This window comes from Pristiophorus japonicus, chromosome 14 (genome assembly GCF_044704955.1).
Source record: "Pristiophorus japonicus isolate sPriJap1 chromosome 14, sPriJap1.hap1, whole genome shotgun sequence".
Taxonomy (NCBI): Eukaryota; Metazoa; Chordata; class Chondrichthyes; family Pristiophoridae; genus Pristiophorus; species Pristiophorus japonicus.
The window spans coordinates 88,463,917-88,608,095 of record NC_091990.1 but is presented as its reverse complement, the minus strand read 5'-3'; the positions used below and the strand labels follow the sequence as shown (position 1 = coordinate 88,608,095).

Sequence of the window (144,179 nt, the reverse complement as noted above, 5' to 3'; positions counted from 1 at the left end):
CTGCTAACCAGTTGTGGGCCTAATATCTATGGCCTCGTCAGGGACTTGCTGGCACCAGCGAAGACAATGACCAAGTCGTACAAGGAGCTCGTAACACTGATCCAGGAGCAACTCAATCCCAAGAAGAGTATTTTCACAACCAGACACCGGTTCTATACCCACCGACGGCCCGAAGGCCAGGAAGTCGCGAAGTACTTCAGGAGGCTGGCGACACCGTGTGATTTCGGCGACCACCTCAACGAAGCGCTGCGGGATATTTTTGTCATTGGAATTGGCCATGAGGGCATTCTTCATAAGCTACTGTCGGCGGATACCACAGTCACACTGCAGAAGGCCATCTCTGTGAGCCAGGCTTCATGACCTCGACCTGCAGCTCTAGGCAGATGACTCATCCTTAGGACTCAAACCCGGCAGGTACTGAGCACAGAGTGGCGCCGTTCAGGGGCTGGACTGTAGAGCGTGAATCCTCTCAGGGAAGAGAGAACAGGCCCCCGAGTCCCTTAACTCAGAGTCCACCGAGAGGGGCTAATCGAGTAGCATCATACTGGCGTTGCGGAGGGAATCACGGGGCTCACCCGTGCCGCTTTAAAGACTATGTTTGCAAAGGCTGCAGCACAAAGGGTCACCTCCAGTAAATGTGTAAGATAAATATGACTCACTGTGTTGATGAGGAGTCCGCAGATGGCTATGAATCCAGCATGGATTATGAATTGTTAGACAGAGAGGCAGCCCAGTCCCACGGGGAGGTACATAGCATGTTTATCTGCACACCGAGTGCTCCCTGCTGAAGATGGAAGTCGAGATAGAGGGAAGTCCAGTCTTCATGGAAGTGGACACGGGGGCGAGCCAGTCAGTGATGAATCAAGGAGCCTTTGAGAGGCTATGGGACAATCCGGCTGAACGACCCGAGTTGGCCCCGGCAAAGCTGCGCACCTACAGCAATGAAATCATCCCAGTCGTTGGTAGTGTGAATGTAAAGGTACTCCATGATGGCGCGATGTACAAGTTACCTCTGTGGATTGTTGCAGGTGATGGACCAACGCTGCTCGGCAGAAGGTGGATGGAGAAGATCCATTGGAAGTGGGAACACTGTGCTCTTCCAGCGATTGAAGCCCTCTGCGCTCAGAGGCAAAATAAGCCCTCACCTGAGAGTGGACCCGGCACTGGAGAGCAGTCCAGCATGGCATCCGAGACACAGACCGCTCAGCACGACTGCGTGGAGATGATCCAACTGAGACAACCCAAACGCACCTTCCAGTCTCTAGTGGCAAGACTCCGGAGGAAGAAAATCGGATCCAGAGGCGACTCCCCAACTGTGGAGGTAGAACTCGGGGAGAAGAGGATCACCGCAGTTGACATCGTGGACGAAGGAAAGATGGTGCCCGAACCACAAGGTGATGTGCTGAAGACAAAGATGGCCGCGGCCTGACCACGAGGTGCAGTGCTGATGGAGCAACACGTGGCACCAAGCGGAGAAGCAGATTGGGGTAAAGCAAGCAAGGCTCTCTTAAAGGAGGCCTGCAACCCACTACAATTAAAGGGACAGTTCCACACATTTAAGCAATGTAACAGTAATTGTAATCTAGAGACAAAAGGTGCAACAGATTATATAAAGTGTGTAACCGATCATGTAAAATGTGTAACTGATGACCTGAACTGTGCAGATGCAACCAGCGAGGATAAGTCGCGTGATCGTGATCGGACCCCTAGAGTGTCCATCACAAGCAAGGAAAAGCTGCGCAATGCAGGATTCCCACCACACGCATCCAATGCAGAGGGCAGACACCCATCGGGTGCACACAGGTCCAGTGAGCTACCCAATGCTGTAGCCTGCGTCCCGGGGACCAGAGTCATGCACCACGAAGTGTGGCCACAAGCAGCCAATACACACGAGCTGCGAAGCAAGCGACCGCAGCAAGGCAACAACAATGGTAGTGATATCATGCCCTGGGTCGGCTCCATCTCTCAGGCAGCTGATGGCCTCAACGGCCACAAGCCTGAAGGAGCAGACTGCACCAAGGCCATACCCCCAGATGTAGGGTCACCCGCCACTGTTCTCCCAGAGGAAACAAGCACCAGCCAGGATCTCAAACCAAGCGTCACTCAGGCCAGCGAGTCAGCAGTTCCCTGTGCACTGCCAGAAGGCAGCTCCTCAGGGAACAGCTGGGACCCAGTGCATAAAGGAAGGACAGGGGGGTCACAGACATCTGTGAACCTGCCTGATGCTAGGGATCACAGCAACAGCCCTGAGAGCAGGCTACTTGAGCCAACCGGCTTCCCACTGCCAGCACCGGGCACTGAGCCACCACCAGACTGCAGGGATACCATCCAGCAGCTCCAGGACTAGCTCGTCCTCACGCACCGGTCAAACAAAAAAAAACGCAACACACACTCACCTAAACTTGAACGAGCATGAATGTTGGGAATCCCCGCCACACCAACTTGGGAGGGGGGGAGAATGGAGGTCAGGAACACACACACACACACACAGCAACCACCAGCACACCACTGTACCCACTACCCACCCAATGTTGAGCTGGCCCACCAGAGGTCTACCAGACATTACCCACATAGAGCTAAGCCCAGAGCACAGTCAATGCAGGGGCGATTTGCACTGAGGGTTCAGGGGGGAGTGATGTCATGTATCCTACATGGCTACTGTTGGTACTATCTTAAGGTGTGCCACCAGGGGGCACAGCAGTGGGAGACTCGTAGGTTACCTGTACAGGTGTGCCTGGCCTAGTATAAAAGGCAGGCCACCAGGTGTGATCCTCACTCTGGAGTTAACTAGTAAAGTACTAAGGTCACTACAGTTCAAGTACAACACACTGCCTCGTGGAGTCATTGTAGGAGCATCTAAAGACACAACACAGACCATCTCAGTGCCGCTCGTTTTCACTGAGTTGGTCGCCACTTCCAGCTTCATCTTTGCATCCCCATGGCCACACCAATGAAGCCTTCCATACATCATTCCCCACTCTAAACTGAGACACAGCAACAGATATTAAAGTTTCAAATAAACATTTATACAACAATAACGTGCAGCAACAACATCAACATTCTGAATTACCCTTGTGCATTTCCTTATAACCCCTCTTACATCTACCTACTCTACAACTATGTCGCAGTGTCTTTCCTGTGGCTGCAGCATCGCTGTGGGAAGGCTGCTCTGTTTCACCTTCAGAAGCTACAGATGACACCCTCGACCAGCTTTGGCCCTGGAAAGGCCGGCTGCAGACTGGCCCGCCTCAGCCTCTGCGCCAGCACTCTGGATTGGCTGGGTGTAAGCCATGGTTGACTGCAATGACAGAGGGCAGAGCTGGGATCCGGAATGCTGTGACCCTGAGAGAGCACAGCACGTTCCGGCTCCACTCCCCGGGGCAGCACCTCAGCATCACCACCAATCTGCTGGAGCACAGATTGCTGGGCTGCTGCGACATCATGTGATCCCCAGTGGACTGTGGTGGATTCAGCGCCGATGTCAGCAGTCAGAGCTCGCGTGGCATTGAGCTAAGACTGTATGAGAGCAGACACAAACTCAACGCCACCAGACACTGACTTCGTGACAGCAGTAACACTGCGTGAGAACATTCTGAGCTTCCAAGCCAACAGCCATCCGCTCCATTACAGCATTAAGACATATGGTTGCTTTTGCCTGTGCTGTAATAGCAGCTGCCACATCGCCCATGACATGCGTCATGAGATTTGGATCCACACAGTCATTGTGGGAGTCCAACATCGTCTGTACACTTGCAATGATGGGCGCCACGGTGTGCACGGAGCTGTCTACAATGCAGGAGGCAGACTCCTCCATGCTCCTGACCACTTGCAATAGGCTCTCGGGCACCCTTGCCATTGCCCCTACTATCTCTGAGTGCATGGCCAGCACCCTTTGTTTGAACGCCTCCACAGCGAGGTGCTCATCCAGCAGAACTCGCAGAACAGCAGATGGCTCCCGAGGTTCCCTTTGCCCTTGACTATGCTGCAGCCTGATAGGCCCCGGTGCATTACCCAGTGCAGACCCCTCTCCTAAGTTAAACTGGAATGAACGTGTACTCCCAGTAACTGAGCTGGTGCGTGGGAGTGTAAGAAGCAGTGACGTGGTGCTTGGAACAGTCGCTTCCTCGGCATCGACCTCCTCCCACATTTCGTCACTGTCCTCACTTGGCTCAGGGGGCTGAGGGTCAGGCTGGTCCGTATCCGGAGTATCACCTGCAATCATAAATGGGACAAGAGTGGCGTGAGGATGAGGGAGGGGGTGGACCATGCAGCAACCAAGCTGCACACATTGCTGACCACGTTACTGAGAAGCGTTTGTCCAGTAACGGACAGATGGCATTAAAGGAAGGCGCTGACTTACCAATGCTGCTCCCAGTGGGATCCACTGTGGCCACTGGGCAGGCAAACTGTGGCCCCATTAGCAGCAGTACCCTTTCCTCAACATCAGTCAACTGTTGGAGGTCGGCCTCTCCACCCCCAGTCCTCTGCCGCTCCCTGCGGTTATGTGCCACCTAGGCCTACAAAGCAAAGAAGGGTTGGTGAGTAGCAACCAGTTAGGCATCTGGAAAGAATGGATATGCAGCTTCATTAGATGCAAATGTAAGGTACAAATGAAAGGGGCCCTCAACTGTGAGTATGCACACAGACATAGAGATGACTCACCACTGAAATGCTGCTTTACTAACTGGAAACAGAAGCAGGTAAATAAGAGTTGGAGAAGAAGAGGCTCAGAGAACAAAGCTCAATAATTGGGGGACCATATACTCACTTTCAGCATTCGAATTATGTTTTTAAACCTCTTCCGGCACTGAATGCCCATCTGGTCCAGTACTGAGGTCATCGAGACCTCTGCAGCCACCTCTGCCCAAACATTATTGAAGACCTGCCAAGACGGCCTGCCAGATTCCGGAAATAGGAGGTGCCTCCTTCCCTCCATAGTTTGCACCAGTGTCTCAATTTGTGGCCCATGAAAAGGAACCCCTCTTTCTGTCTGCTTCTATGCCAATTTGCACGTGGTTCGGGCAATAATCCAGATAGTTGATCTCATCAATCTAAGCTGACGCTCCAGTGCAGTAAAGAGTGCTGCACTGTCGGAGGTGCTGTCTTTCAGATGAGATGTTAAACTGAGGCCCTGTCTGCCTACTCAAGTGAACGTAAAAGGTCCCATGGTACTATTTCGAAGAGGAGCAGGGGAGTTATCCCCAGTGTCCTGGCCAATATTTATCCCTCAATCAACATAACTAAAACAGATTATCTGGTCATTATCATATTGCCGTTTGTGGGAGCTTGCTGTGCGCAAATTGACTGCCGTGTTTCTCACATTACAACAGTGACTACACTCTAAAATGTACTTAATTGGCTATAAGGCACTTTGAGATATCCGGTGGTTGTGAAAGGTGCTATATAAATGTAACATCTGACCGTCCGTCCATCCCTGAACAGAGTGCTAGAGCAACCAAGTGTGACCCAGTTATGTCAAAGGTGTATGATACTTGGCAAATCGCTGGCCAAACCAGGTATCAGAGAAAGATATTCATCCATACTTCATTCGTAGGAATGAATTGTCCATGGATAAAGATTGTATCATGTGGGGTGCAAGAGTAGGTATCCCAAATAAATTTACATCAGCACCTGGGAATGTGCTTGACCAAGAGTTTTGCATGCAGTTACTTATGGTGGCCAGGTCTAGATAAAGATATAGAGTACATCATTAGTCAGTGTGCAACATGTCAATCGGTAGGCAAGAAACCACCATCAGTACTGATGTGGTGACCTGCAGGGTCTGGAGTTGGCTTAAGGGGCTAGTAGGATAGTAGTATTGTTTAATGTACTGACATGATGAGTATCATGTATTATTCCTGTTATGTATGTAAACCTGTAAATACCATGTCTAACCACCAGGGGGCTCATCCCCTGGTGTCCTAGAGGATCCCACAATCCCTTGGGAGCACCTGTATATAAGGAGGCCTCACAGGCTGGAGAGGCACTCTGAGATCTGTAACAAAGGACTACGGTCACACCTTACTTTGAACTTGCAGTATTTAGTCTGACTCCTTATTCAAGACACAACAACTGGCGACGAGATACAGATGACGAACCCCACCGCAACAATGCAGAGAACCATGGGCAGCCTAGAGAAATTTTCAGAGGGAGATGATTGGGAGACCTTCGTGGAGCGACTCGAGCAACACTTTGTGGCCAATGAGCTGGAAGGAGAAGCGAATTCTGCCAAACGAAGGGCGATCCTCCTCACCGTCTGTGGGGCACCAACGTATGGCCTCATGAAGAATCTGCTCACTCCAGCAAAACCCACAGACAAGTCGTATGATGAGTTGTGCACACTGGTCCGGGAGCATCTAAACCCGAAGGAAAGCATTCTGATGGCGAGGTATCGGTTCTACACGTACAAGAGGTCTGAAGGCCAGGAAGTGGCAAGCTACGTTGCCGAGCTAAGGCGCCTTGCAGGACATTGTGAATTTTAAGGACACTTGGACCACATGCTCAGGGACTTCTTTGTACTTGGCATTGGCCATGAAGCAATATTTCACAAACTTTTGACTGTAGAGACCCCAACCTTGAGTAAAGCCATAGCGATAGCCCAGGCGTTTATTGCCACCAGTGACAATATCAAACAAATTTCTCAGCACACGAGTGCTGCTGCAAGTACTGTGAACAAAGTAACGTTGTTTTCGAATCAAAATTTACAGGGCAGCACTTACACACTTGCAGCTGCACGTCTGCAGATGGCTCAGAGTCCACCATCAAGGGTGGTGAATATAAGGCCATTAACCCCTTGTTGGTGCTGCGGGGGTGATCATCGTTTCCATTCATGCCGCTTCAAAGGATATGTTTGCAAGGGCCATGGAACAATGGGACATCTCCAACGTATGTGCAGACGAGCTGCAAACCCTGCTAATCCTGCAAACCACCATGTTGCAGAGGAGGAAAGATCCACGGTGGATCACAATGAACCAGACCAAGGAGGCAGAGGTATATGGGCTTGCACACATTTACCACAAAGTGTCCCCCGATAATGCTGAAGGTTGAACTAAATGGACTCCCGGTGTCCATGGAGCTGGACACGGGCGCAAGCCAGTCCATAATGAGCAAAAAGACTTTCGATAAATTGTGATGCAGCAAGGCTTCAAGGCCAGTCCTGACTCCCATTCGCACTAAATTGAGAACATACACAAAGGAACTAATTCCCGTAATCGGCAGTGCTACCGTAAAGGTCTCCTACGATGGAGCAGTGCACAAGTTACCACTCTGGGTGGTACCGGGAGATGGCCCCACGCTGTTTGGCAGGAGCTGGCTGGGAAAGATATGCTGGAACTGGGACGACGTCCGAGCGCTTTTGTCCGTCGACGACACCTCATGTGCCCAGGTCCTAAAGAAGTTCCCCTTGCTGTTCTAACCAGGCATCAGGAAGTTCCAAGAAGCAAAATTGCAGCTCCATTTGATTCTGGGGGCGTGACTCATCCATCACAAGGCAAGAGCGATACCTTACATGATGAGAGAGGGTGGAGATCGAACTGGACAGGCTGCAATGAGAGGGCATCATTTCGCCATTTGAATTCAATGAGTGGGCCAGTCTGATTGTTCCAGTCCTCAAGGGAGACAGCACCGTCAGAATCTGTGGTGATTACAAAGTAACTATCATTCGTTTCTCACTGCAGGATCAATACCCGCTACCAAAGGCAGACAACCTATTTGTGACGCTGGCGGGAGGGAAAACGTTCACGAAGCTGGACTTGACCTCAGCCTACTTGACGCAGGAGCTGGAGGAATCATCGAAAGGCCTCACCTGCATCAACACGCCCAAAGGTTTCTTCATTTACAACAGATGCCCGTTTGGGATTCGATCAGCCGCGGCGATATTCCAGAGGAACATGGAAAGCTTGCTGAAGTCGGTCCCGCGCACCGTGGTCTTCGAGGACGACATTTTGATTACAGGTCGGGACACAGTTGAGCACCTGCAGAACCTGGAGGAGGTTCTTAGTCAGCTTAATCATGTGGGGCTCAGGTTAAAACGCTCGAAGTGCGTTTTCCTGGCGCCTGAAGTGGAGTTCCTGGGGAGAAGAATCGTGGCGGATGGCATCAGGCCCACCAATTCAAAGACGGAGGCAATCAAGAACGCATCGAGACCATAGAACATGATGGAGATGCGGTCGTTTCCAGGACTCCTGAACTATTTTGGTATCTTCTTACCGGGTCTTAGCACATTGTTAAAACCCCTGCACTCTTTACTGCGTAAAGGAGATGAATAGGTATGGGTAAAAGCCAAGAAAACGCCTTTGAGAAAGCTAGTAAGGTGTTATGTTCAAACAAATTGCTTGTGTTGTACGATCCATGTAAGCGTTTGGTACTAGCATGTGATGCGTCATCGTACGGGGTCGGGTGTGTATTGCAACAAGCTAATGAATTTGGGAAATTGCAACTGGTTGCTTATGCATCCAGAAGTCTGTCTAAGGCCGAGAGGGCCTACAGTATGATCAAAAAAGAAGTGTCACCATGTGTTTACGGGGTAAAGAAAATGCATCAATATCTGTTCGGGCTCAAATTTGAATTGGAAACCGACCATAAGCCGCTTATATCCCTTTATTCTGAAAGTAAAGGGACAAATACTAATGCATCGGCCCGCATCCAGAGATGGGCGCTCATGTTGTATGCATACAACTACGCCATCCACCACAGGCCGGGCACAGAAAACTGTGCCGATGCTCTCAGTAGGCTGCCATTGCCCACCACAGGGGTGGAGATGGCACAGCCCGCAGATTTAGTTATGGTAATGGAAGCATTCAAGAGTGAGCAATCACCTGTTACCGCCCGACAGATTAGAATCTGGACGAGCCAGGACCCCTTACTGTCCCTAGTAAAAAATGGTGTGCTCCACGGGAGTTGGTCTAGTGTCCTGTTAGAGACGCAGGAAGAAATAAAGCCGTACCAGCGGCGCAACAATCAAATGTCTATACAGGCAGACTGCCTCCTATGGGGTAATCGGGTAGTTGTGCCAAAAATGGGCAGGGACACCTTCATTAGTGACCTCCACAGCACCCACCCAGGCATCGTAATGTTGAAAGTGATAGCCAGGTCCCACGTGTGGTGGTCCGGTATCGATGTAGACTTAGAGTCCTGTATGCACAAATGTAACTCATGTTCACAGTTAAGCAATGCACTCAGGGAGGTGCCACTAAGTTTATGGTCCTGGCCCTCCAAACCTTGGTCTAGGGTCCATGTTGACTATGCATTCCCATTCTTGGAAAAAATGTTCTTCATGGTTGTAGATGCGTACTCCAAATGGATTGAATGTGTGATAATGTCAGCAAGCACGCCCGCTGCCACCTTTGAAAGCCTACAGGCCATGTTTGCCACGCATGGCCTGCCTAATAGCCTTGTAAGTGACAATGGGCCGTGCTTTATCAGTGCCGAGTTCAAGGAGTTCATGACCCGCAATGGGATCAAACATGTCATGTCTGCCCCGTTTAAATCAGCGTCCAACGGTCAGGCAGAACGAGCAGTTCAAACAATCAAGCAGAGCTTGAAAAGGGTAACTGAAGGCTCACTGCAGACTCGCTTATCCCGAGTCCTGCTTAGTTACCACACAAGACCCCACTTGCTCACTGGGGTTCCTCCTGCTGAACTGCTCATGAAAAGGGTACTTAAGACAAGACTCGCGTTAGTCCACCCTGATCTACACAAACAGGTAGAGAGCAGGAGGCTTCAAAAGAATACATATCATGATCACGCAAATGTGTCACGCGAAATTGAAATAAATGATCCTGCATTTGTGTTGAACTATGGACAATGTCTCAAGTGGCTTGCTGGCACTATTTTGGCCAAAGAGGGGAGTAGGGTGTTTGTGGTCAAACTCGCAAACGGACTCACCTGCAGGAAACACTTGGACCAAACCAAACTCAGATTTTCGGACTACCCAGAACAACCCACAATAGACTCTACCTTTTTCAACCCTCCAACACACTCAAAAGTGCCAACCGACCCAGCGGTTGACCACGAAGCAGAACCCATCACCCGCAGCAGCCTAGTAAGACTCACCACCCCAGCAGCCCAGCAGGACCAGCTGTGCAGCAGCCCAGCGAAGGCCCAACAAACAACTCACCAACACCAGCATTTGCACCGAGACAATCAAGCAGGGAAAGGAAGGCCCCAGATCGACTCACATTGTAAATAGTTACACTATTGACTTTGGGGGGAGTCTTGTTATGTATGTAAACCTGTAAATACCATGTCTAACCACCAGAGGGCTCATTCCCTGGAGTCCCAAGGGATCCCACAATCCCTTGGGAGCACCTTTATATAAGGAGGCCTCACAGGCTGGAGAGGAACTCTGAGATCTGTAATAAAGGACTACGGTCACACCTTACTTTGAGCTTGCAGTATCTAGTCTGACTCTTTATTCAAGACACAACAATTCCATCATATGTAAGTCAGCATGATTTTTTAAAGATGTGAGTAGCTATGTTAGTAATAAATCATTGTAACTGCAAGGCCAGCTGGGTCATATGTAAGCTAAAAATGTTAAAACCACAGTCTTCAGGTTAGACATAAACATGTTTCTAAAACCCTGAAACAAGGAACAATTGGGTCGAAATAAGGGGAACGGAAAGGTAGCCACAAAGGCTTTGAGGCCGAGTCCGTCCAGATAACAGGAGATATCCGTTTAAGCTTTCATGATCAGTAGTTAATGGTCAAGCAACTGTCACCCTTATATGGGCTTGTCTTTGTCAACTGTGGAGTTTCACTTCCTCCTGATTATGTATAACTGAGTTGACACGACCAATGGAATTTTGAAAGTTTCTCCCCTGCATGCTTATATTAAAGATTTCTCATATACAGTGCACCTGTGACTCTGAGTAGTTTCTTTCCACAACAATAACTATAATACAACCATGGAAATGGCCTCCCAGAGTATGGCAATTTCGCAGAGCTAGAAGGACAATTGTTCATTGCGACTGATAGCCATTCGAAGTGGGTAGAGGTGTTTCCAATGCAGAAAATAACAACAAATAAAACACTAGACAATTTGCGAAGATTGTTTCCTTTTACTTATGGCCTCCCAGAAGAAATTGTGTCTGATAATGGGCCGCAATTTTGTTCAGAAGAATTTGCACAGTTCGCGAGCATAAACGGTGTGAAACATACCAAAGTTCCACCATACTATCCTGCTTCAAATGGTACAGCAGAGTGCACAGTACAAATTGTAAACCATGCCCTGATCAGGCAAATATTGGATCCATATCCAAAGAAATGGCAGTTGTTGTTGGACTACAAACTAGCAAATTTTCTAATTACTTATCGTAATACTCCTCATACAACTACTGTTAGAACACCAGCAGAGTTGTTTTTCAAATGACAGCCATGAACCAGGTTCTTGTTGTTAAAGCCAAACTTGGCACAGTCAGTAGAAGAGAAACAAGTAGGACAGAAAGAGAATCATGATAGGGGTAGAGTAAGAGAGAGAAGTGTGAAATTGAATCAGAAGGTGAGAGTGAAGAACCATCACCATAAATGCTTAAAGTGGTTACCAGGAAAAATAGTGAGGATACGTGGTCCTTGCACATATTTGGTCAAGATGTTTGATCATGGAAAGGTTAGGTTTGTTCACATTAATCATATTTTAACTAGAAATGTGGAAGGAGTTGAAAGTTGGAATGATTCTATTATTTCTGATGAGTCGGATAGTCTTGTTACAAGTAGAGTACCAGTAGCAAATCCTACATTGGATGTATTAGAAACAAGTCCAAGAGAAAGTCAGAATTTAAGTCCGAGTCCGAGTCCGGCAGACAAACAGTTTGAAGTTGTAGAGAGTCAAAATGTAGATAGAAACATAGAAACATAGAAAATAGGTGCAGGAGTAGGCCATTCGGCCCTTCTAGCCTGCACCGCCATTCAATGAGTTCATGGCTGAACAAGCAACTTCAGTACCCCATTCCTGCTTTCTCGCCATACCCCTTGATCCCCCGAGTAGTAAGGACTTCATCTAACTCCTTTTTGAATATATTTAGTGAATTGGCCTCAACAACTTTCTGTGGTAGAGAATTCCACAGGTTCACCACTCTCTGGGTGAAGAAATTCCTCCTCATCTCGGTCCTAAATGGCTTACCCCTTATCCTTAGACTGTGTCCCCTGGTTATGGACTTCCCCAACATTGGGAACATTCTTCCTGCATCTAACCTGTCTAAACCCGTCAGAATTTTAAACGTTTCTATGAGGTCCCCTCTCATTCTTCTGAACTCCAGTGAATACAAGCCCAGTTGATCCAGTCTTTCTTGATAGGTCAGTCCCGCCAACCCGGGAATCAGTCTGGTGAACCTTCGCTGCACTCCCTCAATAGCAAGAATGTCCTTCCTCAGGTTAGGAGACCAAAACTGTACACAATACTCCTCACCAAGGCCCTGTACAACTGTAGCAACACCTCCCTGCCCCTGTACTCAAATCCCCTCGCTATGAAGGCCAACATGCCATTTGCTTTCTTAACCGCCTGCTGTACCTGCATGCCGACCTTCAATGACTGATGTACCATGACACCCAGGTCTCGTTGCACCTCCCCTTTTCCTAATCTGTCACCATTCAGATAATAGTCTGTCTCTCTGTTTTTACCACCAAAGTGGATAACCTCACATTTATCCACATTATACTTCATCTGCCATGCACTTGCCCACTCACCTAACCTATCCAAGTCACTCTGCAGCCACATAGCATCCTCCTCGCAGCTCACACTGCCACCCAACTTAGTGTCATCCGCAAATTTGGAGATACTACATTTAATCCCCTCGTCTAAACCATTAATGTACAGTGTAAACAGCTGGGGCCCCAGCACAGAACCTTTTGGTACCCCACTAGTCACTGCCTGCCATTCTGAAAAGTGGCCATTTACTCCTACTCTTTGCTTCCTGTCTGACAACCAGTTCTCAATCCATGTCAGCACACTACCCCCAACCCCATATGCTTTAACTTTGCACATTCATCTCTTGCGTGGGACCTTGTCGAAAGACTTCTGAAAGTCCAAATACACCATATCAACTGGCTCTCCCTCGTCCACTCTACTGGAAACATCCTCAAAAAATTCCAGAAGATTTGTCAAGCATGATTTCCCTTTCACAAATCCATGCTGACTTGGACCTATCATGTCACCTCTTTCCAAATGCACTGCTATGACATCCTTAATAATTGATTCCATCATTTTACCCACTACCGATGTCAGGCTGACTGGTCTATAATTCCATGTTTTCTCTCTCCCTCCTTTTTTAAAAAGTGGGGTTACATTGGCTACCCCCCACTCGATAGGAACTGATCCAGAGTCAATGGAATGTTGGAAAATGACTGTCAATGCATCCGCTATTTCCAAGGCCACCTCCTTAAGTACTCTGGGATGCAGTCCATCAGGCCCTGGGGATTTATTGGCCTTCAATCCCATCAATTTCCCCAACACAATTTCCCGACTAATAAGGATTTCCCTCAGTTCCTCCTCCTTACTAGACCCTCTGACCCCTTTTATATCCGGAAGGTTGTTTGTGTTCTCCTTAGTGAATACCGAACCAAAGTACTTGTTCAATTGGTCCGCCATTTCCCTGTTCCCCGTTATGACTTCCCCTGATTCTGACTGCAGGGGACCTACGTTTGTCTTTACTAACCTTTTTCTCTTTATATATCTATAGAAACTTTTGCAATCCGTCTTAATGTTCCCTACAAGCTTCTTCTCGTACTCCATTTTCCCTGCCCTAATCAAAACCTTGTCCTCCTCTGCTGAGTTCTAAATTTCTCCCAGTCCCCAGGTTCGCTGCTATTTCTGGCCAATTTGTATGCCACTTCCTTGGCTTTTATATTATCCCTGATTTCCCTTGATAGCCACGGTTGAGCCACCTTCCCTTTTTTATTTTTACGCCAGACAGGAATGTACAATTGTTGTAGTTCATCCATGCGGTCTCTAAATGTCTGCCATTGCCCATCCACAGTCAACCCCTTAAGTATCATTCGCCAATCTATCCTAGCCAATTCACACCTCATACCTTCAAAGTTACCCTTCTTTAAGTTCTGGACCATGGTCTCTGAATTAACTATTTCATTCTCCATCCTAATGCAGAATTCCACCATGTTATGGTCACTCTTCCCCAAGGAGCCTCGCACAACGAGATTGCTAATTAATCCTCTCTCATTACACAACACCCAGTCTAAGATGGCCTCTCCGCTAGTTGGTTCCTCGACATATTGGTCTAGAAAACCATCCCTTATGCAATCCAGGAAATCCTCCTCCACCATATTGCTTCCAGTTTGGTTAGCCCAATCTATGTGCATATTAAAGTCACCCATGATAACTGCTGCACCTTTATTGCATGCACCCCTAATTTCCTGTTTGATGCCCTCCCCAACATCACTACTACTATTTGGAGGTCTGTACACAACTCCCACTAACGTTTTTTGCCCTTTGGTGTTCTGTAGCTCTACCCATATAGATTCCACATCATCCAAGCTAATGTCCTTCCTAACTATTGCATTAATCTCCTCCTTAACCAGCAATGCTACCCCACCTCCTTTTCCTTTTATTCTATCCTTCCTGAATGTTGAATATCCCTGGATGTTGAGTTCCCAGCCCTGATCATCCTGGAGCCACGTCTCTGTAATCCCAATCACATCATATTTGTTAACATCTATTTGCACAGTTAATTCATCCACCTTATTATGGATACTCCTTGCATTAAGACACAAAACCTTCAGGCTTGTTTTTTTAACACCCTTTGTCCTTTTAGAATTTTGCTGTACAGTGGCCCTTTTTGTTCTTTGCCTTGGGTTTCTCTGCCCTCCACTTTTTCTCATCTCCTTTCTGTCTTTTGCTTTTGTCTCCTTTTTGTTTCCCTCTGTCTCCCTGCATTGGTTCCCATCCCCCTGCCATATTAGTTTAAATCCTCCCCAACAGCACTAGCAAACACTCCCCCTAGGACATTGGTTCCGGTCCTGCCCAGGTGCAGACCGTCCAGTTTGTACTGGTCCCACCTCCCCCAGAAACAGTTCCAATGCCCCAGGAATTTGAATCCCTCCCTGCTGCACCACTGCTCAAGCCACGTATTCATCTGCGTTATCCTGCGATTCCTACTCTGACTAGCATGTGGCACTGGTAGCAATCCCGAGATTACTACTTTTGAGGTCCTACTTTTTAATTTAGCTCCTACCTCCTTAAATTCGTTTCGTAGGACCTCATCCCATTTTTTACCTATGTCGTTGGTACCAATGTGCACCACGACAACTGGCTGTTCTCCCTCCCTTTTTAGAATGTCCTGCACCCGCTCCGAGACATCCTTGACCCTTGCACCAGGGAGGCAACATACCATCTTGGAGTCTCGGCTGTGGCCGCAGAAACACCTATCTATTCCCTTACAATTGAATCCCCTATCACTATCGCTCTCCCACTCTTTTTCCTGCCCTCCTGTGCAACAGAGCCAGCCAGCAATTCATGCCATCGCAATGGACAATGCGGCCAGTAATGGGGCCATCAACACCTGTTAATGGAGCACTTAAGGACAGTTACAGAGACAGTCAGAGACGATCGACTGGTAATGGACCTTTTGTTTCCAACAACGAAGCCTCCAGCTCATGCTGGAGGTATGGAGGCAAACACCCAGCCAGAGCTTGCAGGTATCAGCACTATACCTGCAGAAACTGCAACGTCAGCAGTCACTTGGCACGTATGTGCAGGAAGCCTGCAGCCAGGTTGATGTACGAGGAGGACGGGCCCATTGTAAACCCTAGGAGGTCAAATGAATACTGGGGTTAATTGCTGGAAGCTGAAGTTCAGTGAGTTCATGTGGAGCACATAAACAGTTCATATACCAGGACGCCACCAATAATGATGAAAGTGCTCCTCAATGGCATCCCAGTATTAATGGAGCTAGACACAGGGGCCAGCCAGTCCCTGATGAGTATCAAACAGTTCAAAAGATTGTGGTTGTCCAAGGCCAGGAGGCCAACATTATTGACGATTGACGCACAGTTACGGACATATACAAAGGAGATCATTCCGGTGCTAGGTAGCACCACGGTAGTCGTGACCTGCAAAGATTCGGAGAACAGGTTGCCACTCTGGATTGTCAAGGGTTGCCCTTGGAGAAAGACTCTCCTCAGGCTCATCCTAGAATGAGTCTAAGTTCGACACCAAGTTTTGGAAGTTCTGTTCGAGAGTAAAGGTATCCTCTTCAAAACAGAAAACCAGTGGTTAAGTTTGATTTGTAAATATGGCAAAATAAGTCCATATCTTTTGTTGTGTATAACCATGCAAGTTATGTATGATGATTATTTGTTATGATTACTTCTTCATTAAGGAGGGAGAAGTGTAATATATAGCCCCACCTAGTGGACTACTGCTCCACCTAGTAGACTACTGTGGTAAAGCAACTGCTGCTGTAAATACAATAAAGGTCACCTGACAAGTTCCTGTAGAGCCATCTTGTATGTGTGTGTTTGTGATGTCGTAAAGAACATATTACACAAGGGTTCCAGGATTTTGACCCAGTGATGATGAATGAACGGTGATATATGTCCCAAGTCGGTGTAGTATGTGACTTGGAAGGGAACTTGGACGTGATGTTGTTACCATGCATCTGCTGCTTCAATTCTCCATCCAGGTAGTGGAGTTTGTGAGTTTGGGGACAAAAATGTAAAAACAAATCCCACTTGATCTTGACTTTCAGTGTGAAAATAAGGCCTCATGTTTCTATTAACCTCTTTAGCTTTTAATTAGGAGATGCCAGAAAATTCACCCAGGAAAAACTGGCTTCTGACAAGCAAGAGTTTATAGTGATGTGATTTTTTTTGATTGTTTAATTTCACCTCTTTCTACATTGTGAGCTTAATGAGACAGGTTGGTCATGCTACTGGTGAGGCGCATTTTCTGCGAAATGGTCTGTGATGCAGGGAAGATCTAAAGAAGGAGCGAAAACAAAAACAAGAGTTTGATGTGTATAAGGAGTGGGACGATGAAAACAGAATGATTTTCACAAATGCAGGTGAGCTGAAGGATGTGTAAACCTTATCTAGAATTGAGGAGCAACTATATTGACCCATTCAAGCCATTTTTGAAGAGAGTGGGGTGGTCATATAAATAATAAGCTGTCAGCAGGAATGAGAATGTCAGAGTGACTCAGGGTTCTTTGCATACAGACAACTGATTCATTATACTTCAGGCCATGGACTGATTGAGATCACAGGGTCGGAGAAATAAATACATTTCATTTAATCAAAAGGCATGGGCTGAAGGTCTGAAAGAGCTAAGTTCAAAAGATCCAAAAATAAATCGGACCAGTGGAATGCTTCTTTTATATTGCTGTGGAATTATATTTCTGATACTGTATGTAAATATGTATCTAATATGTCTGTAAATGGATTACTGTGCAAAATCCTAAATAATGAGAAACCTGAGAGGTGAAATAATTAGAAAATGAACAGTGTTCTAGTGTGTATGCAATTATTTGATAATGCTCAGGAAAGAGAATCTCCAGCTCTAATATCCCTGAATTAAAATGTCAAAGGTGTTGAAATGACTTTGTTACAGAATCTGTCAGATATATTACACAATCTCATGTCATGTCAGCACCTGCTACTTATCTTCTGGCCAATGAGCTCTTTCAAATGAAAGCAACATTTCCACGGTGAAATTAAAGCATCAAGCAAGATTCACATGCTAGTAATTTTTTTTACCTTTGCTTTTTTTTCTGCACTCGTCTTACAGGCTATTTATAGTTACATATCAACCTTCATCTGCCATTGGCTATACATCATCATTTGGGGTTATATATCATCAGAGTGCCTGTTGAAGGGCATAAGTTGTTCTCCACCAAAAATCTACTTTCAGCTTGGTAGGGGGCAGGTCAGGGTGTTCACTGCTATACATCTACATTCAAGATTGGAGGGGGTTCGGCAGACTGCTACCCACCACACAAGCCTCCTCTCACCCCTTTTCATCGAACACTATCAGCTTATTCTTCTTTTCTTTTCTCCCTCAGGTGCTTATCTAGCTTCCCCTTAAATGCATCTATGGTATTTGCCTCAACAATCCTTGTGGTAGCACATTTCACATTCTACACACGCTTTGGATGAAGAAGTTTCTTCTGAATTCCCGATTGGATTATCACTGTGTGGCTAAACACTGTATCTGAACTGATGTACATAAATGATGGGCAGCCCTAGGTAGGGGGAGAGTTCATACCTCGTGAAAAGGCCATCGTGGAAAGATGCTGAGAGAAGGCTGAATGCTTGCACAGCAGGGAGGCAGATGAGTATTCATGGGGACGGTTCTTGTGCATCTGCTGACAGTCAGCACAAGAACAACATTAGAGGAAGCTGAGCAAGAGGCTACATAACACTGCCCATGGCTTGGATGGTGACACAGAGCTGAGAGGAACTCAAGGATAGGGGGGAAAGAAAAGTATTAGAAAGATAATCTGGAGGATGGATTCTTTCTTACCTGTTGAGAGCAGCCTTTGCATGGAATGCACATTACAGTTTTGCCAACAACTCCAACAAGCTGCAGGCACCTGAGTGTGAACCTGGAAAGGCCATTATTTCTGCAGGTGTATACACCTTGGTGGTTTCTGCACATGTTCATGGCCTTGCATTTTTCTTCTGATTAAAGTGGGATTTGGGCCGAGACCTCCTGTAAAAATCATTCTTTGCATGGATTTGAAAGCTTGAAAGAGTATTCAGTACTTAAAGGGTTACCATGGAGACATGACCTTCAGGTTCTTTGTACTGAGTTGAGTTTTGCGGATCGCATTTTTATTCCTTCTTCTATTTTTGTCCCTTTTTCTTTCAAGTATCTATGCTGCACACCGACCTCTGATTGCGAAACCAGGCAGATACTTGCTGGTAGATGCCATCAGTGCCACACACTTGCAGTCATGAGGGATGTGCATCATAAGTGAACTTTGCCTCGACCATGTTTGGTGCTTTCCTGACTCAGGGTTGGGAGGAAGGGGGAGAGAATTATATTTTCAGTCCATGCTATCGTGTGGGTTAGCTAGTAACAGCTGACACAGCATCTCACACGGGTAGTTGTGCCACTTAGTGCCTTGTCTGAGATTTAACAACACCTCGAGGAGTCGGAGGTGAGCTTGATTGTCAGGCAGAGCACGCTTTTGCACATGAAATGAAAAAAGTGAATGTGATCCAGGTACATAGAGAAAATGACATTAAATATATTAATACACAAGTAAAGGAGGGAAAGTATGTGAAGAGTAGGGATGTCTCACAGAATACAGGTATAATCTTCAGTGCTGCTATGAGAAACAAATATGCTCTGCATGTGTACTTTTGATTGACAGGATAAATCATTTTGTTCTCCAATGTTACCATGGAAATGCCCTTTTATTCTCAATGTAATCCTTTTACTCTGCCTGATTACATCGGAGCCAAAACTATACGATGGAGTCTTCGAGCCAAATTAAGAAGCTACTTTTGAGGTACAACAATTACTTTTGAAGTGCAGTCATTGTTGTTATGTAGGAAATGTGGCAATCTGTTTGAGTACAATAAGATGCCACAAACAGCAAATGAATGACCAGATGATCTGTTTTTAAATGACATTGGTTGAGAGATAAATGTTGGCAGGACATGAGAAGATGTCCCTGCTCTTCTTCAAATAATGCCGTGGGATATTTTACATCCACCTGAGTAGGCTGATGGGCCTTGTGTTAGCATTGCATCTGCCAGACTTTAACTCCATCAATGCAGCACTCCCTCAGTACAGCACTGTAGTGTCAGTTTACATGATGTGCTCTAGTCTCTGAAGTGGGGTTTGACCCATAAATATTTGATTCAGAGGCAAGAATAACAACTGATCCAAACATATGCCTTCATACTTGTGATGGTTGAGATGTAACTGTTGCTATAGTATGTTGCCATGAAAATTTACCGATATTCCAAATCTTGTGTATTAGTAGTTGAAGCCCACTTTTCCTATGCAACAATCAATTCCAATTTCGAACAGGTTAAAGTAATGAAATACCCCTCCCAAACCTGTAAACCCCATAGCATAAATGTAACATTCTCATGGAGTACATTTGCTGGCCACCATTAATTTCTACATAGTCGGGCTATTTTCTAACTAAACGGAAGCCATCTTAAGTTTAATGCATTTCCCTTTGCTGCGAACACAGGTGGAGAGAGTGGACATGGGATCTGTTCCCCAGTCTTAGCCAGTGTTGGTCTTGATTCAAGCACTAGCATTTAGGTTGAAGAGGACCCAGGGTTTGCCTGTCTCTCTGAGGTTTTCTCTCTTCCCTTGGCAGAAGAGCGGGGATGGGAGCAATTTAGGGGGGAAAATTGCGGTCACAGGCTTCCTTTGTACGAATGCCTCTGACCCGAAAAAAATCACCGAAAGTACCTGATCCTGGAGGTACGTAGGATACCTGTGTCAGGGGCCTAGTTTCGCTGCGCAGCGTACAGGGAGATGTCTTTCAGGTACGTACATACATGCTGGAGTCACGTGGGCCTAGACCACCAATCACTATGCAGTATTCTCATTGATAATAATGGGAACTCCATTTGTATGAGTTCCCATTGATATCAATGAGAATAATCCCTTAAAATACCGAAACACAGCTAAATAAATAAAACACCTCACATATTTAAAATTAATTGAATTTAAATGTAATTAAATGTTTTAGAAAAAAAATATATGTTTTGGAATTTTTTTAATGTGTTTTAATAGTGTTAAAAATAAACTTACCTTAATGGACAGGGTTTCTTAATATAAAAATGAGTGTTTAAATTTAATTTTTATATGTTTTAAAAGTGTTACTCTAGTAAAAGTAAGCTATATATCTGTTTTTACCAGGCGTAAAAGTTTGAAAGACATTTGCTGGGCTTGAGTAGCCCAATCTCTCCCGCGCGGATGTCCTTCTCCCGGGGATGTGGAGTATCTGTACGGAGAAATCTTGACAGATCGGAAAAGACGGTTCTTGGCGCATACGCATCGCGCTCCTAGAACCGGCTTTGACGAGGCCTTGCCGGGTCCTTGCACACTTTGTACAGCCCCAGCGAGGTCGCAGTTTTCGCCCCATCATCTTCTCCCAGACTGTCTGGTTTGACATTGGAAAGTCACCACATGAGGAATTGAGAGGGGGAAATCAAACCAGCAAATGCAAACTATTGTTATGGATTTTGGCCTTGTTTTCCTGCACAACGTGCTGAAGAAATGTTGCTCAGAACATTATTCTTAGATGCAGTGGCCCTGATATTTACAGAGAGGTGGAGTGCTTGTCAGTGGCCGAGAAACCCAGAAATTCTGGGAACGTGGAGATGCTACCGAATTTAATGGCAGGACCGCAGTAGAATTTTTTTACTCCATTTCATGCCCAGCAGCCGGCCAGATTGAGGGGCTGGTTAGCTGATGGACAGGAAAGCCTATGGTGCAAAGACAGCAGCTGGGGACGGTCCCCAGCAATCGAGAAGATCAGTGGTCGTGGGGCACGGGCTCAGAGCATGACGGACAGGAGGGAGAGAGAGATGACAGGGCAGGTCTGAAGATCGCAGGGGAGAGATCGGGGGGTGGGGGGAGAGATCAGGGATGGGGGGAGAGATCGGAGGGGAGTTGGGGGGGAGAGAGTGGGGGGGGAGAGATTGGGGGGGTTGAGGGGGAGAGATTGGGGGTGGGGAGAGTGTTGTGTATGTAGGCACCTTTAGTAATGACTCCACAAGGCAGGGTATGATACTTAAACTGTGTAGACCTGAAGTCCTTTATTTGCAGCTCCTCGAGTGAGGACATCAAGCTGTGAACTCCTTTATATACTGGGTTACCTGCAGTGTGCAGGTAATCCTTAGGTCTCCAGCAGCAGCACCCTCTGGTGTACAGTAAGGTGTGTACAATGTAAGGGTGCATTTAGTGTTGCATAACAGTGTTACAAACATCACACAGTAAACAGGCATGTATATACAACAACACTCCCCCCTAAGCATTTTTTATACCTTTATTGTCATGACCAGGGGAGGTGATCAGTGGTGGGCTATGGGAGGTTGTGGTGAGGGTTGTGTGGTTGCCAGGTGTGATCCCTGTGCTTGAGGCTGGCCTCATATGTTTCCCCTCCCTCATACACAGACCATGTGGGTGTCACTGTTGTGGGATCCCTCAGGGGGGGTAGCCACGGCAGCAGTGGGTGGTGTGTATATACTGTGATGTGGATAGTTGTGGGGTGGTGGGCAGGGCCACAGGACTGGGTGGGCGCCTTGTCCACCATTTGGGATGAGGGTCAGGTCATCCCAGGGTTTGCCAGGGAAACTGGAGGGTATTGGCCTCACGCTCCTGGTGTTGGCCCTGGTGGCCAGGGGTTGTAGGGCTGGTCTGGTGCAGGCTGCCATTGGTGGTGGCTGGGCTGCCCATTGACTACTGTTCCTGTAGTGGGTCTGCTCCCACTAGAATGTATGTGTGTCCTGCAAGGGGCATCACATTTGTTCCAAAGGTCCAGCCTACATAGTCAGGTAGCCTGCTGGACCTAGGGGTCTCCCACAGGGGGATTCCATTGGCATCAGCATGGTCCCTGTAGGACCCAGTGTCCTTTGGCAGTGTCCTACCAGTATACATGTCACCTTGGCTCTAATCATACATAGTCGAGCCTACATTATACATTACAGCATTTGCATCACTTTTGGGTGTTCTGGTCTCAACAGACATGGTTACATTAGGTATTTCACATTCTCTATCATTATTGTTAAGCATAATAAACTTGTTCTTAACCTTACTGACAACTGCATTCATCTCATTAGTCACATTAGTTAAACCAGCATCACAATTCATGGTTACATTGCATACATTTTCATACTTGCACCCTTTAATTGCAACTTTAGCTTTAAAGTCTTTGTACTCAAATAGTTGAAACTGTCCCTTTAAATTTCTTTGATTACCGGTCTCCTTTAAGTGAGCCTTCCCATCTGATTGGCCGCTCGTTGCCAGGTGACGCTCCTCCAACGCTGCCCCTCGTGGTATGGCCACGGCCATTTTGATTTTAGGTTCTGCTCCTCGTAGTGCTACAGCCATCTTCTGGCTCTCCTGCAGGTAGGCTGTGGTGTTCTTTTCTTCCACAGGTTCGACCCTGGACGTCGGGAATCCATTTCTTTTGTCGATGTTCCTCTTTTGGAGTGCTGCCTCGGCCCGGAAAGTGGAGTTTTGATCCTCGGTCCTGGAGATTTTGCCGGGGTGCTGTGGAGTCGTTGCCGCACCGTCGAGCTGGACTGTGTAACCTCCAGATGCAGCAATGGATCCATGTTTGAGGTCAATTGCTGGAGCCCGGAGGCCTGGGAGCAGCTTCACTTGGACAGGAAGCCGTTGTGATCGACTGGCGGGATTCATCCAAAGTTCTTCAAAGGTCGTTTGGCTCATTGCAGATTGGCTCGCCCCTGTGTCGCTCTCCATAGAAACTGGGACCCCGTCGACATCCACTTTCATCACCCATGGAGACCTTTTGGTGAAGGAGGTATGAGTTCCATACTCTTCTTCCAGGGGTTGAGCAACTTCACCTTCATCTGTGTCAGAGCTCTGGTGATCAGCCAACTCATCTGAGACGCGGTGAGTACAGCTTTTTTTGCACATCCTTTGAAGGTGTCCTTTCTCTTTACATGCATAGTCTTTGTAGCGGTACAAGTGGGCCTTGTGGTTTCCTTCACAGCGCCAGCACGGGCCATCCGGTTTGCCCCATGTGGCGGATCAGGGTTGCGGGACTCTGGGCAGCGTTTCTGCCCTTAGAAGTATCAATGCGGTGCACTGCACTGGTCAGTTTAGAGTCCCTTAGTACTTCATTTAGGTGGTCGCCAAAGTCACACGGTGCAGCCAGTCTCCTTAAGTGTTCCAATCTTTCTACAAAAGCATCCCAATCTTCCCCATCAGTAATTGCTGAAAGATGCTGAGATTCGACATGCTGAGCGTATGGTTCGTGACCTCATATTCTTGTCGCCAGTTGTTGTGTACGTAGGCACCTTTAGTAATGACTCCATGAGGCAGGGTATGATACTTAAACTGTGCAGACCTGTAGTCCTTTATTTGCAGCTCCTCAAGTGAGGACACCAAGCTGTGAGTTCCTTTTTATACTGGATTACCTGCAGTATGCAGGTAAGGGTACATTCAGTGTTGCATAACAGTGTTACAAACACTACACAGTAAACAGGCATGCATATACAACAGAGGGATCATGGGGCAAGTCTGAAGATCGCGGGGAGAGATTGGGGGGGGAGAGATCGGGGGGGTTGAGGGGCAGAGATTGGGGGGAGATCATGGGACAAGTCTGAAGATCGCGGGGGAGAGATCGAGGGTGGTGGGGAGAGATCGGAGGCGGGTTGGGGGGGAGAGATCGGAGGGGGGTTGGGGGGGAGAGATTGGGGGGTTGGGGGGAGAGATCAGGGGGGAGGAGAGTTCCGTGGTGGGGGGGGGGGGAGATCATGGGGCAGGTCTGAAGTTCGCGGGGGAGAGATCGGAGTGGAGGGAGAGATCAGGGTGGGGGGGAGGGAGGGAGAGATCGAGGTGGAGGGGAGAGATCACGGGGGCTCAGACATGGAGGAAAGAACATCAGGGCAGAAATTGCAGAGATCACAAAGGCTCATAGTGCAAGCGAATGACCGTGGAGACAAAAGATTGCGTGGGAGGGTAGTCTGATCGCAGGAGGAGGGATTTGACCGATCAATTGGAAGAAAGAGATTGCGGGAGGGGAATGGGGAAGCACTCCTCCCCTCCAGGCCGACGACTAGTGCTGGAAAAGCACGTAATTGGTGGATCTGGAAGCTCACACCTCCCTTTAGCTGCCAGGTTTCCTGAGCCCTGGGAAACCCAGCCTACAGCAAATGGCATCCAAAATCTGAGGCATGGAGCCTCATTTAAATATTATAATTACCAACCCACCTCTTGAGAGCGGTTTGATTGTCCGACCTCAAACCCCCCACCATGGTGGTGTCGGGTTTCACATTTTATCAGACTTAACCCCCTCTCTTGCCCATTATGGGGGGAGGGGCAGGTTAAAATTACCCTAACTTCTCAGTTACTGATTGTGTCGAAATTACAAGGAATTAATATTCAAAGCAGTAATGGGAAATGTCACATTATCTGGGGATGATGAAGACCTTTCAAAAAATTAAATTGAGAAATATTTTGAACTTTAAAGACATTTTGGCAGTAATTTTAATTTGGAGGCAGTCGTGGGGGCGGGCGGGGGGGTGCGGGGGTGGGGGAGGCAGAAAGCTGGAAAGCGCTCAGGAAACCCAGGTGAACGGGTTTCCTGCAGGCCCTGCCGAATTTAACAGCAGGTCCTGATTATCATTTCGAATCACTGTTTCCTGCCCGCAGCCAGCCAAATGGAGAGGCTGGCTGTTGGGTGGATAGGCCTGTGGCACCAGGTCACAGGGAGGAAGGAGCGAGGGATCAGTTGGGTGATCGGGGTTGGTGGGAGGAGGTCATAAGGCTGGAGGGTGATCGGGGGCCAGAGGGGGGAGGTCGGAAGGAGATCGGATGAGTGGGGCGGGGGTTAAAAGGCTGTAGCAGTGATCAGAGGCCGGAGGGCTGTAGGGGTGATCAGAAAGCCATAGGGATGAATCGGAGGATGGAAGGGGGAGGTCAAAAGGCCGGAGGAGTGACCGGAGGCCAGAGGTAGGCAGGTTCAAGTCGCGATTCAGTTTTTTAACTCTTTGACTTCCCACCCGACCCTGACCCCGACCACACCTGGCTTTTAGGTTAAAATTACCCCTTTAATTCTGGGCAACATCCATGTAGTAGGAGATAAGCAACTGGGCAGTTGCAGAGTAGCATGTTCTTTTCCTGTTATGTAATAACAAAGTTTGAAAGCTCCTTGAGATTTGAATGAATAACTTAGCACAGTTGGCTTGTTACAGCTTGCACATAGTCTGCAGTGTGAAGACACACTCACTGGGCTTGACAATAATGTAGCAGATGAGGGCGATAGCAGGTGTGAAACGTGATGCATGAGAATGTCAAATTTCAAGCAGGAAAAGCTCATCATCATCTTACTTGTGGGTTTCATGCCTCCAATGCGTGTGTGCGCAGATGTGATGCACAACCACATGATGTGATTTAAAGGGCCCATGCAATCATGGAATTTGGAGAAGTTGGGAGAATTTCAGTGGAGAGGAAAAAATTAGAAGTGGAATCAGGATGTTCGAAGGCTGCGTCCCATTTCAGCGACATGTCACTTGATGAACTGCTGGGGGTAATAAGGAATAGGAACGAGGTAATATTCCCAAGCAACGGGCATGGAAAAACTTAATGCTGTCCCCAAGAAGGCATGGTTAGAAATTCTCCCAACTTCTCCAAATTCCATGATTGCATGGGCCCTTTAAATCACATCATGTGGTTGTGCATCACACCTGCGCACACGCGCACACACGCATTGGAGGCATGAAACCCACAAGTAAGATGATGATGAACTTTTCCTGCTTGAAATTTGACATTCTCATGCATCACGTTTCACACCTGCTATCACCCCCATCTGCTACATTATTGTCAAGCCCAGTGAGTGTGTCTTCACACTGCAGACTATGTGCAAGCTGTAACAAGCCAACTGTGCTAAGTTATTCATTCAAATCTCAAGGAGCTTTCAAACTTTGTAGGTCAGCAGCAGGAGTATAGTGCCCCGTGCAGGAAGTGGTTTAATGGCCTAACCAGGGAAGGAAAGGTGAGTGGAGTTGTAGATTCACCTACATCCTATAATGCATCCCCCCCCTCCACCCATCCCGCTCACTTTGTGTTTTGAAGCCTATTGCATCTCATCATTCCTCACAGCCACTTAAGTTTCAAGAGTACTTCCACACGTTCCCATTTATCCATCCACCACTGCCATTCACCCGATACTTATGCAATGCGATGCCACCTGAGTGAGCTCACCTGATTGTAAACACGCATCCTCAAATGCTACCAGTGGCAATTGTGATGCAACTGCCTGACAGTCACCCTGACCGAATGCACTGCATCCATCGGGTGAACACATGCCTTACACTCATAGATCTGTCAATCCCCCTTGCAGAAGAAGAAAGTCCAAAATACAAGGGAGAGGGAGAGGTCTAGAAGTGGCCCACCACAGATAGTGCAGAGGAAGAGACCATGGGGATCAGTGGCATATTTGTGGCCCTGACCATTGGAGATGGAGAGACTGGGACTTCGCATCTCCATGGTGACAGCATTAAATATCTACAACCCACATCTGATACAAGACTCAGGGCTAGACTTTTGGCTTCATTGTCGGCGATTTTCTCGGCGCTACAGCTGGTTTTCCGCCCTGGTATCGCTCACATCTGAAGTCGCCTGCCGGGACCAAACTGCCCACGTGCAACGGCAGGAACAACCGCCAGGGCATAAGTTTGGCCTCAACTACCGACGTCCAGATCGCCGAGGGTCCCCTCTTACCGCCCTGTAAAGTTGCCTAAACAGGGCGGTAAGAGGGGACCCTCAAAGAAAGGTAAGTTAAAGGTTCTTTCATTTTTTTTACATTTTAAAACGGCGATTAATGTTAAAACTGTCCTGGGAATGCTTTGTACGTTTTTATTTATTTTTTTAATGAACATTTTTTAAAGTTTTCCCCCCTTCCCAGGCCTAACCGCAGCCTCGGACTAAATTTTACTATTTACCGTCCATTACGGTAACGACCGCCCATGTTGCTAACTTTCCACTTACGCGCTGAGAAAACCACTGACACTGAGTGTGCAGCTCCCATTTTCTCACCGGCCGATTAGTTTTACTTACTTTAATCATAAAAATGGAAATTCTCGACAACTTTTCTTGCCGAACGTTAGCGGTTCTTCTCAGTGGGCAATCGGGCATTGAGGGCCTTTAAGGAAAGTCTAGCCCTCAGTCATGCTGACTTGACTTCACCACCAAGTGAAATATGATCATCTTAATTATGCTAAGTAGCAACATTTTTACAAAGTTGTCTCATCCTGACCAGATGATACGAGTACTTTGGTGGATCGGCTCAGACAGTTAGGTTGGTTATCACCTGGTGAATCACAGTTCCCAAGTGAGCACAAGCAGAGAGTAGTGCCAAGGACAGCTGTGGAGAATCCATGTTGGAGGGCACACTCCTACTTGAAGCTCAGCTCAACTGGAGAGAGATGCTGAACCCTGGGGGCCATTGATGAAAAGGATAATGATCTAGCATCAGAAGCAAATGTGTGAGGTACAGGCAGTCGTTCCATAAACACTGTCCACAATGACAGAGCACATGGAGGAGTGCAGCTCAAGCAATTGTGAATTGATGTCGCAGGTCATTGCAAGGATGTCTACCATGAATAGAGTGGCCTCCTCCACAGAACTTCAATCGCGGCAATCTAATTAGTCACTGCAGGCTCTGATCATGGCCATGCAGACTATGGATGCCAACATGTCTTCCACCTTAAACAGGATGACAGATACCTTAGCTGTGGTGTGCACCAAGCTGCTCCCCCACAGAAAGGTAGGTGTCATGTATTCAACCAGCATTGTAACCCATGTATAAACTGACCTAAGTTGTACACTGTGAGAACACTGACCACTAGGTGGGAGACACTCCTAACCTGGACCTTCAGGTATAAAAGGGGAAGCTCCACTCACCTTCATCACTTGAGTGCTAAGGAATAAAGGACAGGTCACAGACTGACCTTCTCTCAAGCATGGGCCTAGTGTGCATTTATACTGTGTAGTAAGGATGTATCAATGGCAACAAAAAACTGGGATTTAAACCACGCGAGCATGGCCACTAGCAGAACAGACGAGAGGTACTGTGTTAAGGAATGGTTGGGACAGAGATTCAACATTGTTAAAGCAGCACACAGTTCTCCAGGCAGACAAGGGCAGTCAGGCATGCCCCAACATGTAGTCGAACCCAGAGGGGGAGTTCAACAGAGACAATGGCAAGCTGAACAGTGATTCACGCCATTGCAAGGGACAATGCAGCCAGTAATGGGGCCATCAACACCTGTTAATGGTGCACTCAAGGACAATAACAGGGGCAGTCAGGGACGATCGACTGGCAAGGGATCTTTTGTTTCAAACCGCAACTCATACTGTAGGCGTGGAGGCATACATTCAGCCGGAGTTTGCAGAGATGAGCAAAATACTTGCAGAAATTGCAGAAATGGACACTGGGGGAAATCGCTGGAAGCTGAAGTTCAGCGAGTTCATGTGGAGCACGTATACAGTTCATACACCAGGACGCCACCGATAATGATGAAAGTGCTCCTCAATGGCATCCCAGTATCAATGGAGTTAGACACGGGTGCCAGCCAGTCCCTGATGGGTATCAAACAGTTCGAAAAGTTGTGGGCATCCAAGGCCAGGAGGCCAAAATTATTGCCGATTGACGCACAGCTACGGACTTACACAAAGCAGATCATTCCGGTGCTAGGCAGCGCCACGGTAGTCGTGACCCACAAAGATTCGGAGAACAGGTTGCCACTCTGGATTGTCCCAGGGGATGGTCCTGCACTACTGGGGAGGAGTTGGCTTGCTGTCATGAACTGGAAATGGGGCGATGTCAATGCAATTTCCTCTGTGGAGCGAGTATCATGCTCACAGGTCCTGGACAAATTTGACTCATTATTTCAACCCGGCATTGGCACTTTCATGGGGGCCAAGGTAGTGATTAACATAAACCCGGACGCCAGACCAGTACACCACAAGGCCAGAGCGGTGCCGTACGTGATGCGGGAAAAGATAAAAGGCGAATTGGACCACCTGTTGAGGGAAGGCATCATCTCGCCAGTCGAATTCAGTGACTGGGCGAGCTCGATTGTGCCGGTGCTCAAGGCGGATGGGTCGGTCAGGATATGTGGCGATTACAAGGCCACCATCAATCGGGTGTCACTCCAAGACCAGTACCAGCTACCGAGAGCGGAGGACCTCTTTGCGATGCTATCTGGTGGCAAACTTTTTTCAAAATTGGACCTGACCTCAGCTTACATGACCCAGGAGCTGGCGAGTGAGTCGAAGAAGCTGACCACCATCACGACACACAAGGGGTTGTTTGAGTGCAACAGATGTCCGTTCGGGATTCGCTCGGCCGCCGCGATCTTCCAACGAAATATGGAAAGCCTCCTCAAGTCGATTCCAGGGACGGTGGTTTTTCAGGACGACATCCTCATTATGGGTTATGATACTGAAGAACACCTCCACAACCTGGAGGAGGTGCTACGCAGACTGGACCGGGTAGGTCTGCGACTGAAAAAGGTGAAATGCGTCTTCCTAGCTCCAGAGGTAGAATTCCTGGGGATGAGGGTAGCAGCAGACGGGAGCACCCAGACCCCATAACACGACGGAGCTGCGTTCGTTCCTGGGGCTCCTGAACTATTTTGGTAACTTTCTTCCCAAATTGAGCACGCTGCTAGAGCCGCTACACATGCTCCTTCGCAAAGGTCGCAAATGGGTCTGGGGGGACAGCCAGGAAAGGGCTTTTAATAGAGCACGCAATTTGTTATGTTCCAACAATCTGTTGACGCTATATGACCCATGTAAGAAACTTGTGTTAACGTGCGATGCGTCGTCCTATGGTGTCGGGTGTGTGTTGCAGCATGTCAATGCCAAGGGTCAGTTACAGCCGGTAGCTTATGCCTCCAGGAGTCTGTCCCAGGCAGAAAGGGGCTACGGGATGGTAGAAAAGGAGGCGCTCGCATGTGTATATGCGGTAAAGAAAATGCACCAGTACCTGTTTGGCAGGAAATTTGAGCTGGAGACAGATCACAAACCCCTAACGTCCCTTTTGGCCAACAACAAGGCCATAAATGCAAATGCATCGGCCCGCATACAGAGGTGGGCACTCACGTTAGCTGCCTATGATTACACAATTCGGCACAGACCGGGCACCGAAAACTGCGCCGATGCACTCAGCAGGCTCCCACTAGCCACCACTGAGGGGGCTACCGAGCATGGTGCTGAGATGGTCATGGCTGTTGAAGCTTTCGGAAGCGAAGGCTCACCCGTGACAGCCCGTCAGATTAAAGTCTGGACAAATAGAGACCCGCTATTGTCTCGTCAAGAAATGTGTCCTGAATGGGGACTGGGCAGCCACGTACAGGGCATGCCCTGAGAAATTTAAACCATTTCACAGGTGCAAGGATGAACTCTCGATTCAGGCCGATTGCCTACTGTGGGGAAACCGCGTAGTCATGCCCCAGATGGGCAGAGAGGTGTTCATCAGAGAACTCCACAATGGGCACCCGGGCATTGTCACGATGAAGGCAATTGCCAGGTCACACGTTTGGTGGCCAGGGATAGACACAGACCTGGAACTTTGTGTTCGCAGGTGCAACACGTGTGCCCAGCTGGGCCATGCGCTCAGGGAAGCCTCCCTTAGCCCCTGGCCATGGCCCGCCAAGCCTTGGTCACGCATCCATGTGGACTACGCAGGTCCTTTCATGGGGAAAATGTTTTTGGTTGTAGTAGACGCCTACTCCAAATGGATCAAGTGTGACATTTTAAATTCAAGCACATCCTGTGCCACGGTAGAAAGTCTACGGGCAATGTTCGCCTCCCACGGTCTACCGGACATCTTGGTCAGCGACAATGGCCCGTGCTTCACAAGCACTGAATTCCAGGACTTCATGGCAGGCAATGGAATTAACCATGTTAGAACGGCACCGTTCAAGCCGGCCTCAAACGGCCAGGCAGAACGAGCAGTGCAGATAATCAAACAGGGGATGCTCAGATTCCAAGGGGGTTCCCTACAAACCCGCTTATCACGCCTCCTGTTGGCCAATAGATCCCGACTACACTCGCTCACAGGGGTTCCACCCGCAGAGCTACTAATGAAAAGGACGCTCAAAACCCGATTATCCCTTATACACCCCACCATGAAAGAAATTGTCGAGAGCAGGCGCCAGTCACAGTATCACTACCATGACAGGAATGCGAGGGCGCGATGTATTGATGTAAATGATCCTGTTTTTGTCCTCAACTATGCTGCAGGGCCCAAATGGCTCGCAGGCACTGTGGTTGCCAAAGAGGGAAATAGGATTCTGGTAGTTAAACTTACCAATGGACAAATTTGCTGCAAACATGTGGATCAAACAAAAAGGAGGTTCAGCAACCCCATAGAAGAAGCAGAGGAAGAACACGATATAGAGTTCACTCCACCACAGGTGACCGAACACCGGAACCAAAGGGAGGAGAGCCCAGTCACTGTGGGCAGTCCGGACAGGCCTGAGGCACTGAAAACAGCAGACACTCAGGCCAGCACCCAACAACCGGAGCCCCAGCTCTACAAGGGAGCATAAACCACCAGAGAGACTCAACCTGTGATCCCAATAAGACTTTGGGGGGGGAGGTGATGTCATGTATTCAACCAGCATTGTAACCCATGTATAAACTGACCTAAGTTGTACACCGTGAGAACACTGACCACTAGGTGGGAAACACTCCTAACCTGGACCTTCAGGTATAAAAGGGGAAGCTCCACCCACCTTCATCACTTGAGTGCTAAGGAATAAAGGACAGGTCACAGACTGACCTTCTCTCAAGCATGGGCCTCGTGTGCATTTATACTGTGTAGTAAGGATGTATCAGTAGGAGTGAGGTGCTGCTGGTCCAGGAGAGGGTTGATGGCGTAAGGGGACATGATAGGAGGAAATTGACTCAAAGTGCTCCCCTGTCTCACCCATTGTCTCCCTGTCAATCATACCCAACATGCCTCATTTCCCGATAAGTCTTCCCCTGCACAGGTGCAAATGGAGCAGTCTTTAGCCTGGCTGTCATGGCTACAACAATCAGAGGTTGTCAACCAAGAATGTTAGAAATTAGGGGTACTTAAAATGTCTATGGTTACGTGAATGAAATTATGACATGAATAATAGTGTTTAGATAACTGTATTGAAGCTTGAGATAAAGGGGTGGAAATTCGGTCGCACTCATTTTGAAGCGTTAACCCAGGCGGAGCGGTAATTTTAGTGCCTTGAAAATGTTTGCGCCACCTGCCGAGAAATTTGTTGGGATCGGACAATGAACTGAAGAGGGTGCAGAATCAGTCATTACACACCTGGCCTTGGCGGGGGCGGGGTGGTGGGCGGGGGGTGGAGGGGTACTAACAAAATTGCTGGCGCTAAATTTTGCCGAACCATTGCACATGTTCCGAAGTCCGATTCACATCCCGGGAAAAGCCGAGTATGAAAGGCACAGCAAGGTAAGTACGCACATGCGCAGCTCCACCTCCTCACTGAGCCGAGAGCAGGAAAATGGAGGAGCAGGGAGGAGGGCAGAGAGTGCACCATTTCTCGGCCATGGCCCTTGAGGCCCTGCTTGAGGTTGTTGAGAGGTGCAACAATGCGTTGCATCCTGGAGGGGGACGAAGGCCATCTCCACGGGTGTTCAAGAGGCTGTGGATGGAGGTGGCCCAGCACATCTGTGCCTATGACACAGTGGCCAGGATAGTGACACAATGTCACAACAAGTTTAACGACCTCACTAGGGTCGTCAGGGTGAGTACCCTTTACATTAACCTTGCAATGCGTTCATGTGAGCCTCACTGTCTTACACAATGTAAAGGCATTACACTGCTCACCCTTTCTCTATGTGTACCAGGCCATGCTCCTCGTTGCTGGAGACACCCTAAAAGCTCTCTATCGCCTCACCAGACATGCCCCGCCCATCCAAGTGTCTCTCCCTTTAGCTCCCGACTCAGCCTGAGGACACCCACCAACACCTTTTAACTCTCCATATGCAGTCACAGGCCTTCAGCCTCATACTTATTTAAAGTTCTTTGTTCAAATTCCACCTTTGACATATCCACTGTGTGCGGCCACGCAAACTGAGATGCAGAGATTCACACCTCGCGACATTAGTAGCGAGTCACTTACTGCAGACACATGTGGCACACGAGAAGCTACAGACCCACTGACAAATTCTTGTTTTGGTCATTGCAGGCCAAACTCGCCCACAGCAGGCGAGAGCAGGAGCAGATGGCAGGGGGGGAGCCTGACCTCCAGGACCTTACCGCCATCGAGGAGCGAGTGTCCGCCCACATGGGCGCACCAGTCGTGGCGGCCAGTGAGGCATGATGGTTTGTGAAAGAGATGCCCGCGACGGTTCTCGGCCCAGGAGTCCTGCTCAGAGTCAGGCAGATGAGGACCTGGATTTGGAGGCTATGTCCAGGGAGTTCATGCAGATGCACCATGAGCTTATGGGTGCATTAGGGAGGGTGCCGCAGAGCGTGGATGCACTTGCTGTGAGTGTGGCGGAGGCCGTCTCAAAGAATTGCCCGTGCCTCTCAGCAGTCCACTGGACTCATCCTTGCCTGGCTAAACCGGGAGGCGGGTACAACGAGCGACAGTGGGGTCACAGAGGTGAAAGCTCGTGCCATGAGTAGATGTGGCAACAGCCATGACATCACAGGCCGAAGCCACGCATTCTCTTTGTGATGTCATGCAGACACTGGTTGCTTGCAATCACTCTCAGGCTGCAGCATTTCAAGCTCAGTCTGCTCTGAGTCAGTCTCAGTGTGATGTCATGCAAGCAGTGTCTGCTGCCATCCTCTCTGTCATCCCCACGGTCAGACGGGGAACAGATGGTGCCGCAGAAGGTCAGCAATCTGTTGTAGCACATATTGCTCCTGATGCTCTGGCTTTGTCCCGGAGGACTGGCAGTGTGCCGTTGGAAATGGAAGGTGCTGCCCTTCCTCACGATGACAACATTCTGGCTCCCGCCACTGACAGTCCGCCTCTGCACATGCCACAGCCTGAACCCCAGCAATCCCACACTGCTGTCACCCATCCTGAGGCGGTGCAGTCAGCAGCCGGGCCTTCCATGCCCACAGCTGGTCCAGAGCATCAATGTAGGCCATCTATCCTGTCTCCCTCCAACACAGAGCAGCCCTCAAATTGCCTTGCTGCAGGCACTGAGGCCACATTGAGGAGGAGCAGTAGGCGTGGGAGGGGGGTGAGGCAGAGGGGTGGCAAATGCCAGGGCAAGATGCACTGAGGAAATGTGTCCCCATGGGACCTTTGTACATATGTTCTGCAGTATAATGATGTTTTGTGATCTTTGAAGGGGCGGTAGCTCCATTTTATTTTATTTGAGGGTCTGGGACCTCTGTACATATTTGAGGGAAGTTAAAAAATAAAATGTTACTTTGACTATCTCCTTCAGCCTCTAGTGTATGACTGTGGACTGGTGATGGAGATGTGGCATTATCGTGGCACAAAGCGCAGTCTTTATTAGCTGCTTCCCTCAGCTCCCTCCATTTAACCGATGCCTTATGAGCCATTGTCGAATAACCCTGCTGCCAGCAACATTGGCACGCTGCCTCCTCCGTGGCTGCTGCTGGTCCTCGTCTTGCTGAACTTTCGGGGCATCGGCAGGCTCCTCATCCTCATCCTCCTGAGGTGGGCCTGCAATCCCCACTGGCAAGGCCTGGGCCCTCATGATGGCCAAGTTGTACAGCATGCAGCACACCACAATAAATAGTGAGAGTATTGAAGGCTGCCTCCAGGGCTGTCCAGGCATCGGAATCACTGCTTCAGCAGCCCGATTGTCTGCTCTATGATGTTGTGGGTGGTGTATGGCTCTTATTGTAGCGTTCCTCCGGCTCTGTGGTGGGGTTGCGGAGGGGGGTCATTAGCCAGGTGGCTTTGTCCCCGAACAGCCAGCCTGTGCCTTCCCATGGGGGCTGAAACAGTCATGGCACCATGCTCACCTGGAGGATAAATGCAACATATGCACTTCCATGATAGCAAGCATTGACTGTGAGGATGCACTGCGTGTGGTTATACACCAGCTGCACATTTAGGAAGTGGTATCCCTTTCTGTTTCTGAAAACCTCTGCATTCTGGAATGGTGCTCGCAAGGCCACGTGCATGCAATCAGTTGCTCTTTGCACCCTGGGGAAGCCCGCTATCCTGGCAAACCCACATGCCCGCTCATTCTGTTTCTCCATGGTCATTGGGAAGTTAATGAAGTCCATTCTGCATGTGATGTGGCGAATGCAGCAATGTGCTGCGTATTGTGAGGCGTCGCATAATCAATAAGGGAATTAAGGGTTACGGGGAGCGGGCGGGTAAGTGGAGCTGAGTCCACGGCCAGATCAACCATGATCTTGTTGAATGGCGGAGCAGGCTCGAGGGGCTAGATGGCCTACTCCTGTTCCTAATTCTTATGTTCTTATGTTCTTTATGTCCCCTGATGCAGCCCGGAAGGAGCTGGAGGCATAGAACGTGAGTGCCACCGTGACCTTCACTGTGACGGGCAGCGCAGTCCTGGTGTCGATGTGAGGCTGCAGGTCTTCCTGCAATAGATGGCATACCTACAACTACCACCTTTTGGAAGCGCAGCAAGCTGACACACTGCTCCTTGCACAGGTCTAGGTATGAGCCTTGCTGCCGGTAAAGCCGTCGGGGATAAGGCCTCCTGCCCCACGTACAGGGACTCTCTTCCTTTAGCCGCCGACATGGCCAGCAGCCCTTCTCTCTTGATGCTGCCTTGCTAGTGCATGTAGAATGTGAGCATGGCGGCATAGTATTGCACCCATTAAAGTTTTAAAATGACTTTTTCTCAAGCTGAACTGTTATGTCTGTCTGTCGCTACAAACTCGGAGGCTCATGCATCGTGCTGTATGTAAACGTTGCGCTGACTGTGACCTCCGAGGGAAGCGCTTCCTCATCCCTTTAAGTAGCTGCCAGTTAACGACTCTGGAAGCCTGTTCCAACTGCTTTTTCAGAACTGATTATTGGCGGGCACTAAATGAGGCGGCCACACCTAATTTAGCGAGTGGGGCCCAAGCGTGGGTGTTGTTCCAGGACTGACGTCATGATCGGACTGATCGTCAGCAGCCAGGAGCCTCAACTAAATTTTCCGGCGGGATGCTAAAAGCTGCATGTCCAGTTGGTAAGCTAATACGCTCACTTTAATGCCCAGCCTGGCCACTAACTGAGGCGCTAGACAACCGAATTTCCACCCCAAAGTGCCTTCAGACTAGTATTGAATAGCTGGATAGGTGCTTAAAATTTGCCTATATTTTTGGTTCCATGCAGATGTTATAATATTCCACACAGTGGCAATCACATATGACCTTGTTTCCCAGGCTAGCTGCCTGCTGTTTGTGTGATAGGTAGGCTGTGACTGTATCTTTAATTTGGCCAAACAAGGCCCAACGTTTATGTTTCTTCCATTTCAACTAATAACCACATTATAATGCTAAGTTAGAATTTTGACTTTGTTTAACAAAACTGCTTGCTAAAATGCATACATTAACCAGTGTGCGATAATAGAAGAGAGGATATCTTTGGGAATTTAATGATTCATTCCATGGTACAATAGTCTGAAAATGTAATGAAATAGTTAATTTGCACAGCTAAGCTGCATGAACAGGTTTGAACATAAATAACTGATAACAAGCAGCTATGAACATCTGAAGGCCGAGAATGGTATGTCTTACTCCAACCTTGGGAGGACAAGGCCGGATGAGATGAAGGGAAAACAATTCTCAGCATATTCTACCTCAGGACCACCCCTAAAAAAGAGTATTAGAGAAAGACCTGGAAAGCCTCCAGTGCAGACGGTGGAGTGAAGTATTCCCAAGAGTGGATCTATGCTGAATTCGGTCTAACACTCATGGGTAGTTCAAGAAGAGAGACAGAGAAGAGTTGTTCGTGCATGTAAGCTTTCTGTCCAGTACCAGCTACTTGTCACGGTCATATGCATTTGCTGTACAGCTAGTGTGTTATATTCCGCCTTAAACTCCGATAAAACACAATGGGCTAGATTTTCGGCTTTGATGATTTTGGGGCAGTAATGGCGGTGGGGCGGTAAAGTTTGCACCTGGGAACAGTTTGCGCCTCAGTCATCAAAATTGGGCAACTGGACCCTGAGTCTGGGGTGCAGCGCTAAGGGAGGTGTTGTACACCTCTCTTGGGCGTTAGCATGGGAAAACCCCAAGCTAAAGAGCCGGGCCGGGAGATGCCTGGGGAGGGAAAAAATACAGAGCCGTCGCCACCACAACATAATTTGCAAAAAAAAATTTTAAGAAAAAACAATCACACTTAGCTTAGGACTGCATTACTTACCTCTCTGTAGTTAGTATAGGTTGGACCGCTTGATTTCCCAGGCATTCACTGCGGGGCACACTGTGGACGTACGGGTTGGGCGGGAGTCAAAAAGCGCAACCAGGGGCATTGCAGACCGGCACAGCTCTACCGTGCCACTGCAAAACTGGCTCTGAAAGCCCCCACAGGGCGCTGGAGCCTGACCGTCCACCCAGAGGACCTCACCGACGCCATTGCCGCCGCTCCGGGGTGAAAAACGGAGCACAAAGGACAGGAAAATCTGCCCCAATATACCTACCATATTGGGTGCAATCAATCCAAATTATTCGAAAGACTAGAGATAAGATTAGGAGCATGAGTAGACCATGCGGCCCCTCGATTCTGCTCCGCCATTCAATAAGTTAATGGCTGATTATCGAACTCAACTCCACTTTCCTGCCCGATCTCCATATCCCTTGATTCCCCTAGAGTCCAAAAATCTGTCTCAGCCTTGAATATATTCAAAGAATCAGCATCCACAACCGTCTGGGGCAGAGACTTCCAAAGATTCGCAACCCTCTGAGTGAAGAAATTCCTACTCATCTCGGTCTTAAATGGCCTGCCTCATATCCTAAGACTATGCCTCCTAGTTCTAGATATTCCAGCCATGGGAAACAACCTCTCAGCATCTACCCTGTAAATCCCCTTGAGAATCTTGTAGGTTTCAATGAGATCACCTCTCATTCTTCTAAACTCCAGAAAGTGTAGGCCTATTCTACTCAATCTCTCATCACAGGACAGCCCTCTCATCCCAGGAATCAGTCGACTGAACCTTCATTGCACCGCCTCTAAGGCGAGTACAGGCTGAACCTCCCTTATCCAGAACTCCCTTATCCGGAACCACCTCTTGTCCAGAACCATTCCTGGCCACCAGGTGGCGCATGCGCAGAACTCCGACATGAACAAATTGAACAAATTGAAGTCCTTCCTCGCTGCCGACTCCCGCAATCGTTGGCCTGACCCCACGATCCACCGCCCCTCCCCATGATCTCTCTGCCACACTCCCAGCCCCAAGCCAGCCATCCCCGATATCCCCTTGCTCAGTACCTGTACCATCCAATTTAACTTGACCACCCCTCGTCCGGAATAATCCCTTATCAAGAAAAGGCCAGGTACCGAGGGTTCCGGATAAGGGAGGTTCAACCTATATATACTTCCTTAGATAAGGAGACCAAAACTGTGCACAGTGCTCCAGGTGTGGTCTCACCAATGCCCTGTACAATTGTAGCAAGACTTCCTTGCTTTTATACTCCAATCCCCTTGCAATAAAGGACAATATGCCATTTACCTTCCTTATTGCTTGCTGTACCTGCATGCTAGCTTTTTGTGTTTCTTGCACGAGGATACCCAAATCTCTCTGAACACCAACATTTAATAGTTTCTCACTATTTAAGAAATATTCTGTTTTTCTACTCTTCCTACCAAAATTAATAACCTCATATTTCCCTACATTCTACTCCATCTGCCACCTTACTGCCCACTTACTTAGTCTATCTATATCCCTTTGCAAACTCTTTATGTTCTCGTCACAGCTTACAGTCCCACCTAGCTTTGTATCGTCAGCAAACTTGGATACATAAAACTCAGTCCCTTCAACTAGGACATTAATATAGATTGTAAAAAACTGAGGCCCCAGCAATGATCCTTGCCGCACCCCACTAATTACAGCCTGCCAACCTGAAAAAGACCTGTTTATTCCTACTCTCTGTTTTCTGTCTGTTTATCAATCCTCTATCCACTCTATTATATTACCCCCAACCCCATGAGCCATTATATTGTGTAATAACTTTTATGTGCCATCTTATTGAATGCCTTTTGGAAAACCAAATATACTACATCCACTGATTCCCCTTTATCTACCCAGCTGGTTGTATCCTCAAAAATCTCTAATAAATTTGTCAAACACGATTTCCCTTTCATAAAACCATGTTGACGCTGCCTAATCATGTTATGATTTTCTAAGTGCCCTGATACCACTTCCTTAAAAATGGATTCCAGCATTTTCCCGATGACTGATGTCAGACTAACAGGCCTGTAGTTCCCTGTTTTCTCTCTCCCACCTTTCTTGAATAGCGGTGTTACATTTGCTACCTTCCAATCCGCTGGGACCATTCTAGAATCTAGGGAATTTGGGAATATCAAAACCAATGCATTCACTATCTCTGCAGCCACCTCTTTTAGAACCCTAGGATGTAGGCCATCAGGACCAGGGGATTTTGCTATGCCATGCCTTTAAGTCTCCGCTTTTCCCAGAATCTGATTTGGAGTTGCGCGCATGCACAATGGGTCCGCAAGATGTACCGATCAAACTTTCGTTATCACCTCCCCCCCCACAGCCCCAGCTCTGGTGTACAATGGCTGATTTATCAACTCTGTCAGCTCTTTGACTGACTCTAATGAATTTCTGGGCAGGAAGTGCAAACTTTTTCAAGGCGCTAAAAGTACTGCTCCACCTGGATTAATGCCGCAACAGAGGCGTGACCGAATTTCTCCCCCAATATACCCACCATATTGGTTGCAGCCAATCCTGATTATTGAAAAGACCAAAGATAAGTTAATACCAACAGAGATCAGAGCAGCCTGTCTCTACCTCTGCTGAAGCCACTGGGCTTACACCACATGCAGGAGGTTGGAAAAGGAAAATAAAAGCTTTATAGTTCACCAAGGGTATGCATATGGGTGTTTATGAAATTTCTTTTTTTTTTAGTCAACTTACATTAAATTTATTAAATTGCACCACTTTCCCATGTTCACCATTCTTGGCAGCCAAGTGGCAACAAACCTTTTTAATTGCTTGGTGATGATTGTGAAGACATAAATTGATGGGGACCAATTGATATTTGTGCAATGGGTGGATGGTTGTTTACAGGACTGCTTTGTGTCAGTGGGAGGGGAGTGGGTGTGGGGTGGAGGGGCCAGGGGCTAGTAACTTTGGCCCAGTATGAGTGAATAATGGAACCTTCAAGCTATTCGGGAATCCCTGGCATCCTGAGCAGCAATGTGAGCGGTTGGTCAGGTGTTGGGTGCCCCATCTTCATCTTTTTCCTCTTCCTCCTCATCATCCTTTCCATTAGAATCCTCATCAGATGAAGAGCGCTGAGCGGCTTGTTCCTCCTCCACCCCTCGTCCTCGCTGCTGTCCTATGTTGTGCAGAACACAGCACACAATGATTATCCCAGCTCTCTCCCTGCAAATGTAACCCTGCTGTTCAAGGAACTTAGCCTGACATAAGTTGTTGGGAAAATGCTGGAATCCATTCTTAAGGAACAGGACACTTAGAAAATCATAACATGTTTATGCAGAGTCAACATGGTTTTATGAAAGGGAAATTGTGTTTGACAAATTTATTAGAGTTTTTTGAAGATGTAGCTGGCAGGGTAGATAAAGGGGAACCAGTGGATGTAGTATATTTGGATTCCCAAATGGCATTTTATAAGGTGCCACATAAAAGGTTGCTATGCAAGATAAGGACTCATGGAGTTGGGGGTAATATAATAGCATGGACAGAGGATTGGTTAATGGACAGAGAACAGACAGTAGGGATAAATGGGTTATTTTCAGGTTGGCAGGTTGTGACTAGTGGGGTGCTACAAGGATCAATACTGGGGCCTCAGCTATTTACAATGTATATTAAAGACTTAGATGAAGGAATCAAGTGCAATGTGTCCAAGTTTGCTGATAATACAAAGCTAAGTGGGAAAGTAAGCTGTGACGAGGACATAAAGAGCCTATGAAGGGATGTAGACAGGTTAAGTAAGTGGGCAATAAGATGGTAGATGGAGTATAATGTGGGGAAATGTGAGGTTATTCACTTTGGTAGGACAAATAGAAAAACAGAATATTTTTTAAATGGTGAGAAACTATTAAATGCCAGTGTTCAGAGAGATTTAGGTGTTCTTGTACAGGAAACACAGAGAGTTTGCATGCGGGTACAGCAAGCAATTAAGAAGGCAAATGGCATGTTAGCCTTTATTGCAAGGGGTTTGGACTACAAGAATAAAGTCGTCTTGCTACAATTGTACAGGGCTTTGGTGAGACCACACCGGGAGTACTGTGCACAGTTTTGTGCTCCTTATCTGAGGAAGGATATACTTGCCTTAGAGACGGTGCAATGAAGGTTCACTAGATTGACTCCTGGGTTGATACAGTTGAATAGATTGGGTCTATACTCGCTGGAGTTTAGAAGAATGAGAGGTAATCTCATTGAAACATATAAGAGTGCCGCAGGGCTCAGTGCTGCGACCCCAGCTCTTTACAATATACATCAATGATTTGGATGAAGGAATTGAGTGTAATATCTCCAAGTTTGCAGATGACATTAAACTGTTGGCGGTGTGAGCTGTGAGGGGGACACTAGGAGGCTGCAGGGTGACTTGGACAGGTTAGGTGAGTGGGCAAATGCATGGCAGATGCAGTATCATGTGGATAAATGTGAGGTTATCCACTTTGGGGGCAAAAACGCGAATACAGAATATTATCTGAATGGCAGCAGATTAGGAAAAGGGGAGGTGCAACGAGACCTGGGTGTCATGGTTCATCAGTCATTGAAAGTTAGCATACAGGTACAACAGGCGGTGAAGAAGGCAAATGGCATGTTGGCCTTCATAGCTAGGGAATTTGAGTATAGGAGCAGGGAGATCTTACTGCAGTTGGTGAGACCTCACCTGGAATATTGTGTTCCTAATCTGAGGAAGGACATTCTTGCTATTGAGGGAGTGCAGCGAAAGTTCACCAGACTGATTCCCGGGATGGCAAGACTGACATATGAGGAAAGACTGGATCAACTGGGCCTTTATACACTGGAGTTTAGAAGGATGAGAGGGGATCTCAGAGAAACATATAAGATTCTGACAGGACGGGACAGGTTAGATGCGGGTAGAATGTTCCCAATGTTGGGGAAGTCCAGAACTAGGGGACACAGTCTTAGGATAGGGGTTAGGCCATTTAGGACTGCAATGAGGAGAAACTTCTTCACTTAGAGAGTTTTAACCTGTGGAATTCCCTGCTGCAGAGAGTTGTTGATGCCAGTTCATTGGATATATTCAAGAGGGAGTTAGATATAGCCCTTACTAAGGGGATCAAGAGGTATGGAGAGAAAGCCGGAAAGGGGTACTGAGGGAACGATCAGCCATGATCTTATTGAATGGTGGGGCAGGCTCAAAGGGCCGAATGGCCTACTCCTGCACCTATTTTCTATGTTTCTATGTTTCTGAGGGGGATTGACAAGCTAGATACTGAGCGGTTGCTTCCCCTGGCTGGAGAGTCTAGAACTAGTGGGCATAGTCTCAGGATAAAGAAAGACTTGAATTTATATAGCACCTTTCACGACCACCGGATGTCTCAAACCCTTTTACAGTACTTTTGGAGTGTAGTTACTGTTGTAATGTGCAAAGACTGAGATAAGGAGGAATTTCTTCAGAGAGTTGCAAATCTTTGGAATTCTCTATCCAAAAGGGCTGTGGTTGCTGAATTGTTGAGTATATTCAAGGTTGAGATAGATAGATTTTTGAACTCCATGGGAATCAAAGCATATGGCAGGAAAATGGAGTTGAGGGCGAAGATCAGCCATGATCTAATTGAATGGTGGAGCAAGCTCGAGTGGCCGTATGGCCTACTCCTATCCTATTTCTTATGTTCTTATGTTCTTATGGTGACAACTGAATGGTGCCTCTAGACCTGTCCAGGCACCTGAAGTGCATCTTGAGTATACCAATGGTTTGTTCGATGACACATCTGGTTGTCATGTGGCTTTGACCTGCTCTTAGGTTCATTGGTGGGGTTCCTCAGAGGTGGCACTGGACTGGTTTGAAGGGAATATTATTTATCGCTTAGCAGACACTTCTTAGGGGTGCTTCCAGGACAAACAGGACAGGGATGTTGGACTGCTACAGTATGAAAGCATCATGGCAGCTCCCATAGAATCCAGTGCAGACCTGCATGAACCTTTTCTCATGGTTTCACACGAGCTGAACATTGATGGAATGAAATCCCTTGTCGTATAATGCAGTATAATGTGGATAAATGTGAGGTGCCTGGTTCATTTGGAGGTTCTCAGATTGCCACGTGTGCAATCAATGGCACCCTAAATTACTGTGTCCATTACTGTTCCTTCTAGCAATTTTGTTTTAGGTGTGACATGGGTTTGCAGTGCTAAGTATTGGAACTATCAAGCATGCTAAGGAGTGATAGGGTTCAAATTTACAAACCTGTCATTTTTTTCCCCATTAAATTTATATTTTTTGGGCTCATCATGTTGAGCTGAGGATTGGAACATTTTCCCTCTTTTGTCACGATCAAGCACTTCCCAGTCAGTTACAATACAGGTTCAATGCAACGCTTCTGCGTGCGGACCATGGCTAATTTTTCCTCTGTCCAATAAAGGGGGATTGAAACTAATTGTCACACTCCTATTGCTGTCCCACCTGAGATTATATCGCTTAACATAATTGGGAGTTGAACCTGGGCCTCCTGGTCTGTATTGGCTGGGGCCTCCTGGTCTGTATTGGCTGCACCCTCCAGGTCCATAGAGAAACTAAAACATCCCTTTCTGCCACATGAGGAGGATATTTCCATTCACCTCTCCAGCCATCCTTGTGGTCTCTCTCAATGAGACTTGTTAACCTGGTGCTGAATTATGGGCAGTTTTGTGCTGTGACTGACCACCAATCTTCTCCCACACACGAGGCTCATAGCTCATGCAAATCAGAGTAATTTACTCAAAAAAAATTAAACAAGGCAAAGAGGTATATTAGTGAGTTTATTCCCCATTCAAGGAGAGAATTCCAGCCTTATTCTCCATTCCTTAAAGAAAGGGGCACTGATGATTGACGAATTCTTGCAATTCAAGTACATTCCGGATACTTTTTCTCACAACCAATCAAACAATCTGATTCCATTTAATTCCCCATGAATCAAAACATGATCTTATGGGCAACATAAACTGGCATCAGCACACCTTGGGTGAACAAAGAAACCTTCAATTTTCATTAGCGAGCAAACAAAAATTCCACTACATGGTACAGCACTTCAGAAAACAAATTATATCAACCATGCCAAACACTATCTGTAGCAAACCAAACTGAACAGGTTTATTCATAATTGTAGTCATCTACAGCAGTAAGCAGTAAAAGCAGCACTCGGGAACAAGTTCATGAAAGGTTAAGCAGACAAATTAGACAAATCCTTCAAAGATTTACTTGTAGACCTCGAGATAAAAATACTTTTCAGAAAGAAGTTGCAGATTATTCCTACATAAACAGACTGAATGTAGTCTTTGCTCGAATTATGTAACCGTGTACCCACAGAGCTATAATCGTCCCCCATATCTCATAGCCGGACCAATATTCATAACATTTTTGAAAACAGGCCCTACTTCGCAAGTCTTTCTATGAGATAGAGCTAATCTACTTGAGCATTGCCAAGAATGTTCACAGCCTATAAACATAAAGTCATGAAAATGCTAGCCTGTGGTGTCTGATGCATATTGACGGTGCATTTGAGCCATTTTATACTTGGTATTGATAATTACTTCAAAGCAACTTAACTTGGTCAACCCCTCTTTAGATTGAGACAAAAGCAGCCTCCTTGGTTAAATTACTATGATTAGGCTCAATTTTGCCCAACCCCTTTTTTCAGTGCACTTACATTAAGTGTGCCGACTTTGTGCGTTGGAAACAGCACCGGGAAAAAGTCGCCGCTGTTATATATGTATACTTGTATTTACTCTGTACTGCCACCAGAGGGCTCATCCCTTGGAGTCCCAAGGGATCCCATAATCCCTTGGGAGCACAGGTATTTAAGGAGGCTTCACAGGTTGGAGAGGCACTCTGGAGACCTGCAATAAAATACTAAGGTCACACTTTACTTTGAGCTCACAGTGCTCAGTATGACTCTTTCTCCATACACAACAACTGGCGATGAGATACAAATAACGAACCCAAAGATGCAGAGAACAGTGGGCATCCTGGAGAAATTCTCGGAGGGAGATGATTGGGAAACTTTTGTGGAGCGACTCGACCAATACTTCGTGGCCAACGAGCTAGATGGAGAAGAGAGCGCTGCCAAACGAAGGGCAATCACCCTCACCGTCTGTGGGGCACCAATGTATGACCTCATGAAGAATCTGCTCACTCCAGCGAAACCCACGGAGAAATTGTACGACGATTTGTGCATGCTGATTCGAGAGCATTTGAACCCGAAGGAAAGCGCTCTGATGGCGAGGTACCGGTTCTACACCTACAAAGGTCTGAAGGCCAGGAAGTGGCGAGTTATGTCGCCGGGCTAAGACGCCTTGCAGGACATTGCGAATTTGAAAGACATTTGGAGCACATGCTCAGAGACTTTTTCATTGGCCACGAAACCATACTTCGCAAACTTTTGACTGTAGAGACCCCAACCTTGAGTAAGGCCATACCAAAAGCCCAGGCGTTCATTGTCACCAGTGACAATATGAAGCAAATCTCTCAGCACACAAGTGCTGCTACAAATACTGTGAACAAAGTGATGTTGTTTTCGAATCGTAACGTACAGGGCAGGTCACACATGCCTGCAGCTACACGTCCGCAGATGTCTCAGAGTCCACCATCAAGGGTGATGAAAGCAAGGCCATTAACACCTTGTTGGTGCTGTGGGGGTGATCATCGTTTCCATTCATGCCGATTCAAAGAGTATGTGGTGTAACAAGTCCTCAAGGCCAGTCTTAACTCCAGTTCGCATGAAACTAAGAACTTACACGAAAGAACTGATTCCTGTAATCAGCAGTGCTACCGTAAAGGTCTCCTACGATGGAGCGGTACACAAGCTACCACTCTGGGCGGTACCGGGTGATGGTCCCACGCTGCTCGGCAGGAGCGGGCTGGGAAAGATACGCTGGAACTGGGACGACGTCCGAGCGCTATCGCCCGCTGACGACACTTCGTGTGCCCAGGTTTTAAACAAATTTCTTTTGCTGTTCGAACCAGGCATCGGGAAATTCCAAGGAGCAAAAGTGCAAATCCATCTAATTCCAGGGGGGCAACCCATCCATCACAAGGCGAGAGCAGTACTGTACATGATGAGAAAAAGGGCAGAGATTGAGCTAGACCGGCTGCAAAGAGAAGGCATCATTTCCCCGATTGAGTTCAACGAGTGGGCCTGTCTTATCATCCCAGTCCTCAAGGGAGATGGCACCGTCAGAATCTGTGGCGATTACAAAGTAACTATCAATCGTTTCTCCCTGCAGGACCCATACCCACTACCAAAGGCCGACGACCTCTTTGCAACACTGGTGGGAGGAAAGACGTTCACGAAGCTGGATCTGACTTCAGCCTACATGACGCAGGAACTGGAGGAATAATCGAAGACCCTCACCTGCATCAACACGCACAAAGGTCTTTTCGTTTATAACAGATGCGATTGGAATCCGATCGGCAGTAGTGATATTCCAGAGAAACATGGAAAGCTTACTGAAGTCGGTCCCGCACACTGTGGTCTTCCAGGACGACATCTTGGTCACAGGTCGGAACACAGTCGAGCATCTGCAGAACCTGGAGGAGGTTCTTAGTCGACTCAACTGCGTGGGGCTCAGGTTAAAACGCTCGAAATGCGTTTTCCTGGCGCCTGAAGTGGAGTTCCTGGGAAATAGGATTGCGGCGGACGGCATCAGGCTCACCAACGCGAAGACGGAGGCAATCGTGAATGCACTGAGACCACAGAATGTGACGTAGCTGCGGTAGTTTCTGGGATTCCTGAACTACTTTGGTAACTTCTTACCGGGTCTCAGCACACTGTTAGAAGCACTGCATGAAACCGTTAGAACCTTACGAAAAGGGGACGAATGGGTTTAGGGCAAAAGCCAAGAAAATGCCTTTGTAAAAGCAAGAAAATTGTTATGCTCAAACAAATTGCTTGTGTTGTATGATCCATGTAAGCGTTTGGTACTTGCAAGTGATGCGTCGTCATATGATGTCGGGTGTGTATTGCAACAAACTAATGATTTCGGAAAACTGCAACTGGTTGCTTATGCATCCAGGAGTCTGTCTAAGGCTGAGAGAGCCGAAAGCATGATTGAGAAAGAAGCGTTAGCGTGTGTCTAGAAACATAGAAACATAGAAAATAGGTGCAGGAGCAGGCAATTCGGCAATTCGAGCCTGCACTACCATTCAATATGATCATGGCTGATCATGCAACTTCAGTACCCCATTCCTGCTTTCTCTCCATACCCCTTGATCCCTTTAGCCATAATGGCCACAAATAACTCCCTTTTGAATATATCTAACAAACTGGCCTCAACAACTTTTTGTGGTAGAGAATTCCACAGGTTCACAATTCTCTGATTGAAGAAATTTCTCCTCATCTCGGTCCTAAATGACTTACCCCTTATCCTTAGACTGTGACCCCTGGTTCTGGACTTCCCCAACATCGGGAACATTCTTCCTGCCTCTAACCTGTCCAATCCCGTCAGAATTTTATATGTTTCTATGAGATCCCCTCTCATTCTTCTAAATTCCAGTGAATATAAGTTGATTCAGTCTTTCTTCATATGTCAGTCATGCCATGCCGGGAATCAGTCTGGTGAACCTTCGCTGCACTCCCTCAATAGCAAGAGTGTCCTTCCTCAGATTAGGAGACCAAAACTGTACACAATATTCAAGGTGTGGCCTCACCAAGGCCCTGTACAACTGCAGTAAGACCAGTGATGGCTGCACTTCTGCATCAACTCCACTTTCCCGCCCTATCCCCATATCCCTTTGATTCCCTGGGTGCCCAAAAAATCTATTGATCTCAGTTTGGAATATACTCATCAACTGAGCATCCGCAGCTATTTGGGGTAAAAGAAAGTACTTGGATTTATACAGCACTTTTCAAGACCACCGGATGTCTCAAAGTGCTTTACAGCCAATGAAGCACTCCCGGAGCGCAGTCACTGCTGTAACGTGGGAAACGCAGCAGCCAATTTGCGCACAGCAAGCTCCCACAAACAGCAATGTGATAATGAGCAGATAACCAGGTTTTTGTTATGTTGATTGAGGGATAAATATTGGCCAGGACACTGTGGCTAGCTCCTCTGTTCTTCGAAATAGTGGTCTAGAGTACACGTCGACTATGCAGGACCGTTCTTGGGTAAAATGTTCCTTGTGGTTGTAGACGCGTACTCCAAGTGGATTGAATGTGTGATAATGTTGACTAGCACGTCCGCTGCTACTACTGAAAACTTGAAGGCCATGTTTGCCACACACGGCCTACCCGATGTCCTGGTGAGCGACAACGGGCCATGTTTTACCAGTGCTGAGTTCAAAGAATTTATGACCCATAACAGGATCAAACATGTCACATCTGCCCCGTTTAAATCAGCGTCCAATGGTCAGGCAGAGAGAGCAGTGCAAACCATCAAGCAAGGCTTGAAGAGGATAACTGAAGGCTCACTGCAGACTCGCCTATCCCGAGTCCTGTTTAGCTACCGCACGAGACCCCACTCACTCACTGGGATCCCACCTACTGAACTGCTCATGAAAAGAGCACTTAAGACAAGGCTCTCGTTAGTTCACCCTGATCTACATGAACAGGTAGAGAGCAGGCGGCTTCAACAAAGTGCATACCATGATAGCGCAAATGTGTCATGTGAGATTGAAATCAATGATCCTATATTTGTATTAAATTATGGACAAGGGCCCAAGTGGCTTCCCGGCACTGTCGTGGCCAAAGAGGGGAGCAGGGTGTTTCGGGTCAAACTTTTAAATGAACTCATTCACCGGAAACACTTGGACCAAATCAAACTCAGATTCACGAACTATCCTGAGCAACCCACCTTGGACCCTACCTTTTTTGATTCCCTAACATACACACCAGTGGCAACCGGCACCACGGTTGACCACGAAGCAGAACCCATCATCCACGGCAGCCCAGAAAGGCCAGCTGCACAGCAGCCCAGTGGGGGCCCAACAAATGATTCAATAACACCAGCTTTCACACTGAGATGATCAACCAGGGCAAGAAGTGCCCCAGATCGACTCACATTGTAAGTAGTTACACTATTGACTTTGGGGCGGGGGGGGGGGCATGTTGTTATATATGTATACTTGTATTTACTCTGTACTGCCACCAGAGGGCTCATTCCCTGGAGTCCCAAGGGATCCCACAATCCCTTGGGAGCACAGGTATTTAAGGAGGCTTCACAGGTTGGAGAGGCACTCTGGAGACCCGCAATAAAAGACGAAGGTCACACTTTACTTTGAGCTCACAGTGTTCAGTCTGACTCTTTCTCCATACACAACAGCCCCATCCTGGCTGCTCTTCTGAGTCCCCGGAGTTCCAGTGAAGTGTGAAGTGGAGGGCGGAGTAACAGGCCAGCGGCGAAAACAGTGCCGGCAGCTGCGCGCATGCGCAGTGAAGTCTGTGCGCATACTCTTGCCCTCCCAGCGTGTCCGGCGGGCAGTGAGCAGGACCCAATGCTCGCAGCCTCTATCCCCGGCTGAAGGGATGCCAAGATCTCGCCGCACTCTATCCCTGGCTGAGTGGCCTCCCACACCGGCCGGCCTGCCCGCTGAGTTCCCGGGCCGAGGTAGGACTTCAGTTTTATTTTTTATTCATTGATGGTTGTGCTTGACAGTTTTGATTGGGGCGGGGGGGGGGGTGGGCGGGTAGGAGGAGAGTTTTGGGGAGTGTGGGGGAGAAAGAGTGTTTTGGGTGGGGAGAAAGAGTGTTTGGGGGGGGGGGCACTTAAAAAAAAAACTTGATTCTGGCATAAAGGTAGGACTTCTATTTTTTATTTGTTATTGATTGATTGCTTATTACTTTTTGTGGTTTGTTTAGTGCTTTCTAAGACTTGGTGTTTTAAATGTACTAAACTGTGCCAATTTCTTAACGACCCGCAAGGTTTTTCAGAGCTGGCCGCATACGCTGACCTAAGTCGATTTGGAGTAAGTTTTAGCTGGCCAAAGTGACATAAACGGCCAAAACTGGCATAAGTGGCTGGGAACGCCCCCTTTTGAAAAAAAAACTGAACTAAAAAAAATCATACCTAACTGACTTACTCTGAGCAATGTTTGGGGGGGAAATGGCATTTTTAAAACATGCTAGAAAAAACAACTTACTCCAAAAAGATTGATGCAAGTCATGGCCAAAATTGGGCCCATGGTTTCATAGAAACATAGAAACATAGAAAATAGGTGCAGGAGTAGGCCATTCGGCCCTTCTAGCCTGCACCGCCATTCAATGAGTTCATGGCTGAACATGAAACTTCAGTACCCCATTCCTGCTTTCTCGCCATACCCCTTGATCCCCCTAGTAGTAAGGACTTCATCTAACTCCTTTTTGAATATATTTAGTGAATTGGCCTCAACAACTTTCTGTGGTAGAGAATTCCACAGGTTCACCACTCTCTGGGTGAAGAAGTTTCTCCTCATCTCGGTCCTAAATGGCTTACCCCTTATCCTTAGACTGTGACCCCTGGTTCTGGACTTCCCAACATTGGGAACATTCTTCCTGCATCTAACCTGTCTAAACCCGTCAGAATTTTAAACGTTTCTATGAGGTCCCCTCTCATTCTTCTGAACTCCAGTGAATACAAGCCCAGTTGATCCAGTCTTTCTTAATAGGTCAGTCCCGCCATCCCGGGAATCAGTCTGGTGAACCTTCACTGCACTCCCTCAATAGCAAGAATGTCCTTCCTCAGGTTAGGAGACCAAAACTGTACACAATACTCCAGGTGTGGCCTCACCAAGGCCCTGTACAACTGTAGCAACACCTCCCTGCCCCTATACTCAAATCCCCTCGCTATGAAGGCCAACATGCCATTTGCTTTCTTAACCGCCTGCTGTACCTGCATGCCAACCTTCAATGACTGATGTACCATGACACCCAGGTCTCGTTGCACCGCCCCTTTTCCTAATCTGTCACCATTCAGATTATAGTCTGTCTCTCTGTTTTTACCACCAAAGTGGGTAACCTCACATTTATCCACATTATACATCATCTGCCATGCATTTGCCCACTCACCTAACCTATCCAAGTCACTCTGCAGCCTCATAGCATCCTCGTCGCAGCTCACACTGCCACCCAACTTAGTGTCATCCGCAAATTTGGAGATACTACATTTAATCCCCTCGTCTAAATCATTAATGTACGGTGTAAACAGCTGGGGCCCCAGCACAGAACCTAGTGGTACCCCACTAGTCACTGCCTGCCATTCTGAAAAGTGGCCATTTACTCCTACTCTTTGCTTCCTGTCTGACAACAGTTCTCAATCCATGTCAGCACACTACCCCCAATCCCATGTGCTTTAACTTTGCACATTAATCTCTTGTGTGGGACCTTGTCGAAAGCCTTCTGAAAGTCCAAATATACCACATCAACTGGTTCTCCCTTGTCCACTCTACTGGAAACATCCTCAAAAAATTCCAGAAGATTTGTCAAGCATGATTTCCCTTTCACAAATCCATGCTGACTTGGACCTATCATGTCACCTCTTTCCAAATGCGCTGCTATGACATCCTTAATAATTGATTCCATCATTTTACCCACGACTGATGTCAGGCTGACCGGTCTATAGTTCCCTGTTTTCTCTCCCTCCTTTTTTAAAAAGTGGGGTTACATTGGCTACCCTCCACTCCATAGGAACTGATCCAGAGTCTATGGAATGTTGGAAAATGACTGTCAATGCATCTGCTATTTCCAAGGCCACCTCCTTAAGTACTCTGGGATGCAGTCCATCAGGCCCCTGGGGATTTATCGGCCTTCAATCCCATCAATTTCCCCAACACAATTTCCCGACTAATAAGGATTTCCCTCAGTTCTTCCTCCTTACTAGACCCTCTGACCCCTTTTATATCCGGAAGGTTGTTTGTGTCCTCCTTAGTGAATACCGAACCAAAGTACTTGTTCAATTGGTCAGCCATTTCTTTGTTCCCCGTTATGACTTCCCCTGATTCTGACTGCAGGGGACCTACGTTTGTCTTTACTAAACTTTTTCTCTTTACATATCTATAGAAACTTTTGCAATCCGTCTTAATGTTCCCTGCAAGCTTCCTTTCGTATTCCATTTTCCCTGCCCTAATCAAACCATTTGTCCTCCTCTGCTGAGTTCTAAATTTCTCCCAGTCCCCAGGTTCGCTGTTATTTCTGGCCAATTTGTATGCCACTTCCTTGGCTTTAATACTATCCCTGATTTCCCTTGATAGCCACGGTTGAGCCACCTTCCCTTTTTTATTTTTACGCCAGACAGGAATGTACAATTGTTGTAGTTCATCCATGCTGTCTCTAAATGTCTGCCATTGCCCATCCACAGTCAACCCCTTAAGTATCATTCGCCAATCTATCCTAGCCAATTCACGCCTCATACCTTCAAAGTTACCCTTCTTTAAGTTCTGGACCATGGTCTCTGAATTAACTATGTCATTCTCCATCTTAATGCAGAATTCCACCATGTTATGGTCACTCTTCCCCAAGGGGCCTCGCACAACGAGATTGCTAATTAATCATCTCTCATTACACAACACCCAGTCTAAGATGGCCTCCCCCCTAATTGGTTCCTCGACATATTGGTCTAGAAAACCATCCCTTATACACTCCAGGAAATCCTCCTCCATCGTATTGCTTCCAGTTTGGTTAACCCAATCTATGTGCATATTAAAGTCACCCATTATAACTGCTGCACCTTTATTGCATGCACCCCTAATTTCCTGTTTGATGCCCTCCCCAACATCACTACTACTGTTTGGAGGTCTGTACACAACTCCCACTAACGTTTTTTGCCCTTTGGTGTTCTGCAGCTCTACCCATATAGATTCCACATCATCCAAGCTAATGTCCTTCCTAACTATTGCATTAATCTCCTCTTTAACCAGCAATGCTACCCCACCTCCTTTTCCTTTTATTCTATCCTTCCTGAATGTTGAATATCCCTGGATGTTGAGTTCCCAGCCCTGATCATCCTGGAGCCACGTCTCTGTAATCCCAATCACATCATATTTGTTAACATCTATTTGCACAGTTAATTCATCCACCTTATTACGGATACTCCTTGCATTAAGACACAAAGCCTTCAGGCTTGTTTTTTTAACACCCTTTGTCCTTTTCGAATTTTGCTGTACAGTGGCCCTTTTAGTTCTTTGCCTTGGGTTTCTCTGCCCTCCACTTTTCCTCATCTCCTTTCTGTCTTTTGCTTTTGTCTCCTTTTTGTTTCCCTCTGTCTCCCTGCATTGGTTCCCATCCCCCTGCCATATAAGTTTAACTCCTCCCCAACAGCACTAGCAAACACTCCTTCTAGGACATTGGTTCCGGTCCTGCCCGTCCGGTTTGTACTGGTCCCACCTCCCCCAGAACCGGTTCCAATGACCCAGGAATTTGAATCCCTCCCTGCTGCACCACTGCTCAAGCCACGTATTTATCTGTGCTATCCTGCGATTCCTACTCTGACTAGCACGTGGCACTGGTAGCAATCCCGAGATTACTACTTTTGAGGTCCTACTTTTTAATTTAGCTCCTAGCTCCTTAAATTCGTTTCGTAGGACCTCATCCCTTTTTTTACCTATGTCGTTGGTACCAATGTGCACCACGACAACTGGCTGTTCTCCCTCTCTTTTTTAGAATGTCCTGCACCTGCTCTGAGACATCCTTGACCCTTGCACCAAGGAGGCAACATACCATCCTGGAGTCTTGGTTGCGGCCGCAGAAACGCCTATCTATTCCCCTTACAATTGAATCCCCTATCACTATCGCTCTCCCACTCTTTTTCCTGCCCTCCTGTGCAACAGAGCCAGCCACGGTGCACACTCACTTTTAAGCAGTGTTGCAATCAATATGTTTGCATATTGCTTTGATTGAATGGAGAAGACTATCAAGTGCAGTATAAAATGGGCTGCCGATTCGTGATGAACACGTCTCGTGTTACTGTCAATGACCGATTTCACCCCCTGTTTGCCCTTCAAAGGATTAGGGTAGATTTTTCATCTCTGTGGCTAACATTCTTGTTTTTAAAGTAATTAAGTTTTAAAAATCTACTTTAATAAGCAACGCAGTAAAACAAGGAACCCAGGAGCAAAATATTCTAAAATGTTTTAGTCGAGTAACACTGCTGGCTGATGCTCTATTCCTTCATGGAAGGGGATGCTGATGACTGGCAACGGTTAGCTGGTTTTCTTTCCCCCTTTGAAAAATGTGGCCACTTTTAATTGTTCTTCAGCCTCCTGAACTGTTTTTCTGTCTGGATTACCAGCATATGAATTACAGCTCCATCACAGAACATAGGCTCATATATTAATTTTCTTGTTTGTTTAAATGCATGTCAGCTTTGTTTACGGTCACTTAGCCTCTGTAAAGTCTGACAGCCCAACTGGAGAACATAAGCTTGGCTGCAGTCTTACCAGTAGGTATTGCATGACCAAAAAGCAATGGTTGACCACCAATGCTGAGAAAATAAATTAGTGCTATAAGTGGATTTTATCAAAGTACTGCAACATGGTTCTCATCACTGGACAGAGATCTTTCATTATGGGAAAGCAACAAAATTATAGAATTTAAAAACAGAAGCAAATGCAATATTTGGATGTTGGGGATTGTGAAGGAAGTACAGTGAGCAAAGGATTGAGGGGAAATAAAACCTAGGTGCATAAGAACACAGACATTCCTAGACGAAAAAAGGCCAAGGTCCATCAAGTTCACCTTCTGGAAGTCACATGATATAACGATAATGGAGTTGTTGTCTAACTTTGGCAATCAATCTATTAATTAGTCTATAACATGAAGCAAGGAAACCCCCAGTTGTGGACAGCGTTGGGAACCATAGGTCCAAAGTTACCTATTCCTCCCAAGCAGGCTACACTTACCACATGTCATGTCTCAAATTGCTCAAAAGCTAATTGCAGAAGTAAAGCAATTCATTTGGCTGGTGGCTGGCTCCATCTCTCATCACCGAACACTTTGAATCCTGTTCCCAGGAGGCATGAGTTTCTAGCACAAAACTACTTTGAATTAAGTTTCTGCATTTCAAATAGAGCAGAAGGGAGTGTTTATCAAAAAAATAATGATTCACACCACTTTATTATGTTTATCAACTTAATCAGGATATTAGCACACACATTACAAAGGGATGTTGTACAAGACCCTTACAGCCAGCAATCAGATAAGACTAGTCGTGCCGAATTTGAATTCAGGTTCCACTGCACCACTCAGTCCAATAAAATGTTTCAAAAAAAGTCCTGAGCTCTCTTCGGCATTGTTCTTTTAAAAAAATCCTCACAAACACACTTCCTTCCATCTTCTCTCCAGAGGCATTTAATCCTTGTTTCACATGCACTGGTTGCCCTTCAGTATCTCAGCTAAGTGGCCATTATTCATGCATGAGCCTTTACAATGAGTGCTGTCAGGACCACAGTGTTGTATCCTAACAGCAATGTGAGATAGGTGCTAGGAGTCCTCTCCAGATATGAAGCAGTATTCAAGTCCTCAGTTAAATTGAACTTTGTAGACAGTTAAGAATTGCTGAGTGGAAAATAATTGTTTGGCGTGAAAGAGAAAAAAAATTCTTGGATGCAGCTATAGCAGTGGAGGATGCGCACGTGTTCCACTTGAGGTCAAGAATGCTGATTGATGAAGGACTAAGCCATCAAAGTTAAGAGGGGGTATCTCTTGTTTAGAATAGGGAGAGGTACGGAAGAAATGTGGGGAATCAGATGGGCTGTAAAACAGACTGAAGATTTGCTGTCACACGTTTTGTGCTTCCAGCCAATTTCAGCTGTTTGTCTTTGAAGAACTGAAGGAAAGAAGATTTTCAATCATTTAATGAAGAGCACGGTGCAAAGATTCAGTCATTGCACTGCAAGAAGGCTGATTGTTAGGAACACTAAGAGTATGCAATCTCAAGGAAGTTGATCATAGAAACATAGAAACATAAAAAATAGGTGCAGGAGTAGGCCATTCAGCCCTTCGAGCCTGCACCGCCATTCAATGAGTTCATGGCTGAACATGCAACTTCAATACCCCATTCCTACTTTCTCGCCAAACCCCTTGATCCCCCTAGTAGTAAGGACTACATCTAACTCCTTTTTGAATATATTTAGTGAATTGGCCTAAACAACTTTCTGTGGTAAACAATTCCACAGGTTCACCACTCTCTGGGTGAAGAAGTTTCTCCTCATCTCGGTCCTAAATGGCTTACCCGTTATCCTTAGACTGTGACCCCTGGTTCTGGACTTCCCCAAAATTGGGAACATTCTTCCTGCATCTAACCTGTCTAAACCCGTCAGAATTTTAAACGTTTCTATGAGATCCCCTCTCATTCTTCTGAACTCCAGTGAATACAAGCCCAGTTGATCCAGTCTTTCTTTATATGTCAGTCCCGCCATCCCGGGAATCAGTCTGGTGTACCTTTGCTGCACTCCCTCAATAGAAAGAATGTCCTTCCTCAAGTTAGGAGACCAAAACTGTACACAATACTCCAGGTGTGGCCTCACCAAGGCCCTGTACAACTGTAGCAACACCTCCCTGCCCCTGTACTCAAATCCCTTCGCTATGAAGGCCAACATGCCATTTGCTTTCTTAACCGCCTGCTGTACCTGCATGCCAACCTTCAATGACTGATGTACCATGACACCCAGGTCTCGTTGCACCTCCCCTTTTCCTAATCTGTCACCATTCAGATAATAGTCTGTCTCTCTGTTTTTACCACCAAAGTGGATAACCTCACATTTATCCACATTATACTTCATCTGCCATGCATTTGCCCACTCACCTAACCTATCCTAGTCACTCTGCAGCCTCATAGCATCCTCCCCGCAGCTCACACTGCCACCCAACTTAGTGCCATCCGCAAATTTGGAGATACTACATTTAATCCCCTCGTCTAAATCATTAATGTACAATGTAAACAGCTGGAGCCCCAGCACAGAACCTTGCGGTACCCCACTAGTCACTGCCTGCCATTCTGAAAAGTACCCATTTATTCCTACACTTTGATTCCTATCTGCCAATCAGTTCTCAATCCACGTCAGCACACTACCCCCAATCCCATGTGCTTTAACTTTGCACATTAATCTCTTGTGTGGGACCTTGTCGAAAGCCTTCTGAAACACCACATCAACTGGTTCTCCCTTGTCCACTCTACTGGAAACATCCTCAAAAAATTCCAGAAGATTTGTCAAGCATGATTTCCCTTTCACAAATCCATGCTGACTTGGACCTATTGTATCACCTCTTTCCAAATGCGCTGCTATGACATCCTTAATAATTGATTCCATCATTTTACCCACTACCGATGTCAGGCTGACCGGTCTATAATTCCCTGTTTTCTCTCTCTCCCCTTTTTTAAAAAGTGGGGTTTCATTGGCTACCCTCCACTCCATAGGAACTGATCCAGAGTCTATGGAATGTTGGAAAATGACTGTCAATGCATCCGCTATTTCCAAGGCCACCTCCTTAAGTACTCTGGGATGCAGACCATCAGGCCTTGGGGATTTATCGGCCTTCAATCCCATCAATTTCCCCAACACAATTTCCCCGACTAATAAGGATTTCCCTCAGTTCCTCAGTTACTCCTTCTTACTAGACCCTCTGACCCCTTTTATATCCTCCTTAGTGAATACTGAACCAAAGTACTTGTTCAATTGGTCTGCCATTTCTTTGTTCCCCGTTATGACTTCCCCTGATTCTGACTGCAGGGGATCTACATTTGTCTTTACTAACCTTTTTCTCTTTACATATCTATCGAAGCTTTTGCAGTCCATTTTAATGTTCCCTGCAAGCTTCCTCTCGTACTCTATTTTCCCTACCCTAACCAAACCCTTTGTCCTCCTCTGCTGAGTTCTAAATTTCTCCCAGTCCCCAGGTTCATTGCTATTTCTGGCCAATTTGTATGCCACTTCCTTGGCTTTAATACTATCCCTGATTTCCCTTGATAGCCACGGTTGAGCTACCTTCCCATTTTTATTTTTACGCCAGACAGGGATGTATAATTTTTGTAGTTCATCCATGCAGTCTCTAAATGTCTTCCATTGCCCATCCACTGTCAACCCCTTAAGTATCTGTCAACCCTTTAAGTTCTGGACCATGGTCTCTGAATTAACTGTTTCATTCTCCATCCTAATGTAGAATTCCACCATATTATGGTCACTCTTCCCCAAGGGGCCTCGCACAATGAGATTGCTAATTAATCCTCTCTCATTACACAACACCCAGTCTAAGATGGCCATCCCTTATGCACTGCAGGAAATTCTCCTCCACCGTATTGCTTCCAGTTTGGTTAGCCCAATCTATATGCATATTAAAGTCACCCATTATAACTGCTGCACCTTTATTGCATGCACCCCTAATTTCCTGTTTGATGCCCTTCCCAACATCACTACTACTGTTTGGAGGTCTGTACACAACTCCCACTAATGTTTTTGCCCTTTGGTGTTCTGCAGCTCTACCCATATAGATTCCACATCATCCAAGCTAATGTCCTTCCTAACTATTGCATTAATCTCCTCTTTAACCAGCAATGCTACCCCACCTCCTTTTCCTGTTATTCTATCCTTGGTTGAATACCCTTGGATGTTGAGTTCCCAGCCCTGATCATCCTGGAGCCACATCTCTGTAATCCCAATTACATCATATCTGTTAACATCTATTTGCACAGTTAATTCATCCACCTTATTACGGATACTCCTTGCATTAAGACACAAAGCCTTTAGGCTTATTTTTTTAACACCCTTTGTCCTTTTAGAATTATGATGTAGTGTGGCCTTTTCTGTTTCTTGCCTTCCACTATTACTTTTTATCTTTCTACCATCTGTTTCTGACTCCATATTACTTCACCCTGTCTCGCTGCATAGGTTCCCATCCCCCTGCCATATTAGTTTAAACACTCCCGAACTGCATTAGCAAATGTTACCCCCAGGACATCAGTTCCAGTCCTGCCCAAGTGCAGACCGTCCCTTTTGTACAGGTCCCACTTCCCCCAGAACTGGTTCCAATGTCCCAGGAATTTGAATCCCTCCCTCTTGCACCACTGCTGAAGCCACGTATTTATTCTAACTATCCTGCTCCCTCTACTCTGATTAGCATGTGGCACTGGTAGCAATCCAGAGATTACTACCTTTGAGGTCCTCCTTTTTAATTTAACTCCGACCTCCCTAAATTCAGCTTGTAGGACCTCTCTCCGCTTCTTACCTATATCGTTGGTACCTACATGTACCACGACAACTGGCTGTTTACCCTCCCTCTCCAGAATGCTCTGCAGCTGCTCCGAGACAGCCTTGACCCTTGCACCAGGGAGGCAACATACAATCCTGGAGTCTCGGTTGAGGCCACAGAAACTCCTATCTATTCCCCTTACAATAGAGTCCCCTATCACTATAGCTCTCCCACTTTCTTTCCTGCCCTTCTGTGCAGCAGAGCCACCCATGGTGCCATGAACCTGGTTGCTGGTGCCTTCCCCTGGTAAGTCATCTCCTCCAACAGGATCCAAAACGGTATATCTGTTTTGGAGGGAGATGACCAAATCAGTAAAAGAGTAAAGATCTAATAATGATTGGAAGAGGCTGCAGATGTCAAGAAGGAACAAAGTGTCAGAGAAAACAATGTTCTGAGGAACCCCTATGATTATAGACAACCGGTCAAAGGATGAGCCATCAACTACAGCACAGAGTGACTTTAGAGGAAACTAAGTAATCATGACATATCTTTAATGAGAGGCCATATAATGGGAACTTGTTTAGAACTGCAATGAGCTAGTTCTTATTTAAGGCTTTTGGATCTTTATGGCAATAATAACTAGTTCACCTAAATATTCAAGAGCAAAGTTGCAGAGATGCATATGCGAGGCAACATCACCATTGGAAAGGCAGTGCCACAGACCATATTGCTGAACATGGGTAAGATCAGAACTTTCACGGTGATGGATAACTTGAAATGTTAACAGGTATCCATAACTTTAGAACATATCAATGCTAAGAACAATAGGGCAGTAGTTAGAAGGGACAGGGGATTATCCTTCTGTTAGGTTGAATATGATCAGATTTTCAAGAAGAAAAAGTGGTATGTTAGTAAAAGGGATTAAAAGATGGTGTAATTTTTCCAAGGGTAAATTCAGACCTACATGTCTTACAAATAATGGAAGAGATACCATCAGGTACATAACATAGGAACAGGAGTAGACCATTAAGCCCCTCAAGCTTGTTCCACCATTCAATTAGATCATGACTGATCTGTACCTCAAATCCATTTACCTTGTCTTTATTGCGTATACTTTGATACCTTTACCTAACAAATATCGATCAATCTCAGTCTTGAAAATTTCAATTGAGTGATTTCCAGATTTCCACTACCCTTTGTGTAAAAAAGTGCTTCCTGATTTCACTCCTAAATGGTCTAGCTCTAATTTCAGATTATGCTGTCTTGTCCAAGATTCCCCACCAGATGAAATCTCTGTATCTACACTATCCAATCCCTTAATCATTTTAATACCTCGACTAGGTAATCTATTAACTTTCTAAACTCATAGGAATACAAGCCATATTTATGCAACTTTATTATTTAACCCTTTAAGCCATAGTATCAGTCTGGTGAACCTCAGGTTCACCAGACTGATACTATGGCTTAAAGGGTTAAATTATAAAGTTGCATAAATATGGCTTGTATTCCTGCCTGAGGTTTGGTGCCCAAGACAGAATGCAGTACTCCAGATGGGGTCTGGCCAAAACTGTGCATCACTTCCTCACTTTTGAATTCCAGCCCTCTTGAGATAAAAGCCAACATTCAATTAGCCTTTGTAATTCTGTTTTGTACCTGGGCATTAGCTTTGTGATTTATGTGCATGGACATTGTGATATATTCACAAAGCACAGCACATACAGCTTCCTAACATGGCAGGCAGCTCTCTCGGAAGTCTCCGGAATTGCCTGGTTCTGTTTATTATTAACCCTGCACTTGCAGTACACAATACGTCCACATGCACAGTGTGGCGCTACAAACATTACAAGCTTACAGACATGACACTTCTCCCTCCTTAATGAAGAAGCCATCATAACAACACCATACATAACTTTCATGTTTATACATAACACAGGATATATAACTTATTTGTTTCCATATTTACAAATTTAACTTTACCACTTGTTTTCCGTTTCGAAGAGGATACCTTCGCGCTCGAACAGAACCTTCCAAACATGGTGTCGAATCTAAACTCATTCGAGGCTCATCCTTAGGAACGTTTTCCTCCACGGACTTTCATTGATTTTCATTTGAATTCACTCTAACTTCAGGCTCTTTGTTTTTCCTGACTCGGACTCAGACTTTCATTCTGATTCTCTCCTGGATTTGTTTCCAGTGCATTGGATTTAGGATTTGCTACTTACTGGTGTATCAAAACTATCTGATGAGTCAGAAATAATTGAATCATTCCCACCTTCAACTCTTTCCATGTCTGTAGGTAAAATATGATCAATATGAACAAACCTAACCTGTCCATTATCAAACATCTTTACCAAATATGTGCGAGGACCACATATCTTCACCACTCTTCCTGGTAACCACTTTAACCATTTATGGTGATGGTTTTTCACTCTCACCTTCTGGTTTAATTTCACATTTCTCTCTTTTACTCTACCTCTATCATGATTCTCTTTCTGTCTTAATTGTGTCTCTTCTACGGACTGTGCCAAATTTAGCTTTAATAACGAGAATCTGGCTCGTGGCTGTCGTTTGAGAAACAACTCTGCTGGTGTTCTACTAGTAGTTCTATGAGGAGTATTTCGATATGTAATCAAAAAATTAGCCAATTTGTGATCCAATGACAACTGTCATTTCCTTGGATTTGGATCGAACATTTGTTTTATGAGGGCACGTTTTACAATTTGTACAGTGCGCTCTGCTGCACCATTCGAAGAAGGATGATATGGTGGAACCTTGGTATATTTCACACCATTTTTGCTCGTGAATTGTGCAAATTCTTCTGAACGAAATTGTGGTCCATTATCCAAAACAATCTCTTCAGGGAGGCCAAATGAAGAAAATAATTTTTGTAAAATGTCCAATGTTTTACTTGTTGTTGTTTTCCACATTGGAAACACCCCAACCCACTTCGAATGGCTATCAATCACAATGAACAATTATTGTCCTTCTAACTCAGCAAAATCAATATGTAGCCTTTGGGAGGCCATTTCCAGGCTATAATGGTACTGGTGATGGTTGCTTCCTTACCGATTGACATGTCGTACACTGACTCACGAGGTACTCTATATCTTTATCAAGACCTGGCCACCATAAATAACTGTGTGCAAAACTCTTGGTCAAGCACATTCCCAGGTGCTGGTCATGCAGGTCTCCTAATAATTTGGACTTGAATTTATTTGTTATAACCACTCTTACACCTCACATGATACAATCTTTATCGACTGATAATTCATTCCTACGAATGAAGAATGGATGTGTATCTTTGTCTGTTACCTGGTTTGGCCATCCATTTGCAATATACTCATACACCTTTGACATCACTGGGTCACGTTTGGTTGCTCTACCAATCTCTTCAGCTGTGACTGGCAGTTCATCAATGTATGAAAAATAAAACACTTCTTCTCTATCAGGTGTGACTTGTGATGGGGAAAGCAATCTAGACATTGCATCAGCATTACTGTGATCAGCCGATCGTCTGTATTTAACATCATATGTATATGCTGACAAAATCAAATCCCATCTCTGCATTTGGGCTGCAGCTAACGTTGGAACTGGGGACTTTGGATGGAGGATTGCTGTTAGGGGCTTATGGTCCGTAACGATGGTAAACTTACGACCATACAAGTATTTGTGAAACTTCTTGACCCCAAAAATTAATGCCAAAGCTTCCCTTTCAATTTGCGCATAATTACTCTCACTGGCACTGAGAGTGCGTGAAGCAAAAGCAATTGGTCTCTCCTCCCCACTACTTAATACATGAGAGATTACTGCCCCAACTCCATATGGAGAGGCATCACATGCGAGCTTAATCTCCTTTGATATGTCATAGTGAACTAACATGGTGCTCTCTACCAACTTGCTTTTACACTCCTTGAATGCTGTTTCGCATTCTTTTGACCACTTCCAATTGACCTGTTTTTTCAAAAGTTCATTCAGTGGATGTAATACTGTAGCCAAATTTGGTAGGAACTTCCCATAATAGTTCAAAAGACCCAAGAATGAACGAAGTTCAGTGACGTTCCTGGGAGTGGGTGCATTTCTGATTGCATCCAATTTTTCCATGGTTGGATGTAAACCATCTTTGTCTACTCTGTACCCTAAGTATCCCACTGAGTTTTCAAATAACTCACACTTACGAGCAGACACTCATACTCTGTGCTTCTCTAGCCGTTTGAGGACTTCATTCAATATGTTATTATGAATTTGCCTATTTGGTGCTGAAATTAGTATGTCATCCAAATAACATACTGCCCCTTCGATACCTTGCAAAATCTGATACATCATTCCTTGGAATATGGCAGGGGCGGAAGACACTCCAAATGGTAGCCTATTAAATTGATATAGGCCTACATGAGTATTTATAGTCAAACATGACTTGGACTCCTCATCTAGTTCAAGCTGTAAGTAGGCATTCGTAAGATCCAGTTTTGAGAAGATCTGACCACCTGTCAGTGTTGTAACAAATCTTCTATATTCGGCAATGTATTGGGGACATTACCCTCTAGAACCTGGTTTACGGTTACTTTATAATCATCACACAATCTTACCTTACCATCAGACTTAGGTACAACAACAATGGGTGTAGCCCAATTTCATCGATCTATCTTACAAATAATGTTCTCAGTCTCTAGTCTTTTGAGTTCTTGCTCAACTTTCTCGAGTGCATACGGTATGGAACGTGGCTTGTGGTAAACCGATCTAGCATCCTTCTGTACCCTGACACTCGCCTTGAAGCCTTGGATTGGACTGCCCATTTTGCAGAACACCTTTGGATACTTCTTGATAACCTCATCCGTTGATGAAAATCTCGCTACCACACAGAAAATCTTACTCCAATCCAGCTTCAGTGAGCTCAACCAATTTCTTCCTAGTAAGGCAGACTTATCTCCTTTCACTACTATTAGAGGCAAGTTCTGAAATTGATCTTTATATTTCACCGGTACGGTGATACGACCTACCACAGGAATTTTCTCTCCCGAGTAGCCTCGCAGCTCTATCTTGGATTTCTCCTGTTGGAAATCACGCAATTTGTCGAGGTACAGTGACTCCGGTACTACACTCACGGATGCACCTGTGTCAATTTCCATTGGTATCTTGAATCCCGCAACATCTATGTGGATTTTGATGCTTTCCGAATTGCTGTCAGTTAACCTCGTGCTCCTGATGACGTGTAACTCTAACATCTCCTCATCCTGTTGTTGTTCTTCCATGCTATGTAGTCTCTTGGGATTTCTACTCATAGCTTTGAGCGCTGGATTCATAGCTTTAAAAGCTGGTTTACCCTTCAGTCGGCATGCCTTCGCAAGATGCCCAGTCTTTCTGCAGAAGAAACACTCTGCCTTCACGTATGGACAACTTTGAGCAATGTGTTGTCCCAGGCACCAATAGCATGACTTCGACACTCTATTAGAATTTCCAGTTTCTGAGACTTTGGGCCGCCACCGTCTTTTCCTTTGAACCTGCAGGTGATTTACCTCGGTTGACTGACGACCATAATTATTATTTAATTCTCAGGAATATTGTTTGGCCATGCCCATCGACCTCGCTGTCTGACAAGCAATCTCAAAAGTCATCCATCCGTCATCAATAACTTCCTTCTGATCGCATCATTTTTCACCCCACAAACAAAACAATCCCGTAATGCTCGGTTTTGAAAGTTTCCAAAATTACAGTGCATCGATAGCTTTTTTAATGCTATGATGTAATCACTGATACAGTCATCAGCCTTTTGATTCCGAATCCTGAAATGATAGCTTTCAGCAATTTCTAACGGTTTGGGATTATAATGCTGCTCCAGCTTCGTTAAAATCTCTTTAAGCGTTGTGTCCTTTGGCTCGTCAGGAACAAGCAGATTTACAAGAGTGTCATATAACGTCAGACCTGCCTCCAATAAGAAGATCGCTCTCTTACGTTCCAACACAGCCCGATTCTGGACTGCATTGTCTGGAACTTCAATTATGTTATTTGCAATGAAATACATTTCTAGCTGATCCATATACGCTTTAAAATGTTCCCGGTCGTGTCTATATTCACCCAAATATCCCAATACACCTGCCATTTTAATCTCTAGCTGTTCACACCGTGTGCTGTATTTTACCTCAGATTTTTGTAGCTTTTTCCAAAGACAGAAACTTCCAAAGTCTCTCTGTCGGCTGGCTGAATCCTTCACCAACAAAATTTAAGCTTTAAATCATCCGAAAAATCCCATCTCAGTCGCCAAATGTGATGTATTCACAAAGCACAGCACACATAGCTTCCTAACATGGCAGGCAGCTCTCTCGGAAGTCTCCGGAATTGCCTGGTTCTGTTTATTATTAACCCTGCACTTGCAGTACACAATACGTCCACATCCACAGTGTGGCGCTACAAACATTACAAGCTTACAGACATTACAGACACCTAAGTGCTTTCGCTCCTCCACAGCTCTGAGCAAAGCTCTTCTTGGAGTCCAGAGAGTGGAAGGTCCAATAGACATGCCAGGAATAAAACTTGATGGTGACCAAAATAGTAAAAGAATGAACAATGGAGGAAGGCTGTTTCTCAATGCATCGTACAGCAACCCCTATGTAACACACTGGTCCCCGTATACTGCAATGCTCGGTCCATATAGGTTCCCCTGTGTAATGCACTCCTCAGTCAATAAACAACCCCTTGTTCAGTCAATACAGCTCTGCTTGTGTAATGCACTGCTCAATGCCACTCGGTGCCTTTCTTAAGCTGATGATACTATCCGGCAACACCATGGCAGATGTCCAATGCATATGTCAACCCAAAGGACATAGTGATCAAATGGATATGATTTCAGGATATATGAACATGACCGTGTTTGTTCTAATGAGCTGAAGCATGAAAGGTTAACGTGCTCCTGAGTTCAATTATTTTGAAAGCGTTGAAGCTTAGCATAACACCCGATATTGAGGTTGTAACAAAAATGTTAAGAAACTTTTTCCATTAATATTATCTTGCCACTCCCCAATAAAAACTGTTTACAGGAGAACTTCAATGCTGCACTCTGAATAATGATGGTTGAACATTTCTGGTGCACAGTGTGTCCAGAGCGTAATGAAATCAAACAATTCACGTCAGCATGTACTGCTATATATTTTTACAGTGCAGATGATTTCTTATAGTGTCCAAGAAATGTTTTGCTTGAGTGATCAGTAAAATGTATTGTGCTTGTTGATCAGAAATTCAGCATGTGGGGAACTGCAGCCAGGAAAACCCATTTTTTTTAAACACCCCACATTGGAGCACTCATCGACTGAATCACTGGGCTTATAACAGTCTGCCTCACTGAAGCCTGGTAACAGATTCAATATATGTCAATGATGCGTTTTACAGTGTATTCATTTGTGTGATTAGATTTCCTGCTGAAAATTTAGATGTGGCTGCATGCCAGATTACCACAGCTGATTTTTAAACACTTTGTTTGTGATTTCTCGGTTAGAAGCCAATTGATCCTAAAACAAAATCAGACAGGCATCTGTGAGATACCTCAATTGATGGATTAATGAAATATCGTTGTAATCAAATCACAACATTCCATTTCTACCATCGAAATTGATTAGTGCTGGCCTGCCAGTGCAAACTGGGCACAAAGAATGATCCCTGTGCCGGAATGGGTAGGCCTAGGGCCCACCTGATATTGGGCCTTAAGCCTCATTTACGGGCAAGCTGCAGATGCCTGCTGGACATCCTTAGGCAGCTCGCTGGCAAAGAGAAACTCAATATCGGCCCGCTATGTCGCCACCACTGGTCCTCTGGTAGATCTTGGGAGAGGTGGGAAAGCAGGAGGGAGGGAGGCGATCGGAAGGGACAGGGGAAGGCAGCAATCAGGAAAGGGAGGGGGTGATCAGGAGAGTCAGGAGGTGAATGGGAGAGGGAGGGGACGAGTGGGTGGGGGTGATCAGGAGAGAGAGGGGATGATCAGGGGAGGTTGGGGATGATCAGGAGAGGGTGGTTGCAATGGGGAGGGAGTAGCAACTGTCTTCGGCACTGTAATGGACCCAGGACAAATGCTCCCGCACCTCTTGGCACCACATTCAGATAAGTATTTATCTTTTAGGTGGCAGCCTCCAGTGGTTCCTTTGAGGACTGCTGGTTAGGCCACATGTAGACCATATTTTCCTGCGTTCAGGGCAGCCCAATCTTATAAAGGAGGCCTCAAGCAGCTAGTAGGCCCTAAATTACATGCAAAAGGCCTAACACCTGTTTCAGGCATGGGCCCTGAATGCTTCTTTTTCTGCCTTTACCAATATGGCGAGCAGTGCACTTTCAGTGTGTAATGAGCCCATTTTTTGCCAGAACAACGGCTGCAGCCAATGTTCCCTTTGAGAAAGAAAAAAAGACTTGAATTTATATAGTGCCTTTCATGACCACCAGACATCCCAAAGTGCTTTTAAAACCAATTAGTATTTTTTGAAGTGTAGTCACTGTTGTAATGTGGGAAATGCCGCTGACGCTCCGGCATTTAAGTAGAAAGCATGTGGGGGAATTTTAATGGGCCGCTCAGCCCGTTAAAGGGGCCATGCACCCCCAAAAATATTAAAGGGAACATTGGCTGGGGCACCTTCGAATTTCGAGGCCAGTGGCTCAGGGAAAGGGATCCCGCTGGAGCTTAGAGTTTATCAGTGAATGCGAGGGAGCAGGAAGGGGATTATGCATGCAATTTATGCCACATTGCGATCTGTTTTCTGGGCTTGTTCAGCATTTCCTGCCAGTGACTTAGCTCTAAGTCGCTGGAATTCAGACCCAGACTACACTTGCCCAGTAGGTGGTTTTGCCCTGTACAGTCTTGGTTCAACATTTCCAGCTTGAGACTGGATTTGCACAGCAGCTCGTAGGGCACCTCAAACATTATCATCTCGTTCCAGACCGGGTTGATCTTGTGCTTTACATGTCTGGTATGTTTTTTCTTCAGCTTCAAGGACTGGTGCATTAGAGTGAGTTTGACTGATACATCTGCAAGAAGCAAATCACAAGTGATTAGAGCAGAGGCAGGGAAACGTAATCTCTAATTATACATTGCTACTTTTAAGCTAACACTGGGTGTAACTTAAAATGGGACGTTTTTCATGATACCCCTTTACAGTTGGAGTCTCAGCAATGGTACTTATTTTAATAATCAAACCGTCTTTTCCTCTGCCAGTTTATTTTCTGAATATTTTCAGCTAAAAAATGAATGCAAATGGCATAACTGGGATAACTCATTGGGTCCTCGCCAATATTTATTCCTCAACCAACACCACTAAAACAGATTATCTGGTCATGATTAAATTGCTGTTTGTAGAACCTTGCTGTGCACAAATTGGCGGATGAAACTTGGAAGTGCAGTAAACAGTGAGGAAGATAGTAAGAGACTTCAAGAAGACATAAACAGGCTAGTGGAATAGGCGGACACATGGCAGATGAAATTCAATGCAGTGTGAGGTGATACAGTTTAGTAGGAAGAATGAGGAGACCATACACACAAAATGGTACCATTTGAAAGGGGGTACAAGAATAGAAAGACCTAGGGTGCTTATGCACAAATCTTTCTCCTGGGTGTCCTGACTGCTACGGAGTTCCCTAAGCCCTCAACCTGTCTTTCCTGTTAAAATTCAGCCCGATAGAGTACAAAAGCCAGGAAGTTATGCTAACCTTATATAAAACATTATTTTGACCTCAGCTGGAGTATTGTGCCCAATTCTGGGCACCACACTTTAAGAAGGACGTGAAGGCTTTGGAGAGAGTACAGAAGAGATTCACCAGAATGGTTCCAGGAATGAGGGATTACAGTTACATGGATAGACTAAAGAATCTGGGGTTGTTCTCCTTGGTGCAGAGAAGGCTACGTGGAGATTTGATCGAGGTGTTTAAAATCATGAAGGATTTAGATAAGAGTAAATAAAAATAAACTGTTTCCAGTGGCTGAAGGGTCGATAATGAGAGGGCACAGATTTAAGGTGATTGGCAAAAGAACCAGAGGCGACATGAGGAAAAACTTTTTTATGTAATGAGTGGTTAGGATCTGGAATGCACTGCCCGATAAGGTGGTGGATACAAATCAGTAGTAGCCTTCAAAATGGAATTGGAGAAATAATTAAAGGAGAAAAAATTGCAGGTATATGGGGAATGAGTGGGGGCATAGGACTAATTGGGTTGCTCTTCGAAAGAGCCGGTGCAGACTCGATGGGCCAAATAACCTCCTTCTGTGATATACTATTCTATGATTCTATGCTTCCTACATTACAACAGTGACTGCATTTCAAAAATACTTCATTGGCTGTGAAGCACTTTGAGATATCCTGAAGTCACGAAAGATGCTATAGAAATGCAAGTCTTTCTTTAATGGGTTAAAAGTCACCTCCCTCTGATGGCTGTATGTATCCTAAGTGAAGTGAGTTTTGGGCAGTACCAACCCAATCCCTAGTGTGCAGTTTTAGTAATATAACATTCATTGAAAATGCAGTGTTAATTTCACTCAGAGAGGTCACAGTGACCAAAATGTCACAGAAGCAATTTTCTAAATTGGGCTAAGGTGTGTCAATGGAGAAAAGCTGATGTAATCTTACTCTGAATCTGGGTGCAATATATCTGACAATGAACCCAACACCAGAAACAGGAAACGGAAAAGATGTGCCAATTCCCAGAACTGTTTTCCCTTTCCTGGATGAGCACATACGTCAATCATAAGGTGGTTCAGGTGTAGAAGACCCTTTGGTCTATTTGATCTCATCCTTCAAATACCAACCCTATAACTTTTACCTACAATCCTACAACTCTTTTTTGATCAAGTATCTGCCAAGACTCGCTTTCACAGTAACTCTTTCCTCAGTAACTGTCTCCGTCTCCAACATAATCCATGTGGATTCCAACTGAAATTCCACCCTTCATGTTTTGGATCCACCCAGGATTACAGATATCTTAGATATTCAACATTCCTCAAACCACTGCTCTCACTGCATCCTAGGATTCACACTAAATGCTATGCGTCACCACAGGCACGCTCTCTCTGCAGCAGCACCAACTCACTATCTCAAAGCTGTCCTGGTTCGCAGTTCCATTTCATCCTTCGCCTCATCCGGTGCTTCAACCAATCAAGGATCGTAAGCTTCAACAACGCATGGACAGCACATCCCTTCGGAACCTTCTTCCCCTTCACTTTTCTCTGATCCTATCCCTTTTTCCAATCTCACCCCTGCCGTGTTTTTGTTATCCTCTCTGACTTTCCCCTCTCTGACCCCAAACGATCAGTCCTCAGCAAAGGCCTGAGCTTCATCCCCTTGCATCTCAATGAATTCTAAGCTCGGTCCGATGCTGAGCTCTTTTTCCGCTCCCTTCGCCTCCTTGCCCTCTTCTTCAGTTAGGAGTCCCCCCCCCCCCACCGCCCCCACCCCCCCGCACAGCTGACCCTTTCTCCCATTTTCAGAATTCTTGCTCTACCTGAACCCCTCCCTCTGGCCTCTTACCCTCTCGAGATCTCTTCATAGAAACATAGAAACATAGAAAATAGGTGCAGGAGTACGCCATTCGGCCCTTCGAGCCTGCACCGCCATTCGATAAGATCATGGCTGATCATTCCCTCAGTACCCCTTTCCTGCTTTTTCTCCATACCCCTTGATCCCCTTAGCCATAAGGGCCATATCTAACTCCCTCTTAAATATATCCAATGAACTGGCATCAACAACTCTCTGCGGCAGGGAATTTCACAGATTAACAACTCTCTGAGTGAAGAAGTTTCTCCTCATCTCAGTCCTAAATGGCTTACCCCTTATCCTAAGGCTATGCACCCTGGTTCTGGACTTCCCCAACATTGGGAACATTCTTCCCACATCTAACCTGTCCAGTCCCATCAGAATCTTATACGTTTCTATGAGATCCCCTCTCATCCTTCTAAACTCCAGTGAATAAAGGCCCAGTTTATCCAGCAAACTGCCAACGGGACATCGGCCGTCTCATTATCTCTGCTTCCCTCACTCACTCCAACCTACCTCCCTCTGAACTTGCAGCACTCCGCTCTCTCAGGTCCATCCCCAACTTCGTCATTAAAACTGCTGACAAGGGTGGCACTGTTGTTGTTTGGTGAACCGACCTCTATCTTGCAGAGGCTGATCGCTAACTCTCTGACATCTCCTCCTACCTCCCGCTGGACCATGACCCCGCTACCGAACATCAAGCCATCATTTCCCAGACCGTCACTGACCTCATCTCATCTGGAGATCTTCCCTCCACAGCCACCAACCTCATAGTTCCCCAATCCCGCACAGCCCGCTTCTCCCTCCTTCCCAAGATCCACAAACAGGAATGTTCTAGTAGCTCCATTATTTCAGCCTGTTCTTGCCCCTCAGAACTTATTTCTTCCTATCTCAACTCTATTTTTTTCTCCACTTGTCCAGTCTCTTCCCACCTACATCCGCGACTCCTCTGACGCCCTCCGTCATTTTAACAGTTTCCAGTTTCCCGGCCCCAACCGTCTCCTTTTCACCATGGACGTCCAATCTCTCTACACTTCCATCCCCCACCAGGATGGCCTGAGGGTGCTCCGCTTCTTCCACCAATCCCCATCCACCACCAGCCTCCTCCACCTGGCTGAACCTGTTCTCACATTGAACAACTTCTCCTTTGACTCCACTCACTTCCTCCAAATTAAAGGTGTTGCTATGGGAACCCATATGGGTCCTAGCTATGCCTGCCTTTTCATGGGATATGTGGAACATTCTTTGTTCCAATCATTCTTGGGTCCACTCCCTCACCTCCTTTTTCTGGTACATTGATGACTGTACCGGTGTTGTTTCCTGCTCTCGCCCTGAACTAGAAAATTTCATTCACTTTGCATCCAATTTCCACCCTTCCCTCACCTTCACATAGTCCATCTACGACTTTTCCCTTTCCTTCCTTGACTTCTCTGTCTCCATTTCTGGGGATAGGCTTTCAACCAATTTACACTATAAGCCCCCTGACTCCCATAGCTACCTGGACTACACTTCCTCCCACCCTGCATCCTGTAAGGACTCCATTCCATTCTCCCAGTTTCTCCATCTCTGTTGCATCTGCTCTGATGACACCACTTCCACACTAGTGCCTCTGACATGTCTTCCTTTTTCCTCAACCAAGGATTCCCCTCTGCCATGGTTAACATGGCCCTCGACCGTGTCCGTTCTATTTCCCGCACCTCTACTCTCACCCCTTCCCCTCCCTCTCAGAACCACGACAGAGTTCCCATTGTCCTCACCTTTCACCCCACCAGCCTCCACATTCAACGGATCATCCTCCACCATTTCTGTCATCTCTAGTGTGATCCCACCATCAATCACATCTTCCCCTGCCCACCTCTCTCAGCATTCTGAAGGGACCGCTCCCTCCATGACACCCTGGTCCATTCCGCAGTCACCCCCAGCACCCCCTCCCCTTCCCACGGGCACCTTTCCATACAAGCACAGGAGATGCAACACCTGCCCTTTTACCTCCTCCCTTCCCATTGTCCAGGGCCCCAAATACTCCTTCCAGGTGAAACAGCGATTTACTTGTACTTCTTTCAATTTAGTATATGGTATTCGCTGCTCACAATGTGGTCTCCTCTACATTGGGGAGACCAAATGCAAATTGGGTGACTGCTTTGAGGAGCACCTCCGTTCAGTCCGTAAGTTTGATCCTGAGCTTCCGGTTGCCTGTCACTTTAATTCCCCACTCCACTCCCACTCTGATCACTCCGTCCTTGGACTCCTGCATTGTTCCAATGAAGCTCAATGCAAGCTCGAAGAACAGCACCTCATCTTTCGTATAGGCACTTTACAGCCTTCTGGACTCAACATCAAGTTCAACAATTTCAGACCTTAACCTCTGCCCATATTTTGCTCTGATGTATTTTTTTCTCTCTGTGTTTCCCATGGCAGCTGGTAATTATCCTGCCATTCACACCCTATCTAAACTAATCTGTTTCTAACTTCTGCCATTACCATCAGCCCATCATCCCTTTTGTCACTCTAATCTCTCCTGCCTTCCACCCTATCATAGACCTTCCCTTTTGTTCTTTCCAACCTTCCCCCTTTCAGTGCTCCTTAAGAATCTGTTCTTTCGAACATTCGCCAGTTACCAAGCCGAAACGTTAACTCTGTTTCTCTCCACAGATGCTGCCTGACCTTTTGAGATTTCCAGCTTTTTCTGTTTTTACTACAACTTTTACCATGCACCTGAACTGGCATATAGGGTCTTATACAAAGGGCACCTCGTACGAAAGGTGAGACCTTTGCCAATGCAGGGCTGCTTCAGTACTGTCATGGAGTATTGCCCTAGATTGTGCACTCTAGACATGGGGCAGAGTTAAAACCCACCTGGGGCCAAGAATGCTGCCGACTGAGTCCAGCCGACATTACAACACTCACATTTAATTTTCCCAAATTACTGAGGAGATGAACTTTAATTCTTGTGCATTCTGCCCTAATTGAATTTCTGCAGGTACTGAAATTGATTTATGCAGTTGCTGAGTGGAAATGTTTGAGCTTCCCTGTACCAAATTATTTAATTTGTTGATAGAGAGTAAGAATTCTTTTCCAACAGGACCCTGTTGGCAAGTTAGAAACACATTATACACAAAATGAGGAATGGTCAAATGCACGGAGGATTAATAATGCAGTAGCAGCTGTCAGCCATTACCTTCGGCAAATGTGTCCAAATAGACTGGCCCCCAAGCTCAGCAACATTAGGATTAGACATATGGCTGGGTGCTTTCAGGTCTGATCCCTAGGGCTACCCGCCACTCTGATCTGCCAAAAGCAACCAGAGTATCTTCAGTCAGTTCTCAGATGTAGACATGGTGCACTCCAACTTGTGGAAGGCAAGATTCCACCTGCTCTCCCTCACCACAAGCTTGGCTCCCATAGGCCAAACTCACAGCAGTGCTGACGGCAGATGATGAGGCATCTGAGATCATGAAGCAGCGGCAGCTTTTATTGGAGAGATACGAAAAAGTTGAGTGGGGGAACAGGTGTATTCTGAAACTCTGGGCAGTGAGGCCAGTGAGATATCACGCGGTGTTATGACAATGTTATGACTTAGGTTGCATCTGAGCGGGAGCTATCTGAAGAGGCAGGAGGCAGAGGCCACATGTGAAGAGATGCTCATGAGGTCACCATGAGAGGAACCTCCAAGGTACCTGGCAGCAGACTGCTCATCATCACCTCAGTCAGAGAACATTACATGACACAGGGAGCTTTACACAAGAGACATATGGACAAATGCTCAAAAAACGCAGCAAAGAAAACATTTTTTTACACATGCATATCTATAATTTGACTGTTCTTTTACCTATCAGATCTTTTAGCTTGTTTGAGTTTAAGTGTTGTGCCTTCATAACAACAACAATCAAACGGTTAGCAGCCGGGAGGTAGTTGATGGAAAGCAAGATCTCACCAGGCGACATTACAGAATCCTGGAAAACAAGTCACTGGTGACAATCCTTGAAATTCTCCATCAACAGCACTTTCTGCTTCCCAGAGCAGTTTCTCCTCTTGTCAAACAATTTGCTCAGGTACATTAAGTCAAAAATCACATTATAATTCCAATGTAATGTGCTGAATATAGATTGGGCAGCTCAATAGAGCTACAGAGTCTTCTGTTGAATTTCCTGGCACTGAACTGCTCTATAATTTGAAAGCTGAGCAGACTTTTTCTGATAGCTTCTGGCTTTACCTCTGGGATCTAGAAACACTTGAGAACCACATGCAAGTGAACACAAGCTAATTGGATTCTCATCAGTCCTAGTTAAGAGAAAGAGAGAAAAACATGTTTACAGGTCCCATATGCCCAGGGCAAGATTTTTATTCTCCTTCCATTATTTTTAAGCATGCATTGAAAGGGTGATTTTATGCACTGAGCAAAAGCTAAAAAGTAGATTTATTGTCTCCAGCTGATTATTTAAAACCCATGTGATTCCTGCACTCTCTTCACCCGATCGTCCGAACAGTGAGTTCCCAATCCAAAGTCTTGCTGTTGCTTGGGCTGTGACAAGTGCAGGACAGACTGACAAAGTATCAGGGAGGGAGGAGGGAGGGGAGGCGGGGGGGGGGAGAATAATCCACCCCCTGGGTTGCACTCACTGCAAGTGTGTTTCAGAAAGGTAAAGGCCTCAGAACAGGTCGGCACTCAGCAGCCTGTCTTCTAGGCCGGGATTGGAGCAAGACATGGAGAGACCACTAAATAGGGTCAAGGGAAAAAGATCTTACACTGGAAAAAAAAATCAACGCTAGCGGTTCATGCGGTGAACGCTGATTCGCTGAATTGCTTTAAGCGAGAGCTGAATCTATTTTGGGCTGGAGCGGAGATCGTCTGGTACAAGAGGTGGGTACTATGTGACATTAATCAGGGCCAAGGTATATATTGTGATGCACAAGGCAGTTGCGTGGGACAGATTTCCTGTCCGCCATTTTCCATATAAAGTAAGACAACAAGAGGTGGCTAAGAGACCAAGTGTAAAAATATCTCCTTTTATAGTATCTAGGATTACTAGGCAATTCAATAGCATACATTTTCCCTTTAAAAAATTGTCCTCATAAAATGAAGATGTTTTCCCACAACCTACGAATGTTTTTTCTTTGCCATGAATGATTCAGAGGTCGAGCTGCCTTGCAGCAGCTGCTTACGTACAGGTTTGTGATCCCGGAGGTCTCACAATGACGCACATTGCAATCTCAGCGAACAAGCTGAACTGGGGAGAAGAAAAGAAATTACCTTTTCAGGGGCCTTCAAATTGATCCAGGAATCCGATATTGCAGTCACAGCCACATCTGACAGGTGGAGCTGAGCTTTGCCCACACAGTTGTGCCTGGAATATTTATCACAGCTGTAGACAGCCAGTGTTAAAGTCCCGTCCAGCACATGTTCCTCTGAGACTGGGAATATCAGAGTCTCCTGCCAAACTGGGTGCAAGGTTTTGGTTTGGATAGAGGTCTCAGCCTCGGCCTTCCCAAGTTTTGTGACCAAGGCGCCTACCACATAGCTGTCGCAGTAGTTCATATTTTCCACCGTGTTTACATTCTGGGCTGGAGAGCAATGAGAAAGTTAAGAGAAAAGAGAGACAGTTTGAATGTGGGCTGACAGCAGTAACATTGCTCAGTATCTAATACATAAGAAGATAACATAAGAACATAAAAAATAGGAACAGGAGTAGGCCATATTGCCCCTTGAGCCTGCTCCGCCATTCAATAAGATCTGATCATGGACTCAGCTCCACTTCCCCGCCCGCTCTCCATAACTCCTTATCGCTCAAGAAACTGTCTATTTCTGTCGTAAATTTATTCAATGTCCCAGCTTCCACAGATCTCCGAGGCAGCAAATTCCACAGATTTACAACCCTCAGAGAAGAAATTCCTCCTCATCTTTGTTTTAAATGGGCGGCCCCTTATTCTAAAATCATGCCTTCTAGTTCTAGTCTCCCCCATCAGTGGAAACATCCTCTCTGCATCCACCTTGTCAAGCCCCCTCATTATCTTATACGTTTCGATAAGATAATTCTTCTGAACTCCAATGAGTAGAGGCCCAACCTACTCAACCTTTCCTCATAAGTCAACCCCCTCATCCCCGGAAGCAACCTAGTGAACCTTCTCTGAACAGCCTCCAAAGCAAGTATATCCTTTTGTTAATATGGAAACCAAAACTGCACACAGTATTCCAGGTGTGGCCTCACCAATACCTTGTATAGCTGTAGCAAGAATTTCCTGCTTTTATACTCCATCCCCTTTGCAATAAAGGCCAAGATTCCATTGGCCTTCCTGATCACTTGCTGTACCTGCATACTATCCTTTTGTGTTTCATGCACAAGTACCCCTAGGTCCCGCTGTACTGCAGAACTTTGTAATCTTTCTCCATTTAAATAATAACTTGCTCCTTTATTTTTTCTGCCAAAGTGCATGACCTCACACTTTCCAACATTGACTTAATAAATGAGGACATATAGCAGGGTGTTATCACGCTTTGTATGACGTGAAGCCAGGTGCTAAAATAGTCACCAGCACAGTAGAAGATTTTGGGCTCTCAGATTCTTCAAAGTTCTCAATTTCACCAGTATTTTAAATACACTAAATAAATAAACCAGATTTAAAGCTACAAATGACCGTTGGTGGCAGGAACAAGAGGCGCGACAAGGACGTGTTGGACCGGAGGGTGTTGGAGTGCCGGCATGCAACCTTCGTGAGATCCTGGGCCACCAATTTATGACCTTAATACCCTTTGCCAAAGTGGACTCAATTGCAACAGCATCTCTGTGGTGGAGAATTAAACAGTCTCAGGAGGTTGGTGCTGTGATGATTGAGGCTGATGTGATAGTGGCCTTCCAGATTACGAAGGATTATTAAAGGATAAATGATAATAGACTGTTTCCACTGGTTTGGTGGCACAGTACTGTGAAGGCTCAAATTTAACATAATCACAAAAATAATTTAACTAGGTGGTAGAACAAATTTCTTTACACAGAGGATGGTTAGAAAGTGGAATTCTCTGCCACAAACTTGTTGAAACAGAGTTCATAAACACTTTAAAAAGGGATTGCTTGACAAAGAGGAATGCATGAGGAGTGAGTCAGGGCATGGCATTAGATTAGATGGCTCATGTGCAGAAAAACACCAGCACAATCTTGACAGGCCAAATAGTCTGTTTCTGTTTTTGTGATTGTATCTTGCTGCACACAAATTGACAATCACGCTTGACAACAGTGGTTATACTTCAAAAGTAATTTATTGGCTGCCAAGCACTTTGGGACATCCCAAGGATGAGAAAGGTGCTATATAAATTGCAAGTCCGCCTGTCCTAATTTCCTTCCTTCCTTCCTTTCCCCAGGAAATCAAAAGTGAGACACAGCTCTGGGCCACCCTTATGCATTTCTTATGCCTGATTCAGAGCAGCATTGGTGGAGGTGTCGGGTCAGTACACTTACTTTCCTCTCTCAAATGGCTGACATGCTGCACAAAGACACCAGGGATTGGAAGGAAATGGAAGCAGGGAAGTAATTGCAATGAACATTCTGTGTACCGCAGGGGTGGGGGAACAGGAAGTTACAGTGCTGAAGTAGCCAATCATAGCATTGCTATTCCCAAATGGGAAACCACAAACACCTAAAGGAGACATTAGCCTAAAAATGTTCTTGATATGGGTGTGCCTCAGAGATGTTTATTGCTGTTAGATACTGTAACGTATGCACCTGTGAGCATGCTCACAGGTTTGTAGAGCTGTTGCACGTGGTGTCCACCGGTACGCTCACGGCCTTCTGCGAGAGGTGGGCGCCGAAGGGACTGGAGTGCATCATCACCCCCGGCAACCAAATATTAATTTGATTTTATATGTTTTAAAGTTTAATTTGTTTTATTGCCGATTTTCATGTCCCTCTCCCCTTTTATAGGGGGCACTTGTAAAATTTATGATTTTAGAGCCCAAAAAAACCCCACAAAAAAACAAACCAAAAAAAAAATCCAAAAAAAGGACAGTTGAAAAGTGTTTGGAGTGTCCCCCAGATCAGGGAGCACTTGATTTAACTGTTATTTTTGTTTCCAACCAAAAAGAGTTGTAGAGCTGTTGCACGTGGTGTCCACCGGTACGCTCGCGGCCTTCCGCGAGAGGTGGGCGCCGGAGTGACTGGAGTGCATCATCACCCCCGGCGACCAAATTTTAATTTGAACCATGTCCAAAGTTTAATTTGTTTAAGTTTGTCGGTTTTAATGCCCCCCCCCCTTTTAGCGAGGGGGCACTTGTATATTGTGTGTTTTTAGTGCCCCCCTAAAAAAAAACAACCCTCCCCCCCAAAAAAACAAGGGGGCACTTGAAAAGTTTTTGGAGTGTGCCCCTCCCCCCCTTTAATCAGGGGGCACTTGATTAATGGAAACAACTAAAATAGTTGTAGAGTTGTTGCACTGTGAGTCATGTGATGTTCACAAGACACAATAAAACTCCAGTCAGTTGAGTCTAGGTCATCCTCAATGAGGTATGCAGTTGTGAGCCTAGTGGATGAACTGGTAATGTGTATCGTGATTGTTAAATCTTTGTTAATAAACCAACTAGTTCTTAATAACAATGTGTTGCTATGAATTCTTAAGCAAATAATCCATGGAGCAAATACATTACAGATACTGTTTGGAAGCAATGGTTGAAATGAAAGATGGTTTTAAGAGTGACCAATCCACACAACAGTACAGCTCATTAGTGCTTCTGCGAATTTCTGGATGGCAAATTCCCCCATCTCAGCCATGGCGGAAGGAGGGAGATAAGATGAGCAGAGACCTGACAGAGAATGCTGGATTGTGCACTGTTGATCCTAAAGAAGGGGAAAGAAAATTAAACTTTAAAAAGAAAATTCTTTATCCCAACTACTGATTATATATGTTTGAGTGTGGGGGACTAATTGGGATCCACCATGCTGAAAGGTCATTACCTTGTGTAAAGTTGTGTTTTGAGTTTATTAACAGGCAATATACTGATGTAATCCACAGCATAACAATGCCATCCAAGTTCTGTAAACACCGGTCACATTACCAAACATTATTGGTTCATTTGTGTGAGGCCTCAGCATGGTGGGTAACAGCAATTCAACACTCAGCTCCTCCAGAACCAAGTGTCTATTACTTTTTTCCTCAAGTTAACCACCTCCTTTACACTGTGCTCTTAATAGTACTGAACCAATGCTGCACCTTCAATAATGGTGAGATGCAGTTCTGATTTGTGGTGGTTATGTTTCATTCCATAATGCAGTTTCACAGCCTCCATCCAATCTTCAGATATTTCACTCTCTAAGTCGTCTGATAGAGAAACGGTGTCAATGGCAGCTGACATTTAAACAGAAAGAAGGAAAGGTAGTGAGCTATGGTTTGTGTAAAGCATAAACAGAAGTTTTTAACACAACCTTATCACAGGTCTTCCCACAACCAACTACCTAACCAGTCACAGTTACTTCGAAACACAGTACTTTATGTGAATTCCTATATCACGAACTGTAATGTCAAGAATTGACCAATAGGGGGCGAAACTGCCTTTTTTTAAAGTCCCATTAGTGCCTCCGGGGGGCTCTAATGGGTCACAGCGAGGTTATCGGCCGGGGGAAGGGGTCGATATTGCCTCTGGGGAAATTGCCCCAAAGGTATGGAGTCGTTGTGTCGATATCGCCCCGCCCCGCGATTTGCACCCCGAGCTGGTGCGCACGCCATTGACATCATTGCCATGTGCGCCGACCCCTTTGCGCCACGCAGGAGAAATTGTCCCACGTGCCGCGAGTATGGCGCTGCGTCCCTTAAAGGGGAGGCCGTTTGCACCGTAGCCTGCCATATTTTTGCGTCGGCCGATTCTTCTGCTGCCTCAACCGGGCCACCATCCTGCCTGGTGGCCAAGTGGCAGCTGCCGAAGGGACTGCAGAGCGTGCAGCGGCCCTCCCCTTTAATTAGAGGGGAGGGCATTCTGCCACGCTGGACTCCGCGCGGCGCTCCTGCCCCACGAGCGCCCCTTCAATAGAACTCCGCCTCTGTTGAGGGGCGGAAGGGTCAAATTCCGGGCCAGGGTTGGAACTTCCGGACCGGGCGATAAATGTCCCCGGCTGGAAGGTTACCACCTCCAAACGGGGCGCAGGGCAATTTTGCCCCCTAAACGTCCCTAGATCATGGCCTAATATCATGTGAAGTTATACATGATGGACTGATTATCTCTAAGATCCTGCAAGAGAGGCCAATATCCTATAAAGTCCTAGACCATGCTAACCAGTAACATCACAATATATTCTATATGTATCTGTATGTAAAGGGCTTTCATTTGGCACGCACCCATCATACTTCCAATGCCAAACATCATGCTTCAGACATCAGGAGTCACATTTTAAAGCATCACAATTATATATAAAAATTTAAAAAGGCAGTGACATTGCTTGCCCCTTCTGACCTGACCTTTAATTAACCTAAAGTTTTACAATTAGGCTTGAGGGACCTTAAAGAATCAGACAGTTGCATTTTAGGTGCAGAACAATGTCATATTGCATAAAGCACCCATCATTGTAAAACTGTGTTATCCAAAATACCATGAGCATGGGAGATCCACTCGTAGGCAGAAAAATATCCCCTAAAAGTTTATCCAAACTCATTGTTTGCATCACTCCCCTGTTATAATCTACTTTCAACCATTTAATTTTCTGCATATAATTGGTGGGGGGGGGGGGGGGGGCGGGGGTTGCTGAGGTTACAGAAAACTTTTCTGAAGTTGGAGGTATGGTTGTTATCATGTGTTATCTTCTGTCATAAGTCACTAAAGGGTTGACTCCTTAAAGTTTAATTTTAATTCTTTCTCCTCCATCCTCTTCTTTCCTTTCCTCTTTTCCATGCCCGTTATAGTTTTAACAGAGAGACTCTTAATGTTTCCACACTGCTTCATGTCATGGCATCATCATCATCATAGGCAGTCCCTCGGAATCGAGGAAGACTTGCTTCCACTCTTAGCATGAGTTCTTAGGTGGTTGTACAGTCCAATATGAGAATCACAGTCTCTTTCACAGGTGGGACAGATAGGCGTTTAGGGAAAGGGTTGGCAGGAAGCCTGGTTTGCCACACGCTTCTTCCACTGCCCGCGCTTGATTTCTGCACGCTCTCGGCGACGATACTCGAGGAGCTAAGCGCCCTCCCGAATGCACTTCCTCCACTTAGGGCGGTCTATGGCCAAGGACTCCCAGGTGTCAGTGGGGATGTCGCACTTTATCAGAGAGGCTTTGAGGGTGTCTTTGTAATGTTTCCTCTGCCCGTCTTTGGCTCGCTTGCTGTGGACGAGTTCCGAATAGAGCGCTTGCTTTGGGAGTCTCATGACTGGCATGCGGATATGTTGCCTGTCCAGCGGAGATGATCAAGTGTGGTCAGTACTTCAATGCTGGGGATGTTGGCCTGGACGAGAACGCTAATGTTTATGCGTCTGTCCTCCCAGGGGATTTGCAGGATCTTGCGGAGACATCGCTGGTGGTATTTCTCCAGCGACTTGAGGTGTCTACTGTACATGGTCTACGTCTCTGAGCCATACAGGAGGGCGGGTATTACTACGGCCTTGTAGACCATGAGCTTGGTGATAGTTTTGAGGGACTGATCTTCAAACAAACACTTTTCCTCAGGCGGCCGAAGGCTGCACTGGCGCACATGCCAACTTGGTAATGTATAGGACCTCAAGATTTCCCTCCCTGGATCTTGCTCACATTCCCTCAGCCATTTTCCCTTGCGGTATGACACAAGCAGTACAAAGTGTGTTCAGGAGATGGTAAAGTGCCATTTGCTGCCCAACTTTCACTGGCAGCAAAGCGGGGACATTACATTGGAACCAAGGTGATCCAATCAGCGGCTGGTTTGATTCCTCCACCAATAAAAGGGGGTTAATGGTTCCTCCTGGTCTCTCCTTGTTTGTACTAACTCTTTTAAAAAAAATTGATTTGTTGTCACATCTACCAGGGAAGGTTTGCAAGAGGTCAATATAGGCACCACCTACAGCTGCCAGTGATTTGAAGATATGAATTTCAATTAAAGATGCGGAGCTACAAATTACAACCCAATCCACAGTTATTAAAACAGTGGCTTGTGACAGGCTGCCATGTCCTGTTCAAGAGCGGATATAGACATTTTTGGGTCATGTTTGAATGGATGGTCTGAAAGAGCACAAGATGTGTGGGAGAGTGTTTAGAAAACATTTTTTTCTGTTTTTCAAGGACACCAAAACACCAAGAGTAACTTTCCAGCTGCTTCCTTTCTGAGGAATAAAGGCAGTGCCTATGAAAAGCATTCCAGCACAAAGCTGATCCATGAATAACTACCCGAATATAGTAACTAGTGAATGTCACAAAGGGCAGCCAATTACATTTAGACTCATCTTAGTGCATCCAGCACACAGCAATCTTAAGGATGGATAGTGACGAGAAAATGTGAACACTTTGCAAATTGGCCTAGAAATCCCAACATGAGCATTTTTGGTGTTGGAACTCGAGTGTTGTATCTTCTCACTGAGTGATAGTGCTGTGCTGTGTCTAGCGAGAAGGAGGAGCTGAAGAAAAAAGGTAACTTCGATGGTGTGAGGCGTGAATTGGCTAGGATAGACTGGCGAATGATACTTAAAGGGTTGACGGTGGATAGCAATGGCAGGCATTTAAAGATCACATGGATGAACTTCAACAATTGTACATCCCTGTCTGGCGTAAAAATAAAACGGGGAAAGTAGCTCAACTGTGGCTAACAAGGGAAATTAGGGATAGTGTTAAATCCAAGGAAGAGGCATATAAATTGGCCAGAAAAAGCAGCAAACATGAGGACTGGGAGAAATTTAGAATTCAGCAGAGGAAGACAAAGGGTTTATTAGGAGGGGGAAAATAGAGTATGAGAGTAAGCTTGTAGAGAACATAAAAACTGACTGCAAAAGCTTCTATAGATATGGGAAGAGAAAAAGATTAGTGAAGACAAATGTAGGTCCCTTGCAGTCAGAATCAGGTGAGTTTATAATGGGGAACAAAGAAATGGCAGACCAATTGAAAACTTCGGTTCACTAAGGAAGACACAAATAACCTTCCGGAAATGCAAGGGGACTGAGGGTCTAGCAAGAAGGAGGAACTGAAGGAAATCCTTATTAGTCAGGAAATTGTGTTAGGGAAATTGATGGGATTGAAGGCCGATAAATCCCCAGGGCCTGATAATCTGCATCCCAGAGTACTTAAGGAAGTGGCCCTAGAAATAGTGGATGCATTGGTGATCATTTTCCAACATCCTATAGATTCTGGATCAGTTCCTATGGATTGGAGGATAGCTAATGTAACCCCACTTTTTAAAAAAGGTGGGAGGGAGAAAACGGGGAATTATAGAACGGTTAGCCTGACATCGGTAGTGGGGAAAATGTTGGAATCACTTATTAAAGATGTAATAGCAGTGCATTTCGAAAGCTGTGACATGATCGGTCCAAGTCAGCATGGATTTATGAAAGGGAAATCATGCTTGACCAATCTTCTAGCATTTTTTGAGGATGTAACTAGTAGAGTGGATAAGGGAGAACCAGTGGTTCTGGTGTATTGGGACTTTCAAAATGCTTTTGACAAGGTCCCACACAAGAGATTAGTGTGCAAAATTAAAGCACATGGTATTGGGGGTAATGTACTGATGTGGATTGAGAACTGGTTGGCAGACAGGATGCAAAGAGTAGGAATAAACGGGTTGATTTCAGAATGGCAGGCAATGACTAGCGCAAGGTTCAGTGCTAGGACCTCAACTATTTACAATATACATTAATGATTTAGACAAAGGAATTAAATGTAATATCTCCAAGTTTACAGATGACACTAAGTTGGGTGGCAATGTGAGCTGTGAGGAGGATGCTAAGAGGCTGCAGGGTGACTTGGACAGGTTAGTGAGTGGGCAAATGCATGGCAGATGCAGTATAATGTAGATAAATGTGAGGTTATCCACTTTTGGTATCAAAAACAGGAAGGCAGAAGATTATCTGAATGGTGACAGATAAGGAAAAGGGGAGGTGCAACGAGACCTGGGTGTCATGGTACATCAGTCATTGAAAGTTGGCATGCAGGTACAGCAGGCGGTGAAGGCAGCAAATGGCATGTTGGCCTTCATAGCAAGAGGATTTGAGTATAGGAGCAGGAAGATCTTACTGCAGTTGTACAGGGCCTTGGTGAGGCCACACCTTGAATACTGTGCAATTTTGGTCTCCTAATCTGAGGAAGGACATTCTTGCTATTGAGGGAGTGCAGCGAAGGTTCACCAGACTGATTCCCAGGATGGCAGGACTGACATATGAAGAAAGATTGGATCGACTCGGCTTATATTCACTGGAATTTAGAAGAATGAGAGGGGATCTCATAGAAACATGTAAATTTCTGACGGGATTGGACAGGTTAGATGCAGAAAGAATGTTCCCGAGGTTGGTGAGGTTCAGAACCAGGGGTCACAGTCTAAGGATAAGGTGTAAGCCATTTAGGACCGAGATGAGGAGAAACTTCTTCACTCAGAGAATTGTGAAGCTGTGGAATTCTCGACCACAGAAAGTTGTTGAGGCCAGTTCATTAGATATATTCAAAAGGGAGTTAGATGTGGCCCTTACGGCTAAGGGGTATGGAGAGAAAGCAGGAATGGGATACTGAAGTTGCATGATCAGCCATGATCATATTGAATGGTGGTGCAGGCTCGAAGGGCCGAATGGCCTCCTCCTGCACCTATTTTCTATGTATCACGCTGTACTTTTTCACTACTCTAATGTGTGAGTGCTGTGCATTGTCTGAGCTCGAGTGTTAGCACTGTGTGCTCTATTCGGAACTCCTACACGGCAAGCGAGCCCCAGATTGGCAGAGGATTGTTTCATGGACAGCCTCAAAGCCTCCTTGATAAAGAGCAACATCCCCATTTGCACCTGGGAATCCCTGGCCCAAGTCCACCCTAAGTGGAGGAAGAGCATCCAGGAGGGCGCCGAGCACCTCGAGTCTTGTCGCCGAAAGCATGCAGAAACCAAGCGCAGATAGCGGAAGGAGCGTGCGGCAAACCAGATTCCCGACCCACCCTTTCCTTCAACGACACCCTGTCCCACCTGTGACAGAAACTGTAATTCCTGTATTGGACTGTACAGTCACCCGAGAACTCACTTTTAGATGGGAAGCAAGTCTTCCTCGATTTCGAGGGACTGCCTATGATAATTATTGTGTTCCTAACACAGATGAGGCTGCACACAGGGAGATTAAAGTAACAATGACATCAGTCTTTAATAAGACACTCCAGAGTGAGGAACAGGCCTCAGGGGCTGGCTTATATACAGTGCTCCCAAGGGATGCTGGGATCCCTTAGGACTTCAGGGGATTCACTCCCTGGTGGCGAAACATGGGAGTGCATGCTTTACAGATACACAACATCACTCCCCCACAAAGTCAAAGTGAAAACTATTTACAAGGTGAGGCGGTCGGGAGCCTTTCTTTCCCTGGTGGACTGCCTCGGTACAAATGTCTGTTCTGGTGTGTTGGCTGTGCCCTCGCTGGGCTGGCGTGTTGTTGGCCCTGCAGGGCTGCTAGGTGAGCCTGGCTTTGCTGGGCTGTTGGGCGTGATGGGTTTGATTTCCTGGTCCGGCGTGGTGTCGTTGATCCTTTGGGTGTGTGTTGTGGGCTCGAAAAAGGTGGTATCTGCTGTGGGTTGTTCAGGGCAGTCTGTGAACCGCAGCCTCGTTTGGTCCAGGTGCTTTCTGCAAATCTGTCCATTGTCTAGTTTGACTACAAACACCCTACTCCCTTCTTTAGCTATCACCGTGCCCGTGATCCACTTGGGACCATGTCCATAGTGTAGCACACACACAGGGTCATTCAGATCAATTTCCAGTGACACAGTGGCGCGACCATCTTTTACATTTTGTTGCTGCCGCCTGCTCTCTACCTGATCATGCAGGTTGGGGTGAACCAGCGAGAGTCTGGTTTTAAGTGTCCTTTTCATGAGTAGCTCAGCCGGGGGCACCCCTGTGAGCGAGTGGGGTCTCGTGCAGTAGCTGAGCAGTACTCGGGACAGGCGGGTTTGAAGTGAGCCTTCTGTGACTCGTTTAAGGCTGTGTTTGATGGTTTGTACTGCCCGCTCTGCCTGCCCATTGGAGGCTGGTTTAAATGGGGCCGAGGTGACATGTTTGATCCCATTGCGGGTCATGAATTCTTTAAATTCGGCACTGGTGAAACATGGCGCGTTGTCACTGACCAGTATGTCAGGCAGGCCGTGGATGGCAAACATGGCCCTCAGGCTTTCAATGGTGGCGGTGGCGGTGCTTCCCGACATTATTTCACATTCAATCCATTTTGAAAAAGCATCCACCACCATCAGGAACATTTTACTGAGAAACGGGCCCGCATAGTCGACATGGATCCTCGACCATGGTCTGGAGGGCCAGGACCACAAACTTAGTGGTGCCTCTCTGGGCGCGTTGTTCAACTGAGCACATACGCTGCATTGCCGTACACAGGACTCTAAGTCAGAGTCGATACCGGGCCACCACACGTGGGATTTGGCCATCGCTTTCGTCATTACTATACCCGGGCGTGTGCTGTGGAGATCCGAGATGAACGTTTCCCTGCCCTTTTTTGGTAGCACTACGCGGTTACCCCACAACAGGCAATCTGCCTGAATGGACAGCTTGTCCTTTCGCCGCTGGAACGGCTTGATTGGCTCTTGCATTTCAACGGGGATGCTGGTCCAACTCCCATGCAGTACACAGTTTTTTTACTTGGGACTGCAGAGGATCTTGGCTGGTCCAAGTCCTAATCTGGCGGGCTGTGACAGGTGATTTATCATTTTCAAACACTTCCATGCCCATCAACAGGTCTGCAGGCTGTGCCATTTCCACCCCCGTGGTGGGCAATGGTAGCCGACTGAGAACATCAGCACAGTTCTCGGTGCCTGGCCTGTGGCGGATGGTATAGTTATACGCTGATAGCGTGAGTGCCCACCTTTGTATGCAAGCTGAGGCATTAGTATTTATCCCCTTGTTTTCAGCGAACAGGGATGTGAGGGGCTTGTGATCGGTTTCCAGCTCAAATTTGAGGCCAAACAGATACTGATGCATTTTCTTTACCCCGAACACACACGCTAATGCCACTTTCTCAATCATGCGGTCGGTCTCTTGGCCTTAGACAAGCTCCTGGAAGCATAGGTGACAGGTTGCAGCTTCCCCGCAACGTTAGCTTGTTGTAATACACGCCTGACTCCGTATGATGACGCGTCACATGCTAGCACAAGTCTTTTGCACGGGTTATACAATACAAGCAGCTTGTTGGAGCATAAAATGTTTCTGGCTTTCTCAAAAGCAATTACTTGATTTTTTTCCCCATACCCAGTTCTCACCTTTGCGTAATAACACATGTAGGGGCTCTAAAAGGGTGCTTAACCGCGGTAGGAAGTTACCAAAATAGTTGAGGAGTTCCAGGAATGACTGCAGCTCCGTGATGTTCTGTGGCCTTTGGGCGCATTCCTGATAGCCACCAAGCCAGAGGCTGTGGGCCGAATGCCGTCCGCCGCGATCTTTCTCCCCAAAAACTCCACTTCTGTTGCCATGAAGAAGGGTTTCGACCTTTTCAGCCGCAGCCCTACGCGATCCAGTCGCTGGAAGACCTCCTCCAGGTGTTGTAGGTGCTCGGCGGTGTCCCGACCCGTGACCAATATGTCATCCTGAAAGACCACCGTGTGTGGTAACGACTTGAGTAGGCTCTCCATGTTTCTCTGGAAGATCGCTGCAGCCCACCGAATTCCAAACGGGCATCTGTTGTAGATGTACAGTCCCTTGTGCGTGTTGATGCAGGTGAGGCCCTTCAAAGACTCCTCCAGCTCCTGCATCATGTAGACCGAAGTCAGGTCGAGCTTGGTGAATGTCTTGCCTCCTGCCAGTGTTGCAAATAGGTCGTCTGCCTTAGGTAGCGGGTATTGGTCCTGTAGCGAGAAACAATTAATAGTTACTTTATAATCGCCGCAAATCCTGACTGTGCCATCACTTTTGAGTACTGGAACAATTGGGCTGGCCCACTCGCTGAATTCCACTGGTGAGATGATGCCCTCGTGTTGCAGTCTGTCCAGCTCGATTTGCACTCTCTCCCTCATCACGTGAGGTACCGCTTGTGCCTTGTGGTGAATGGGTCATGCCTCTGGGACCAAGTAGATCCGCACCTTTGCCCTGGAAAAGTTTCCAATGCTTGGCTCAAAAAGGGAAGGAAATTTGTTAAGAACCTGGGTACATGAGGCCTCATCGACATGTGATAGCTCTCGGATGTCATCCCAGTTCCAGCGGATTTTGCCCAGCCAGTTACTGCCAAGCAATGTGGGGCCATTGCCTGGGACAATCCAGAGTGGCAGTTCGTGCACCATGCCCTTGTAAGTGACCTTGACCATGGTGCTGCCCAGGACAATGATAAGCTCTTTGTTGTACGTTCTCAGTTTCGTGTGGATGGGGCTCAGGGCTGGTCTGAATGCCTTGTTGCACCACAGTCTCTCAAACATCTTTTTACTAATGATGGATTGGCTAGCGCCAGTGTCCAGTTCCATGGCTATGGGTAAGCCATTCAATTTTACGTTTAGCATTATAGGTGGACATTTTGTCGAAAATGTGTGCACCCCGTGTACTTCAGCATCTGCCTCCTCTCTGAGACTTGAAATTGCTTTGATCCACCATGGACCGATCTTCCTCTGCCATGTGAGGGTTAGCAGGTTTTGCAGAACTTGCAGCTCGTTTGCAAGCTCTTTGGAGGTGACCTATTGTTCCACAGCTCTTGCAAACAAACCCTTTGAAGCGGCATGAATAGGCTGAATGGAAGCCTCCACAATGCCAACAAGGTGTGAATTGCCTTGCATTCATCATTTGTTGCGGATTCGGAGTCATCTGGGTCACCTGAGGCCTGCTGGCAATTGCAGACTCATGGGTTCTTCCCTGTACATTTCTGCTCGCAAACACAGTTCCAATTAATTTATGAACATTGCGAGCACTTGTGTGCTGAGAGATTGTTATCACTGGTGGACATAAATGCCTGTGCTATCGCAATAGCCTTACTGAGGGTCGATGTCTCTACAGTCAAAAATTTTCGTCGGATGGTCTCGTGGCCAATTCCCAGTACAAAAACATCTGAACATTTGCTCCAGGTAACCATCAAACTCACATTGCCCTGCAAGTCGCCTTAGCTTGGCGACGTAGCTCGCCACTTCCTGACCTTCGGATCGCTGGCACGTGTAGAACCGATACCTCGCCATCAGCACGCTCTCCCTCAGGTTAAGATGCTCCCGAACCAGTGTACACAGCTCCTCATACGACTTATCCGTGGGTTTCACCGGAGCCAGAAGATTCTTCATGGGGCTGTAGGTCGCTGCCCCGCAGGCTGTGAGACGGACCGCTCTCCTTTTTGCAGCGCTTCCTTCTCCGTCCAGCTCATTGGTTACAAAGTACTGGTCTAGCTGTTCGACATAGGCTTCCCAGTCCTCACCCGCTGAGAACTTCTCCAGGATGCCCACAGTTTGCTGCATCTTTGTGTTGGATTCATATTCTCGTCGCCAGTCATTGTGTTCCTAACACAGATGAGGCGGCACACAGGGAGGTTAAAGTAACAGTGACCTCAGTCTTTAATAAGACACTCCAGAGTGAGGAACAGGCCTTAAGGGTCGGCTTATATACAGTGCTCCCAAGGGATGCTGGGATCCCTTGGGACTTCAGGCGATGAGCTCCTTTGTGGCGGAACATGGGAGTGCATGCTTTACAGATACACAACAATAATGATGATAGTCTGAGCTCCAGTGTTAGCGCTGTGCACTGTCTGTGTTATATATGCAAACCGTATATACCTTGTGTAGCTACCACAGGGCTCATCCCCTGGAGTTCCAAGGGATCCCACAATCCCATGGGAGCACCTGTACTTAAGGAGGTCTCACAGGCTGGAGAGGCACTCTGGAGACCTGCAATAAAAGACTAAGGCCACACTTTACTTTGAGCTCACAGTATCCAGTCAGACTCTTTATTCATACACAATAACCGGCGATGAGATACAGATGACGAACCCAACGATGCAGAGAACAGTAGGCATTCTGGAGAAATTTTCAGAGGGAAATGATTAGGAAACCTTCGTGGAACAACTCGACCAATACTTCGTGGCCAACGAGCTGGAAGGAGAAGCGAATGCTGCCAAACGAAGGGCGATTCTCCTCACCGTCTGTGGGGCACCAACATATGGCCTCATGAAAAATCTGCTTACTCCTGCGAAACCCACAGAGAGATCGTACGATGATTTGTGCACACTGGTCTGGGAGCATCTGAACCCGAAGGAAAGCGTTCTGATGGCAAGGTACCGGTTTTACACCTACAAAAATCTGAAGGCCACGAAGTGGTGAGCTATGTCGCCGAGCTGAGACGCCTTGCAGGACATTGCGAATTTTGAAGGACATTTGGAGCACATGCTCAGGGACTTCTTCATACTTGGCATTGGCCATGAAGTGATACTTCGCAAACTTTTGAATGTAGAAACCCCCAACCTTGAGTAAAGCCATAGCGATAGCCCAGGCGTTCATTGCCACCAATGACAATACTAAGAAAATCTCTCAGCACACGAGTGCTGCTATAAGTACTGTGAACAAAGTGCTGTTGTTTTCAATTCGCAACGTTCAGGGCAGGCCCCACATGCCTGCAGCTGCACATCCGCAGATGTCTCAGAGTCCACCATCAAGGATGATGAATGCAAGGCCCTTAACACCTTGTTGGCGCTGCAGGGGTGATCATCGTTTCCATTCATGCCACTTCAAAGGGTACGTTTGCAAGGACTGTGGAACAATGGAACGCCTCCAACATATGTGCAGGCGAGCTGCAAACCCTGCTAATCTTGCAAACCACCATGTTGCAGAGGAGGACAGATCCACGGCGGATCATGACGAACCAGAGCCTCAAACAGAGGAGGCAGAGGTATATGGGATGCACACATTTACCATAAAGTTTCCCCCGATAATGCTGAAGGCTGAATTAACTGGACTCCCAGTGTCAATGGAGCTGGACACAGGTGCGAGTCAGTCCATTATGAGCAAAAAGACTTTCGATAAATTGTGGGGCAGCAAGGCCTCAAGGCTAGTCCTGAGTCCTATTCACACGAAACTGACAACTAACACAAAGGAACTGATTCCCGTAATTGGCAGTGCTTCTGTAAAGGTCTCCTATGATGGAGCGGTGCACAAGCTACTACTCTGGGTGGTACCAGGCGATGGTCCCATGCTGCTCGACAGGAGCTTTCTGGGAAAGATACGCTGGAACTGGGACAACATTCAAGTGCTCTCATCCGTTGACGACACTTTGTGTGCCGAGGTCTTAAACAAGTTCCTCTTGCTGTTCAAACCAGGCATCGAGAAGATCCAAGGAGCAAAAGTGCAGATCCACTTAATTCCGGGGGCGCGATCCATCCATCACAAGGCGAGAGCAGTACCGTACATGATGAGAGAGAGGGTGGAGATCGAGCTGGACCGGCTGCAATGAGAGGGCATCATTTCGCCAATCGAATTCAACGAGTGGGCCAGTCCGATTGTTCCAGTCCTCAAGGGAGATGGCACTGTCAGAATCTGTGGTGATTGCAAAGTAACTATCAATCGTTTCTCCTTGCAGGATCAATACCCACTACCAAAAGCAGACGACCTTTTTGCGATGCTGGTGGGAGGAAAGACGTTCACGAAGCTGGATTGACCTCGGCCTACATGATGCAGGAACTGGAGGAATCATCGAAGGGCCTCACCTGCATCAACATGCACAAAGATCTCTTCATTTACAACAGATGCCCATTTGGGATTCTATCAGCCGCAGCAATATTCCAGAGGAACATGGAAAGCTTATTGAAGTCGGTCCCGCGCACGGTGGTCTTCCAGGACGACATCTTGGTCACAGGTCGGAATACAGTCGAGCATCTGCAGAACCTGGAGGAGGTTCTTAGTCGACTCAACCACGTGGGGCTCAGGTTAAAACAGTCGAAGTGTGTTTTCCTGGTGCCTGAAGTGGAGTTCCTGAGGAGAAGAATCGCGGTGGATGGCATCAGGTCCACCGATTCGAAGATGGAGGCAATCGAGAACGCACCGAGGCCACAGAACGTGACGGAGCTGCGGTTGTTTCTCGGACTCCTGAACGACTTTGGTTACTTCTTACCGGATCTCAGCATACTGTTAGAACCACTGCACACCTTACTGCGTCAAGGAGACGAATGGATATGGGGTAAAAGTCAAGAAAATGCCTTTGTAAAAGATAGAAAATTGTTATGTTCAAACAAATTGCTTGTGTTGTATGATCCATGTAAGCGTTTGGTACTAGCATGTGATGCATCGTCGTACGGGGTCGGGTGTGTATTGCAACAAGCTAGTGAATCTAGGAAATTGCAACCAGTTGCTTATGCATCCAGAAGTCTGTCTAAGGCTGTGAGAGCCTACAGCATGATTGAAAATGAAGCGTTAGCATGTGTTTATGGGTAAAGAAAATGCATCAATATCTGTTTGGGCTCAAAGTTGAATTGGAAACTGACCATAAGCCACTGATATCTCTTTTTTTCAAAAGTAAGATGATAAATACGAATGCATCGGCCGCATCCAGAGATGGGCGCTCGCGTTGTCCGCATTCAAATACGCCATGCGCCCCAGGCCAGGCACAGAAAACTGCGCCGATGCTCTCAGCATGCTGCCATTGCCCACCATGGGGGTGGAAAGGCACAGCCCACAGATTTAGTCATAGAAATGGAAGCATTCGAGAGTGAGCAATCACCCGTCACAGCCTGACAGATTAGAACCTGGATGAGCCGGGACCCCTTACTGTCCCTAGTGAAAAATGGGTGTTACACGGGAGCTGGTCCAGTGTCCCAGTGGAAATGCAGGAAGAGATAAAGTCGTACCAGTGGCGCAAAGATGAAATGTCTATACAGGCAGACTGCCTTCTGTGGGGTAATCGGGTAGTGGTCCCCAAGAAGGGCAGGAACACTTTCATCAGTGATCTCCACAGTACTCACCCAGGCATTGTAATGATGAAAGTGATAGCCAGATCCCACGTGTGGTGGCCTAGTATCGATGTGGACTTAGAGTCCTGCATGCACAAATGTAACACATGCTCCCAGGGAGGTGCCACTAAGTTTATGGTCTTGGCCCTCCAAACCGTGGTCCACGGTCCATGTCGGCTATGCAGGCCCATTTTTGGGTAAAATGTTCCTAGTGGTTGTAGATGCGTACTCCAAATGGATTGAATGTGAGATAATGTCAGCAAGCACGGCCCTGCCACCACTGAAAGCCTGCGGGCCATGTTTGCCACGCACGGCCTGCCTGATGTCCTTGTGAGCGACAACGGGCCATGTTTCACCAGTGCCGAGTTCAAAGAGTTCATGACCCGTAATGGGATCAAACATGTCACATCTGCCCCGTTCAAACCAGCATCCAATGGTCAGGCAGAGAGAGCAATGCAAACCATCAAGCAGAGCTTGAAGAGGGTAACTGAAGGCTCACAGCAGACTCACCTACCACACGAAACCCCACTCGCTCACTGGGATTCCACCCGCTGAACTGCTCATGAAAAGGGCACTTAAGACAAGGCTCTCGTTAGTCCACCCTGATCTACATGAACACGTAGAGAGAAGGCTGCTTCAACCAAGTACATATCATGATAGCGCAAATGTGTCACGCGAAATTGATATCAATGATCCTGTATTTGTGTTGAACTATGGACAAGGTCCCAAGTTGCTTCCCGGCACTGTTTTGGCCAAAGAGGGGAGTAGGGTGTTTCGGGTCAAACTTTCAAATGGATTCATCCACCGGAAACACTTGGACCAAATCAAACTCAGAACCTATCACCCGCAGCAGCCCAGCAGGACCTACCACTCCAGGCAGCCCAGCAAGGCCAGCTGCACAGCAGCCAGCGAGGGCCCAACAAACGATTCACCAAAACCAGCATTTGCACTGATCAACCAGGGAAAGAAAGGCCTCAGATCGACTCACCTTGTAAATAGTTACACGATTGACTTGCGGGGGTGGGGGGAGTGCTGTTATATATGTAAACCTGTATATACCTATTGTAGCCACCAGAGGGCTCATCCCCTGGAGTCCCAAGGGATCCCATAGTCCCTTGGGAGCACCTGTACTTAAGGAGGCCTCACAGGCTGGAGAGGCACTCTGGAGACCTGCAATAAAAGACTAAGGTCACACTTTACTTTGAGCTCACAGTATCTAGTCAGACTCTTTATTCATAAATAATAGTCTGGACTCCAGTGTTAGCACTGTACCGTGTCTGAGCTCACGTGTTAGCGCTGTGCTGTGTCTGAGCTCGCGTGTTAGCGTTGTGCACTGTCTGAGCTCGCGTGTTAGCGCTGTGCACTGTCTGAGCTCGCGTGTTAGCGCTGTGCCATGCTTGAATACCAATGTTAATACTGTGCGCTCTACTCGGAACTCCTACATGGCAAGTGAGCCCCAGGTGGGCAGCGGAAACGTTTCAAAGGACACCCTCAAAGCTTCCTTGATAAAGTGCAACATCCCCATCGGCACCTGGAAATCCCTGGCCCAAGTCCACCCTAAGTGGAGTAATCTGTAAAGGGTCCTAAGCATTGTGAGATATGTGGAACATTCTTTGTTCAAATCCTACTCAGATTCAGTTTATCACCTATTTTACTGGTACATTGATGTGTATCTCTGCCACTTCCTGCTCTCGCCCCGAACTGGAAAATGTCATCAACTTTGCTTCCAATTTCCACCCTTACCTCACCTTCACATGGTCAATTTCTGTCTCTTCCCTTCCCTTCCTCGACTTCTTTATCTCCATTTGTAGAGATAGGCTGTCAACCAATAACTACTACAAGCCTACTGACTCCCACAACTACCTTGACTACACGTCCTGCCACCCCCTTGTTATAAGGACTCTATTCTATTATCCCAGTTTTCTCATGTTCTGACAATGCCATATTCCACTCCAGTGCTTCTGACATGTCTTCCTTTTTCCTGAACCGAGGATTCCCCTCTACCGTGGTTGACAGGGCCCTCGATCGTGTCCATCCCATTTCTCTCATTCTGCTCTCTGTTTCCTGTCCCTCCCAGAACGACGATAGGATACATGTCATTATCTAATTCTACAGTTACTGGTTCAGTTTTTTTTTTAAAGTTACACCCACTTATAAGTCATACCCAAGAATTTATTGGAACTTGAAATCATGGCTTTTTACACATGCTTTTACACTGGCTGAGATGGTGCACACAGATAACAAGTAATCAGTCTCTTTAGGTCTGACTATAAACCAAAATTGATGATGCTGTTGCAGTGAGTTAAAGCTTGGAGCAGCCCAGGCAGCCCTTCACTCTCTAGCTTGCCACCTTACCATTCTTGGAAATAACAAACAGCTCTTCAGTTGAATCCATCATTAAGCTGGAGATGTTGGCCTCCTTCCTATTGGCAGACAGTGGTTCATCCATCGTTCCCAAAGTGTAATCGGTGTAATTAATGAATTCCGGTGATGTTACCATTGGCTTGGGGCGGTAGATTTTAGGTGATGTTAGCCGGGTCCTCGGCTGAACTGGTTCCGTTGTCTTCTTTACGCTAAACTGTGACAGCAATTAAAGAACAAGAGCTTCATTCAGGGCTTCTTATGCTTATAAGAAACTAAATTTATAACAGTCCAGCAAGTTATGGGTACCAGATGATATCTGAGCATCCTGTCGCACATTCACGTTTTTGTGAATATGTGCTGCTGGTCCATGATGCCACTTTCTTCTTATTTCACCCCCACCCACCTCTGGTTCTACTGGTTTGAATTAAATGGTCCCCGAGGCTGGAGAGGAGTGGGTGGGTTGTTCTCTGCTCTGCTACAGGTGGAAAGTGTAAATCCACCATCAATAGCACAGATTATGGGATAAACAATCAAGCACCGTGGGATGTCGGATGGAGCACCGTGGGATGTCGGATGGAGCACCGTGGGATGTCGGATGGAGCACCGTGGGATGTCGGATGGGGTACCGTGGGATGTCGGATGGAGCACCGTGGGATGTCGGATGGGGTACCGTGGGATGTTGGATGGGGTACCGTGGGATGTCGGATGGGGTACCGTGGGATGTCAGATGGAGCACCGTGGGATGTCGGATGGAGCACCGTGGGATGTCGGATGGGGTACCGTGGGATGTCGGATGGGGTACCGTGGGATGTTGGATGGAGCACCGTGGGATGTCGGATGGGGTACCGTGGGATGTCAGATGGAGCACCGTGGGATGTCGGATGGAGCACCGTGGGATGTCGGATGGGGCACCGTGGGATGTCGGATGGGGCACCGTGGGATGTCGGATGGAGCACCGTGGGATGTCGGATGGGGCACCGTGGGATGTCGGATGGGGCACCGTGGGATGTCGGATGGAGCACCGTGGGATGTCGGATGGGGTACCGTGGGATGTCGGATGGAGCACCGTGGGATGTCGGATGGAGCACCGTGGGATGTCGGATGGGGTACCGTGGGATGTCGGATGGGGTACCGTGGGATGTCGGATGGAGCACCGTGGGATGTCGGATGGGGTACCGTGGGATGTCGGATGGGGTACCGTGGGATGTCGGATGGGGTACCGTGGGATGTCGGATGGAGCACCGTGGGATGTCGGTTGGGGTACCGTGGGATGTTGGATGGGGTACCGTGGGATGTCGGATGGAGCACCGTGGGATGTCGGAAGGGGCACCGTGGGATGTCAGATGGAGCACCGTGGGATGTCGGATGGAGCACCGTGGGATGTCGGAAGGGGCACCGTGGGATGTCGGATGGAGCAGCAAAGGGGAAGAGCATCAAAGATGTTCAGCCAAGAAAGGTGAGAAAAACAGATCAGCTAGGGGAGAGCACCCACAGTGGGTGGGCAAGGACAGGGGGAGAGCACCCACAGTGGGTGGGTAAGGACAGGGGGAGAGCACCCATAGTGGGTGGGTGACAGGGGGAAGAGCACCCACAGTGGGTGGGTGACAGGGGGAAGAGCACCCACAGTGGGTGAGGACAGGGGGAGAGCACCCACAGTAGGTGAGGACAGGGGGAGAGCACCCACAGTGGGTGAGGACAGGGGGAGAGCACCCACAGTGGGTGGGTGACAGGGGGAGAGCACCTGATATGTCCTTACTATACAATATAAATGCACACGAGGCCCATACTTGAGAGAAGGTCACTCTGTGACCAGTTACCTATATTACCAAGACCTCAAGTCCTGAAGGTGGGTGGAGCTTCTGCTTTTATACCTGAAAGTCAAGGTTAGGAGTGTCTCCCACAAGTTCACCCCTGTGGTCAGTGTTCTCAAGGTGCACAACTAAGGTCAGCTTATACATGGGTTACAATGAAAATTGAATACATGACATCACCTCCCCCCCCCACCCAAAGTCTTATTGGGATCACAGGTTAAGACTCTCTGGTGGTTTACACTCCCTTGTAGAGTGCCTGAGTTGGGGCTCTGGTTGTAGGGCGCTGGCCTGAGTGTCTGCTGTTTGCGGTGCCTAAGGCCTGTCCGGACTGCCTACAGTGACTGGGCTCTCCTCCACTTGGTTCTGGTGTTCGGTCACCTGTGGTGGAGTGAGCTCTACGTCGTGTTCTTCCTTTGCTTCTTCTATGGGGTTGCTGAACCTCATTTTAGTTTGATCCACGTGTTTGCAGAAGATTTGTCCATTGGTAAGTTTAACTACCAAAACCATATTCCCCTCTTTGGCATTCACAGTGCCTGCAAGCCATTTGGGCCCTGCAGCATAATTAAGGACAAAAACAGGGTCATTGACATCAATACATCGCGCCCTCGCATTCCTGTCATGGTAGTCACACTGTGACTGACGCCTGCTCTCAACAACTTCTTTCATAGTCGGGTGTATAAGGGATAACCTGGTTTTGAGCGTCCTTTTCATTCGCAGCTCTGCGGGTGGAACCCCTGTGAGCGTGTGTGGTCGGGATCTATTGGCCAACAGGCGGCGTGATAAGCGGCTTTGTAGGGAACCCCCTTGGATTCTGAGCATCTCCTGTTTGATTATCTGCACTGCTCGTTCCGCCTGGCCGTTTGAGGCCGCCTTGAACGGTGCCGTTCTGAAATGGTTGATTCCATTGCCTGCCATGAAGTCCTGGAATTCAGTGCTTGTGAAGCACGGGCCATTGTCGCTGACCAAGACATTCGGTAGACCATGGGCGGCGAACATTGCCTGTAGACTTTCTACCATGGCAGAGGATGTGCTTGAATTTAAAATGGCACACCCAATCCATTTGGAATAGGCGTCTACAACAAACAAAAACATTTTTCCCATGAAAGGACCTGCGTAGTCCACATGGATGCGTGACCATGGCTTGGCGGGCCAGGACCAGGGGCTAAGGGGGGCTTCCCTGGGTGCGTTGCCCAGCTGAGCACACGTGTTGCACCTGCGAACACAAAGTTCCAGGTCTGCATCTATACCTGGCCACCAAACGTGTGACCTGGCCTTCATCATGACAATGCGCGGGTGCCCATTGTGGAGTTCTCTGATAAACACCTCTCTGCCCATTTGGGGCATGACTACTCAGTTTCCCCACAGTAGGCAATCGGCCTGAATCGAGAGTTGCGCCTATGAAATGGTTTAAATTCCTCAGGGCATGCCCCGTATGTGGCTGCCCAGTCCCCATTCAGGACACATTTCTTAACTAAAGACAGTAGTGGGTCTTTATTTGTCCAGACCTTAATCTGACGGGCTGTCACAGATGAGCCTTCGCTTTCGAAAGCTTCAACAGCCATGACCATCTCAGCAGCATGCTCAGTTGCCCCCTCAGTGGTGGCTAGTGGGAGCTTGCTGATTGCATTGGCGCAGTTTTCATTGCCCGGTCTGTGCCGAATTGTGTAGTCATAGGCGGCTAACGTGAGTGCCCACCTCTGTATGCGGGCCAATGCATTCGCATTTATGGCCTTGTTGTCGGTCAAAAGGGACGTTTGGGGTTTGTAATCTGTCTCCAGCTCAAATTTCCTGCCAAACAGGTACTCGTGCTTTTTTTTTTTACTGCATATACACATGCTAGCGCTTCCTTTTCTACCATCCCGTAGCCCCTTTCTGCCTGGGACAGACTTCTGGAGGCATAAGCTACTGGCTGTAACTGACCATTGGCATTCACATGCTGCAACACACACCCGACCCCATAGGACAACGCATCGCACGTTAAAACAGGTTTCTTACATGGGTCATATAACGTTAACAGTTTGTTGGAGCATAACAAATTGCGTGCTCTATCAAAAGCCCTTTCCTGGCTGTCCCCCCAGACCCAATCGCGACCTTTGCGTAGGAGTACGTGTAGCGGCTCTAACAGCATGCTCAATTTGGGACGAAAGTTACCAAAATAGTTCAGGAACTCCAGGAACGAACGCAGCTCCATCGTGTTACGGGGTCTGGGTGCTCTCTGGATCGCTTCCGTTTTGGACGCAGTAGGTCTGATCCCGTCTGCTGCTACCCTCCTCCCCAGGAATTCTACCTCTGGAGCTAAGAAGACGCACATCGCCTTTTTCAGTCGTAGCCCTACCTGGTCCAGTCTGCGTAGCACCTCCTTCAGGTTATGGAGGTGGTCTTCAGTATCGCGACCCGTGATGAGGATGTCGTCTTGAAAAACCACCGTCCTTGGAATCAACTTGAGGAGGCTTTCCATATTTCACTGAAAGATCGCGGCGGCCGAACGAATCCCGAACGGACATCTGTTATACTCAAACAACCCTTTGTGTGTCGTGATGGTGGTCAGCTTCTTCGACTCACTTGCCAGCTCCTGGGTCATGTAAGCTGAGGTCAGGTCCAATTTTGAAAAAAGTTTGCCACCGGATAGCGTCGCAAAGAGGTCCTCTGCTCTCGGTAGCGGGTACTGGTCTTGGAGGGACACCCGATTGATGGTGGCCTTGTAATCGCTACATATCCTGACCGACCCATCCGCCTTGAGCACCGGCACAATCGGGCTCGCCCAGTCACTGAATTCGACTGGCGAGATGATGCCTTCCATCAGCAGGCGGTCCAATTCGCCTTCTATCTTTTCCTGCATCACGTACGGCACCGCTCTGGCCTTGTGGTGTACTGGCCTGGCGTCCAGGTTTATGTAAATCACTACCTTGGCCCCCATGAAAGTGCCGATGCCGGGTTGAAATAATGAGTTAAATTTGTCCAGGACCTATGAGCATGATACTTGCTCCACAGAAGAAATTGCATTGATATCGCCCCATTTCCAGTTCATGACAGCAAGCCAACTCCTCCCCAGTAGTGCGGGACCGTCCCCTGGGACAATCCAGAGTAGCAACCTGTTCTCCGAATCTTTGTGGGTCACGACTACCGTGGCACTGCCTAGCACCGGAATGATCTCCTTTGTATATGTCCGTAGCTGCGCGTCAATCGGCAATAATTTTGGCCTCCTGGCCTTGGACACCCACAACTTTTCGAACTGTTTGATACTCATCAGGGACTGGCCCCCGTGTCTAGCTCCATTAATACTGGGATGCCACTGAGGAGCACTGTCATCATTATTGGTGTCGTCCTGGTATATGAACCGTATATGTGCTCCACATGAACGCGCTGAACTTCAGCTTCCAGTGATTTCCCCCAGTATTCATTTGGCCTCGTAGGGCTTACATCGGACCCATCCTCCTCATACATCAACCTGTCAACCTGGCTGCAGGCTTCCTGCACATAAGCGCCAAGTGACCGCTGACTTTGCAGTTTCTGCAGCTATATTGCTGATACCTGCAAGCTCTGGCTGTGTGTTTGCCTCCACATGTCCAGCATGAGCTGGAGGCCCTGTTGTTGGAAACAAAAGGTCCATTACCAATCGATCATCTCTGACTGTCTCTGTAACTGTCCTTAAGCGCACCATTAACAGGTGTTGATGGCCCCATTACTGGCCACATTGCCCATTGTGATGGCATGAATCGCTGTTCAGCTAGCCATTGTCTCTGTTGAATTCCCCCTTTGGGTTCAACTACATACTGGGGCATGTCCGATTGCCCTTGTCTGTTAACGCGGCACACAGTTCTCTAGGCAATGTTGACTCCCTGGTTGTTTGCCGCATTTGAGCCAAGATTTTTGTCATACATCATTCTGGTCTCTTCCTCCCCTGATATAAATGTTTGGGCTATCAGAGCCGCCGCTTCCAAGGTCAAGTCTTTGGTCTCAATCAGTTTCCTGAAAACCCCAGCGTGCCCGATGACCTCAATAAAAAAAGTCTCGCAGCATCTCCGCTCTGCATGCATCTGTGAACTTACATAGGCTCGCCAGTCACCGGAGATGTGCCACAAAGTCTGGAACGCTTTGCCCTTCTCGCCGCCGGTGCATGTAAAACCGGTGTCTCGCCATGTGCACGTTGCTCGCCGGTTTAAGGTGTTCCCCGATCAACTTACTGAGCTCTTCGAACGTCTTGTCCGCCGGCTTCTCTGGCGCTAGAAGGTCCTTCATCAGGAAGTACGTTCTGGATCCACAAACCTTCACGAGATGAGCCCTGCATTTGTCGGCCGACTCCTGTCCCAGCCATTCCTTAGTGACGAAACTTTGCTGTAGTCTCTCAATAAAGTTGTCCCAATCATCACCAACACAGTACCTCTCTTCTGTGCTGCTAGTGGCCATGTTCGCATGGTTTAAATCTCAGTTTCTCGTCGCCAATGATATGTCCTTACTATACAGTATAAATGCACACGAGGCCCATACTTGAGAGAAGGTCACTCTGTGACCAGTTACCTTTATTACCAAGACCTCAAGTCCTGAAGGTGGGTGGAGCTCCCCTTTTATACCTGAAAGTCCAGGTTAGGAGTGTCTCCCACAAGTTCGCCCCTTGTGGTCAGTGTTCTCAAGGTGTACAACTTAGGTCAGCTTATACTTGGGTCACAATGATAGTTGAATACATGACAGCACCCACAGTGGGTAAGGACGGGGGGAGAGCACCCACAGTGAGTAAGGACGGGGGGAGAGCACCCACAGTGGGTAAGGACGGGGGGAGAGCACCCACAGTGGGTAAGGACGGGGGGAGAGCACCCACAGTGGGTAAGGACGGGGGGAGAGCACCCACACGGGGTAAGGACGGGGGAGAGCACCCACACGGGGTAAGGACGGGGGGAGAGCACCCACAGTGGGTAAGGACGGGGGGAGAGCACCCACAGTGGGTAAGGACAGGGGCAGAGCACCCACAGGGGGTAAGGACGGGGGCAGAGCACCCACAGGGGTAAGGACGGGGGCAGAGCACCCACAGTGGGTAAGGACGGGGGGAGAGCACCCACAGTGGGTAAGGATGGGGGCAGAGCACCCACAGTGGGTAAGGACGGGGGCAGAGCACCCACAGTGGGTAAGGACGGGGGCAGAGCACCCACAGTGGGTAAGGACGGGGGCAGAGCACCTAGCCTCGCAGCAGTTGAATACCTATGCATGCCCACGCAGTCAGACCATTGAGGAAGCAATGAGGGAACTCCTGCCGGACGGGAGTTAGAACAAATAAAAGGCTACATCCAGCAGCCTCATTCCCCCACCCAGCCCTTCCCCCCACTGGCCATGGACCGATTGCTGTCTTTCACATTCAACCAAACCCACTCAATCTCCTGAGCGAGGCAGTCAAGCCTCTGGCAAATCAATTGGAACGTGTGAAACTTCTCCCTAACATAGAGCGAATCAAGTAAAAACTGCAGGATATTAATCCAATTTCACATCACAGACTGTCCAATACTGACCAGGAACATCAAACACATGACACGTCTAATTGTTTCAGCAGTACAGTAATCACCATTTGAGCATCTGGCAACGTCTACATCCCCAATGAGGGGAGGGGATAGGAGCAGAGCAGCAACAGAGAGAGAGGAAGGAGGTGAGAAAGACAGAGGGAAGGGGCGAGAATAACAGACGCGTAGGAGAAAAGCAAAGCAGGAATAAGGAGGAATGGAAAACAGTGAGGATAATTTTGACTTTGGGTGATCATGTAAAATGGGAGATACTGGATCAGCTGCCCGTTAATTCTGAATTTCCAAAACATGCCCAAATATTTTAATAATATTTATCTCTCATCAGTACTGGTACCCGTAACTAGAGAGTGTGAGAATTGTTTGTCCTGGAGCTGGTTGTTAAAAGAAACATTTCTAGGAAGTACTGATGTTGACATTGGGTGAGGGAGCCGTGAGTAAACTTTGGCTTCACAACAGGAAAATAAAACATAATTTTGCTGCAAAGCTCCAAGATTTTGGACCAGCTAATTAGATCTGCCCAGTTCATCCTGTTGTGTTAAATGTAATTAACCATTGTGCACTAAGCCCGAGACAATCAGATATTACACTCAAATACCCAGTTTCTGCCTGGCATCTTTCCTGTGCAAGGGATCTGCATCAAAACTGATGGTGCTCATCTAAATTGCCTCATAACCCAAAATGTTACAAAGCGAGATAATTGCCCACTGCCTGGTATCTGACAGTCATCCTTTTCCCATAGTTATAAATTTAAACTGCTGGTCAGAAGCCCCGAAGGCTGTATGGCCTGTTCTTGCTCCTAATTCTTATGTTCTTATGTGTGAAGGCGCAGCTCTGTGGGGCCTGGGTGTGAAGGCGCAGGTCTGTGGGGCCTGGGTGTGAAGGCGCAGCTCTGTGGGGCCTGGGTGTGAAGGCGCAGCTCTGTGGGGCCTGGGTGTGAAGGCGCAGCTCTGTGGGGCCTGGGTGTGAAGGCGCAGCTCTGTGGGGCCTGGGTGTGAAGGCGCAGGTCTGTGGGGCCTGGGTGTGAAGGCGCAGGTCTGTGGGGCCTGGGTGTGAAGGCGCAGGTCTGTGGGGCCTGGGTGTGAAGGCGCAGCTCTGTGGGGCCTGGGTGTGAAGGCGCAGCTCTGTGGGGCCTGGGTGTGAAGGCGCAGCTCTGTGGGGCCTGGGTGTGAAGGCGCAGGTCTGTGGGGCCTGGGTGTGAAGGCGCAGCTCTGTGGGGCCTGGGTGTGAAGGCGCAGGTCTGTGGGGCCTGGGTGTGAAGGCGCAGCTCTGTGGGGCCTGGGTGTGAAGGCGCAGCTCTGTGGGGCCTGGGTGTGAAGGCGCAGCTCTGTGGGGCCTGGGTGTGAAGGCGCAGGTCTGTGGGGCCTGGGTGTGAAGGCGCAGGTCTGTGGGGCCTGGGTGTGAAGGCGCAGGTCTGTGGGGCCTGGGTGTGAAGGCGCAGGTCTGTGGGGCCTGGGTGTGAAGGCGCAGCTCTGTGGGGCCTGGGTGTGAAGGCGCAGCTCTGTGGGGCCTGGGTGTGAAGGCGCAGGTCTGTGGGGCCTGGGTGTGAAGGCGCAGCTCTGTGGGGCCTGGGTGTGAAGGCGCAGGTCTGTGGAGCCTGGGTGTGAAGATCTGCGGGGCCTAAATGGCACAAAACATCAAAAGCTAGGCTGTTGCTAAACCTACAATTTCCTCAAGCTTAACTCTCTCTTTACCCTTGGGTTAAACGTATCCCATTGAGCTATCACTAGCCATTAATGAGCTCACAAGGATGGCTGGTGAGGGAAATGAAAAAATTATACTGACTCATAGAAGTTGCTCTTAAAGATCAAGGTGCAATACTGTGAAAGCATAATGGAAGTTTTAATTCTGCATTTGACACGTGCTGTATTTGACACAGGATGAACTGGATGTGCTACCTTGTGAGTCCCCACTCATTTTGGGTCATTTTAACTCATCATAGGGAGAAAAACAGCTGAAAGCAAATTGGCCGCCCGTTTTTACACCTTGACCCATTTTATTCAATGGAAAGGAAAATTGAGGTTAAAATGGTTTTTCAATATTCTATCAACTGTTTTATGCCTGCTGCTAAAAGTTAAAATTGCCTTCACTATGTTCCCAAAGTCCATTGGGGATGGGGAGAGAGAGGAGGAGGATGAAGTATTTGTCCTAGTTACATATTTGCATCTCTTTAACCACATAATAAGAACATAAGAAATAGGAGCAGGAGTAGGCCATATGGCCTCTCGAGCCTGCTCCGCCATTTAATACAATCATGGCTGATCTGATCATGGACTCAGGTCCACTTCCCTGCCCGCTCCCCATAACCCCTTATTGGTTAAGAAGCTGTCTATCTCTGTCTTAAATTTATTCAATATCCCGGCTTCCATAAGGGCATTAAATATCACAGATTCACATCAATATGCTTAATTCATCATCATCATAGGCAGTCCCTCGAATTCGAGGAAGACTTGCTTCCACTCTAAAAATGATTTCTCAGGTGACTGAACAAACAGACAGTGGTTAAAGGAAAGGGTGAGTGGGAATCTATTTTGCTGCACGCTCCTTCCATTGCCTGCGCTTGTTTAATTAAACAAGTAGTGAACCACGAAGCAAATTATTTATAACCTTTTCTGTGAAAAATGTAAATTGATGGTAATGTATTTTTCAGCAGTGCTGCCTAATATGTATTGTGATGCACAAGGCATCGCAGTGGGGTGGGATGGGCAGGATGGACCAGAGGGTCGTTTCCTGTCCCTCATTGTTTGTATGGTTGTAATATGCCTTTGCCTTTTCAGACTGTTTTTACTCACTTTACTTTGCCAGTTGATGATCTAATATGTAGATAAGATAGACATGCACCTTATCCCCCAGACCCAAATGACAGGGGGCACTGCCATTGTTTCTGGGGCAGGTATTTTACCCGACCTCCTTCAGTTCCATCTGGCACTGCCTCAGATATCGGATCCTGCCCCCTTCTTGTCTTCAATGCAGGCAGCACTGTTGAAGTTGGCAAGTAACAGGCCCTTGGACCTGTTTGTGAGTTTGCAGCTGGCCACTGCTGTTAGCAATAGTCCAATATTTTGGTGCCAGGCCATGACTATGCCCAGTCAGGGTGTTTGTGTTTTATCAAACTGTTAGGGATATAGTACTGTGCTGAAGCTGACTTTCTGTACCAGGACCCACCCAACTGCAAATCAGAAAGAGTGCCTTGAAGTAATGGGCTTGGTGCTGGCTGGCTCCTGCTCTTCACTCACTCTAGTTCCATCACCGTGCATGGGAGATTACTGTTCTTTTACCCATCTACCTCCTTTTAATATTTAATTTTCTTTTCCTTCTATTAAGGAAGGAACCCCCTCGCAGGTCACTGTAGTTCTATGACTGGATGACAACATTTTGCAATGATTGCTAGGACTGACACCTTTGCTGAATGTTGAATGCCTTATGCCCTACACTCGCCTCCCTCTCACTGAAACAATGGTAGATCTGATGAGATCCTGATCTCAGTTGGATGAGAGGGGCAGGTACTTGGTGGAGGAAGAAGCTCTGGTTTGCATCTGTGATTCTATACAATAATATCCCCGAGTACCGCACTCCCAAATATCGTTCCCCTTCTGAAGGCAGTGTCTCGTGTTGCTTGGTACGTTACACAGGCACTGGCAAACCTCCATCTCCTTGCCTAAAGTGACCAAGTAGAGTTGGGAGTCGTGGCAGGGTTGGGGGTCGTGGCAGGGTTGCAGGTCGTGGCAGGGTTGGGAGTTCATAGAATAGAATAGAATAGAATAGAATTACAGAAATTGATAGCACAGAAGGAGGCCATTTGGCCCATTGTGTCCGTGCCGGCCAACAACGAGCCATCCAGCCAATCACACTTTCCAGCTCTTGGTCCGTAGCCTTGTAGGTTATGACACTTCAAGTGCATATTCAAGTACTTTCTAAATGCTATGAGTGTTCCTGGCTCTACCACCCTTTCAGGCAGTGACCCCCACCACCCTCTGGGTGAAAAAATTCACCTCAAATCCTCTCTAAACCTCCTACCAATTTATTTAAATCTATGCCCCCTGGTTATTGACCCCTTTATTAAGGGAAATAGGTCCTTCCTATCCACTCTATCTAGGCCCCTCATAATTTTATACACCTCAATAATTCTCCCCTCAACATTCTCTGTTCCAAAGAAAACAACCCTCGCCTATCCAATCGTTACTCATAGCTAAAATTCTAGACAACCTCCTCTGTACCCTCTCCAGTGCAATCACTTCTTTCCTGTAATTTGGTGACCAGAACTGCATGCAGTACTCTAGCTGTGGCCTAACTAGTGTTTTATACAGTTCAAGCATAACCCCCCCTGCTCTTGTATTCTATGCCTCGGCTAATAAAGGCAAGTATTCCGTATGCCTTCTTAACCACCTTATCTACTTGGCCTGCTACCTTCAGGGATCTGTGGACATACACTCCAAGGTCCCTTTCTTCCTCTACACTTCTCAGTGTCCTACCATTTAATGTGTATTTCCTTTCCTTGTTAGCCCTCCCCAAATACATTACCTCACACTTCTCTGGATTAAGTTCCATTTGCCACTGTTCTGCCCTCCTGACTGGTCCATTATCAACCAAATGGCTAATTTTTGTATCATCTGCATATTCTTAATCATACCCCCTACATTCAAATCCAAATCATTGATATATACCACAAAATGCAAGAAACCCGGTACTGAGCCCTGTGGAAACCCACTGGAAACAGCCTTCCAGTCACAAAATCACCCATCGACCATTACCCTTTGCTTCCTGCTTCTGAGCTAACCCTGGGTTATGCCACGGTCAGGGATTATATAAATACAAGTTGTTGTTATGGCACGGTGGGTGTCATGGTAGGGTTGGGCTTATGGGGGGGTCGTGGCAGAGTTGGGGGGCAGGACAGGGATAGAGTCCCACCTCGACCATAGCCCCATGTCTGCAACTCCTCATTCGTGCTCTGTCTGACTTCAATGCTGTTTATGGTACTCTAATAAAGAAACCGTATAACACAGTCCCTCTATAACACTCTGAGGTGAGTCATAACCTCTGACAACCATATTCGTTATGGCTCTAGCAGTAATACAAACACCATGTAAACTTGGCAGTCCCTCGCCATAGGAATCACTGAGTGAGATGCGCGCTTACAGCAGTTGGGCACAGAAACCATGTGACGTGTCCTCGCTACAACACTCCCCCGACGACCTTTTGGCTAAGATCATGCGTAACTGACCTGACAGGGGAGTAACCATGACCCCAAAGTGGTTCTCCCTGGATCAGGAAGGTGGTTCTCCTATGCTTTTTGGAAATAGGAGGTGGGTGGGGTGGCTTGACCCATCCACCTCCACGGAGGTGTGTGAGGGGCCTGACCCATCCACCTCCATGGCACGAACCTGGTATTGCAGTACTTCCAGGAACGGTGCAGTGGCTCTCGGCCTTTTGGCTAAGAGCATTGGCGCAGAGTGATCCTTGATGTGTGCAAGGTGACCTCTGGCGTTTGTGATTTGACAAAGAATTGGAAAGATTGGCAACGAAAAATTAAAAAAAAAATTTAAAAAAATTAAAAAAAACACTCCCCCGACGAACATGCATCTTTGGTTTGTTACACAGACAGCCTTAGAGCGACTCTGACAGTTCAGTAATTGCTGGATTCTCTGAGCGAACCTTTTAATGCTCCAATTTGTATCGAGTTTCAAAGCCTTCCACGGGCAAGCTGCAAAGACTGAGACAATCGCTCAGCGACAGCTGACTGCACACAACAAAAGTCCGAAGCACAAAAAAGAGTTGCTTTGCTTACCGGCTGCACCGTGCTCACAAAGTTGGTCTGCTTCGCGGTACTTTCCGGAGCTTCGTTGTGCGGGATCTCGGAGACTCCTTTCTTCTTGAAACAGTGGCACAGGAAGGCCAGAGCACAGACGGCGAACAGCCCAGCGGCTGTGCCCAGTGTGGCCCCGAGAACAGGCAGCGAAAGTGCCACCAGCATCGTGCCAAGGCTTTAACGGCTCCAGAGCAGGCTGTGGATTGCTCTGCTTAATGTTCCCCCTTCACATTCAGGGAGAAGTCTGCAGCATCCTTTGGCTCCTGCAAACTGGCCAAAGGCAGAACTTATCCTTCACTGCTCAAATCTGGGTGTTCGGTCCTCACACAAAACAAATAGCCAGCCGGCATATTCCGGAGGAGGTCCCGGGGTCAGTCAGAAGCAGGTGGGTAGGATGGAGTCTGAGGCAGCAGCACTTTGTTCAGACCCAAGGCTTCTTTCATTCGGAACAGACAGAGCTCTGATGTCAATGGGAGAGGCGGGGCTTGTGATGTAATATTAAAGAGGTAACCAGTTAGAAAGAGAACGATCAACTTATTTATTAAAATAGCACAACAAAATGACAATCATTGTTCACATTTAACATTTCAAATATGCTGACGAGCTGTGAAGGACATCTGTTTGTTGATGATCTGATCACGTGTTGGCAGATAAAGGAAATCTGGCAGGAGAAACAAACTGCGATGATGCAGCAGGTAACTATTATTCATTAACTCCTTAACCGGCCCTGGCAATTACCGTATGATATGTAAATAGCAGCTGAAGTACTTTTTCTCCCTGATGAATTTTGTGGATCTTGAGTGTCACAGTGGTGGGGTTGAAGCAAGGTTCGAAAGTAGAGCCAGTATCAAAGAGCTCATGTTCCAATCTAACTGTTCACTATTCCACCCCATTAGATGGGATTGCAAAATACAGATAATTAGACACAGGTCCTAATCCGTACTCGTGCACTCAGTGCAGTAAACAGGTCCTGTTCCGATTCCAGTACTCTCACCGACACCTGGGAGTCCTGGCCAAAGACTGACCTAAGTGGAGGAAGTGCATCCGGGAGGGCGCTGAGCACCTCGAGTCTCATTGCCGAGAGCATGCAGAAAACAAGCGCAGGCAGCGAAAGGAGCGTGCAGCAAACCAGACTCCCCACCCTTTCCTTCAACGACTCTCTGTCCCACCTGTGACAGAGACTGTAATTCCCGTATTGGACTGTTCAGTCACCTAAGAACTCACTTTTAGAGTGGAAGCAAGTCTTCCTCAATTTTGAGTTACTGCCTATAATGATGTCTCAGTAGAGTAAACAGGTCCTGTTCTGATCCCAGTACTCAGTACAGTAAATAGGTCCTGTTCTGTACTATAGCACTCAGTGTAATATATTCTTACTATATCACGAAGAAGCACACTACGCAAGAAGGATCTAATACAGAAACTGTCATCATGTTACCTTGCGACATGATCCTTTCATTGTATTTACATCAGTAGTTGCATTATGGTGATGGTTCTTCACTCTCATCTTCTGATTTAATTTCACACTTCTCTCTCTTACTCTACCACTATCATGATTCTCTTTCTGTCTTAATTGTTTCTCTTCTACTAACTGTGCCAAGTTTGGTTTTAACAACAAGAATCTGGTTTGTGGCTGTCGTTTGAGAAACAACTCTGCTGGTGTTCTACCTGTAGTTGTATGAGAGTATTATGATAAGTAATTAGAAAATTTACTAGTTTGTGGTCCAACGACAATTGCCGTTTCTTTGGATTTTGATCCAACATTTGCTTGATGAGGGCACGTTTTACAATTTGTACTGTGCGCGCTGCTGCACCAATTGAAGCAGGGTGGTGTGGTGGAACCTTGGTATGTTTCACACCATTTCTGCTCATGAACTGTTCAAATTCTTCTGAACAAAATTGCGGCCCATTATCAGATACAATTTCTTCTGGGAGGCTTTATGAAGAAAACAATTTTCGCAAATTGTCTAATGTTTTTACTTATTTTCCGCATCGGAAACACCTCTACCCATTTTGAATGACTATCAATGACTATGAATAATTGTTGTCCTTCTAGCTCAATATAATCTACATGTAACCTTTGCCACACCCTGGGAGGCCATTTCCATGGCTGCAATGGTACTGATGGTGGTTTCTTGTTTACCGATTGCCATGTTGTACACTGACTAACGATGTACTCTATAGCCTAGACTTTCCACTTTTTTTGCATCGATATCGCTACTTAACATCCACTTTAATGCTGAGATGAGGTATAACACCCAGATATTGCCCATTTAGCAACAAAATGGAAACTAATGCCCATGTATCACTCATTTATCGGCCAGCATTACTTTCGCCATGTACTTAACGCTGAGAATTAATAATACCGCCCACCCACTTTTTTTTGCCGTGAAGTTCAGAATAGGCAAAACTAACGGCCATAATATCGCCAACCATTACTTTCGGCAATTCGCCCACATATCGCCGAAAATATTGCTCGCCGAAAAAAATGCTGAGAAAAAGTTGCTCTCACCTGAATTAAACCCAGTGGTATGGACGCCATGTTGTAACTTGGAGGTCGGTTCATATAAAAGGCTGCTTCAAGTTTGGGGAGTTTTGATGTACTATGCAGTTCTTTTAAGGTGATTTGAACATCTGAACAAACATCTTATTATTCTGTGGACTATTTCAATTTATTTTAGGTGTTTTAGTAGGTAAATTTATTGTTTGTGAACAATAGGTATAATACTGATTGTGATTGTAATGGGGCCTGTAATTTCTCAGCCTGTCGATGACTACGTGCTGCAGACTAGAGATGGCAGAAGGTATATTCAAGAGCATTATGTACCCAGTCAAAGAGGTGGCACACACTGAGGAAGACGAGAACTTACATCCCACGCACTTACAGGGAGAAGCAGTCTTATCTGAGACAATGCACAACAAGGTTATGTGAAATAAAAAACATTTAATGAGAACATTTATATAAAATCATAATTATAACTGTAAAAAAACACCCCACCCCACAACAAATTGATGACATTTATATCATTCATAAAAGTGTTCATATTTCAAACAAAACTTCATAATCAAAGAACACAAATGCAAAAAAACAAGGTACCTCCCCCCTTCCCCCAAACCCCCCAACAAAATAGCAACAACATCAAAATACTGTGACCAATACAACTCCTGTGGCCAAGCACCTCACTTTCCTTTTCCCCCACCACTTCTCTTCCCCACCCATACCCATTCCCCTTCCCCTCCTTACTCAAAGCCATCTTGCCAAGAAGCTCCTCAGGCATTGCTTCATTGGGGGGGGGGGGTGACGGCAGAACCGCTGGTTAGCCGGCTATGGGAGAGGACGGTCCCGAGGTGGGAACGTGCTCTGAGCCAGAAGCAAGATCTTCCTCCTGGCTCTCATGTGTCATTGGCAATGGGGTAGTGGCACCTTAGGGTGCAGTGCCCTGCTCTGGAACCATTGGGAGCCCTCTGCCATCTGTGTTCCTGGCTATCACCTCCAGGGCCTCCGCCATCCGCAGCACATACTCGGTCATGGTGGCGGACATGCTGGCCAGCTGTAGGGATATGCCCCCCATTGTCTGGAGGATCTGCTGTCCTATCTCAACACTCCTCCTGGACAAGTGTACCATGTCCCCACTCAGATCTGCCGCTCGTGGAGGAGACCTGCTGCGTCAAACCAACCACCGCGTGGTCGGCGCCATCATGGAGACACCTGGGGTGCCCTGTGGCAAGGTGCTTGGGCCCGCTACCTCCACGGTGGAGGAGGGCATGGCTACAGGAGCACTAGATGTAATCGGTCTCGACTGCCTTATGGAGCTTGGCGATGCAGGCTCCTCGAAGTCCGCACTGTCATCGTGGAGAAGGCACCCAGCAGCTCCACGGACGATAATTGGGGCTCCTCAGCACCAGATGGATGATCGTCCGGCGAGTCTGGCCCCGCACTTCAACCTTCTTGGCTCGGTGATGTTGCATGGGGCCGTGCTGCTGGCTGAGCTACAAAACATAAATGAGGCTATTAGAGGAGAAGTGGGTGCTAGGATCACAAGGGGATTCCAACGCTACACACAGCATATGCACAACAAAAGCACCACTGATATCACATTTCATGACCATGACCAAATTTTGCATTGCAATGATTCTTATGAGGCCATTATTATTTAGAGAACACTTTTATCAATCATCTATCATATATTATTGGTCGGGTTTGAGTGGGTGTGGCATCTATTGACTTTACATCACGCAATGGTGTATATTTTACTCATGTGGCATCACATCAGGTTCTGCTGCTGCTTGTGTGGCCGACTGGGGGTGGCTCCCCACTAGTGCCAACACCCGCTCCTCGATGTCAGTGAGCTCGATGATGACTGGTGGCTCGCCACCCGTTCGCCTCTGCTCGGCCCTATTCTTCGAAAGCTTCTTCTGTAAAAGGTAACACCAGCACGACATGGCATGAGATCATTGCGAGAGATCATTGCTAGGTACTGTCACAGAGACTGATACAATATATAATCGAGAGATGTAATCATGATTATTACGAAAATTATTTACCTAAAGACGTACACCGTCAATGCAGGCTTTGAGTAAAACATTCCCTGTATAAGTGCACGATATCACATCTGATTTTAATCACTCATTACGCTTACAATTCAATTTATATAAATATATAACTAAATGTAAATAAATGTAATACTTACTCTGGCAGATCCGACAAGGTCATTCCAGCGCTTGTCCTCACATACCTCGTTCGTTGCCGACAACACCACCTCGGCTATGTCGGCCCATATCTTCTGGTAGACCTTTGGGGTGGGCTTCCCACCCACACCGTGGGTCCATTGACCCCAACGTGACTTCACCTCTTGCAGTAAGGAGGCATTTGCTTTGTCGGAGAATCTCCGAGCTCGTTTTCGTCCTCCCAATAGTTCCTCTCCCACTGCACTGCTTTTAGCAGTGTCCTCAGTCTCCACAGCGTGCTGTGTTGCCTCCTCCATCTCTTCCATTTTAACTATATTTTTTGCCCCAAAAGCTCTGTGGGAACAACAGTATTTGTACTCACAAGTCTTTTTGCTGCTGGTAAATCTCCCTCCTACCTCCCACAACAGCCAACCCAGCACACAACACACCCACGTACGCTTACAGTTCCTCTCTGCTCCCTCTCTCTCCTCTTCTGTGCATGTATTGATGACCCTTGACCTCCTGAAAAGTAGGAAACGGCCATTACCATAGCGTTGCTATGGACGGCGACAGTTTATGGCAGAAGGTCAAAAAATTTAATGCTAACGCCCATTTCAGATCGCTCGCAGTAACGCCCATTTTATAAAATGGAAAGTTGGTGTTTTAAAAATAGGCGATAATCCGGCCATCTCAAAACTCATATTTACTGCCAACATTTTTGGGCGATCTACACAAAAGTGAAAAGTCTGGCCCTATATCTTTATCTAAACCTGGCCACCATAACTAACTGCATGCAAAACTCATGGTCAAGCACATTCCCAGGCGCTGGTCATGATGATCTCCTAACAATTTGGACCTGAACTTATTTGGGACAATCATCCTTGCACCCCACATGATACAATCTTTATCCACTGATAATTCATTCCTACGAACAAAGTATGGATGAATATCTTTCTCTGATACCTGGTTTGGCCAGCCATTTGCTATGTAATCATACACCTTTGACATAACTGGGCCACGTTTGGTTGCTCTACCAATCTCTTCAGCTTTGACTGGCAGTTCATCAATGTATGAAAAATAGAACACTTCTTTGACCTTAGAGATTAAGGGCCCAAACTTGGTGGAAGCCAAGTTCTGCCCAAGTGCCACCCAAAGGACTGCTGAGAGACCTCACGCTACTTTGGGCGGGAGTTTCGTTGAAAAGTCCTGTAAAGACAGCCCGGTGGCCGTGAATCTGGGCCGCAGCGGGCAGGAGCTCCCAATCTCGGCAGCAAATGCAATCCTCGGCAAAGTACCGGGAGGGGGGGAACAAATAAAAATTTTAATTTGTACAAAAAAAACCCACTGGAAAACCTTCAGGGGACCCCATCCACCTGAATCACTGCAAAAAAGATAAATAAAAGAAGACTGCTTTTTTTGCTGGTCTTCATACTTACCGTTGGGATTAGACCTGCCTCCATGCGGCGGTCCTTCCCCCTGCTGCCGCCGACTCCTGCCCAGAGCAACCTGGCAGCTTGGCAGATGGGAGGACACTTACGTGAGTTGCGCACTAGTGGATGTCAGTGGGCGGTTCCTAGTGGTCTTCCCTCCCCACCGGTGGGAGGCCTCCACCGAATTGGCACCGAGGGGAAACTGCCTAGAAAACTAGGCGGCAGTCAGCGACAGTAGGCGGCAGTGGGCGGTGAGTCCAAGTTCAGGGCCAATGTCTTCAGTTTCTAGTTCTGAGTTCTTGCTCAACTTTCTCTTTGAGTGCGTATGGTACGGGGCTTGCAGTAAACTGGTCTAGCATCCTTCTACACTCTGACACTGGCCTTGAAGCCTTGGATCGGACTGCCTGTTTCAAAGCACACCTTTGGATGCTGCTTGATGACATCATCTTTTGATGCAAATTTCATTTCCACACAAACGATCTCATTCCAATCCAGCTTCAGTGATCCCAGCCAATTTCTACCTATCAAGATAGGCTTGTCTCCTGCCACTACTATGAGAGACAAGCTCTGAAACTGATCTTTGTATTTCATTGGTATGGGGATATGTCCTACAACAGGAATTTGCTCTTCTGAATAGTCTTGCAGCTCTATGTTCGATTTCTCCAGTCGAAAATCACTCAACTTGTCGAGATATAGCGATTCCGATACTACGCTCACGGATGTACCAGTGTCGATTTCCATGGGTATCCTGGCTCTTGCAAAGTCTACTTGGATGATGATATTTCACGAATCGCTGTTAGATACCCTTGTGCTCCTGATGATGTGCATCTTCAGAACCTCCTTGTCCTGTTGCTTCTCTTCAATGCTATGTAGTGTCTGGTGATTTCTACTTCTAGCATTGAATTTCAGTTTACTCTTCAATCTACATGCCTTCGCAAGATTCCCAGTTTTCTTGCAGTAGAAATACTTTGCCTTCACATATAGACAACTTTGAGTGACTTGATGTCCCAGACACTGATAGTGAATTGAAGTTGTGCTGTTACCTTGGCTTGTTATTGAGGCCTTGGGGCCCAAATGCCTTTTATTTTTAATTTGCAGGCGATTCACCTTGGTTGCCTGGCGACTGGAAATGGCACAAAATTCTCAGGAATTTTGGTCAGCCATATCAATTGACATTGCTGTTTGACAAGCTAAATCAAAAGTCAATTTGGGGTTGTCAACAATTTTCTTCTGATAGCTCCAATTTTCATTGCACAAACCAAGTGGTGGCACAATGCTCGGTCCTGAAAATTTCTGGAATGACAGTGAATGGATAGATTTTTTAAAGCTACAATGTACTCACTGATATCTTCGTCATTCAATTGATCTCTTGTTCCAAAATTATAACTTTCAGCAATTTCTGGGGGCTCAGGCTTGATGGGAACATGCGATTTATTCAGGGTTTCATAAACCTCGGGGCCTGCTTCAGTCAGGAAAATAGCCCGGTTCCTTTCTAAAACCACCCGGTGGTTATGGTTTTCATCATCGGGCACTTCGATGATACTGTTCACTGTGAAAAACTTTCTAGCCATTCCACATGCACTTCAAAAGTCTCTCCACCACGATGGAACTCACCCAAGCGCCCTATTATTCCCATAGATACAGCCATCTGGAAGCTGGTAACGTTGACAGTTTAGCTAAGTGTGCTTTTAATTTATCTTGGATTTTTAGCTGTTCTACAAAACATGGAACCTCTCAAAGTCTCTGTTGGATTGCAGGAACATCCACCAACAAAAATTTCAGCTAGGGAATCCAGAAATCCCATCCTTGTCGCCAATGTGATATATTCTTACTGCAGCACTAAGAAGCACACTAAACAAGATGGCTCTAATACAGACTCTGTCATCATGTGACTTTGCCACATGGTCCTTTTATTCTATTTATGTCAGTAGTTGCATTACCACAGTAGTCTACTAGGTGGAGCAGTAGCCCATTATGGGGAGCTCTATTACACTCAGCACAGTAAACAGGTCCTATTCTATACTTCTGCACTTAGTACATTTAATATGCCCTGTCCTACACTCCTGCACTCAGTGCAGTAAACAGATCCTTATCACAGTGTCTAGAGCTAGGGATGTGAGAACGCACTGACTGCAGCACGCATCAGCAAGCCCTTTGGCCAGGGTTAGGGGCGAGCAAGTCCAAACTCCCGACTCGCCGACCTCAGGGCCTTACCAACTCGCCGATCTACTGGTTCACCGACCTCAGGCTCTTACCGACTCGCCGACCTCAGGGCCTTACCGACTCATTGACCTCCCGACTCGCCGACCACAGGGCCTTACCGACTCGCCGACCTCCCGACTCAGTGACTTCAGGGCCTTACAGACTCCCCAGGACAACACAGGAAACTACATCCAGCTGTTTTCCCCTCTGCAGATTGGATCGCTGGGACTCCGGGGTCACTGCCGAGGCCGGCTCTGAGTTGACTGAAGGGTCTCCGTGGCCGGCGTTAACTGGCCGATGGGACTCTGGAGCCGGCGTTTAACCGGCCAAAGGGACTCCGGGGCAGGCGTTTAACCGGCCGAAGGGACTCCGGGCCAGGCCCAGGACAACAGAGGTCTGACGGCGCCCATGGAGCAGTGCCAGGGGAGTAATCTACATTTCACATTTTAGACTTTTAATCAACTTTTAATCTATTTTTAAACTTTTAATCAACCTGAGTAACATTTTAAACAATTTGGGAAAACTTTTAAACTTTTAAACAACTTGGAGAATTTCTCCTTTGAAACCTCTGGAGAAACTTTTAAATAACTTTGGAAAACTTTGGAAAAAACTTTTAAAGTATCCCTCGGGACTCCAGCGGACAGCTAACCTTCCTAATGCCTGCCCCCCAACCAAACCTCGGGCCACCTACCGTCAAGTGCGCTACTCGGCACCGAACTTGCGGCAAACATCTCGCCGTAGGCAATTAGGCTCATACAGCAGTGCCAGGTCTCCAATCATCTTGGACCCCCTTGCCACAGGATCAAGACCTTGCTCAGCTAATCCCGTGTGGTTGCCGGTGTGCAGCAGCCACCCCACGTTAAAAGAACTCACGCACAGGCATCTTCCACTTCATTAACATGAAGTTCGGGACCTGGAACGTCAGGACCCTCATGGACAACTCCAATAGCGACAGGCCGGAACGTCGCACCGCCATAGTTGTACAGGAACTTAGACGCTTTAACATTGACATCACCGCCCTAAGCGAGACCCGGCAGGAGGGGAAGGCCAGCTCAAGGAACAAGGTGGAGGTTACACCTTTTTCTGGAAAAGAAAACCAGAGGAAGAACGCCGCCTTCACGGAGTCGGCTTTGCCATCAAAAATGAGCTGGTCGACCGCCTCAAAATCTGCCCCTACGGGGTTAACGAACGCCTCATGACTCTTCGTCTCGCCCTGACCCAGAACCAGTGCGCCACAGTCATCAGTGCATACACCCCCAACACTTGATTCAACGGGTGAGACTGTTATGTTCAGAATAAATCCACAGGACTATATCGCAAGCTCAAACTGTTGTGACCTTGGTCTCTTTATTTCAGACTCTAGAGTGAGGAAGCAGCACGGTGAGATACCTTTTATACCTGCTTGCCCCAGGGTGCACAGGTGACCTTAGGTCTCCCACAGGTGTGCCCCCTAGTGGCAAGTCTTACATTTGGTAAGGTCAACGAACATACATAACATCACTCCCCCCCCAAAGTCTTACTGTGCAAGTTATTTGCAAGTTGAGGCGATGTGGCACCCCGCTCCCCCGGGTCGATCGCCTGGTTGAAGTCTCAATGTGATAGGTCACTGGGGGCCATGTTCACAGTTTGGGCTCGTCCCACTGCTTTACTTTTTATTCCGGTACATGGTTTCACGATCAAACATTCCGTTTTCATCGCATACACTTCCGTTTTCATCACTTACAATCAATTCCCCCCCTTGGCTAATGCAGTGCTAGCGGCCCGACTGGGGTCCTGAACATGGTCTACAACACTTATTCTGATGTCGCGTGGAGGGACCTTGCACTTATGGTGCATTCTCTGCTGATGGCAAGCGGAAGGCTCGGTTCTGAGTGATTAGGTCTGGTGATTGCATAACACCCAGGATGGCCGGGTCTGTGGGGAGTTTACCATGGCACGCGTGGTGCTAGGTTTAGTGATTTGGGCGCTGATCCTGAGGTCTGTCAAGCCCAGGATAGCCACAATGACCTTAAGACTTTCGGTGGTGGCGGGAGGCCTGATGGTCCTCGTGGACATTGGGCCGTAGTTTGGGGGCCCCGGACCACCGACTGTGTGTAGCCGCCCTGCCTTGCTTGGCAACGTTGGGATGGGTCTATCATCTTTTAGGCTGATAGGTTGCCACATCCCGTCTACCAGTTTGCCTTTGGCAGGCGGTAACATGGGATCCTGGCTGGTCCAGATCCTAATTTGGGGGGCCGTTACGGTTGACCCGTCGCTTTCTAGCACTTCCATGACCACGACTGGGTCTGCAGGCTGTGCCGTTTCCACCCCGGGGGTGGGCAATGGTGGCCAACTGAGAGCATGGGTGCCGCTATCTGTGCCTGGCCTTTGGCGGATCATGTTACATTGTTGGACATTCTTGAAACAGTGAATTGATAATGGTGCCTTTGCTCTCCCAAGCTTGTGGGATGAGCAGCTTGTCTGACTAGAGCACATATTGGGACACTCTTTGGTACATCTCTTTAGTCCCGTGAACACAGGCTGCTGCTTTGTTTAACTTATTTGAGACATGTTCAATTGTTTGGGGCTTGCCCGCTACTTTTGCTTGCTGCACAACACTCCCGGCCCCGTGTGGTTACATCTCACTTGTTACGGATGCTTTGTTAGATAGATATACAACTGGTTGGGGTTCGCCCGCTACTTTGGCCTGCTGTCCAGCACACCTGACCCCGTGTGATAACACACCACTTGTTACAAGTACTTTGTCATATACAGTTACGACCGGTTCGTGTTCGCCCGCTACTTTGGCTTGTTGCAAGGTACCCTCAATCCCATACAATAGTACATCAATGGCCACGAAAGACCGCTCGCATGAGTTACATGGTGCATACAATTTATTTGAGCGTGGTGGGTTCCTGGCCTTCGCCGCGGCCGCCGCTTTACCTTTGTCCCAAACCCAGTCATCTTCCTTGCTTGGCGAAACATTCCTCCGTTCTGTTGCGGCGACCTTCCGTGGTCTGGACGCTCTCTCGTCCCGTGGTCTGGATGCTCTCTTGTGCCTTGGCGTGGATGCACTCTCGTCCCGTGGTCTGGATGCACCTTCGTCCCATGGTCTGGACGCCCTCTCGTCCGTGTCCGTGATGCCGACTGCCGTGATTTTCCTCCCCAGGTGTTTTGCCTCTGGTGTTGGGAAGACGCATTCAGATCGTTTCGGCCGGAGTCCCACTACGCATGGTCAACCTGGAGCCTCTTCCATCATCGTGAAGGGATTGTCGGCCTCGGGTGGTGGGTACCGCGCCTGTACCGCTGTTCAGTTGATCTGCACCTCCTCGTGGTTGTGATGAGTGGCCTGTACCTCGGGGAGCTGCAAATAGATCTGCACTTCGATGCCTGGTTCAGCTGAAGGTGGAGGTTTGCTCAGCCTTTGAGAAGGGGAGACGTCGTTCACCGGAAAATGTACGCAGAGGTCTTCCCAGTTCCATCGAATCTTCCCCATCCACCTCCTGCCAAGCAGCGTTGGCCCATCACCTGAAACAGTGCACAGTGATAAATCGTGCTCTGCTCCCTCGTGGAATACTCTTATGTCCGCACTACCAATAACTGGTATCATTTCCTTGTTGTAGGTGCGCAGCTTTGCCTGAATCGGGATCAGCTCGGGTCGCTTGGCTTCGTCGCTCCACAGCCTCTCGAAAGCCTTCTGGGTCATGACTGATTGACTCGCCCTCCCGTGTCTAGTTCCATGGAGACTGGAGTGCCGTTAAGTTCAACTTTTAACATTATCGGAGGGCTTTTGGTGGTGAAGCTGTGTATCCCATATACTTCCTCTTCATCCTCAGATTCAATTGCCTCTCCTGCTCGTTCATCGTGATCCTCGCTGGATCGGTCGTCCTCTCCTGACTCTGCCACGTGGTGAGTTAGAGATCATTTGCATATTCGCTGGAGGTGCCCCATTGTTCCACAGCCCTTGCACATGTATGGCTTGAATCGACATTGATGGCTACCCCCGCAGCGCCAACATGGTGCTAATTGATATGCATTTACGCCCCACGGCGGACTCTGAGTCACTCTAGGTCTAGGTCTGGCCTCTGCACCCGTGTGGGCGCTGTCCTGTCCTGTTCTGCTAGCTGCAAACATTATTTTATGCACGGTGCTCGCCTATGAGCTTCGATTCTGTAAAGATATTTGTTTCTTGTTGTCGCTCGTGGATATGAAAGCTTGGGCTATCGTGATGGTCTTGCTCAGATCTAGGGAGTCGGCAGACAGCAGTTTGCGAAGGATGACCTCATGGCCAATTCCAAGCATGAAAAAGTTCCGCAACATTTCTCCCAAGGATCCTGCAAATTCGCACTGCCCCGCAAGGCATCTTAGGTCGGCGACAAAACTCGCCAAGTTCTGGCCCTCGGAGCGACGGTATGTGTAGAAGCGGTACCTGGCCATCAGGATGCTCTCCTTTGGCTTGAGATGTTCCTGAGCCAACGTACACAGCTCTGCATAAGATTTATCTGTTATTTTGACTGGTGCCAGCAAGTTCTTTAGGAGGCCATATACCGATGACCCACATACGGTGAGGAGAATTGCCTTGCGCTTGGCCTCCGTCTCAGCTTTGCCCAATTCATTGGCCACAAAGTACTGGTCGAGGCACTCAATGAAGGCTTCCCAATCATCACCCTCAACAAATCTCTCAAGAAAACCAACAACAGCCATTACCGCGTGAAAGTTTGTGATCTGTCACTCGTCGCCAATTTGTTAAGTTCAGAATAAATCCACAGGACTATATCGCAAGCTCAAACTATTGTGACCTTGGTCGCTTGGTTTTAGACTCTAGAGTGAGGAAGCAGCATGGTGAGTCACCTTTTATACCTGCCTACCCCAGGGTGCACAGGTGACCCTTAGGTCTCCCACATGTGTGCCCCCTGGTGGCAAGTCTTACATTTGGGTAAGGTCTACATACATACATACATAACAGAGACTAAAGAGGGTTTTTATTCCGACCTCCCTGTCCCGCATTCCCGCGGACGAAAAATTGATCCTGCTAGATGACTTCAACGCCAGGGTCGGCAAAGACACAGCCCTTTGGGAAGGCGTGATTGGCAGAGAGGGGGTAGGGAAAGCCAACTCCAGCAGCACCCTACTCCTGACAAAATGTCTAGAACATGAACTCCTCATCACCAACACCCTGTTCCGCCAGAGGGACAAATACAAGACATCGTGGCAACACCCTCGCTCCAAACACTGGCACCTTTTCGACTATGTCATCATCCGAGCCAGGGATCGCAAGGATGTGCACATCACCCGTGCCATGACAGGAACTGATGACTGCTGGATGGACTACAGCCTAATCCGATCCATCATCGACATTAACATAGCCCCAAAGCAGAGGGGACAGCAGAAGCAGTGCCGCAAAAAAGTCAATGTCGGGACACTTAAAGACCCAGCTAAGAGAGCCCTATACAGCCAGCGCCTCACAGCTAACCTAGCTTGCCTTGATGACCCTGAGACACCGAATGCCCACAGTGCTTGGTCTGCTCTCCAGGCCTCCATAACCAGTGCCTATGAAGAGACACTTGGTCACTCAACCAGAAAACACCAGGACTGGTTTGATGAAAATGATCAGAAGATCCAAGAACTAATAGATCGCAAGCACAGAGCATTTCTGAGCCTCAAGCAACAATCCAACTCGGGAGCAGCAAAGCAACATTACAGATGGCTCAAGGCTGAGGTCCAACAAAAAACCCGGGACCTAAAGAACAGGTGGTGGATGGAGAAAGCACATGAGATACAATAACTAGTCGACAGCCATGCTATGCGAGGATTCTTCATTGCAGTCAAGGCCACCTACGGTCCAAACTCTCAAGGCCCCACCCCACTGCTGGCCAAGAACAGGGAAACAATTATCAAGGAAACCGAGGCAGTCAGAGCCCACTGGATGGAGCATTTTGAAGATCTCCTCAATCGAGACTTTGCCTTTGACTCGAGTGTTCTCAACTCCATCTCGCAGCATGTGACCCGCCACCACCTCAGTGAAAGCTCAACATTGCACGAGGTAGGAAAAGCCATAAAACAGCTCTAGAATAACAAGGCTATGGGAGCGGATGGAATCTCTGCTGAGGCACTAAAGTATGGTGGAGAGGAGCTATTGGCGCGGATATATGATCTCATCTTTCTCATCTGGAGGGATGAGAGCAAGCCGGGAGATCTCAGAGATGCAGTGATTGTGACCAGCTTTAAAAAAGGGGAAAAGTCCGACTGCGGCAACTACAGGGGTGTCTCCCTGCTATCAGCCACTGGGAAAGTTGTCGCTAGAGTTCTCCTCAACCGTCTTCTCCCTGTGGCCGAGGAGCTCCTCCCGGAGTCACAGTGCGGATTTCGTCCCTCACAGGGCACAGCGTACATGTTCTTTACAGCACGACAACTGCAGGAAAAATGCAGGGAGCAACGCCAGCCCTTATACATGCCCTTTTTCGATCTTACAAAGGCCTTTGACACTGTCAACCGCGAGGGTCTATGGAGCATCCTCCTCCGTTTCGGATGCCCCCAAAAGTTTGTCAACATCCTTTGCCTACTCCACGACGACATGCAGGCCGTGATCCTTACCAATGGATCCATTACAAACCCAATCAATGTCCGGACCGGGGTCAAAGAGAGTTGCATCATCGCTCCAACCCTCTTGTCAATCGTCCTCAATGCCATGCTCCACCTCACAGTCAACAAGCTCCCCGCTGGAGTGGAACTAACCTACAGAAGCAGTGGGAAGCTGTGTAACCTTCGTTGTCTCCAGGCCAGGTCCAAGATCACCCCAATCTCTGTCATTAACCTACAGTACATGAACGACGCCTGCGTCTGTGCACATTCTGAGGCTGAGGTCCAGGATATAGTCGATGTATTTATTGAGGCATATGAAAGTGTGGGCCTTACGCTAAACATCCACCAGCCTGTCCTCGCTGCACAGCACTAACCCCCAGTCATCAGAACCATTTCCCATACCTCGGGAGCCTCTTATCGACAAGAACAGACATTGATGACGAGATTCCACACCGCCTCCAGTGCACCTGTGCAGCCTTTGGAAAAGAACGTTCGAAGACCAGGCCCTTAAATCTACCACCAAGCTCATGGTCTACAGGGTGGAGTAATACCCGCCCTCCTGTATGGCTCAGAGGCATGGATGATGTACAGAAGACACCTCAAATCGCTGGAGATATATCACCAACGATCTCTCTGCAAGATCCTGCAAATCCCCTGGGAGGACAGGCGCACCAACATCAGTGTCTTCATCCAGGCTAACATCCCCAGCATTGAAGCACTGACCACATTCGATCAGTTTCACTGGGCAGGCCACATTGTCCGCATGCCAGATAAGTGACTCCCAAAGCAAGTGCTCTATGCATAGCTTCTTCAAGGCAAATAAGCCAAAGGTGGGCAGCGGAAACGTTACAAGGGCACCCTTAAAGCCTCCCTGATACAGTGCGACATCACGACTAACATCTGGGAATCGCTGGCCAAAGACCGCCCGAAGTGGAGAAAGTGCATCTGGGAGGGCATTGAGCACTCCGTGTCTCAACACCGATAGCGTCAACAGGTCAATCAAAGGCAGCGGAAGCAGCTTGCGGCAAACCAGTCCCACCCACCCCTTCCCTTGGCGACTGACTGCCGCACTTGTGACAGAGTCTGTGGCTCTCGTATTCGACTATTCAGCCACCAAAGAACTCACATCAGGAGTGGAAGCTACTCTTCCTCGATTCCGAGGGACTGCCTATAAGAATGATGATGACAGTGTCTATCTGATCCCTATCACAGTGTCGATCTGATCCCTATCACAATGTCTATCTGATCTCTATCACAGTGTTTATCTGATCCCTATCACAGTATCTATCTGATCCCTATCGCAATGTCTATCTGTTCGCTATCACAGTGTCTATCTGATCCCTATCGCAATGTCTATCTGCTCCCTATCACAGTGTGTATCTGATCCCTATCACAGTGTCTATCTGATCCCTATCACAGTGTCTATCTGATCCCTATCACAATGTCTATCTGATCCCTATCAAAGTGTATCTAATCCCTATCACAGTCTATCTGATCCCTATCACAGTGTCGATCTGATCCCTATCACAGTGTCTATCTGATCCCACTCACAGTGTCAACCTGATCCCACTCACAGTGTCGATCTGATCCCTATCACAGTGTCTTTGATCCCTATCACAGTGTCTATCTGATCACTATCACAATGTCTATCTGATCCCTATCACAGCATCTACCTGATCCAACTTATAGTGTCCACCTGATCCCAATAACAATGTCTATCTGATCGCTTTCACAGTGTACCTAATCCCTATCACAGTGTTATCTGATCCCTATCACAATGCATCCGATCTGTACCACAGTGTATCTGATCACTGTCACAGTGTCTATCTGATCGCTATCACAGTGTATCTGATCCCAATCAGTGTATCTGATCCCTATCACAGTGTATCTGACCCCTATCACAGTGTCTATGTGATCCCTATTACAGTGTCTATCTGATCCCGATCACAGTGTCTATCTGATCCCTATCACAATGTCTATCTGATCCCTATCACAGTGTCTATCTGATCCCGATCACAGTGTCTCTCTGATCCCTATCACAATGTCTATCTGATCCCAATTACAGTGTCTACCTGATCTCTATCACAGTGTATCTGATCATTATCACAGAGTTTCTGATCCCTATCACAGTGTCTATCTGATCCCTGTCACAGTGTCTATCTGACGTCTATCACAGTCTATCTGATCCCTATCACAGTCTCTATCTGATCCCTATCACAGTGTATCTAATCCCTATCACAGTCTATCTGATCCCTATCACAGTGAATCTGATCTCTATCACAGTGTCTATCTGATCCATTTCACAGTGTCTTTGATCCTTATCAGTGTCTATCTCATCCCTATCGCAGTGTATCTCATCGCTATCACAGTGTCTATCTGATCCCTATTACAGTGTCTATCTGATCACTATCACAATGTCTATCTGATCCCTATCACAGCGTCTACCTGATCCCACTTATAGTTTCTACCTGATCCCTATAACAATGTCTATCTGATCCCTATCACAGTGTATCTAATCCCTATCAGGGTGTTATCTGATCCCTATCACAATGCATCGGATCTGTATCACAGTGTATCTGATCACTGTCACAGTGTCTATCTGATCCCTATCACAGTGTCTATCTGATCACTATCACAGTAACTATCTGATCCCTATCACAGTGTATCTGATCCCTATCACAGTGTCTATCTGATCCCTATCACAGTCTATCTGAAGCCTATCACAGTGTCTTTCTGATCCCTAACACAGTGTCTATCTGATCCCGATCACAGTGTCTATCTGATCCCTATCACAGTGTCTAGTGATCCCTATCACAGTGTCTGTCTGATCCCTATCACATAGTATCTGATTTCTGTCACAATGTCTATCTGATCCCTATCACAGTGAATCTGATCTCTATCACAGTGACTATCTGATCCGTATCAGAGTGTCTATCTGATCCCTATCACAATGTATATCTGATCCCTATCGCAGTGTCTATCTGATCCCTATAACAGTCGATCTGAACCCTATCACAGTGTCTTTCTGATACCTATCAAAGTGTCTTTCTGATACCTATCACAGTGACTATCTGATCCGTATCAGAGTGTCTATCTGATCCCTATCACAGTGTTTATCTGATCCCTATCGCAGTGTCTATCTGATGCCTATCACAGTGTCTATCTGATCCTTATCACAGAATCTATCTGATCTCTATCACAGTGTATCTGATCCCAATCACAATGTCTATCTAATCCCTATCAGAGTGTCTACCTGATCCCACTTATAGTTTCTACCTGATCCCTATAACAATGTCTATCTGATCCCTATCACAGTGTATCTAATCCCTATCAGGGTGTTATCTGATCCCTATCACAGTGTCTATCTGCTCCCTATTACAGTGTCTATCTGATCCCGATCACAGTGTCTATCTGATCCCTATCACAATGTCTATCTGATCCCTATCACAGTGTCTATCTGATCCCGATCACAGTGTCTCTCTGATCCCTATCACAATGTCTATCTGATCCCAATTACAGTGTCTACCTGATCTCTATCACAGTGTATCTGATCACTATCACAGAGTTTCTGATCCCTATCACAGTCTCTATCTGATCCCTGTCACAGTGTCTATCTGACGTCTATCACAGTCTATCTGATCTCTATCACAGTGAATCTGATCTCTATCACAGTGTCTATCTGATCCCTATCACAGTGTCTTTGATCCTTATCAGTGTCTATCTCATCCCTATCGCAGTGTATCTCATCCCTATCACAGTGTCTATCTGATCCCTATCACAGTGTCTACCTGATCCTGATCACAATGTCTATCTGATCCCTATCACAATGCATCGGATCTGTATCACAGTGCATCTGATCACTGTCACAGTGTCTATCTGATCCCTATCACTGTCTATCTGATCCCTATCACAGTGTCTACCTGATCCTGATCACAATGTCTATCTGATCCCTATCACAATGCATCTGATCTGTATCACAGTGTACCTGATCACTGTCACAGTGTCTATCTGATCCCTATCACAGTGTCTATCTGATCGCTGTCACAGTGTACCTGATCACTGTCACAGTGTCTATCTGATCCCTATCACAGTGTCTATCTGATCGCTGTCACAGTGTACCTGATCCCTATCACAGTAACTATCTGCATTCTATCACAGAGTCTATCTGATCCCTATCACAATGTCTATCTGATCCCTATCACAGTGTATCTGATCCCTATCACAGTGTCTATCTGATCCCTATCACAGTCTATCTGAAGCCTATCACAGTGTCTTTCTGATCCCTAACACAGTGTCTATCTGATCCCAATCACAGTGTCTATCTGATGCCTATCACAGTGTCTATCTGATCCTTATCACAGGATCTATCTGATCTCTATCACAGTGTATCTGATCCCTATCACAGTGTCTATCTGATCCCTATCACAGTCTATCTGAAGCCTATCACAGTGTCTTTCTGATCCCTAACACAGTGTCTATCTGATCCCGATCACAGTGTCTATCTGATCCCGATCACAGTGTCTATCTGATCCTTATCACAGGATCTATCTGATCTCTATCACAGTGTATCTGATCCCAATCACAATGTCTATCTGATCTCTATCACAGTGTCTATCTGATCCCTATCACAGTGTCTATCTGATCCATATCACAATGTATTTGCTCCCTATCACAGTGTCTAATTGAACCCTATCACAATATCTTTCTGATCCCTAATGCAGTGTCTATCTCATCCCTATCACAGTGTCTATCTGATCCAGATCACTATGTCTTTCTGATCCCTATCACAGTGTCTATCTGATCCATATCACAATGTATTTGCTCCCTATCACAGTGTCTAATTGAACCCTATCACAATGTCTTTCTGATCCCTAATGCAGTGTCTATCTCATCCCTATCACAGTGTCTATCTGATCCAGATCACTGTGTCTTTCTGATCCCTATCACAGTGTCTATCTGATCCATATCACTGTGTCTTTCTGATCCCTATCACAGTGTCTATCTGATCCCGATCACAATGTCTATCTGATCCCTATCACATTGTCTTTCTGATCCCTATCACAATGTCTGTCTGATCCCTATCACAGTATCTATCTGATCCATATCACATTGTATTTGATCCCTATCACAGTGGCTAACTGATCCCGATCACAGTGTCTATCTGATCCATATCATAGCCTATCTGATCACTATCACATTGTCCAACTGATCCCTATCACAGTGTCTATCTGAACCCTATCACAGTTTCTATCAGATCTCTATCACAGTGTATCTGATCCCTATCACAGTGTCGACCTGATCCCTATCACAGTGTCTGACTGATCCCGATCACGGTGTCTATCTGATCCGTATCACAGTGATTAACTGATCCCTATAACAGTATCTAACTGATCCCTATCACAGTGTCTATCTGATCCATATCACAATGTATTTGATCCATATCACAGTGTCTACATGATCACTATCACAGTGCCCAACTGATCCCTATAACAATGTCTTTCTGATCCCTACCACAGTGGCTAACTGATCCCTATCACAGTGTCTAACTGATCCCTATCACAGTGTCTATCTGATTCCTATCACAGTTTATCTGATCCCTATCACACTGTCTATCTGATCCCTATCACAATGTCTTTCTGATCCAGATCACAATGTCTATCTGATCGCTATAACAATGTCTTTCTGATCACTATCACAGTGTCTATCTGATCCCTATCACAGTGTCTATCTGAACCCTATCACATTGTCTGTCTGATCCCTATCACAATGTCTGTCTGATCCCTATCACAGTGTCTATCTGATCCATATCAGTGTCTGTCTGATCCCTATCACAGTGTCTATCTGATCCATATCATAGTCTATCTGAACCTTATCACAGTTTCTATCAGATCTCTATCACAGTGTATCTGATCCCTATCACAGTGCCTATCTGATCCCAATCACAGTGTCTATCTGATCCCTATCACTGTGTGTATGATCCCTATCACAGTGTCTATCTGATCCATATCACATTGTCTTTCTGATCCCTATCACAGTGTCTATCTGATCCCTATTACAGTGTCTATCTGATCCCTATCACAATGTCTGTCTGATCCCTATCAGAGTGTCTATCTGATCCATATCACAATGTCTGTCTGATCCCTATCACAGTGTCTACATGATCCCTATATCAGTGCCCAACTGATCCCTATCACAATGTCTTTTTGATCCCTATCACAGTGGCTAACTGATCCCTATCACAGTGTCTAACTGATCCCTATCACAGTGTCTAACTGATCCCTATCACAGTGTCTATCTGATTCCTATCACAGTCTATCTGATCCCTATCACAGTGTCTAACTTATCCCTTTACCACAGTGTCTATCTGATCGCTATAACAATGTCTTTCTGATTCCTATCACAGTGTCTATCTGATCCATATCACAACGTATTTGATCCCTATCACAGTGTCTATCTGATCCATATCACTGTGTCTTTCTGATCCCTGTCACAGTGTCTATCTGATCCCGATCACAATGTCTATCTGATCCCGATCACATTGTCTTTCTGATCCCTATCACAATGTCTGTCTGATCACTATCACAGTGTCTATCTGATCCATATCACAGTGTATTTGATCCCTATCACAGTGTCTAATTGATCCTGATCACATTGTCTTTCTGATCCCGATCACAGTGTCTATCTGATCCCTATCACAGTGTCTATCTGAACCCTATCACATTGTTTTTCTGATCCCTATCACAATGTCTGTCTGATCCCTACCACAATGTCTGTCTGATCCCTATCACAGTGGCTATCTGATCCCAATCACAGTGTCTATCTGATCCCTATCACGGTGTGTATCCGATCCCTATCACAATGTCTATCTGATCCCTATCACATTGTCTTTCTGATCCCTATCACAGTGTCTATCTGATCCCTATCACAGTGTCTATCTGATCCCTATCACATTGTCTTTCTGATCACTATCACAGTGTCTATCTGATCCCTATCACAGTGTCTATCTGATCTCTATCACATTGTCTGTCTGATCCCTATCACAGTGTCTACATGATCCCGATCACAGTGCATAACTGATCCCTATCACAATGTCTTTCTGATCCCTATCACAGTGGCTAACTGATCCCTATCACAGTGTCTAACTGATCCCTATCACAGTGTCTATCTGATTCCTATCACAGTCTATCTGATCGCTATAACAATGTCTTTCTGATCCCGATCACAGTGTCTATCTGATCCATATCACAGTGTCTATCTGAACCCTATCACAGTTTCTATCAGAACTCCATCACAGTGTATCTGATCCCTATCACGGTGTGTATCCGATCCCTATCACAGTATCTATCTGATCCCTATCACAATATCTGTCTGATCCCTATCACAGTCTATCTGATCCCTATCATAATGTCTATCTGATGCCTATCACAGTGTATTTGATCCCTATCACACTGTCTATCTGATCCATATCACAGTGTCTATCTGATCCCTATCACTGTGTCTAATTGATCCCTATCACAGTGTCTAACTGATCCCGATCACAATGTCTTTCTGATCCCTATCACAGTGGCTAACTGATCCCTATCACAGAGTCTTTCTGATCCCTATCACAGTGTCTATCTGATCCCTATCACAGTGTCGAACTGATCCCTATCACAATGTCTTTCTGATCCCTATCACAGTGGCTACCTGATCCCAATCACAGTGTCTTTCTGATCCCTATCACAGTGTCTATCTGATCCCTATCACAGTGTCTATCTGATCCCTATCACAGTGTCTAATTGATCCCGATCACAGTGTCTTTCTGATCCCTATCACAGTGTCTATCTGATCCCTATCACAGTGTCTATCTGATCCCTATCACAGTGTCTAATTGATCCCGATCACAGTGTCTTTCTGATCCCGATCACAGTGTCTATCTGATCCCTATCACAGTGTCTATCTGAACCCTATCACATTGTCTGTCTGATCCCTATCACAATGTCTGTCTGATCCCTATCACAGTGTCTATCTGATCCATATCAGTGTCTGTCTGATCCCTATCACAGTGCCTATCTGATCCATATCATAGTCTATCTGAACCTTATCACAGTTTCTATCAAATCTCTATCACAGTGTATCTGATCCCTATCACAGTGCCTATCTGATCCCAATCACAGTGTCTATCTGATCCCTATCACGGTGTGTATGATCCCTATCACAGTGTCTAACTGATCCCTATCACAGTTTCTATCTGAACCCTATCACAGTTTCTATCAGAACTCCATCACAGTGTATCTGATCCCTATCACGGTGTGTATCCGATCCCTATCACAGTATCTATCTGATCCCTATCACAATATCTGTCTGATCCCTATCACAGTCTATCTGATTCCTATCACAGTGTCTATCTGATCCCTATCATAATGTCTATCTGATGCCTATCACAGTGTATTTGATCCCTATCACAGTGTCTATCTGATCCCTATCACAGTGTCTGTCTGATCGCGATCACAATGTCTTTCTGATCCCTATCACAGTGTCTTTCTGATCCCTATCACAGTGTCTATCTGATCCCTATCACAGTGTCTAATTGATCCCTATCACAGTGTCTAACTGATCCCGATCACAATGTCTTTCTGATCCCTATCACAGTGGCTAACTGATCACTATCACAGAGTCTTTCTGATCCCTATCACAGTGTCTATCTGATCCCTATCACAGTGTCGAACTGATTCCTATCACAATGTCTTTCTGATCCCTATCACAGTGTCTATCTGATCCCTATCACAGTGTCTATTTGATCCCTATCACAGTGTCTAATTGATCCCTATCACAGTGTCTATTTGAATCCTATCACATTGTCGATCTGATCCTTATCACAATGTCTATCTGATCCCTATCACAGTGTCTAATTGATCCCTATCACAGTGTCTATTTGAATCCTATCACATTGTCGATCTGATCCTTATCACAATGTCTATCTGATCCCTATTACATTGTCTTTCTGATCCCTATCACAATGTCTGTCTGATCCCTATCACAGTGTATATCTGATCCATATCACAGTGTATTTGATCCCTATCACAATGTGTATCTGATCCCTATCACGTTGTCTTTCTGATCCCTATCACAATGTCTGTCTGATCCCTATCACAGTGTCTATCTGATCCATATCACATTGATCCCTATCACAGTGGCTAACTGATCCCTATCACAGTGTCTATCTGATCCCTATCACAGTGCCTATCTGATCCCGATCACATTGTCTTTCTTATCCATATCACAGTGTCTGTCTGATCCCGATCACAGTGTGTATCTGGTCAATATCATAGTCTGTCTGATCCCTATCACAGTGTCTATCTGATCCATATCACAGTGTCTGTCTGATCCCGATCACAGTGTGTATCTGGTCAATATCATAGTCTACCTGATCCCTATCACAGTATCTATCTGAACCCTATCACAGTCTATCTGATCCCTATCACAGTGTCTATCTGATCCCTATCACAGTGTCCATCTGATCCCTATCACAATGTATTTCTGATCCTGATTTCAATGTCTATCTGATCCCTATCACAATGTTTATCTGATCCCTATCACAGTGTCTATCTGATCACTATCACAATGTTTTTCTGATCCCTATCACAGTGTCTATCTGATGCCTATCACAGTGTCTATCTGATCCCTATCCCAGTGTCTATCTGATCCCTATCACAGTGTCTATCTGATCCCTATCACAGTGTCCATCTGATCCCTATCACAATGTATTTCTGATCCTGATTACAATGTCTATCTGATCCCTATCACAATGTTTATCTGATCCCTATCACAGGATCTATCTGATACCTATCACAGTGTCTCTCTGATCCCTATCACAGTGTCTTTCTGATCCCTATCCCAGTATCTATCTGATCCCTATCCCAGTGTCTATCTGATCCCTATCCCAGTGTATCTGATCCCTATCACAGTGTATCTGATGCCTATCACGGTGTCTCTCAGATTTCTATCACAGTGTCTATCTGATCCCTATCACAGTGTCTACCTGATCCCTGTCACAGTTTTTATCTGATCCCTATTACAGTGACTATCTGATCCCTATCACAGTGTCTACCTGATCCCTATCACAGTATTTATCAGATTCCTATCACAGTGTCTATCTGATCACAAGCACAATGTCCATCTGATCCCTATCACAGGGTCTGTCTGATTCGTATCACAGCCTATCTGACCGCTATCACAATGTCTAACTGATCCTTATCACAGTGACTATCTGAACCCTATCACAGTCCACAGTCTCTATCAGATCTCTATCACAGTGTATCTAATCCCTATCACTGGGGCTATCTGATCCATATCATAGTGTATCTGATCCCTATCACAATGTCTATCTAATCACTATCACAGGATCTATCTGATCCCTATCACAGCGGCTATCTGATCCCAATCACAATGTCTATCTGTTCCCTATCACAGTGTCTATCTGATCCCTATCACAATAACTATCTGATCCCTATCACAGTGTCTATCTGATCCATATCACAGTGTATTTGATCCCTATCACAGTGTCTATCTGGTCCCTATCACAGGATCTATCTGATCCCTATCACGGCGGCTCTCTGATCACTATCACAGTGACTATCTGATCCCTATCACAATGTCTATCTGATCCCTATCACAGTCGATCTGATCCCTATCACAGTCTATCTGATCCCTATCACAGTGTCTGTCTGATCCCAATCACAGCAGCTATCTGATACTTATGACACTGCATCTGATCCCTATCACAGTGTCTATCTGATCTCTATCACAATGACTATCTGATCCCTATCACAATCTCTATCTAATCCCTATCACAGTGTCTATCTGATCCCAATCACATTGTCTACCTGATCCCTATCACAGTGTCTATCTGATCGCTATCACAGTGTCTATCTGATACCTATCACAGTCTATCTGATCCGTATCACAATGTGCATCTGATCCCTATCACAGTTTCTACCTGATCCATATCACAGTGTATTTGATCCCTATCACAGTGTCTATCTGATACCTATCACAGTGTCTATCTGATCCCTATCACAATGTCCATCTGATCCCTATCACAGTGTTGATCTGATCCCTATCATAGTGTCTATCTGATCCATATCACAGTGTCTGTCTGATACCTATCACAGTGTCTATCTGATCCCTATCACAATGTCCATCTGATCCCTATCACAGTGTCGATCTGATCCCTATCACAGTGTCTATCTGATCCCTATCACAGTGTTTCTCCTCCCTATCACAGTGTCTGTCTGATACCTATCACAGTGTTATCTGATCCCAATCACTGTCTATCTGATCACTATCACAATGTCTATCTGATCCCTATCACAGCGGCTATCTGATCCATATAACAGTGTATCTGATGCCTATCACGGTGTCTCTCAGATTTCTATCACAGTGTCTATCTGATCCCTATCACAGTGTCTACCTGATCCCTGTCACAGTTTTTATCTGATCCCTATTACAGTGACTATCTGATCCCTATCACAGTGTCTACCTGATCCCTATCACAGTTTTTATCAGATTCCTATCACAGTGTCTATCTGATCACAAGCACAATGTCCATCTGATCCCTATCACAGGGTCTGTCTGATTCGTATCACAGCCTATCTGACCGCTATCACAATGTCTAACTGATCCTTATCACAGTGACTATCTGAACCCTATCACAGTCCACAGTCTCTATCAGATCTCTATCACAGTGTATCTAATCCCTATCACTGGGGCTATCTGATCCATATCATAGTGTATCTGATCCCTATCACAATGTCTATCTAATCACTATCACAGGATCTATCTGATCCCTATCACAGCGGCTATCTGATCCCAATCACAATGTCTATCTGTTCCCTATCACAGTGTCTATCTGATCCCTATCACAATAACTATCTGATCCCTATCACAGTGTCTATCTGATCCATATCACAGTGTATTTGATCCCTATCACAGTGTCTATCTGGTCCCTATCACAGGATCTATCTGATCCCTATCACGGCGGCTCTCTGATCACTATCACAGTGACTATCTGATCCCTATCACAATGTCTATCTGATCCCTATCACAGTCGATCTGATCCCTATCACAGTCTATCTGATCCCTATCACAGTGTCTGTCTGATCCCAATCACAGCAGCTATCTGATCCTTATGACACTGCATCTGATCCCTATCACAGTGTCTATCTGATCTCTATCACAATGACTATCTGATCCCTATCACAATCTCTATCTAATCCCTATCACAGTGTCTATCTGATCCCAATCACATTGTCTACCTGATCCCTATCACAGTGTCTATCTGATCGCTATCACAGTGTCTATCTGATACCTATCACAGTCTATCTGATCCGTATCACAATGTGCATCTGATCCCTATCACAGTTTCTACCTGATCCATATCACAGTGTATTTGATCCCTATCACAGTGTCTATCTGATACCTATCACAGTGTCTATCTGATCCCTATCACAATGTCCATCTGATCCCTATCACAGTGTCGATCTGATCCCTATCATAGTGTCTATCTGATCCATATCACAGTGTCTGTCTGATACCTATCACAGTGTCTATCTGATCCCTATCACAATGTCCATCTGATCCCTATCACAGTGTCGATCTGATCCCTATCACAGTGTCTATCTGATCCCTATCACAGTGTTTCTCCTCCCTATCACAGTGTCTGTCTGATACCTATCACAGTGTTATCTGATCCCAATCAGTGTCTATCTGATCACTATCACAATGTCTATCTGATCCCTATCACAGCGGCTATCTGATCCATATAACAGTGTATCTGATGCCTATCACGGTGTCTCTCAGATTTCTATCACAGTGTCTATCTGATCCCTATCACAGTGTCTACCTGATCCCTGTCACAGTTTTTATCTGATCCCTATTACAGTGACTATCTGATCCCTATCACAGTGTCTACCTGATCCCTATCACAGTTTTTATCAGATTCCTATCACAGTGTCTATCTGATCACAAGCACAATGTCCATCTGATCTGTCTGATTCGTATCACAGCCTATCTGACCGCTATCACAATGTCTAACTGATCCTTATCACAGTGACTATCTGAACCCTATCACAGTCCACAGTCTCTATCAGATCTCTATCACAGTGTATCTAATCCCTATCACTGGGGCTATCTGATCCATATCATAGTGTATCTGATCCCTATCACAATGTCTATCTAATCACTATCACAGGATCTATCTGATCCCTATCACAGCGGCTATCTGATCCCAATCACAATGTCTATCTGTTCCCTATCACAGTGTCTATCTGATCCCTATCACAATAACTATCTGATCCCTATCACAGTGTCTATCTGATCCATATCACAGTGTATTTGATCCCTATCACAGTGTCTATCTGGTCCCTATCACAGGATCTATCTGATCCCTATCACGGCGGCTCTCTGATCACTATCACAGTGACTATCTGATCCCTATCACAATGTCTATCTGATCCCTATCACAGTCGATCTGATCCCTATCACAGTCTATCTGATCCCTATCACAGTGTCTGTCTGATCCCAATCACAGCAGCTATCTGATCCTTATGACACTGCATCTGATCCCTATCACAGTGTCTATCTGATCTCTATCACAATGACTATCTGATCCCTATCACAATCTCTATCTAATCCCTATCACAGTGTCTATCTGATCCCAATCACATTGTCTACCTGATCCCTATCACAGTGTCTATCTGATCGCTATCACAGTGTCTATCTGATACCTATCACAGTCTATCTGATCCGTATCACAATGTGCATCTGATCCCTATCACAGTTTCTACCTGATCCATATCACAGTGTATTTGATCCCTATCACAGTGTCTATCTGATACCTATCACAGTGTCTATCTGATCCCTATCACAATGTCCATCTGATCCCTATCACAGTGTCGATCTGATCCCTATCATAGTGTCTATCTGATCCATATCACAGTGTCTGTCTGATACCTATCACAGTGTCTATCTGATCCCTATCACAATGTCCATCTGATCCCTATCACAGTGTCGATCTGATCCCTATCACAGTGTCTATCTGATCCCTATCACAGTGTTTCTCCTCCCTATCACAGTGTCTGTCTGATACCTATCACAGTGTTATCTGATCCCAATCACTGTCTATCTGATCACTATCACAATGTCTATCTGATCCCTATCACAGCGGCTATCTGATCCATATAACAGAGTATCTGATCCCTTTCACAATGTCTATCAAATCCCTATCATAGTGTCTATCTGATCCCTATTACAGGATCTATCTGATCCCTATCACAGTGTCTATCTGATCCCTATCGCAATGACTATCTGATCCCTATCACAGTATTTATCTGATCCCAATCACAATGTCTATCTGATCCCTATCACAGTGTCTATCTGATCCATATCACAGTATATTTGATCACAATCACAGTGTCTATCTGATCCCTATCACAGTGTCTATCTGATCCCTATCACAGCGTCTACCTGATCCCAATCATAGTGTCTACCAGATCCCTATAACAATGTCTATCTGATGCCAATCACAGTGTATCTGATCCCTATCCCAGTGTTATCTGATCCCAATCGCAGTGTATCTGATCCCTATCACTGTGTCCATCTGATCCCTATCACAGTGTCTATCTGATCTCTGTCACAGTGTATCTGATCCGTATCACAGTATCTATCTGATCCCTATCACAGTGTCTCCCTGATCCCAATCATAGTGTCTACCTGATCCTGAAAACAATGTCTATCTGATGCCGATCACAGTGTATCTGATCCCTATCCCAGTGTTATCTGATCCCTATTGCAGTGTATCTGATCCCTATCACAGTGTCTATCTGATCCCTATCACAATGTCTATCTGATCCCTATCAAAGTGTATCTAATCCCTATCACAGTCTATCTGATCCCTATCACAGTGTCGATCTGATCCCTATCACAGTGTCTATCTGATCCCACTCACAGTGTCAACCTGATCCCACTCACAGTGTCGATCTGATCCCTATCACAGTGTATCTGATCCCTATCACAGTGTCTTTGATCCCTATCACAGTGTCCACCTGATCCCAATAACAATGTCTATCTGATCGCTTTCACAGTGTACCTATCACAGTGTTATCTGATCCCTATCACAATGCATCCGATCTGTACCACAGTGTATCTGATCCCTATCACAGTGTATCTGACCCCTACCACAGTGTCTATGTGATCCCTATTACAGTGTCTATCTGATCCCGATCACAGTGTCTATCTGATCCCTATCACAATGTCTATCTGATCCCTATCACAGTGTCTATCTGATCCCGATCACAGTGTCTCTCTGATCCCTATCACAATGTCTATCTGATCCCAATTACAGTGTCTACCTGATCTCTATCACAGTGTATCTGATCACTATCACAGAGTTTCTGATCCCTATCACAGTGTCTATCTGATCCCTGTCACAGTGTCTATCTGACGTCTATCACAGTCTATCTGATCCCTATCACAGTCTCTATCTGATCCCTATCACAGTGTATCTAATCCCTATCACAGTCTATCTGATCCCTATCACAGTGAATCTGATCTCTATCACAGTGTCTATCTGATCCCTATCACAGTGTCTTTGATCCTTATCAGTGTCTATCTCATCCCTATCGCAGTGTATCTCATCGCTATCACAGTGTCTATCTAATCCCTATTACAGTGTCTATCTGATCACTATCACAATGTCTATCTGATCCCTATCACAGCGTCTACCTGATCCCACTTATAGTTTCTACCTGATCCCTATAACAATGTCTATCTGATCCCTATCACAGTGTATCTAATCCCTATCAGGGTGTTATCTGATCCCTATCACAATGCATCGGATCTGTATCACAGTGTATCTGATCACTGTCACAGTGTCTATCTGATCCCTATCACAGTGTCTATCTGATCACTATCACAGTAACTATCTGATCCCTATCACAGTGTCTATCTGATCCCTATCACAGTCTATCTGAAGCCTATCACAGTGTCTTTCTGATCTCTAACACAGTGTCTATCTGATCCCTATCACAGTGTCTAGTGATCCCTATCACAGTATCTGTCTGATCCCTATCACAGTGTATCTGATTTCTGTCACAATGTCTATCTGATCCCTATCAAAGTGTCTTTCTGATACCTATCACAGTGACTATCTGATCCGTATCAGAGTGTCTGTCTGATCCCGATCACGATGTTTATCTGATCCCTATCGCAGTGTCTATCTGATCCCTATAACAGTCGATCTGAACCCTATCACAGTGTCTTTCTGATACCTATCACAGTGACTATCTGATCCGTATCAGAGTGTCTATCTGATCCCTATCACAGTGTTTATCTGATCCCTATCGCAGTGTCTATCTGATGCCTATCACAGTGTCTATCTGATCCTTATCACAGGACCTATCTGATCTCTGTCACAGTGTATCTGATCGCAATCACAATGTCTATCTAATCCCTATCACAGTGTCTACCTGATCCCACTTATAGTTTCTACCTGATCCCTATAATAATGTCTATCAGATCCCTATCACAGTGTATCTAATCCCTATCAGGGTGTTATCTGATCCCTATCACAATGCATCTGATCTGTATCACAGTGTATCTGATCCCTATCACAGTGTCTATCTGATCCCTATCACAGTGTCTATCTGATTCCTATCACAGTGTCTACCTGATCCTGATCACAATGTATTTCTGATCCTGATTACAATGTCTATCTGATCCCGATCACAATGTTTATCTGATCCCTATCACAGTGTCTATCTGATCACTATCACAATGTTTTTCTGATCCCTATCACAGTGTCTATCTGATGCCTATCACAGTGTCTATCTGATCCTTATCACAGGACCTATCTGATCTCTGTCACAGTGTATCTGATCGCAATCACAATGTCTATCTAATCCCTATCACAGTGTCTACCTGATCCCACTTATAGTTTCTACCTGATCCCTATAATAATGTCTATCAGATCCCTATCACAGTGTATCTAATCCCTATCAGGGTGTTATCTGATCCCTATCACAATGCATCTGATCTGTATCACAGTGTATCTGATCCCTATCACAGTGTCTATCTGATCCCTATCACAGTGTCTATCTGATTCCTATCACAGTGTCTACCTGATCCTGATCACAATGTATTTCTGATCCTGATTACAATGTCTATCTGATCCCGATCACAATGTTTATCTGATCCCTATCACAGTGTCTATCTGATCACTATCACAATGTTTTTCTGATCCCTATCACAGTGTCTATCTGATGCCTATCACAGTGTCTGCCTGATCCTTATCACAGGATCTATCTGATCTCTATCACAGCGGCAATCTGATACCTATCACAGTGTCTCTCTGATCCCGATCACAGTCTCTCGGATCCCTATCCCAGTGTCTATCTGATCCCTATCACAGTTTCTATCAGATCTCTATCACAGTGCATCTGATCCCTATCAGTGTCTACCTGATCCCTATCACAGTGTTTATCTGATCCATATCACAGTCGATCTGATCCCTATCACAGTATCTATCTGATCCCGATCACAATATCTATCTGATCCCTAACACAATGTCTGTCTGATCCCTATCACAGTGTCGATCTGATCCATATCACAGTATATTTGATCACTATCACAGTGGCTGACTGATCGCTATTGCAGTGTCTTTCTGATCCCTATCACAGTGTCTAGCTGATCCCGATCACAGTGTCTATCTGATCCATATCACGGTATTTGATCCCTATCACAGTGTCTATCTGATCCCTATCACAATGTCTTTCTGATCCCTATCACAGTGTCTATCTGATCCCTATCACAGTGTATTTGATCCTTATCACAGTGTCTATCTGATCCCTATCACATTGTCTATCTGATGCCTATCACAGTGTATTTGATCTCTATCACAGTGTCGATCTGATCTCTATCACAGTGTCTATCTGATTCCTATTACAGTGTCTATCTGATCTATATCACACTGTCTATCTAATCCCTATCACAGTATATCTGATCCCTATCACAGTATCTATCTGATCCCGATCACAATATCTATCTGATCCCTATCACAATATGTGTCTGATCCCTATCACAGTGTCTATCTGATCCATATCATAGTATGTTTGATCACTATCACAGTGGCTAACTGATCCCTATCACAGTATCTTTCTGATCCCTATCACAGTGTCTCGCTGATCCCTATCACAGTGTCTATTTGATCCATATCAGTGTATTTGATCCCTATCACAGTGCCGAACTGCTCCCTATTACAATGTCTATCTGATCCCTATCACAATGTCTATCTGATCCCTATCACAGTCTATCTGATCTCTATCACAGTGTATTTCATCCCTATCACAGTGTCTATCTGATCCCTATCACAGTGTCTATCTGATCCCTATCACAGTGTCTATCTGATCCCTATCACAATATCTATCTGATCCCTATCACAATATCTGTCTGATCCCTATCACAGTGTCCATCTGATCCCTATCACAGTGTCTGTCTGATCCATATCACAGTGTATTTGATCCCTATCACAGTGTCTATCTGATCCCTATTACAGTGTCGATCTGATCTATTTCACACTGTCTATCTAATCCCTATCACAGACTATCTGATCCCTATCACAGAAACTATCTGATCCCTATCACAGTGTATTTGATCCCTATCACAGTGTCCGTCTGATCCCTATCACAGTGTCTATCTGATCCCTATCACAGTGTCTATCTGATCCCTATCACAGTGTCTATCTGATCCCTATCACAATATCTATCTGATCCCTATCACAATGTCTGGCTGATCCCTATCACAGTGTCGATCTGATCCATGTCAGTGTATTTGATCCCTATCACAGTGTCTAACTGATCCCTATCACAATGTCTATCTGATCCCTATCACAGTGTCTATCTGTATCCCTATCACAGTCTATCTGATCCCTATCACAGTGTATCTGATCCCTGTCACAATGTCTCTCTGATCCCTATCACAGTGTCTATCTGATCCCTATCACAGTGTCTATCTGATCGCTATCACAGTGTCTATCTGATCGCTATCACAGTTTGTATCTGATCCCTATCACACTGCCTATCTGATCCCTATCACAATCTCTCTCTGATCCCTATCACAGTGTCTAACTGATCCCGATCACAATGTCTATCTGATCCCTATCACAATGTCTATCTGATCCCTATCACA

At 46.6% G+C, this 144,179-nt stretch overlaps 1 protein-coding gene across 1 annotated transcript; it reads right to left on the bottom strand.

Moving 5' to 3' along the window:
- Positions 1-66,457: 66,457 nt before the first annotated feature.
- On the bottom strand, positions 66,458-110,361 carry syt13 (synaptotagmin XIII). The gene is made up of 6 exons (XM_070898552.1): positions 110,080-110,361; positions 96,971-97,193; positions 80,808-80,942; positions 76,864-77,174; positions 75,442-75,565; positions 66,458-69,117 (listed from the first exon to the last, which is right to left on the bottom strand). The coding sequence occupies exons 1-6, from the start codon at positions 110,263-110,265 to the stop codon at positions 68,813-68,815; spliced, it is 1,284 nt and encodes a 427-aa protein (XP_070754653.1). The 5' UTR covers positions 110,266-110,361; the 3' UTR covers positions 66,458-68,812.
- Between the last annotated feature and the right edge of the window lie 33,818 nt (positions 110,362-144,179).

Coding starts and splice junctions, on each gene's coding strand:
- syt13 (XM_070898552.1), bottom strand. CDS start 110,265: ATGCTGGTGGCACTTTCGCTGCCTGTTCTCGGGGCCACACTGGGCACA. Junction 80,943..96,970: donor GTTTGTTATTTCCAAGAATG/GTAAGGTGGCAA, acceptor TTTAAATGTCAG/CTGCCATTGACACCGTTTCT. Junction 75,566..76,863: donor ATTTGAAGGCCCCTGAAAAG/GTAATTTCTTTT, acceptor CTTGTTTTCCAG/GATTCTGTAATGTCGCCTGG.